The sequence below is a fragment of the Megalobrama amblycephala genome, linkage group LG4 (genome assembly GCF_018812025.1).
Source record: "Megalobrama amblycephala isolate DHTTF-2021 linkage group LG4, ASM1881202v1, whole genome shotgun sequence".
Taxonomy (NCBI): Eukaryota; Metazoa; Chordata; class Actinopteri; order Cypriniformes; family Xenocyprididae; genus Megalobrama; species Megalobrama amblycephala.
In genome coordinates, this window is record NC_063047.1 from 6,995,565 (window position 1) to 7,117,460 (window position 121,896).

At 38.4% G+C, this 121,896-nt stretch overlaps 6 protein-coding genes across 6 annotated transcripts; 5 read left to right on the forward strand and 1 right to left on the reverse strand.

Annotated features, from left to right (window-relative positions):
• The first annotated feature begins 18,641 nt into the window (after positions 1-18,641).
• On the forward strand, positions 18,642-23,610 carry LOC125266447 (chemerin-like receptor 1). The gene is made up of 3 exons (XM_048187082.1): positions 18,642-18,660; positions 19,733-19,792; positions 20,540-23,610. Exon 3 carries the CDS (start codon positions 20,550-20,552, stop codon positions 21,537-21,539), a length of 990 nt encoding a protein of 329 aa, XP_048043039.1. The 5' UTR covers positions 18,642-18,660; positions 19,733-19,792; positions 20,540-20,549; the 3' UTR covers positions 21,540-23,610.
• Positions 23,611-34,368: 10,758 nt separating this feature from the next.
• On the forward strand, positions 34,369-36,508 carry cmklr1 (chemokine-like receptor 1). The gene is made up of 2 exons (XM_048187083.1): positions 34,369-34,507; positions 35,238-36,508. The coding sequence occupies exon 2, from the start codon at positions 35,257-35,259 to the stop codon at positions 36,319-36,321; it is 1,065 nt and encodes a 354-aa protein (XP_048043040.1). The 5' UTR covers positions 34,369-34,507; positions 35,238-35,256; the 3' UTR covers positions 36,322-36,508.
• Positions 36,509-38,143: 1,635 nt separating this feature from the next.
• On the forward strand, positions 38,144-41,186 carry cmklrl2 (chemokine-like receptor 1 like 2). Its single transcript, XM_048187084.1, has 2 exons — positions 38,144-38,354; positions 38,831-41,186. The coding sequence occupies exon 2, from the start codon at positions 38,865-38,867 to the stop codon at positions 39,891-39,893; it is 1,029 nt and encodes a 342-aa protein (XP_048043041.1). The 5' UTR covers positions 38,144-38,354; positions 38,831-38,864; the 3' UTR covers positions 39,894-41,186.
• Positions 41,187-45,797: 4,611 nt separating this feature from the next.
• Positions 45,798-49,223, forward strand: LOC125266037. Its single transcript, XM_048186525.1, has 6 exons — positions 45,798-46,611; positions 46,715-46,739; positions 47,245-47,574; positions 47,655-48,059; positions 48,502-48,664; positions 49,099-49,223. Exons 1-6 carry the CDS (start codon positions 46,595-46,597, stop codon positions 49,221-49,223), a joined length of 1,065 nt encoding a protein of 354 aa, XP_048042482.1. The 5' UTR covers positions 45,798-46,594.
• A 13,433-nt stretch (positions 49,224-62,656) lies between these two features.
• Positions 62,657-64,850, forward strand: LOC125266452 (chemerin-like receptor 1). The gene has a single exon (XM_048187087.1). It carries the CDS (start codon positions 63,421-63,423, stop codon positions 64,426-64,428), a length of 1,008 nt encoding a protein of 335 aa, XP_048043044.1. The 5' UTR covers positions 62,657-63,420; the 3' UTR covers positions 64,429-64,850.
• Positions 64,851-64,976: 126 nt separating this feature from the next.
• On the reverse strand, positions 64,977-121,302 carry wscd2 (WSC domain containing 2). Its single transcript, XM_048187085.1, has 11 exons — positions 120,752-121,302; positions 112,071-112,174; positions 89,244-89,357; positions 86,801-87,673; positions 80,829-80,943; positions 77,784-77,968; positions 74,690-74,811; positions 74,421-74,595; positions 69,781-69,945; positions 69,487-69,687; positions 64,977-68,259 (listed from the first exon to the last, which is right to left on the reverse strand). Exons 4-11 carry the CDS (start codon positions 87,225-87,227, stop codon positions 67,907-67,909), a joined length of 1,743 nt encoding a protein of 580 aa, XP_048043042.1. The 5' UTR covers positions 87,228-87,673; positions 89,244-89,357; positions 112,071-112,174; positions 120,752-121,302; the 3' UTR covers positions 64,977-67,906.
• Positions 121,303-121,896: the final 594 nt, after the last annotated feature.

Here is a 121,896-nt window from a genome sequence, read left to right on the forward strand (position 1 = left end):
TCAGACGATTCTTCTTCGTGAACATTTGAGTGTGCAGTTAAAAACTAGCCTAGAGCGCCATCTGCTGTTAAAACTAAGCTCAGAATCGATTCGAGAGAGAAAATATCATAATCGATCCAGAATAATTGTATCGCGAATCGAGATTCAATGTATTGTCCCAGAATTCAATGAGTAGCTAAAACATGTGAAAAGTCAATAAGGAAAATTCCTTCATATTTACACTGTCAAAGTGGCTGTGTGTGTAGACTATATTACACCAACGATGAGATGCGTGACACAGAATGAGAATGAAAAAAAAAAACCTCTTAATTAAACACCAAGAATGTGAAACTACACCTTATATACTAACGACGAAGAACAATGAACCAAGAAAACTGAAGGTTTAAATACACAGAGGAACGCAATCAAGGAAACAGGGAACAGGCGTGAACTAAAAAACCATAAAAAGAAAACAATGAACAAGAATTCAAGCAAATACAAAGGAAGTGAAAACTACACAGAACATGTTTTTAGTAGCCTACATTGTTGCCGTGTAAACGTACCCTAAGCAGAATATGATCGTGACACACACAGTATTTTGTCCTATTTTTATGGACTTTTCTTAGAGTAGACATTTCAAGTTAATATAATTTAAAATACCCAAATGACCATATTATCACCTTAAAATACCTTAAGCTATTACTGACTGTTTTACAAATCATTAACAGGATTGCTGTGGTGGGAAATAAACCAGGGCAACAACCATTTATCACACAGCCTTCAGTTTCATGGTTAAATTGCAACTAGAACAGTGATCTCTTTCATGCACTTCAAGACTGGAAAAAGTGCAAGCAATAATGCAGGCTTTTATTAGTGGACAAGAAATACACACCACACTGGCCAGTATTAACGTATAAAGTAAAAGGACATTTTTGTATTATTTAATTATTGCAGAGTTAATTTCCTGTGAATTTTCATGTGTTATAAGAAATATGTTATAATAATCAATGTTTGTCTTTAATTCTGCAATTTACATTTCTATTTATACATTTAGCTGGTACTTTTATGCAAAGTGACTTATACAAAAGCAATTATTATATTGGTTTCTGTGAAGGGAATATTATTGTGAGGATTCATGGTCAGTCTAAGTTCACTTTAGCCAACAGCCCAAACAACGTCAGTCCTTATTAGTCTTACAAAGGATAACGGCTCTCAACATGTGTATGCGCACATTCCTACAAACTCTCAGAACTCCCACACGCATATAAATAGCACAGTGTCCCTAAGGAAACCAAAGGCAATACCAAAGCCAGTACTACAGTAAACACAATTTCAAAGTAACAAATCACGTTAACTTGTGGCGACAAAGACATTTTCGTTTCCTCTAACTGATGGTACTATATCCTATACTGTATTAATTCGCTGTATCTACTGTATATCTATATTTGTAAATATTATTTATACCATAATGAATATCCAGCACTGAAATGTAGAATTGTCTATCAGATGGGAGAAAACCAGAAACAGCAGTACCAGAAATATCCACATCTAAGAGGAAAGAAATAAGTAAATCATGAGAGACAGTATCAAAAGCCGAGCTGAAGTCAAGTAGCAGAAGTATAGAGAGAGAACCAGAGTCACCATGAAAGTAGTTGATCATTCACTACATTTACAAGTGCAGTTTCAGTACTATGAAGTGGGTGAAAACCAGATTGAAAGGGATCAAAGAGATTATTTTCAACTAAAAGACTGAAGCTGAGAGACAACATACTTTCTTGTAATTTACCAATTAAGGGTAAATTTGAAATATAACGATTATAATTAGATAGAATTGAGGGATCAAGTTGTGGGTTTCTTGAGACCTGGGGTAACTGCACTCAAAAAAATATTTCAGTCTAAATTTAAGTTTTATGTAATTGAATTACATGCAAATTTTCCATCCATTTGGATTACATAGTTTTTACATAAGCTAATAAACTTAATGGGGTGGTTTCCCGGATAGAGATTAAGCCTAGTCCTAGAATAAAATGGCCCTTTAAACCAGATTAACAGAAATCTGCTTTCCCTGTAATGGTTTAAAATAGTCTTAGACTTAGTCTAGTCCAGAGTTTAATAATCTGATTTCCTGGAGGAAGAGTAGAGCTATTCCAGGACTAAATTGAGTCTTAAATTAAACCTACCAGGAGGCAGGTTTAACTTCAGATTAACGTTGTGTTTCAAAGGCACACGTATTACTTGGATATATATTGATATTGATATACAATTGATATACACACACATATATATATATATATATATATACAGTGGGTACGGAAAGTATTCAGACCCCCTTAAATTTTTCACTTTTGTTATATTGCAGCCATTTGCTAAAATCATTTGTTCATTTTTTTCCCTCATTAATGTACACACAGCACCCCATATTGACAGAAAAACACAGAATTGTTGACATTTTTGCAGATTTATTAAAAAAGAAAAACTGAAATATCACATGGTCAGTATTCAGACCCTTTGCTCAGTATTTAGTAGAAGCACCCTTTTGATCTAATACAGCCATGAGACTTTTTGGGAAAGATGCAACAAGTTTTTTCACACCTGGATTTGGGGATCCTCTGCCATTCCTCCTTGCAGATCCTCACCAGTTCTGTCAGGTTTGATGGTAAACGTTGGTGGACAGCCATTTTTAGGTTTCTCCAGAAATGCTGAATTGGGTTTAAGTCAGGGCTCTGGCTGTGCCATTGAAGAACAGTCACGGAGTTGTTGTGAAGCCACTCCTTCGTTATTTTAGCTGTGTGCTTAGGGTCATTGTCTTGTTGGAAGGTAAACCTTTGACCCAGTCTGAGGTCCTGAACACTCTGGAGAAGGTTTTTGTCCAGGATATCCCTGTACTTGGCCGCATTCATCTTTCCCTCGATTGCAACCAGTCGTCCTGTCCCTGCAGCTGAAAAACACCCCTACAGCATGATGTTGCCACCACCATGCTTCACTGTTGGGACTGTATTGGACAGGTGATGAGCAGTGCCTGGTTTTCTCCACACATACCGCTAAGAATTAAGGCCAAAACATTCTATCTTGGTCTCATCAGACCAGAGAATCTTATTGGAGTACTTCAGGTGTTTTTTAGCAATCTGAAATAAAATGTTTCAAACTCCATGCTGGCTTTCATGTGTCTTGCACTGAGGAGAGGCTTCCGTTCTGCCATAAAGCCCCGACTGATGGAGGGCTGCAGTGATGGTTGACTTTCTACAACTTTCTCCCATCTCCCGACTGCATCTCTGGAGCTCAGCCACAGTGATCTTTGGGTTCTTTTTTACCTCTCTCACCAAGGCTCTTCTCCCCCGATAGCTCAGTTTGGCCGGACGGCCAGCTCTAGGAAGGGTTCTGGTCGTCCCAAACGTCTTCCATTTAAGGATTATGGAGGCCACTGTGCTCTTAGGAACCTTAAGTGCAGCAGAATTTTTTTTGTAACCTTGGCCAGATCTGTGCCTTGCCACAATTCTGTCTCTGAGCTCTTCAGGCAGTTCCTTTGACCTCATGATTCTCATTTGCTCTGACATGCACTGTGAGCTGTAAGGTCTTATATAGACAGGTGTGTGGCTTTCCTAATCAAGTCCAATCAGTATAATCAAACACAGCTGGACTCAAATGAAGGTGTAGAACCATCTCAAGGATGATCAGAAGAAATGGACAGTACCTGAGTTAAATATATGAGTGTCACAGCAAAGGGTCTGAATACTTAGGACCATGTGATATTTCAGTTTTTCTTTTTTAATAAATCTGCAAAAATGAACAAATGATTTTCTGTCAATATGGGGTGCAGTGTGTACATTAATAAGGAAAAAAAAAATTAACTTAAAATGATTTTAGCAAATGGCTGCAATATAACAAAGAGTGAAAAACCACTGTATATATAAATTTTTTTTTTTGTTTTTTGTTTTTTGGTGCTGTTCACTTTATTTAAACAATTTATTTTGATTTAACGCCATTGTTTCTGGTTCAAATGTGATTGCTTCATGTTAAATTGACTTGAAATGGTTATTAGAACTCACTTGATGCTTTCATTTTGAAATAAAATGTTTCAGTCAAGTAACCCAATCAAGAGAGGTGGGGGACTCGAGTCACATGACTTGACTCGAGTCTGACTTAAGTCGCACATTGTAGGACTTGAGACTTGCTTGACAAATATTAACAAAAGACTTGACTTGACTTTGACAGTCATGACTTGAGACTTGACTCGGACTTAAGCTAAATGACAAATGACAGTGGAAAGTAAATAATGGCACCTATATTGCTGTATCAAATTGAGCCAGAATCAGACCCAGATGAAGAGGGTCAAGCAGAACCTGTGCAATCGCGGCTTTTAAAGGAAATTTCTTTTTTTTTATTTGTGTCAAAGTGTTTAGATATGCTGTTACTGATATTTGTTAGCTTTCAATATCCAGTTTTAACCTGATTGAAGCTTTACTAGCCGAATAACTTACATGAATGAGTAGTAGCATTTTTGTAAAGGTAGTGTTTAATTTATAGCATGAACAACTGTTTGTCTATGAACATAGAAGTTTTGGTGTTTGTTGACATTTGTTGGAGAAGTATGCAATAGAATTTAGCTAACTGGCTAGCGAAGCAAAAACGAGTTGGTCTTTGTTTACGTCCTTGATGCAACCAAAAAAATAGCAACAACTATATATTTAAAAGACATGTACAAACAATAAAACATACTTACAGTTTGGGGCCGATAAACAGCAGCTTCTGCCTTTAAAGAACTGCTTCTTTCAGTAATAGCCTTTGTGCAAATCCAGCATTGAACTTGTGTAGATTCTGGAAGCTGTCTTCAGCAGCTCATCCAGTATAGAAAATATCACAGATTATTATAATGGGTTCTATTATCGTTTGACGCATCGCTTGCGTCCGGTGTACACAACTCTTCTGCTTCCATTATGCCGCGCCAGATGGCCTCACCCACTTTGTTGCGTGTTCCCGGGAGCGTGTTTTGCAGGGTTTATGATGTCACCAACCCGGGAAGAAGCTCGTTGTAGTCCAAACCGGTCGTTTTTGTAGGCATTAAACTGCCATAACTTTATGTAACTTTGGTCATTTAATAACATTCCCGATATGAGTTTAGGGGGACGTTCTATTTTGGTTATTTTATGGTCGTGCGAGAACGTTACAAAGAGGACATTTGGGAAGTTTAGTTTAAGTTTAGGGGACTATTACTATAGTTTAAGTTTAGGGGACTATTATTATAGGACGTTCTGTTAACTTCCCTAATGTCCTCTTTGTAATGTTCTCACGCAACCATAAAATAACCAAAATAGAACATCCCCCAAACTCATATCGGGTACATTATTAAATGACCAACAGAGGACCATGTGGGAACGTTCAGTTAATGTCCCAAATATCCTCATTGTAACATTCTTATGTGACCATAAAATTAACCATATTGGAATGTCCCCCTAAAATCATATAAGGAAAATTACACTTAAGGTGCATTATGTAACCAGGCACGGACATCCTTCTGCTCCAGAAAACAAATAAAAGCATGCAAAACTATGGAGGCATACTACTCTTTTCAACATGTTCTCCAACCAATATGCCTACAGGTGCATCTCAATAAATTAGAATGTCGTGGAAAAGTTCATTTATTTCAGTAATTCAACTCAAATTGTGAAACTTGTGTATTAAATAAATTCAATGCACAGCACACAGACTAAAATACTTTAAGTCTTTGGTTCTTTTAATTGTGATGATTTTGGCTCACATTTAACAAAACCCCGTCAATGCACTATCTCAACAAATTAGAATACTTCATATGACCAATAAAAAAAAACATTTTTAGTGAATTACTTGAGTTGAATTACAGAAATAAATGAATTTTTCCACGATATTCTAATTTATTGAGATGCACCTGTAGGCGTATTGGTTGGAGAACATGTTGAAAAGAGTAGTATGCCTCCATAGTTTTGCATGCTTTTATATGTTTTCTAATTTATTGAGATGCACCTATATATAGGTCATTTGTCACTTCCCTGAAATACGACCCATAGGAGCGTTAACTAAAGTTGCGCCCCTGTCACTGCACACACAAGCATTATCCGGCTCCCAACCACAAACGCAGGTTTACAAGACACTTTTTCCAGCCATTTTTCAGTCATTTTCTTGCATTTTTCCACCTGATGAATGACAACTTTTGGTTTGGTTATCATGCTGTTCTTTATTTTGATATATTGCTTATTCAGATATTCATACAACAAAATATTCTGGGGCCATGAAAATTTTGTGAAAATGAACAATTCTTTTTGGTAAGAATTATTTTATTTATTATTATTAGACTTAAATGAAAATATTCTCACAGTGAGACTTGCACCACAGGTAAAACTATACATGGCTACTCACTACCACTGTCAAATGATATTATATTATGATATATTATATAGGCCTATAAAAAAATGCCTAAACACAGGTAAAAACTATACACACCTCCACAAAGAAATGAATTATATATTCCCCTACCCACCTAATAAATATACTGCAATATAAATGGCTATAACATAGTATTCAGTAAATATTCCACATTTTCACAAACCATGGTAAATTACTAGAGTTCATTAATGGTAAATGTTTGTAAGGGTGGTGATTTGGGGATTTAAAAGTCTTCTATCTTCATTCATGGCACATTGCTCCTGTTTTCCTCCTCAGTCTTGATGGGAATGTTGAGGCTGTTTTATCCGATTTAAAACTAGTTTAATCATATCAAATATTGTTACTGTCCTCAACAATTTGTTTGATAAAACAAGTCAATTTGTTCATTTATATTCTATTTTCATAATAATATTAAACATTTTGCACGTGTCCCTGAAATTGCTGTCCACCCTGTCATTATGGGGTAACTGCCCCTTAAAGAAACCCGTTGATGTACTCAGTGACATCCCCACCCCCATTTGGTCTTTCTTCAATGGAGAATAAAACATCTGCTGCAAGTACACTAGCATGTCCACCCTGTCATAGTGAAATATTAATATAAAAACCTTTCAGAAATTCACAATATATATTTTAAACAGTACACAGTCAGCTTCAACAATGAATAACTTCTATAACAAAAATAGTTCCAAACAAAGCCACGACAGAAACGAAAGCTCTAGCATAAGTTCTGCCGGGAAGACTCTAATGTTACGTCATCCATTAAATCAGATCTAACCAATCATTATCGAACACTTGGGTATAAAGCATCGGTACTTACACTTATCTGAGTTCGCAGATGCTGACGCCAATCTCCACCTCCATCTTCCCCACCACCACCAGGATGGTCCCTGTCCATACCCCCGTGGGGGTCGGCTACGCCCCTGCCTTAATTCCGGGCAGGATATGCTGAGCCTACAACCCTTTGGATGTGTGCTACGGACGGGGCCTACGCCAAAGAACTTTATCTTATTCTGTAGCTTACTGGTTGTTAATAAATTTCATTGTTATGTTATCTTGCCTCCCGAGTCTTTCTGGTAGAACTGTTGTGCATCTCTGAGCAACACAAAGTGGTGATAATGAATGAAGCCATGGTTTTAAATGAATCAAGTGAGAAGTTTTAGTTTATTATTTAGAGTATCATATATTGCTTAAGGGTTTCTTCTTGTTCCTGTTGTTTCTCTGATGTTCATGTTTTCTTCACCTATTGAAGTCTTTGTCCACCCTGTCATCTTGTTGTCCACTCTGTCATGCCAAGGTCCACCCTGTCATCTTTATCTTTTATGAAAATATGCAAATGATTTAAAAACCTTTTGTGTGATTCCTTTATAAAGAAACGAGGGCCAGTTAATATTGTTTAAAAGTTCCTTGACCAGATATCTTTGTTATTAGACGTTATTTATAAAAAGTGCAACTATCACATATTTTATAGGGAAACATTTTTCAGTAGTTTCATTATTATCAAAAGAATTTTCTGATTAATTAAAATGTATTGTTGAGAAAGGGACCAAATATCTTACTGAAAATTTAATAATCACTATGCAATGAAAATGTATTTACTCTACTTTGATTTTGTCCATGACAGGGTGGACATATTTTGTGGTTTGCTCGTACATAGTCTGCTTGCAGTTAATTTATAAAATGTGCTGGAGCTTGACCAACAGCCTAAGGTCTCCTTAATACAACAAAAATGAAGTTAAATGGAAAATCTCAGCTTTTTATTTTTGAAATTGTGAAGTTTCAAAGGCACTTTATAGTGATTTTGACTCACGTATTAAACCAAATTTAGCCGCACTACCATGGGGTGCCCTCGGGATGGATGGACATAATAATAATAATAATAATAAACTTTATTTTATATAGCGCCTTTAAAGGTAACATCTCAAAGCGCTTTACAAGCATAGAAATAAAAAGCATATACATATCTGTACATATACACATACACATACACATACAAACCCGATTCCAAAAACGTTGGGACTCTATACAAATTGTGATTAAAAACAGAATGCAATGATGTGGAAGTTTCAAATTTCAATATTTTATTCAGAATACAACATAAATGACATATCAAATGTTTAAACTGAGAAAATGTGTAATTTTAAGGGAAAAATAAGTTGATTTTAAATTTCATGGCATCAACACATTTCAAAAAAGTTGGGACAAGGCCATGTTTACCACTGTGTGGCATCCCCTCTTCTTTTTATAACAGTCTGCAAACGTCGAGGGACTGAGGAGACAAGTTGCTCAAGTTTAGGAATAGGAATGTTGTCCCATTCTTGTCTAATACAGGCTTCTAGTTGCTCAACTGTCTTAGGTCTTCTTTGTCGCATCTTCCTCTTTATGATGAGGAAATGTTTTCTATGAGTGAAAGATTTGGACTGCAGTCAGTACCCGGATCCTTCTTCTACACAGCCATAACAGTATGTGGTCTGGCATTGTCATGTTGGAAAATGCAAGGTCTTCCCTAAAAGAGACGACATCTGGATGGGAGCATATGTTGTTCTAGAACTTGGATATACCTTTCAACATTGACGGTGCCTTTCCAGATGTGTAAGCTGCCCATGCCACATGCACTCATCCAAATCCATACAATCAGAGATTCAGGCTTCTGAACTAAATGCTGATAACAACTTGGGTTGTCCTTGACCTCTTTAGTCCAGATGACATGACATCCCAGTTTTCCAAAAAGAACTTCAAATTTTGATTTGTCTGACCACAGAACAGTTTTCCACTTTGCCACAGTCAATTTTAAATGAGCCTTGGCCCAGAGAAAACGCCTGCGCTTCTGGATCATGTTTAGATACGGCTTCTTTTTTGACCTATAGAGTTTTAGCCGGCAACGGCGAACGGCACAGTGGATTGTGTACACGACAATGTTTTCTGGAAGTATTCCTGAGCCAATGTTGTGATTTCCATTACAGTAGCATTCCTGTATGTGATGCAGTGCCGTCTAAGGGCCCGAAGATCACGGGCATCCAGTATGGTTTTCCGGCCTTGACCCTTACGCACAGAGATTGTTCCAGATTCTCTGAATCTTTGGATGATATTATGCACTGCAGATGATGATAGCTTTTTGCAATTTTTCTCTGAGAAACTCCTTTCTGATATTGCTCCACTATTTTTCGCTGCAGCACTGGGGGAATTGGTGATCCTCTGCCCTTCTTGACTTCTGAGAGACACTGCCACTCTGAGAGGCTCATGTTGGCAATCATGTTGCCAATTGACCTAATAAGTTGCAAATTGGTCTTCCAGCTGTTCCTTATATGTACATTTAACTTTTCCGGCCTCTTATTGCTACCTGTCCCAACTTTTTTGGAATGTGTAGCTCTCATGAAATCCAAAATGAGCCAATATTTGGCATGACATTTCAAAATGTCTCACTTTCAACATTTGATATGTTATCTATATTCTATTGTGAATAAAATATAAGTTTATGAGATTTGTAAATTATTGCATTCCATTTTTATTAACAATTTGTACAGTGTCCCAACTTTTTTTGAATCGGGTTTGTATATAATATATATATATATATATATCAGTGGCGGCTACTGGTCTGTCAGAGAGGGGAAGCTCATTTTCGGCCTACATCATAAAATTGTCTATTTATTTAAAAGTAAATTCTGCCCTACGTTCCTTTTCAAGAAAATGGTCTGTGACCCTGTCGTACCAACTAGGAGTCTTTTCAAGTGACTTGACCAGTGTCCTCTCAATGGCCAGCAGAGCTAGGCTGCTTAAACGGCCTTGGCCCATTGTGTTTCGGGTGTAGGACTTGAGTCGCTTTAAACAGGAGAAGCTCCTTTCTACACCTGCAGATGTAGCTCCAATTGTTGCCACTAATGAGAACAGTTTGTAAAGCTGAGGCATTGCACTGTCCAACTCCATGTCTTTAAGGAACACCAAGTAATCACACAGCTTTCCCCTGTTACCCTGCAAGTCCTGATCTGAATACAGGACTTGAAGTTCTGACCTCAGTCTTCCTGAATCAAAGTGATGGCCATAACTTTTCAGGACACTTTGGAAGGCCTCCTCTGGAAATACCTGTCTCATGTCATCAAATTTCCCTGGATTGACTAATTCTAAGAAGAGCATGCTTTCCAAATTTGAAAAAACGTCGAGGAATCTGCTCCAAGATGTTATCAAGGATGGCCATGTACAGATTTCTGTATCGCACTTGGGGATCCTGCAATTGGGTCAGACGGCGCTTTCTCATGGGCTCATCTCATGGGTCTGATGTGAGATCTGCTGTTTTGGCATAAATGGCTTGGAAAGCCCCCTCTGACCTCTTCTCTTTGACAAATGCAAGAAGAGATTCAATTCAATTCCCACGACGCTAGCCTAGCCTACTAACGTTATATGAATGAATGAATGAATGAAGGAATGAATGAATGAACGATCTAAAAAAAAAATATTAAACTCTGTAAAACTGAAACAAGGAATGTGGTGTATAATTGTGTGAAATGTATGATGAAAATCAAGCAATTTCGCCAAGCAAATATCAAAGAAATAGGTTGCAGCAGTTTTTATTTCGACTGAACTTGAGAAATCCACGATGGGACTGAGCGCGAATAGCTTCAGTGATTCCTTATAGTACAGAATCGCTGTCAGTCAAAAGGAGATGCAGTCTTTTGACAGACCCTCCAATCATCCGGGCCAGCCCACTCCCCATTCACCCCCAGAGACGCTGAGCGTCCGTGGGCGGGACATAATCGCAGCGTTTATTCAATGACCGTCTAGTTTCGAAGCGCTGAAAAAAAACGTTCAAAGCAGCCCCATTGAAGTCAATGGACGCTGGGCTTCAATAGGGAAATGCACTGTGACGCTGCGGGAATGTATGAGAAGGAAATCGAGTCAGCCGACCTGCTATATGTAACTGATTCTGAACGAACTCGTCTTTGAGATGAACGTTTTCTAACGCATTTTTAGTCAATAAAATGTTAATACAATAGTACATATTTGACCATTAATTTTGTGACATTATAAGGGCTTCCCTTGCAGTCTTAAAGAAATCGGCACTGATATATATATATATATATATATATATATATATATATATATATATATATATATATATATATATATATTTATACATACATACACACATACATACATACACCTAAAACAATTAAATCACATAAATGCTATCCTCAAAAAGTGGGTTTTAAGAACAGACTTAAAATCACTAAAATATTTAACCTGTCTTATCTCAATGGGAAGAGAATTCCAAAGTTTAGGTGCACAAACAGAAAAAGCCTGGTCACCCATAGAGCGTAAACGGGTAGGAAGAAGAACTAAAAGACCAGAATCGGAGGAATGGAGATCACGTCTCAGAGTGTAGACAGTTAATAGTTGTGACAAGTAATGTGGCCCCATACCATGTAAGGCCTTGTAGGTCAGCATAAGAATTTTAAAATCAATCCGGTACCTGACAGGGAGCCAGTGAAAAAAAGCTGACCAAGAGGAAAGATGTACATGCTAAAAAGAAGGGGACTCAGAATTGAACCCTGGGGGACACCAAATTGACCTGAACCAACTTCGGACCGACATCCACCCAAGGAAATAAACGGTCTAAGGTCAGTAAAATAAGACTTAAACCAGTTTAATACAGTATCAGTAATACCAAAGGTAGATTCCATGTGAGTGAGTAATAGACAGTGATCTACTGTGTCAAAGGCTGTAGTTAAATCAAGAAGGATCAATATTGAAAGACAGTCAGAGTCAGCAGCAATCAACAAGTCATTCATAACTTTAACTAGAGCTGTTTCAGTGCTATGTAATTTGCGAAATCCAGATTGGAGTGGTTCAAATAGATTGTTTGCAGCGAGATGAGTGTGCAGTTGAGATGCCATGATAAGCTTAGATTAGAAATGGAATGAAAATTGTTTAGGTTGTCCAAGTCTGTCGGATGGCAAGAAACAGTTCAAGGAGGATTTAATAGAAGCTGAGAATGCAGGGAGATCAATAGATTTCCATTTGTGAAAATTAACAGTTTGAGACACAGGTATATTAGAATGTGACAAGTCCATATTAAAAAAGATAGCCAACTGGTCAGACAACCCTAAATTGGAGGAAAATGATTGTGACAAGAATGCATCATTGGTTATGACCAGATCTAAAGTATGTAACTTGACATGAGTAGGACAGTCCACCAACTGATTCAGATCGAAACAGTCCAATAGAGATAGATAGTCCTTAGTCCTTACACAGTCTTTTTTGGCCCAATGGATGTTAAAATCACCCAGGATCATAGTTCTCTCAAATTTAAGGCACAACATAGACAGCAGATCCGCAAACTCCAATAAAAAATCTCCCTTGGATTTAGGAGGTCTGTAGACTGTAGCTATGACCGTAGAGGTGGGTGCAGATACCCTGAGGACAAGACACTCAAAAGAGTTAAACTGGCGAGTGACCACCAGACTTACTTTGATTTGTTGATTGTACAACACAATGATACCCCCGCCCCTACCAGAGGGTCAGTGGGTGTCAACCAGTCCAAAGCCAGAGGGCGTTAGTTCATTGAACAAAAGTCCATCTGATTGTTTGTGCCATGTTTCTGTTAAACACACCAAGTCCAGTTTTCATTCCATGATAATATCCGATACAAGCACAGCCTTGTTATTCACAGATCGTGTGTTGAAAAGCACTGCTTTCACTAAAATGGGCAGAGGATCACCAATTCCCCCAGTGCTGCGGCGAAAAATAGTGGAGCAATATCAGAAAGGAGTTTCTCAGAGAAAAATTGCAAACAGTTATCATCATCTACAATGCATAATATCATCCAAAGATTCAGAGAATCTGCAACAATCTCTGTGCGTAAGGGTCAAGGCCGGAAAACCATACTGGATGCCCGTGATCTTCGGGCCCTTAGACGGCACTGCATCACATACAGGAATGCTACTGTAATGGAAATCACAACATTGGCTCAGGAATACTTCCAGAAAACATTGTCGGTGAACACAATCCACTGTGCCATTTGCCGTTGCCGGCTAAAACTCTATAGGTCAAAAAAGAAGCCGTATCTAAACATGATCCAGAAGCGCAGGGGTTTTCTCTGGGCCAAGGCTCATTTAAAATGGACTGTGGCAAAGTGGAAAACTGTTCTGTGGTCAGACAAATCAAAATTTGAAGTTCTTTTTGGAAAACTGGGACGCCATGTCATCCGGACTAAAGAGGTCAAGGACAACCCAAGTTATCAGCGCTCAGTTCAGAAGCCTATATCTCTGATGGTATGGGGTTGCATGAGTGCATGTGGCATGGGCAGCTTACACATCTGGAAAGGCACCATCAATGCTGAAAGGTATATCCAAGTTCTAGAACAACATATGCTCCCATCCAGATGTCGTCTCTTTCATGGAAGACCTTGCATTTTCCAACATGACAATGCCAGACCACATACTGCATCAATTACAACATCATGGCTGCGTAGAAGAAGGATCCGGATACTGAAATGGCCAGCCTGCAGTCCAGATCTTTCACCCATAGAAAACATTTGGTGCATCATAAAGAGGAAGATGCGACAAAGAAGACCTAAAACAGTTGAGTAACTAGAAGCCTGTATTAGACAACATTCCTATTCCTAAACTTGAGCAACTTGACATTGAGCAACTTGTCCCCAGACGTTTGCAGGCTGTTATAAAAAGAAGAGGGGATGCCACACAGTGGTAAACATGGCCATGGCCACAGAAGTGTTGATTCCAGCAGACATAGATAAGCAATGAGAGCAGCAAGCCAAGGCTTAAAGCCAGTGAGGGTAGCAAGATGGGATTTTGAAAGAACAAAAACCCTAATTTTCCATTTCTCGCGGTCCAATTAACATTTAACATTTAAAAACAATAAAAAAATAAAAAATAAAAATGGGAGAGAGGAGGGGCATCCAGCGTTCCCTTAAAACCAGAAGTAAGATCTCAGATCTCACATGAACTTTGGAATGAGACAAAGCTCAGCCATCAAAGTAGGTTGCTTTTAAAGCATCATCTTTGAACTTGACTTTTGAGACTTAAGCCTTTGGTAAACTGCTCTTGAACTGTAACCAAATGAAGTTACTAGAAAGGTTTAAAAAAAGAACTTATTTTCACCATGTAATCTGGTGGTGCTATTGCTGTTAACAACTTGTTATGCAAGTGCAAGTCTCTCTCTTTTAACACTCAAAGGTTGGCTGGTCACGCCGACGATACCAAATTAATGGTATCACAAATGTTTTTGAAATAAAAAGCTTGTTGAACTGCACTAATTGAAAAAAAATGCATTACATTAGCTGTGCTTGCATTGTGATGCATTGTATTTTTAAGGCTTGCATTTTTATGGGCTGAAATTCAACATGGTCGCATATTTAAGCTGTGAATATTTCAATTAAAAATATTTCACACACATTTCCATTATTAAAAATTCAATAATTTATATTCTCCTTTCAGATTTCACTTCCAAAATATTCATTCTGTTTAAAAATACAACCTATAAAATTCGACTAACAATTTTCAGTCCATTTTATTTCACTTTACAAATTCGCTTCCACAAATTCAGTAGTTCAAATTCAGCAGAAAATTCAACATTTCACATCCGGGAACTGCAGGAAAAACAGTAGAGTGCCGATGCATGATCTCCATCTGCTCTTAGTCGACTTCACCAGGCATGTATGACGTATGAGGGAAACCCTAGTATTACAACACAGCTCTGTGATATAAAGTTAAGGAAAACTTAACAACAGAGTGAAATATATGTCTACCTCAGATTTAACGTTTGATCTGTACATCAGCATCGGGTAATAACGTTATAATCTCGTTCGCTGGAGAGAAAGCTGCTTATCGAGGTCAGTGCTTACTTCAGTTAGGCAGTTTGACTTGACTTTACTACTGCTGGTTTTTCTCTGGCTGCTCTAGCTGTTTGTTATGGCAAGAGAAAATGTATTTAGCTGCTGTCAGCAATTACAACAATACAACTGTTGTCATGTAATGGCTTTATGAAAAAGACGTTATGACTTTGTGCTGGATCTTTTCTAGGATATCTAAATAGTCGAGTAAATCTGTTCAAAATAACATGTGCCCTAAAACTCCTGCGAGATTTATTCACACACAGACATCAAGAATCAGCGTATGAGTCTCAACAATGGTGACATGCTTCGTGCTGCAATGCATGCTGGGTGCCTCATACAAAACTAATCCATGGCTCCCAGAATGCATTGCAGCATTAAGCATGTCACAACTGTTGAGATTCATACGCTGATTCTTGATGTCTGTGTTTAAGTGAATCTTGCAAGAGGTTTAAAGTGTTTAGAGATGGTTTTGTTGTAACTCTAGAAGAGACCCAGCAAAAAATCCACATTTTACTCATAAAAAGCTCTGTCATTATATCAGTGAATTAAGCCACTAAATGACAATTACAGTTTTAACATATAGCAGCTGACCACATTGATTCTTATTTTTCTTGTCATAACAAACAGCTATAACAACCAAAGAAATGTTAACACTAAAACAGTCAAGAGTCAAACTGCCTAACTGAATTAAGCACTGACCTCGATCATGGTGATATCAAACCAAACTTATTTTCAACAAATCAACAAATCAACATCTAAACCTCTGGTAATTCTCAATAACAACTTTTCCAGATATATGTCAGAAATAAAGTCAATCTAGTAATAAGTGAAGCTGGTAATGCTGTTTGTGGAGATGTTTAATCAGATCTTGAGAGATTTAATGTCTTTTATCTTCAGTTGATTTCATTGAAGGCTGTGGCTGAAGTCATAGTTCTTGTTGTTCCTCTGTCCTTCTGTGATTCTGCTCATTATCACCTTATTATCTCATTAACTCCAGCAATTTTCTGTGTTACATTTAACAGCCTGTAGTGTGCACACTGAGCAGTGTTCATTTCATCTGGGCTAACCCATGTGGGGCCTCCATGGAAACCGTGGACAAAATCGGCTGGGCCCCAGTTAGGCCGGGTTCAGGCCGGGTTCACACCGCAAGCGTCAGCAGAGCGTAAGCAGCGCATATTTTTTTCGGCGTCCATGTTAACAGATGAGAGCATTCACACTACACGCAGAGGTTGTGCAGCAGCGTGTAGCAGGAGCAGAAGCAGCAGTGCCGCGATCGTTTCGGCGCTGGGTCTATTTTTGTTGCGCTGCTAACGCTCAATTAAAGTGAAAGTACACCTTTGATGGACAAAATAAATATGATTTCACACAAAAAGTGCTCAGAATGCACAGAATAAGCATATCTAGTGTGTTTTAACAAGAATTGAAGTATGTCAGGAAAGAAAATTTAATTTAAAACATATTTATAGAAGATTTACTCATTTAAACTTGTTTTTAATTATTCAGTTTGGGTTAAAGTATGGTATATTATAGAAAACTAAACTAAACTAGCCAGAAAATATGATATATAAACATTATTTTAGTTATTACACAAACAGCAACATAGGCTCTTGCATACCCAAATCAAACCCGAGTTTACTGTCTTTTCTCGCCGAGTTTGCTTGTAAACATGTTCATGCGTCAGATGATGTAAAACACAAAGCTTACGTGTGCAGTAATGGATGACACGAGGCTTTGTATTTATTTATTTTTATTTATTATATGTTTATATGTGAGTGTTGTACAACAAACTGCTAACAAACTTTCAAGACTATCAAGTTTAACAATGACCAATTATAAAAAAAAAAATTATAGCTGTCTTTGTAAAGAAATGCTCACTTTATATGTAGCTTCGAGCCGCTGCTGTGACGCTGTACAAACGCTTCCAGTGTGAATACTCGCGCATCTCTGCAGTTGCAGTTCATGCTCACGCGCTGCTAACGCTCTGCTGCCCGCTTGCGGTGTGAACCCGGCCTTAAGCCTCGTTTAAGCCACACTGCACGCGTGTGCGGCTCATTGCGGCTCCGGCAAGGTTTTGTTCCGTTTTCTGAGCGGTGACAACTCACACCAGAAGCATTTCAGAAGCAAAGCGGCTGGATTCGCGAGACCACGAGATTTGCCTGTCTAACGTTGTTTTCGTTGATTTTTTCATGTTTTTAATTGCTAAATTGTTATATTTTGTCCGGTTTTATTGTGTTTATTGCTATGCCATACTTTATTTTGCTGTAGCCATACAGATGAAGTTAATACACATAAAATTCCAGTTATGGACAACAAAAACAAAGAAATTTCAAGTTTTTCAACTTCGAATCTCTTGTTGTCAGTTTCTGGCATCGTAGTGATATGAAATATGAGCGGGAGTTTACTCAGGGTGATTATTTTGACTTTATTTTGTATTTGAGCTGCGCGTCTTGGACGCGGCGTCCGTCAAAAATAGGCGAGGCGCCTATCTTTAGCGAAGCGGCGCGGCGAGCCACTTCTGGGACGCTTCTGAAACGCACCGCGGTGCAGCTGGTGTAAACACGAGCATTGACTAGAGTGGCTGCGTATCAGCTCCGGTAACCAGCAGGAGAGCAGTGATGTATGAACTAACTTTGGTGACAGTACAGTGTGTTACAGTGAAGTTACTGAGTATTTTTCATAATATAAAATGAGCAAAAGTGTTTTGGGTTTTGCACTTTTCAGACAGTCCCTTCAGACGTGTATCTCCGCCGCCTGCTCATAGAGACCAATTTATTATAAAGCATATTTGAGGAAAATTGGGTTGTTGTAGCTTGTTGTCTAGGTAACTATGATTGGAAGTAGCTGCATTTGTGTTTTAACAACGTTTAGCTCACAAGATATTAATCTGGGAAGCTCAAATCTGTGAATATATTGCCAACTTTACTGAACTGCTTGACATAAACACTGACTGCATTTCGTTATATTTGACTCCAACAAGTTCAAACTCTATGAGCCGCGCATTATTTGTGTGCATTATGTTACTAACTGAAACACTACTGCCAGCCAGCAGGACATTAAAGATGAAGTGTTTGTCCGAGCTCACAGCAAGGGAACGATTAAAACTTTGCGTGGGAACGCAAAAGTTTTGCGAGGGAACGCAAACATCTTTGCGTGGGAACGCAAAAGATTTGAAAAAAAAAAAAAAAATCCTCCCATCCCAAATTTTTTCCCACCATTATTATTATTTTTTATTCAAAAACATTTGGCATTAATTTACTTCCATAGTAATAAATGTTAGGTGGGCCAAAATTAGCCAGCCACCATTTAAAGAACCCTGCATAGATTAGTTTATGTAACTAAATATTTTTCCACCCCTTACGCAATACAGTCAGCTCAGATCTCACATGAACTTTGGAATGAGACAAAGTTCAGCCATCAAGGTAGGTTGCTTTTAATGCATAACCTTTGAACCTTTGAAAGCTACTAGAAAGGTTTTACAAAAAGAATTTATTTTCAACATGTAATCTTGTGGTGCTATTGCTGTTAAAGGTCCCGTTCTTCGTGATCCCATGTTTCAAACTTTAGTTAGTGTGTAATGTTGTTGTTAGAGTATAAATAAAATCTGTAAAATTTTAAAGCTCAAAGTTCAATGCCAAGGGAGATATTTTATTTAACAGAAGTCGCCTACATCGAACGGTCAGTTTGGACTACATCCCTCTACTTCCTTCTTTAATGACGTCACTAAAACAGTTTTTTGACTAACCTCCGCCCACAGGAATACACAAGAGTTGCGTTTGTAGAGTGTGTTTGTCACCATGTCGTCGAAACGCTGTTATTTTCATCCCGCAGTCCAATCACCGGGTCTGATTCCGGCTCAAATTGATAGGGTAAAATTAAAGACATGTTTACAATAACACTGAGCGCGTGCATCTCCACGTTATGGTAAGAGGCGTGACCTTTCCGGGCAAGATGCGCTAAGAGCTGCTGTCGAATCACAACACAGGAACCGCTGGCACAATCAGAACTCGTTACGTATTTCTGAAGGAGGGACTTCATAGAACAAGGAAGTCATCAGCCCGTTTTTATGACAGTGGAAACAGCGGTATACAGATAAGTAAATTATGTGAAAAATACTGTGTTTTTTTACACGCGAAACATGAACACATGTTATATTGCACACTATAAACACAATCAAAGCTTCAAAAAAACACGAAAAACGGGACCTTTAACAACTTGTTATGCAAGTGCAAGTCTCTCTCTTTAACCTTAGAACCACAAGCTTAGATGTCAACTTTTAACATCCTTACTAATGACATAAATATGGTTACAATTAGATGAATGAAACTTCTTTTTCCACATGTGGTTGTGTAACCACAGTGATCCAACAGGAAGAGAAAATATTTGGAAATGGTCCAAAAACCATGTCCTGCAGCTCAAATTGCAGATGACGAAAACAAACGTGTACTATGCTGTCTTAAATATTCAGTGCAGTGTTTTTACTTTCATATTCAGAGTCTTCCCAGATGGACACAGTCTTCTGATTTTCTTCGTTCTGCACTTTTGCTGACAAAGGTAAGAATATTTTGCAGAAAGTATGCAGAAATCAAACAATTCAAACTATATATATATATATATATATATATATGTTAAATATAAAAAAAGGATTTGCTTTAAGATTTTTAATTTTTTTTTTAAATTGCATGTAGTCTTGTTTTGCAGATATGTCTGTATTTGTACTCTAATGATGGTAATATTTTTTTCTGTTTGTGGAGATGCTTAGTAAATGCTTTCATTCATAATATTAAATTATGCATTTTTGTGTGATATTTTAATTACTACAGTCTTGCTGGACCTACTATCTAATGTATTTCACTGGTTATAATGTAAAGTATTTAAATGTGTTCATTACTGATGAAAGTATAAGGATTTCAGTGTCATTGACTATAACATAAGATATTTCTATAATATATGATGATATTTTATCCTTGAAGATAGTATAGAAAAGGAAGCCATTCCATGTTTTTATTGGTGTGTCATTTGGAAAGAGAAACGTTTTTTACTCCATCTTAAAGGGACAGTTCACTCAAAAATAAAAATCCTGTCATTGCTCAGCCATGAACCTGTATAATGTTAATGTTTCCATTGGACATGAAAATAAAATCATCACAGCTCTTTTCCATAAAAACAATTCAGAGTGACCACTTCTGTAAAGCTTTTTGTCTGCACTATTCCTTTAAGAACGAACGGGTTGAACAGAACCCATCCCTTCCAGAGCAGCATATTATTCACAGTGATCTAATCCATTTAATTTGGTTTCAGGATTTACAAGATGTCTTCAGATCACGTTAACGGGAACGATACAGACTACGATTCTATCATTCTGGAACTTCAAAGCACAGACAATACAAGCAGTAAGCAGTACAAACATGAGATCAGGATGACCTACTTCAGTACATATTGCATTGTTCTCATCCTGGGTGTCACCTTCAACTTCACTGTCATTGTCATCAGCTGCCGGACATACAAGCGTTTTCAGGAGGTTGCCATTTGGATTATGGCGCTGGCTGCAACACATTTAGTCTCCTGTACATCTGTTGTGTTTCAGCTCCTGTATGCTTACAATTACTTTGTATGGAATTACGGCGCTGCAAGTTGCAAGCTGTCATCCTATATCACCTACGGCAGTATGTACTTCACGGCAACCATGCTGAGTCTCTGGAGCATCAAATCTGTTTTTTTAAAGAGCGCATGCACAAAAAAATGCATGAATTGTAACATCATTCTTATTTCATTCGCCTGGACCATTGCAGCAGTCTTGGCATGTCCTTCGCTGTTTTCCAGAGAGGTTCGATATCTTCAGTGCATTGATGACTATGACTTTGACAAATCCAAAACAACTCAAGACGGCATTGCAAGGCTGAAGGCTGTCGTTGTCATGCGATTTCTCCTCGGGCTGTTGGTGCCAGCTTTGATAATGTTTCTCAGCTGCTGTGTGGCATCATCTCGCAAAACTTGTATACAATGCAAGAAGCAGGCACAGATCATCTGTGCTCTAAAGATTATGTACTTTGTGTGCTGGGGCCCTCAAATCTTCTTAACTATGCTTCAAGCCACTGTAAGCGGCAGCCTGGGTACAGTTATGTCAAAATATGGACTTCCAGCAGCTACCGTACTGGCCACAACCCACCTCTTTACCAGCCCACTCATCTATCTGTTACTGGGACGCAGTTTTAAAATGAAGTGGATGGGGCATGACCCAGATCATCGTTATCAGAATGATGAGAGGGAAATGATGCCCTTAGGCATCTTGAAGAAGTAGAAAAATATAGTGTACCACATACAAGCAAGGAATGTGAACTGTACTGACTGTCTATAAAAAAACAGGTTGTATACTGAAACTGAAAAGTGGCCTGTTTCTTTTAACTTTTATCCAAACTCTGAAATGTCAAGATTCTTCTGGAAATTAGCCCTGTATGTTCCAATTTCCTACTTTGCTTTAACTTAATTTGTTGAAGAACAACATCATAAGTAGGCTATACACTTACTTACATGACATGACCATTCTCTTATTGGTCTCAGTGGCATAGCGTCCGGGTATGCATATGCATATGGGCCCGGGCGGATTAGGGCCGCGCTATTACGGGCAAAGTATACTTCTGGCGTCCGCGCACTGTCCGCATCGCGTAATTTTCGTCATCAGGACGGTTCGCGGACGTCCGCGTGCAGTACAAATTTTTGTGATGGCACGGACAGTGTGTGTACTGTACAACAGCCCGTGCGAGAGTGAATTGAGTGCTTTAAAACAAATGTTCCCTAGATAGCGCGCAGTGCACACGCCAAACGCGTCTTTCCGCAGCCAAATAGTTTCAAAGGCTCGCACGCGCGTCTGTGCGCGAGACAGAACCCGTGTAGGCCTAGATATGTTCAGAAATAGTTATAGAAATAATGTTATCAATAGCTTGCTATATAGCCTATCTATGTTAAATGTCCTAAAAGTCATAAAAGAAGCTGAATAAATGGACCAAAATATGTGTCTTAGCGATGATTTTTGTAGTTAACTGTAATTTTTAAAGTGGTTTTTTTTTAAACTTATGCATGCATTAATGTAGCCTAAGTATAGGCCTACAGAATTTTAAATGAGTCATATGGGTTTTCTGAAAAAAAAAAAAATAATAAAATAATAAAAAACGGCTACGTCTGCACATTTAAGATAAAATAAATGTAACTCGTACAATCGCTGGGATACTTTTTATTCAACGAAATAAAATGCACATAAAACGTGATGGAAACATATATAGATAAGACACTTCTAGTACATTTATTAAGAATAAATTCGGACTCATCGCATCTGAAATGATGCAATGATCACTCTGAAATTCCAAAGCCAGAATCGAATCGGTCGACTTCAAACTTGGACTGTGTTGAAAATCTATTTTTTGACATTTTTGAAATAGATCCGCAATGCAAAGTCGTAATGATGGAGGAGTGCATATAGTATACTGTAGTGCTGTTGTTGTCATTCCTAGAAATGTTTTTACCATTTTTGTCTGCATGTTTTAACGTGATAATATCTTATTCTTAAAGTCCTGTGATTCATCCGCTTAAGATGCACAACCACCAATATATATTTCCTATTGTAGGCTATTATTAAATAAGGCTTATAGCAACTTTTTTTTAAAAGTTTTTTATATTGATTCTGTATCAAAATATTGTTGCTGTGTTGTCACAATACATTGTTTCTTTTACATATAAAATTTTCAATGTATAAACATTGTATGTCAAAATGTACTTATGGATGTAATTAATATAATACAAATGGATATATTATGTTTTTTTTTTTTCGAATACAAAAAAGAATATACACTGGTCCACCGTAATAATGAGAAAATTGGGCTTCATTTATGAAACATTATGAAACAAGAGTAGATTAATAAGATTACATGAATGAGGTCTATACAAGAAGCAGTGAGAGCAACTGACACCATGCATAGGCTCTAAACATGCATGGAAAACAAAATGTTTTATACACTGTTAGACCTTGCCGGGCTTTTTTACAGTAAAATACTGGCAACACTGTTGCCAGTAATTTACTGTTGATTGTACAGTTATTTACTGTAATCTACAGTATGTTACTGTAAAGATACCATGCACTAAATTAAAACTTGTGTTACCTCATTTCATTTGCAGAAACCAGCTGTCTCAAATTGTCAGTGACATTTAAATTTACAAACTAATTTTTGATTACATGCTAATAATATGAGTATATCTATCACATTACTATGAACTTATTTTTTTAGAGTTCAATACAAACATTTTAAACAAAAAGATTTTCACTGCACCAGCAACTACACAGTCACCATCTGTTAAATAAAACAACATGCAGCATATCACCAATGTCTTTTGATCTTCTCCTGAACCTAAGCACAGGCTTTACTCTTCAGCACAGTGGTGACCCGCAAAACTCAATTTTACAGTAAACCACTGGCAACAATGTTGCCAGTATATAACTGTTTTTTGACTAACAGTTTGTAACTGTTAGATTACATTTTGTGGGTGTGTCTTTTTATCTTACACCTTTAAGCCTTTCAACCCCACAGGAACATCCTCTAGTGTCCACACTACAGAGTAAAAGTAACATTGATGCTGTGTTGCAGTGAGATAATTAAGTTTATATTTAAGTGATGATTGAGCATTAATGATGAACACCTGCTGTTAACAAGCAGAACCACTGAAAAGAGGAACAAGAACGGAATAAATACGAGCAGAAACTACAACTACGAGCAGAACTACAACTGTCTTCCAGCCATTACACATTATTACACTTATTACTGACCAGATTAACTTAATTTCTACAAAAGAAATCTTTTTGAGAATTAACAGAAGTTTAGATGTTGATATTTTGGTGAAAATGTTTGGTTTGATGTGTGGGATTACAAATTTAATAATCTGTTTAAGATCTGTTGATCCTACATACTGACATCACCTCACACGAATTACTAAGGTGAAGTATATTGTATTTAGCATGTTAAGGTAAAGATAATGACATTCTAAGGAGATCAAGGCAGGCAGCTCAGGGGTGTGTGACATAAACCTTTTGCACTTCCTTACCATTTGGCATGACAAGCTCAAGATACAGCTGTGCTTTTGTCTCTATGATAATGTAAAGGTATGGGCGATACTGTCAGACTGATTGGATTAGCACCTATGCATTTGAATGCTTTGATCTTCCTACTGGAAGTCAAACTATGTGTGAATGTTTACATAGTCTTAGTTCTCGTGACCAGCTATGTTTATACCATTTTGGGGTACTATTATCTACACAGTCGGGGGTAATTTACTGTATTGGCTTTAGATGCTTTTGTTTTAGTGGTCACTTCTAAGGCTGTGTAAGGGCAACACCTTTAAGGACTGCCCACTGAATGCCTATAAAACATCATGTATACACTGCATTAGTTAGATTTTGGATGACTACAGCGACGCACAGCATGTTTCTCAATAAAGAGTAACTTCTGCTTAAAGATATCCCAAAGTCTCTTGGTCTATGCTTCTGAGATTTCCAACAGATGTTACCATTGAGGAGATCAGCGTTTGCTTTAGTTGAGCTCTTTACCCATGACCTTTTAATGCATCATTTTTTTCTTCTCTGGCTGCTTAAACTATTCATATATTTACAGCAGAAACAAATATAAAGAAAAAAAAAATTGTTGAGTGCTGGTAGTTATGTGTTGGTGAAGACATAATTGTCACATAGTCTCTTGATTCACTGAGCTCATACTGTTACATTATTACCACTGTGAAACTACAGCAAGAGTTCCAACAACAATCAGCTAAAAAGTTCATTTTTAAATGCCATGCACTAAAAACAGCTGCAGCATTAATTAGACACACACAGATATCAAAAATCAGCACATCAATCTCAACAATGGTGGCAATAAATCTGCATAATTTATTCATTCTGCAGTGCATGCAGGGAGTTTTGTACTATGCTGGCATCCAGCATTCCTTGCAACATTAAACTTTTGGATGTCACCATTGTTGAGATTCATATTCTGATTGTTGATGTCTCTGCTGTGCAAGTTATGCAGGAACTCAACATATTTTATGCATTATAAGGACTTTTATATTCTCCTAAATAATGGATTACTGAAACGTTGCTTGTTTGCTGTTGAATTGCAGATATAGTACAATCAAAAAAGACAAAATACCCATTAAATTAAATACTAGACACAAAAATAGATCAGTGAATAAAACAAGTCCAAGATGACTACAGAATCTTCACAACAGCCAAACACCTGATCAACTTTATGTTGGACTTTTCCTGCCGTAACAAATGTGCTTTATAAACACTCAGTTGCAGCAGCCAGAGAAAGCTAATGTAAAAGAGTCAAGAGCCCAACTAAAGCAGACACTTGTCACCACGATGGTGACTGCAAACTTCAATAAATGTTTATTTTCAATTAAACATCAACATCCATATCTGTTAATTCTCAACAAGAACTTCTGTACATGTATGAAAAAAATAATATCAAACTGGTTTGACACTGAAGTCAGTTGTAGTTTATGGGCCCTATAATACACCCGGCGCAATGCGACGCAAGGCGCAGCGCAAGTGTGTTTGCTAGTTTGTGTCCGGCGCCGTTCGCGTTTTCCCGTTCAGCGCCACGTCCTTAAATTAGTAAATGCATTTGCGCCAGTTAGTGCGCCCATGGGCGTGCTGGTCTAAAAAAGAGGTGTGTTCAGGCGCATTGCCGGCGCATTGCTATTTTAAGGAGCTGAAAATAGACTGCGCCATAGACCAACTCAAACCTGGTCTAAAGTCTAAAGTCAATGGCGCAATATTTTTTTGTTAGAGCGCGTTGGTAGAAACTGCGCCTCTGGGCGCGTCCACAGTGCGCGTTGACTTTGTTTATTACACACAGGGATGCGCATCACACAAACATGCCAAATATTAAAAACAAAAGGATTACAGTGTAAAAGAATATTATTGTGTAGGCTACATAAATATAAAAATGTAATTATGAATAGTCATTGCGTGTATTAGAATTAGGCTACCTATTTTCAATTCAGCCTATTACTACTTATAATGATGAACGAAATTGGCTAATTAATTGAACAATCGTGCCAATACACACACATATATATCAACTGACTCATCGCGTGTACGCCATGTAAATAGCAATCCGCCATGGCGCAAGCGCATCTCGCTCTTAAAGGGAATGGGAGATGACACTCTGATTGGTTTATTGAATGTTACGCCCATTACTCATTAAGAGAATAGGGACAACCCATTTTAAAAATGCGCCCTGGCGCACGGACCGTTTTTCCGTCGTTAAAATAGCAAAAGTGGATTTGGACACGCCCTGAGTGCACCTGCGCCGTGCGCTTTAAACTTTGCGTTTAGATCGTTAAAATAGGGCCCTATGTGTTTCTGCTCGTGTCATTTTTCTGGTCTTGTTTCTCTGTCCTTCAGTGATTTTGCTTATCAGGTGTTCATAAAGTTTCTGAATTCACTCACCTTTTTTCATTCGCTCACTGTGTCAAGTGGACTATATTAGTGAACTAATGTAGGGAATAGTGAATGAGGGTATAGGGTGTGATTTAGAACACAGCCTCTGAGTGTTGATTTTGAGCATTGTATATTCCTGTAGGCTATTTTCTTGAAGATAACAAATATTACCCAGAATGCAGTGTTTTCTACAGTATATTACTGTTTTAATGAAAAATGGTTTGTTACTGTTGGAATTTGGCTGTTTTTCAAAATATTTTGAGCTCCTGCATAACTTGCACAGCAGAGACATCAAAAAGTAAGAGGGTGATCTCACACCTTGCCGAAGGCAATAGCCGCAACGCGTAGGTGTGCAGCTTGTGTGTATCACCTGTTTTTAAGTAACAGCCAAGATGAAATAAAGGCTTTTTAACATTACTTTTCACTTGATTCGAGTGCCTTGGATTATCTACTATTACAAGTAAAAAATAACATGCATTTTGTATGATCTCTTATTTTGTTAATTTTTTTCAAATTTTCACAGATTGTGCATGGTTCACAAACTTTTTCTTGCAACTGTATGCATATGTTGACTGATCATATATGAGTAAAGTAACTGCAAAAAGTACATTCTGACTGGTGCAACTAAACCATGAATGTGGTCTGCAGAGAGCATAAAATTTCCTGTCAAGGCTGAACTGTTATTTATAGCTTGTGGTTAATGCTTGTGGTTTGTATGGAAGACAAAGTTGAATTTGTACTTTAAGAGTAACATGGCAAGCCAAATTGTTTTCTTGGGGGGGGGGTTGTGCATTAGGAAAGCATTAAAGCAAATAATAATATAAATATTAAATACATTATTAAATATAAATAATATATAAAACAAAACTGAATTTAAATGGTAACATTAATCTTTTTCAAGATCAGAGTCATAAAATTCTAATAAGTACCCAGCCAGCACAGCTATGTGGGGCCCAGATGGGTGTCACCTGGGCTGTCTAACTGGGGCCCAGCCAGTTTTGTCCACAGTTTCCATGTAGGCCCCACATGGGTTAGCCCATATGAAATGAACACTGCTCAGTGTGCATACTACAGGCTGTTAAATGTAACACAGAAACATGCTGGAGTTAATGAGATAATAAGGAAATAATGAGCAGAATCACCAAAGGACAGAGGAACAACAAGAACTACAATTCTAATTCTAGAAGAGATCCAGCACAAAGTTAATCACATTTTGTTCATAAAATGCTCAATCATTAGATCGGTGAATTAAGCCACTAAATGATGATGATTACATTCTTATCATCAAAGAAATGATCACTTGTTGTTTTTTTGCCATAACAGTTAAAGCAGCCAGAGAAAAACCAACATTATAACAGACAAGAGTAAAACTGCCTAACTGAAGTAAGCACTGACCTCGATCATGGTGACATCAAACCAAACTTATTTTCAACAAATCAACTAAACCTCTGGTAATTCACAATAACAACTTTTGTAGATGTATGTCAGAAATCAAGTCAATCTGGTTAGTAATAAGTGAAGCTGGTAATGCTGTTTGTGGAGATTTTTAATCAGATCTTGAAAGATTTAATGTCTTTTATCTTCAATTGATTTCATCGAAGGCTGTGGCTGAAGTTGTAGTTCTTGTTGTTCCTCTGTCCTTCGGTGATTCTGCTCATTATCACCTTATTATCTCATTAACTCCAGCATGTTTCTGTTACATTAATAGCTTGTAGTGTGCACACTGAGCAGTGTTCATTTCATCTGGGCTAACCCATGTGGGGTCTCCATGGAAACTGTGGACAAAACTGGCTGGGCCCCAGTTAGACAGCCCAGGTGACACCCATCTGGGCCCCACATAGCTGTGCTGGCTGGGAAGCTGTTCAGCATGTGCTCAGGTGTGAAGAGACATCCATCTAGATCAGGGATGGACATCTCTGGCCCTCGAGATCCACTCCTGCAGAATTTCCTGCACCAACCCTAAACAAAAACACCTTTACATGTTGAGCTTTTTGGGGGGTTATTTTTTCTTCTGGGTTTAAATTTGTGATCGTGTCGCAGAATGTCGCAGATGTTGGTTTCTTTCAAACTGTGAGATCATAGCCAATAAATGGTGCAAATAGTCTGACTAATCTGTCTCTGTGGTAAGCAAAAATCTTTCCTGTAAGTGGGCTGAACTTTACAGTGAAGTCATTTCAGCTACTTGTCCTTCCCTTTTGGTGAATGCTATATATGAAGTTGAATCTGCATAATGAGCAAACTAATGGTGTTTTTAGGCTGTTAAGGTATGTCAAATCATTTACATTTTTTGTATTTTGTGTTTTATTCTAATAACCATTTGGCCAAAAGAAATGTATAAATTGTTTTTGTTTTGTAAATTGTAATTGTTTTTTTTTTAAAGTATCTGAGCTCAAAGGTTGTGGTAAGTAATGGCAAGGTTGAGGTAATGGCTCCACAGACCTGCTTTACCATATTCAGAGGAAGAGATTGCTTGAAGTGAGCTGAATATCTTTAAAAAAAAAACTGAATAATGAATATTGAATAGTATGGTTGTGCTTAGGGTGCGAATTAGCCTAAACCAGGGGTAGGCAAGTTCGGTCCTAGGGAGCTGCTGTCCTGCAGAGTTTAGCTCCAACCCTGAAAAAAAACCTTCAGCTGCCTATAGCCTTAATTAATCCTGAAGAGCTTGATTAGCTTGTTCAGGTGTGTTTGATTAGAGTTGGAGCTAAACTCAGCAGGACAGCGGCTCTCTAGATAGATAGATAGATAGATAGATAGATAGACCTTTATTGTCCCCTAAGGGACATTTGCTTTCACAGACTCTGATAATAACAGCAATAGACAGAAGACAAAAAAGACAAAAAAAACAACGCATGCAAGATCCATACAGATTACAGATTGTTTAAGGCAGCAATGGCAGAAGGACCGAACTTGCCTACCCTTGGTTTATATGAAGATGTTTATGTGAAGTTTTAAGTTCACTTAAATCAGTGGTTCCCTACTATTGTACGCGTACTCCTGGGGGTGAGGTGACAGGGGGTACGCAAACAAAATACTGAATTTTGACATTCATATAATTCTACCCTGCCAACATTAAATTGAGCATGTATTTCTAGCATGCATAATGCTGTAAATACATAACATCCAATCAAACCTACCTCATCTTTTGCGGTCAAAACTGACTGCATCCACACATGCAGCATGCATGTCGCATGCAGAGTCTGCTGCCTTATCAGATCGCAGAAACACAGCAGAACTTTTTTTCATCTCCAACAAAGACCCTTTAAGACTATATTGGTTGCTTCACATTTCTTATTTGTGCATCCTCGTTTCCTTTCCTCGCGTCTCAGCTCCACCCCCATAGGATGTGAGGGGAGGAAGCAAGGAAAGAAAACGAGGACGGAAGAAAAATCGAAAGAAATGTTATTTTGTATATTGAAACGTTCTTGATCACTTGAGCATCACTTTAAAGTGTAATCAGCTGAGCTTGAGGGATCTGCACTCATATTGTTAAAGTTTGGTTAATTAAAAAATTCATAATAAATATTAATAACATAAGATTTCCCGATGAAATATGTGAGATGTAAAGTTTATATAAACTGCAAAAGTAAAGCATGCATTTAACATTTCTCGACGAGAAAGACTTCCGCAAAGGATAGTACCTTGATAGTAGCTTTTTAAATGTGTTTGTTGTTGTTGTGGGACAATTGATTGACAGATAAACGCTCTTATTTTATGGAGGATGAAACCTGCAAAAACAATAAATAAATAAATAAATAAATACCTAAATAAATGTGCAAATAAATACATAAATAAATATATAAATCCACATATTCCTGCATAAATAAATAAATAAATAAATATCCAGTTGATTAGAGAGGCCAAACAGAAGAAAGGCGATCTAACAGTGGTATGGTTAGATCTAGCAAACGCTTATGGATCTATCCCACACAATCTCATCAAGCTCGGACTCGACCACCACATTCCAATTGCTATTCAAGAAATGATCACCAGTTATCTAGGAGGGATTAAACTGAGGTTCACATCAGCCCAGTGGACAACCAAGTGGCAGGATCTCCAGAAGGGAATTCCAATGGGTTGTACCATCTCCCCTATTCTCTTTAGTATGGGTATGAAACTTCTAATAACAGCAGCGGAAGGTGTAACCCGTGGCCCCATCCTGGAATCAGGCATCATGCAGCCAGTGATGCGGTGTTTCATGGACGACCTAACAATAACATCTGTGATACATGTCCAAGCGAGATGGGTATTGGAAACCCTGTATAACGTAGCCACTTGGGCAAGGTTGTCATTTAAGGCCAGTTAGTCCAGAAGGTTGGTGATAAGGAAAGGTAGAGTCACAAGTAAGTTTGGCCTCCAAATCCAGGGAGAAGTCATTCCATCCATCGAGGATAGCCCTATAAAGTGCTTGGGTAAGTAGTTTGATGCATCTCTGAAAGATGGTGCCAGTGTTGCAGACGCTGTGAAGCAAACTGATGAATGGTTGAAGAAGATTGACAGATCAGGACTCCCTGGAAAATTTAAAACCTGGCTGATCCAGCACAGCCTTCTGTCCAGGCTTATTTTGGCTCCTCACAGTCTATGAATTCCCCACATCAGTTGTAGAAGGCATTGAGAGGAAAACCAACAAGCATCTGCGGAGCTTCTCTTCGGTGGGCCTATACATCTGTTCAGGACAGCTGCAGCTCCATCTGTCATCTGTTGTGGAGGAATTTAAGGTGGAAAAATGCAGAGTCGCCCTAAGTCTGAGGGATTCCAAAGACGTCCGGGTTAGGCAAGCAGGCATTACAACAAGATCTGGCTATAAATGGGCAGTCAACACAGACATCGAACAGGCAGAAAGCTCATTGAAGTTGCGAGACATCATAGGCAACCCCTGCATAGGACGTCAAGGCCTGGGGTCGACACATTTCCAACAGTTTGGGAACGCAAGCACAATGGTCCAGTCAGAAATCTGGGCACAAGAGGAACAGAGGCGTTTGTCCAGAGCAGTGGAACAAGCATCCCAGGGAGCATGGACAAAATGGGATCTGCCTAAGCGTAAGATCACATGGGCAGAATTGTGGAGATTGGAGCCATACCGCATCTCCTTCCTGCTGCACTCTGTGTATGACACCCTTCCTTCTCCATCTCATCTGCCCACATGGGGGCTGAGGGACAACCCGTACTGCAAGCTCTGCGGTCAAATGGGGACACTGCCACATATACTGTCAGGGTGCAAAACGTCTTTAACCCAAGGACACTATAGGTGGCACCACAACAAGGTACTCTTGTCCCTCGCTGACACAATAGAGTGAGAGAGGTACAAGAAGAGGCAAGTGGCACAGGTGAGGGGAAAACTATCACCTTCATCAAGGAGGGATCTAGGCCCTTTGCAACTAATGCGTCAGAAAAACCCAATCTGCTACAGGCCAAGAACTCTTGGGAAATGAGTTGATGTCGGAAAGAGGCTGCAGTTCCCAGAAGTGGTCCACACAGCTCTTCGCCCGGATATCATTCTGTGCTCAGACAAAGATAGTAAAATCATCCTAGTTGAGCTGACCGTGCCATGGCAGGAGGGCTGTGAGGAGGCACACAAGAGAAAAGCCTTGAAATATCAGCCGTTAATCCAAGAGTGCAAAAACAAGGGGTGGCAGGCATAGCTGTTCCCTGTGCAAATAGGTTGTAGAGGCTTTCCTGCCAAATCAGCATGGCGGTTGCTGTCAGCTTTAGGCATGGATGAGAGGAGCAAGAAGCATGCGACTCATAGGATGGGACAGGAGGCTGAACGAGCTAGAAGCCAGGAGCAGATGGGCAGTGATTTGGCCACCACTGTCGACCCACCAACTGGAGAGTGTTGTGGTTAAGGGACGAAACACTCAAGGAAGGTTGGGTACCACCTGATGACATCTGCTGCTGGCAGAAAGATATGGTTACCTAAACTGGTAACTGAAGAAAGCACCTAACAGGTGTATTCATAATAAATAAATAAATATATACACTGCGTTCCAAATTATTATGCAAGTGACATATCAGTAAGATTTCAGTAGAATAAACATTTAGATTTTAGTTTTTCTAAGAAAATGTTTGTTTATTTATCCATGTCTTTTTAGATAACTGGTATCAATCTCAGACAAAATAATTTGCCAGGTCTATGGAAACCCTACTTAGAGGTTGTTCCACATTATTAATTTTTATTGTTTTTATTATTGTTTTTGCAGGTTTGTCCTCCATAATATTCATGATGGTGTTATCAGTTATCTTTGACCATTTTAACCATCTCTTGAAATTTTTATATCCTCCTGACTACCAGGAAAATGCTATGTCCTCTTTAGTGGACACCAGGACTCAGTTTAAAAAAATAAATAAAATAAGACACGAATAGACATAAAAAGGCAAAAACAATGGGATTTTTTTTTTTTTAATCACCAATCAATTTTTAGGTTTCAATTTTTTTTTTATACCAAACTTTGTATTAAGACAATTCTCAAAGTTATGTTATGAAAGATATAACAGAATAATTTGATATACCATTTTGCTTTAGGTGTAAAATGGCCATACATGTTTTTTCCCCATTATATACAATGTATCTACATGCTGTATGTAATTTACATATTAATGTGTTCTTAGAGCAACATGTAATGAAAAAAGAAGTGTAATGGGAGCAATAATTGGTAAGATTTTCATAATAATATCTAATATTTCATAGGAATATTAATACATAATTTCTTTCCCTATTCACTTGATGTGTCTCCCAAAATGCCTGATAAACACTATTTAAGTCATGTTGTCCTCTACAGTGGACGATGTCCTGTTTTGTAACAGAAAGTCATTTTGATTTGAAACCCCATAACATTTTCCTGAGATGTTGATTTATGACAAACAATTTGAAAATTAGTCAGATGTAAGTGATAATAACAAAACGTTATCATATTTAAGGGTGTTAAATTTGATCACCAAATTAATGTCAGCCATTTTTAAAGACCAAGGAGAGGGAATGGTCATGGTGAAACCTCTGAACATTTGGTATCTCTGAAAAGCCCTGAATGTGCTCTTTACAGGATATCCAGACTGTGACATGTCAGAGAAATTCACTAAAATATAATGTCCTCTACAGAGGACAAAACTTCATAGCTGGTAGTCAGGAGGATATGTGTGATATGTTTCTATAATTTTATGATAATTGTATATGGTGGAATAAATGAGACACAAAAACCATCACAGAATTCATTAAATCCATTACTGATACTGATAAGTGCTGTTGCACCAAAATGATGTCACTTCCTGGGGAATGATGACACTGAGGAACTAGCTTTTAGTAAAATTTAAGGGGATAGTTAAACTTTAGTTTTTCTAAAATAAGTGATACTGAATGTAAGAAAACCATATAAAATAGCTGCCTATTAAACAATACTCAAAAAAAAGTTTGATTAGAGAAATAAAAGCAAAACACCTGGAATTTCTCTATAGGGAAATGATTTTAAATGATCACTTAATTATTTTTATTGATACGGATAATTGAATTATATCAAATCACCATAGATGGCCAAAACTTTGAGTTTGTCATGAATTTCTCCAAATCTAGAAGAACAAAATGTGAAGTGAAAGTAGGGGATCTTGTTGATGAGGAAAACAAAAACAGTTTTGGAAGTGTTTTGTGGAAGTATAGCATGTGCAGTCATGCACAATATTGCCCAAGAGAAGGACACAAGACACAAGTCCTTTATAAATGCAAAAGTGAGTTGTCAGATGTCAAATGGTTATTGGTAGAGTAATGCTGGAGGCACTGCTTTTTTGCTAAGGTGAGAGACTGCTAATTATTTATGTCTTGTGAACATTTACTTGAATTATTATTATATTTATTTTAAATAATATTGAATAGTTTTATTTACTATGACTAACTTTTCAAAAAAGTTTTATTTTACTTTTGTTGCAAATCTGACATGAACTATATAAGTAATGAATTATTATGAAATTACATTCAACTTTAAGGTTGAAATGACATTGCTGAGCAGAAATAATTTGGTAACAGTGACTGTGATATTACTGATTTTACACTGTAAAAAGTAATATGTTGTATCTAATCAATAAAATTGTAGCAACAGATTACAAGCAATATTATTCATTAAATTCACCATATAAGAATTGCGTTAGAATTAATCAAATTAATTAATTAAAAGTCAACCATTTAAAATGTGTAAAATTAACAAACACCATTAAAAAACACAAACTGACATATAAAGCAAAGAGTCAAACTGTCCAACTAAATGAAACACTGATCACCATAATAGTAACCAAACATTTTCAATAAAATCAAGATCAACATCTAAACCTCTGTTAATTCTTGTGTTTCTCTTTCCTTCTGTGATTCTGCTTGTTATCTCAGGTGTCTTCAGTGTTGGCAATAAAAAATAGTTCTTAATTCATCTTTGACATCTGTCAAAAGTTTATGTAGATATAATGTATTACTTTTTACAGTGTAATACTTGAACTATTTAACTAACAAAAGATCCTTTTGTTGTCTGCTTACAGGGAATCAACGTAAATTACAATGGATTCAACAGATTTCCTATTTAACTATGATTCAAATAGTGAATATGGAAATTACATTGATTATGATAACTCCAGTAATATAACTCATGAAGAAGTTTCTTTCCACACACCAGTCCACAACATATGTTTCACTCAGGTTCTTTGCCTGTTGTTGCTGGTGATCAATTTGATCATCTGTTTGCTGGGCCTTGGAGGAAATGCGGTGGTCATCTGGATTGCAGGGTTTGGCATGAAGAAGACAGTCAATACTACCTGGTACCTGAGCCTGGCTCTGTCTGACTTCATATTCTGTGCCTGTTTGCCTTTTAACATCGCCTATAGTGTCACCTCGGACTGGATCTTCGGCCTCTTCATGTGCAAGTTCACGTCCTTTGTCATGTTCCTCAACATGTTCAGCAGCATCTTCCTCCTCGTCATCATCAGCATGGATCGCTGCATCGCCGTCATGTTTCCTGTTTGGGCACAGAATCACCGCACTATCGGAAAAGCATCCGTGTTAATTGTACTCGCATGGATCATCTCTGCAGCTTTAAGTATCCCATCTATTGTATTCCGTGATGTCCAGAATTACCTGGGCACAAACCGATGCATGAACAACTACACGTCCAGCCAGTACAGCCACAGAATCATTGCAATGAGCCGCTTTGTTTTTGGATTTGTGATCCCTTTCATCCTCATCATCGTTTGTTATACTGTCATCATCCTCAGACTGAGAGCCACCCAAATGGCAAAGTCCAACAAACCCTTTAAGATCATGACGGCTCTCATTCTGACCTTCTTCGTGTGCTGGCTGCCGTACCACACATTTGTGCTAATCGAACAAAACAAAACCTTCAGCAATGAGGTCATTACTCACGGACTGACCATTGGCACCACTGTTGCTGCCGCTAACAGCTTCCTAAACCCTGTTTTGTACGTCTTCATGGGCAATGACTTCAGGAAGAAGTTCAGGAGCTCCATCTTATCAAAGATTGAGAATGCTATTGGAGAAGATGGTCGAACAATCAGTCGCTACCTGTCTCGCTCTAGCTCAGTGGATGCCAGGGCGTCCACTCATATCTAAAAAATAAACTAGAAGTAAGTTATTTTGCATTAGGGCTGTCAATTTAACGCAGTTCCTGGAGGACCACAGTCCTGCAGACTTTAGTTCCAACCCTAACTAAACACACCAACTAATCAAGGTCTTTAGGATTACTAGAAACTTTTAGGCAGGTGTTTTGGAGCTGGTTGTAGAGGAGTTTGACATGATTTAATGCATTTATTTAGAATGATTAATTGTAAAAAAAAAAATAAATAAATAAATAAATCAACTTTATTTCTACTTTAGCAATAAAAAAGCATGGACACAATATTTTTTTCAGCTGACCTTGTTGCATAAGCATTTGTACGATTTTTCTCTTTCAGAGTTTTCTTAATTTTCTTCCATGACATTTTCCGTTAAGTTTGTGGATATTTCCTTTAATCAGAATCAGAAAGAGCTTTATTCCCAAGTATGTTTGCACACACAAGGAATTTGTTTTGGTGACAGAAGAAGTTTTCAGTACACAGAGACAACAACAGTACACAGTAAAATAAAAACTAAAGATATATGTAAATAAGACACACATATGTATAACAAAAACAAAATTGACAAATTTGTATGCACAAGTGTGCTATATACAAACAGAATAGAATAGAATAATTAACAGGGAATGGAATAAGAAGAGGTAGAGTATTGTCAAGTAATATTGCACACAGATATTATTGCACAGTGGGGAGAACATTTAACTGTTCATGACATAGATTGCCTGGGGGAAGAAACTTTTCTTGTGCCTGGCTTTTCTGGTGCTTGGTGCTCTGTAGTGCCGGCCAGGCGGCAAAAGTTCAAAAAGAAGGTGGCTTGGAAGTGAGGGATCCAGAGGGATTTTCAGAGCCCTTTTTCTCACTCTGGATGTATACAGCCTTTGGAGGGCACCAATAATTCTCTCAGCAGTCCGAACTGTCCTTTGTGGTCTTCTGACCACATTTTGTAGCTGAGCTAAACCAGACAGTTATTGAATTGCAGAGGACAAACTCGATGACTGCTGAGTAGAACTGCATCAGCAGCGCCTGTGGCAAGCTGAACTTCCTCAACTGGCAAAGGAAGTACAATCTCTGCTGAGCCTTTTTCCACAATGGAGTCAATGTGATTGTTTTAAGCTTCAAAATACCTCCTAAATGTTATTCTGGATGCATTCAAAACTGCAACAAAATGAAACAGAACAAAAGGGTTACAAGATGCGTCTTTAAACGCTGCTTTTAAAAGTGACACTGCATCTTAAAATGTGGTGTAACAACCAAAAATATCTGACAAAAAAAACCATGTACATTGACAAGATAGAATGTGATAACCCGCCCTGTGTGAAAGAAGCCTTTCCCACAATTTCAACATAATTTTAGGCCAGTCATGCCTAAATGACATACACGGTAATGAACAATATACTGACTTCTGACACCACTTTTTTTGTAATATATAATGATTTACATGTTTGCCACAATAATGTAATGTCTTTAAATTATCTTCATTTGAGGCTTTGTAATTAGAATTTGCAGGTAATTTCATTAAACAATCCTAATTTTCAGTGATTTACAGTAAATCAAGCCATCATTATGCACAATGCAGATGGATTCCTAATGTAAGCAAGCATTCTTTAATCTTCATAACCACTTGTATAATAACTTCACTGAACTTTTCTGTGACTAATAAACATATTTGACTGCAATTATTGTGCTGTGAGCTTCATAATATACCACACTTCAGCATCATCCCACAATGGTAAAGGAGGCAGAGTTTGACACATGTTGGCCTGCTCACTGAAATGGCGCTATATTCTCGGGTTTTAACCTCAAACCAGCCTATTGCTAACTATCAGATAAACAGAGCCTTTTGAATGTATGCTATGTGTGGCCATCAACAGTATCAGTTCTCAGAAATTTGCTTGCAATTCACAGAGGAACTAGGTGTTAAAATTTGGCAAATAGCCCTGTCTGCACTTACAGTATCATGAGAAAACAACCCAGCAGCAGAAGTACAGATCTGAAGCATTGAAAACGGCATTGTGAAGCTTCCATTGTGAGGTAAGTTATTCTATATAGATGTTATATGAGCCAGTGCATCAAAGATATATAAGATACAAGATGTGTATTTGATCATGCGGTGAACACTTGTTTTCTGTACCATTCTAAAGACAGAGAGCAGTAACTGAATTAAGATGCATGTGCCTAATTTCATGCAGTAACAAAATCAAAGATACTTTATAAATTCAGGATTGCAACCACATTTACAGGCTGTAGATATCAGATAGGATACAAAATAAGAAACATTACATCATCCTAACTTAACAAACATACTTGTCAGTCATAATTTTTACATGCATGTTGAAGTTTCAAAGTGAGTTAGTTGCATTTAAATTTCAAATGCTAATAACATGATACTTGTGTAAATTGTGGTCCTGTGTGGTTTTTTGCTCAGCAACTGCATTCATTTTTAGAAAAATGCAAAATGGCTTTACTTTAAATTTGTTTGGATAAATTGCCTGTTGTTTTCATTACAGAACTCTACTTCCTATTTAGTTCTAACAAGACATAATGAATTCAGCTGATGAACCAGATTATAACTACAGTGATTACAGTGATATTGTAAATGATCTTCAAAATCACACAAACAACATTCCTGTGGATGTACATGCTGGATACTGCAAGGAAGCAGCATGTGTAATCACAGTTATTCTTAATGTGATCATATTCCTTCTTGGCATCGTTGGAAATGGTGCGGTGATCTGGATTACTGGTTTTAAGATGAAGAAGTCAGTGAACACCACCTGGTACCTGAGCCTGGCTTTGTCTGACTTCATTTTCTGCGCTACTCTCCCGTTCATCATTATCAGAACAGTGATGGACGACTGGATCTTTGGGCTCTTCATGTGCAAGTTCACCTCTTTTGTTATGACCATCAATATGTACAGCAGCATTTTCATCCTGGTCATCATTAGCGTGGATCGCTGCATCACAGTCAAGTTTCCTGTCTGGGCCCAAAATCAACGCACTATAAAGAAAGCTTCTTTAGCTGTTATGATGGCTTGGTTCGTGTCTGCATTGCTTAGCATTCCACCTGCCAAATTTAGAGATATTATCCATGACTCAACGGTCAAATGTTATACCGACTATAAAGATTACCACAGAACCATTGTGTTCACACGCTTTACTTTTGGGTTTTTAATTCCGCTCCTGACCATTTCCACCTGTTACTCCGTCCTGATCTGTAAACTTAGAGCAAACCAAATGTCCAAATCCACCAAGCCTTACAAGATAATGACTTTACTGATTACAACTTTTTTTGTCTGTTGGTTGCCATTTCACATCACTTGTATTCTAGAGGTGGGCAAAACTGAGCATGATCCTGTCTTTAACACGGCCCATCAAATATCTGCAGCCATTGCCACTGCAAACAGCTTTATAAACCCATTCCTCTATGCATTCATGGCCAAGGATTTGAAGAAGAAATGCTATTCCTTCCTGTCAAAGATTGAGAGTGCCATTGATGAGGAGACCCGGAGCGCTTTCCAAAGAACTTCCATTACCAATTCTGTGGATAACAGACTTTCCACTGCTGTCTGAAATTTTAAAACAATTCTTGGACAAAAGACATTTTAGTAACACTTTACAATAAGGTTGGATTAGTTCACATTAGTTAACTACTTTAACATAAGAATGAACGATATTTCTACACCATTTATTAATCTTAGATAATGTTAATTTCAATGTTTACTAATACATTATTCAAATACATTTTTTTGTTAACATTAGTTAATACACTGTGAAATAGCATGAACAGACAATGAATGACAGTATTTTTACTACTTTAACAAAGATGAATAAATACTGTAACAAATGTATTTCTCATTGTTACATCATATAGTTAATATATTAACTAATGTTAACAAATGAGACCTTAATGTAAAGTGTTACCGATATTTCTCTTTATTCTTATTTAAGTCGGACTGGAGAATGCTGGCCTGGAAAAGAATGAATATTAATAAGTTGTACAATTGTTTGTTGCATGTAACACAGCTGAAACGTCTAGAATAAATCAGTATAAATAGGTTGAATGAAAGCTACTTTCTACAAAAGTTTTGTATATTAAAACACCATTTTGCTTAATGCTTTTTGCAGAATTTTATGACAACTATTACATTTTTACTTTTTTACCATTTTTGCATGTGTCATTTGCAAGTAGCACTCACGAAGACGATTCAAATAACAGACTTTATTAACTATCCAACAGATTCAGAAGATCACAGGAACACACAGGATAAACGCAAACCAAACCATACATTAATGAGAACTGTCAGAGAACAGAAACGGGTGTAAATATAGGAGGTATAACAAAAGAACTCAATTAGAAACAAGTGGCGATAATCAGTAACTAAGGGAACAAACTGGCACACACTAGGAATAGTGGCCTGTTGCATGAAACAAACTGAGTAGAAAATATCTATATATCTGACAAATACAGATAAATAAAACCTGGTTTAGATCAGGTTCAGCGGTCTCACAACGCTCTGTATAAACATTCTCTGTCAACTCAGGTTTGATCCAAAGTTTGCGATTAACTGAAGGGTGTGTACCTGGAAGTGTAACACGTGGCAAACAGCTAATCACACAGAACATGCAGAGCATCCGTTTGATTCATTTCTTGATAGAGAGACTGCGCAATTCACTACTCCTTTGAAGATTAAGAAATCGTTATGAAAAATATCATGAAATTAAACACATTTACAAAGCAGGAATAAACACGGCTGCTTCTCAGTTTAAGAAGGCAGTGGAAAGAAAATATCTGACTATATCAATTCATCTACGTAAGCTTAATTTGTTAAAAAGCTTATATTAATGCATGTATTGTATTATATAGCAAAGTTTAATATTAATTGGCAACTAATATAATAATTATATGAATATATTATATGATTTATACGTAATCATAATTCATATACACAGCAAAATCGCTGGTGTAAAATTTTCAGGGACGTTGTAAAATTAACAGTGTTGACATTGTTTTAACACATGGTAATAAAATAACACTGCTGCTGTTATTTGTAAGACAGTGTCAGTGTGAAATTTAAGTGTTTTTTCAAATTTCACCCAAAGTGACGTAAAAAAAGCCACGCCTCCACTTAACGCTAGGCCACCAGTTTGTGTCCGCTAATTTCTTTTACTTGAGGCCGAAGACGAAGAAAAAGCAGGTAAATCAGATTCTCACACGATATAATTTAGCTAAATTAAATCGTTATTTTTATAGTTACTAAAGCCCCACCTGAGTAGATGTCATTGACACCTTTGATCAATTTGTTCCTTTGTTAAGATAAATCGGGGCCACATTTGTACTAATTTGATACCTCAATAATTCAGATTATATGGACTCGATTTAAATTAGGTCACTAACGTTTATTAATTAAGTGTCCGTGATTTACCTAAAATGAAGGAGTGTATTAAAGGTGCCCAAGAATGCTTTTTCACAAGATGTAATATAAGTCTAAGGTGTCCCCTGAATGTGTCTGTGAAGTTCAGCTCAAAATACCCCATAGATTTTTTTTAATTATTTTTTTTAACTGCCTATTTTGGGGCATCATTAACTATGCACTGATTTTTTCAGCGCGCCGCCCCTTTAATTCGCGTGCTCCCTGCCACACGAGCTCTCGATTATACACATTTACAAAGTTCACACAGCTAATATAACCCTCAAATGGATCTTTACAAGATGTTCGTCATGCATGCTGTATGCATGCTTCGAATTATGTGAGTAAAGTATTTATTTTGATGTTTATATTTGATTCTCTATGAGTTTGAGGCTCTGCTCCGTGGCTAATGGCTAATGCTACACTGTTGGAGAGATTTATAAAGAATGAAGTTGTGTTTATGAATTATACAGACTGCAAGTGTTTAAAAATGAAAATAGCAACGGCTCTTGTCTCCATGAATACAGTAAGAAACGATGGTAACTTTAACCTCATTTAACAGTACATTAGCAACATGCTAACGAAACATTTAGATAGACAATTTACAAATATCACTAAAAATATCGTGATATCATGGATCATGTCAGTTATTATTGATCCATCTGCCATTTTCGCTGTTGTTCTTGCTTACCTAGTCTGTTGATTCACCTGTGCAGCTCCAGACGTTACTGGCTGCCCTTGTCTAATGCCTTTCATAATGTTGGGAACATGGGCTGGCATATGCAAATATTGGGGCGTACACCCCGACTGTTTCGTGACAGTCGGTATTATGTTGAGATCCGCGTGTTTTCCGGAAGTCTTTTAAACAAATGAGATTTACATAAGAAAGAGAAAGCAATGGAGTTTGAAACTCACTGTATGTCATTTCCATGTACTGAACTCTTGTTATTCAACTATGCCAAGGTAAATTCAAATTTTGAATCTAGGGCACCTTTAATAAATCGCGAATTCATAAAACAAATTCCTAAATCGTGGTCGTCATTTAGGTTTCCTCCTTTACTTTGCGCCTTCTAACTTTCACGTTAAAACCACAGTTGGTCATGAGCAATACACGCAAATTATTATTTGTAACTTTAAAAACTCTGAATTGTATAAAAAGATAAAATATCAAGGACAGGGGGAGAATTTACAGGGGTTACAAACTATTGAAAAAATTGAGGCCTAATAGGCGGATGAAGCCGTGACACACTCTAAACACACCGCCATGCGGGCGCTTTTGTTTTAAAAGATGCGGCGCGAGTAGGCGTCTCTCGACCGGTGTGTGCGACCATTATACTGTTTCAGCTAACGTAAGTCGCTAGGTGAGTTCCCGGCTTAAAATTCTACCCTCGTTGAACAGTGTTTAAGGTGTTTATTTGACCATGTAAGTTGCTGTTTTATTGTCTGTGGAAACGTGCTGCATAATGCTAGTTTAACAAAACTAAGTTTCATTTCGAGGGGTGCCTCAGGCCTGGCTTTTTTATGGACGCAAACATTAGAAATATCACCAAACCAACACTTTATCTGGACAAAAAACATCACTCTTACTTGCTTGCGACTTCAAAATATATTTGGGAGCGTTTGTACGAGTGCATATAATTGTTGTCATGCGACCTGTTTTCATTTCTCTAAACCGTACACAGTATGTGCCTTCTGTGTGCTGAATGCTGATACGGTGACCAGTCTGCCATGCAGATTTTAGATTGGTTAAAGGTGCTCTAAGCGATCCTGGGTGGAGTAACTTCCTGTTGACGTTCGAAGTGTTGTCAAACAAAACAGAGGCTAGCTAGACCCTCCCTCCTCCTCCCCCTCCCCTCCCCCTCCCCTCCGTGCTTCCTGAAACAGTCGTGAACGTGCATTTAAAATCATTCTTGTCGGTTATTGGCTGGAGCATGTTTATTATGTTTAGTGGTCCAGGCTGCATCAGGTAGTTTTTGTTGCCATTTTTGGAGCTTGTGGCGACTACAGAGACTGCGTTTTTTCACAGTGTGTTCAGGGGACAGGCAGCTAGCGGATAGTGAGGAGATGTTTGCTGTATGTGACAAAAAATGTTTTGGCCTAAAAACGCGTGACATTGCTTAGAGCACCTTTAATATTAGCTGTCAATCACTCAGTCAGGTGACTGTGCTAACTGCTGCGGGAAATGTAAAGGGCTGAAGAAGAGGGAAAATGTAAAGAACACTGACAGATTTCTTTTGCAAACCGCCTAAAGTTACAAATAATGGTGCTGGTGATAGCGATAATGTGGTGAATGTTGATCCACCAGCCGAAAAGAAGGCGTACAGTTTTCGGAGAGAGTGGTTGAAAAAGACTTCGAGTGGCTCCGCTATGAAAATGGCTCTATGCGCTGCATTCACTGTAAAGCCTGTGGGACGGAGTTTGCAGGTAATACAGCTTTCGCCACTGAATGTACGCATTTTAAGTGTGAGAGCTTGATCAAACACGGAAAGAGTGCCAAACACAAGAAATGCAGGGACAAGTGTGTGGCAAAAAGTTCAGAACCAGTATCATCAGGTTCGATCGTTAAGGCTTTTAATCGTCAGGATGCTGCCAGCCGTTCCGTACGGAAGAGGATTAGGGCCAAGCAATAATAAAAAAATAAAACCATCTCGAGATTAAAGTTGTTAAATTACGAGAAAAAAAACTCGTTAAATTTCGAGAAAAAAGTCAAGATAAAATGTTGAGAATAAAGTCATTAAATTACGAGAAAAAAGTCGTTAAATTACGAGAACAAATTTGTTAAATTATGAGAAAAATGTTGTTAAAGTTCGAGAAAAAAGTCGAGATAAAATGTTGAGAATAAAGTCATTAAATTAACGATTATTAATTATTCTCGTAATTTAACGAATTTGTTCTCGTAATTTAACGACTTTTTTCTCATAATTGAATGACTTTATTCTCGAAATTTAACGAGTTTGTTCTTGTAATTTAACGACTTTTTTCTCGTAATTTAACGAGTTTGTTCTCGTAATTTAACGACTTTTTTCTCGTAATTTAATGACTTTATTCTCAACATTTTATCTCGACTTTTTTCTCGAAATGTAACGACATTTTTCTCATAATTTAACGAATTTGTTCTCGTAATTTAATGACTTTTTCTCGTAATTTAATGACTTCTCAACATTTTATCTTGACTTTTTTCTCGAAATTTAAAGAGTTTTTTCTCGTAATTTAACAAGTTTATTCTCAACATTTTATCTCGACTTTTTTCTTGAAATTTAACTAGTTTTTTCTCGAAATTTTGCAACTTTAATCTCGAGATGGTTTTATTTTTTTGTTATTGCTTGGCCCTAATCCTCTTTCGTAGTACCGTGCAATTAACAGAGCTGAGTGTAAAATTTAACACCACATACACCATATTCATATACAGGATGTGTAAAGCTTCAGTGATTATTGTTGCTGTTTTTTATTAGTGTTGATTGGTGTTGTTTTCAAATTAAAGAAATCTGTTAATATACAATTTGTAGTTGTGGTGCACATTAATTTTTGGTGGGTGCTCCTAAATTTTTGAAGTTGGGAGCACCATTGCTATCAAGTAAAAAAGTTAATTTCGAGCCCTGATCTATATCTCTTGGTTTAAAAAAAAAAAGTACACAGACTGTCTGTGATTATCCTTATAGTGAGAGTGTTTCATTCAGAAGAAATGCTGGTTCAAGTGGAGTGTGAAGGGAACCCGAAATGGATCCAAATACCAGTGAAAAATGACTGTTTTGACTTCTGTGAATTCATTAAAGAAGGTAATTATTTCAAATGTAGAGTCATTTTAAGTTTATTATGACAGTATTATTCACTTTGAAATAAATGATTATTCATATTAAAAAGTATGTCATTCAATTTTATAAATGGACTTAATCCCAAATAATATTCTGATCACACTAAAGTGGTGGTTTAATTTTTTTGCATATAGTAATGTTAACAAATCTTTGTATCTTTCAGTACATTTGACTTTAATTATATCCTACTGATCTGAATAGTTATTTATTTTATCATATTGTATTAGATTTTTTTTTTATGTATTACTTGCATTTGAAAATAATACCAAATGATTAATGTTGTCATTTCAGTATGTTTGAACATGAAATCGAATTGTATTTTCTACCTCTAAGCTTCAGCAAAGTTCAACTTGCCGCATGGAGCCAATGTGGTTCTTAAAGACTCTGCAGGAGTTGATGTTGATGCTGATATTTTCGATGAGCTTGTGAGAACATCTAAGGTGTCCTTCAAAATTTTGGATGGTGATACAGCAGGTAAGAAACTCATGACCTGCTGCCATGTTCAAAAATGTATAATCTAGTTTGCATTCTCAAACAATTTTCTTCATAATACATGATGATAGCATCTCTTTTTAATGTTCATATATTGTCTTGTGTGCTGAATGTGATTCTAAGATAATGTTCCACAAGCTGAGACCGATTTCTCTGAGCCATCATGACCTGAGTCGTCATTTTCATCAGTAGAATCAGAAAGTTCAGATTCCACAGTGATTCCACAATCTTCAAAGGCACGCAAAAAGCGATTCTTAGAAGAACCTTCTGACTGCAATGCGTCAAAAGATGTCAGTTATTTTTCCTCTCTTGCTTCAGTTTTGTCCTTAAGTGATAAAATTTTATAGCGTATCAATAATCTTACCAATATTAGTATATCAAAGACTGGTTTATTTGCATTCATCTGTTTTTTTTTTTTTAATTTTGTTTTTTTTTACAGCTAGTTCATGCAGCGCTGCACTCAAAACCAGGAGGCTCTGATATATTGAAGGAGTACGAACAAACGAAGAGCCTGTCTGACAAGACACGAAGGAAGCTCGTAAACATCCTTGTGGCTGATATGGTAGAGAAGTATGGGTAAGTGACCAAAAAAAAAAGTAATTTATATATTGCACTGGTATTTGATCACAGTTACATTTTATGTTTTTTTTTTTTTTTTTTTTTTCATGCTGTGGTGTAGGAGGATTCCACCAGTCAGTATCCGTGTAAGCTATGCTCTTGGAATCATTACTCTATTCCCCAATTTGAAGGATAAGTGCTCACCGACTGGTTATTTAAGTATATACAGTACATGGAGACCGTACACACTCTTTATTTCGGCACTTATCTAATGCATGAGTCGATCAAATTACTTATTATACTGAGATACATTTAAATTTAGTCGTTCTGCAGATGCTTTTATCAATTGGGGAGATGATTTATCTCAGATGGAATGTGCAGATTTTTTTGGCATTGTCTGCACATTTGCTTCTATAAAAATCAGCAGAACTCTGTGGAAGGAATGTAAACCTTGTCAAATGTGTAAAGCTTAGTATACTGTTATTGGTAGCTGTAAGTATCATAAGTATAAATATTTTATAGTTTGGGTAGTGCATTGTGTGTTGTGGGTCATGCACAGAACTTCTGTAAACAATATATTATTCTGCAAAATTATGTGCATGCGATACCACCTTGATGCTGACTTATTGATTCTAAATGTTTGTTTGACAGGAACAGTACTACGATCCACGCAGTGGCCAGGGTTACATTGCCTACAGATTGAAAACTGTTCAGCGCAACTCTGTAAATAACTTGAAGGGGGTGTCAAAGGTGGTTTCCCAAGATGGTCCTAAGACTTTGCGTGAGACATCAACAACTGAGCAGCTGTCAGGTGATGAATGCACAGAAGCTATATCCATTATGAAGCATTCAACAGACGCACCAGTTATTAAGGTTAAAATGAAGGCAACATTCAAGTACAGGCAGGAATTGATGCATGATCCAGACAAATCTCCACTCATCCTTGATTACTTTCCCCGATTTTTGGATACACCAGGCTTGGTAAGAAATATTAAAATTTTGATGTTTATTATATATTTAATTGTAATGTTTGTTGTTGACTTGACTTTTCTGTGTGATAGATTGACCAAGACTTTACTATGCATTTTGGAGATGACATTTCAAGCAAGTTTATTGCAAAATGGCCAACATTCTACAAGCCAAGAATAATTGCTGACTGCAAAAACCTGCATCATGGTGCACATGTGGACAACCTTCTGTCTGCTCTGGAGGAGTCTGATTATGGTAAGTATAAATGTTGGGGTTTTACAGCCCCTACTTCATTGTACCCAAAAAAAGGGTGGTGGGCTACGGCCAATCCTGGATCTGTGTGTCTTGAACCGGTACCTTCACAGGCTGCCGTTCAAGATGCTCACGCAGAAGCGCATTCTCGAATGCGTCCGTCCCCAGGATTGGTTTGCAGCGATCAACCTGAAGGACACGTACTTTTATGTCTCGATTTTGCCTCGCCACAGACCCTTCCTACGGTTTGCGTTCGAGGGTCGAGCACATCAGTACAAAGTCCTACCCTTCGGGCTGGCCCTGTCACCCCGCATCTTTACGAAGATTGCGGAGGCGGCCTTGTTCCCCTCAAGGAACAGGGCATTCACATCCTCAACTACCTCGACGACTGGTTGATCCTGGCCAGTTCGCGAGAGCAGTTGTGCAAACACAGGGACATGGTTCTAGCTCACCTCAGCCGGTTGGGTCTTCGAGTCAACTGGGACAAGAGCAAACTCGCCTCCGGGCACAGGATCTCTTATCTCGGTCTCAAGCTAGACTCGGTTGCCTGGACTGCGCGCCTCACCGAGGAGTGCGTCCAGTCGGTGTTGAACTGCCTGAGTACGCTCAAGCGCAGGATAGCGGCCCCACTGAAAGACAGAGGCTCCTGGGGAATATGGCATCTGCAGCCGTGGTCACGCCGCTCAGATTGCTCCATATGAGGCCGCTTCAACACTTGCTCTGCGGCCGGGTCCCGAGATGGGCGTGGCAGCACGGTACACTCCGTGTCCCCGTGACACCGAGCTGCAGTCGCACCCTCATCCGGTGGTTGGACCCCTCATTCCTGCGGACGGGAGTGCCCCTCAAACAGGTGTCCAGGCACGCTGTGGTCTCCACAGATGTCTCTGCCACCGGATGGGGGGTCACGTACAACGGGCATGCAGTGTCGGGTCTTTGGACGGGGCCTCAACTGCATTGGCATATCAATTGCCTGGAGTTGCTAGCAGTACGTCTTGCACTGGGCCGCTTCAAGGAGCTGTTGTCAGACAAGCACGTACTGGTCCGCTCGGACAGCACTGCGGCCGTTGCGTACATCAACCATCAGGGTGGTCTACGCTCCCGTCGCATGTCACAACTCGCCCCCCATCTCTTGCTATGGAGTCAGAAGCATCCGAGGTCGCTTCGTGCCATTCATGTCCCAGGTGTTCCCTGGCACACAGCTGGCCCCGGGGCCTACGCAAATATGCGTTTCCCCCAGTGAGCCTTCTCGCACAGCTCCTGTGCTCCTAATGCTCCTCACGACAGCCCCTCCCTGGCCGATTCCTCTGAGGAAGGACCCCCTGACTCAGATACAGGGCACCCTATGGCACCCGCATCCCGACCTGTGGAACCTCCACGTGTGGTCCCTGGACAGGATGTGGAGGTTCTGAGTGATCTCCCGCAAGCGGTCGTAGACACCATCACTTCCGCTAGAGCTCCATCCACGAGGAGCCTCTATGCGTTGAAGTGGAACCTGTTCGTTGAATGGTGCTCCTCTCACCGAGAGGCCCCCCGATCATGCTGGGTCAGATCTGTGCTTTCCTTCCTACAAGAGGGCCTGGAGCGAAGGCTGTCTCCCTCCACCCTCAAGGTGTATGTTGCCGCTATCGCCGCACATCACCATGCAGTTGATGGCAAGTCCTTGGGGAAGCACGATCTGATCGTCAGGTTCCTGAGGGGGGCGAGGAGACTAAAACCGCCTCGCCCTTCCTCCATACCCTCTTGGGATCTCTCCCTGGTTCTTACATCTCTCAGGGGTCATCCCTTCAAACCTTTGCAATCAGTTGAGTTAAAAGCACTGTCCCTTAAGAACGTCCTCCTGGTTGCATTGGCTTCGCTCAAGAGGGTAGGGGACCTGCGCGTATTTTCGGTCGACGAATCATTCCTGGAATTCGGGACCGGTGACTCTCACGTCATCCTGAGACCCGGCCCGGATATGTGCCCAAGGTTCCTACCACTCCCTTCAGAGATCAGGTAGTGAACCTGCAAACACTGCCTTCGGAGGAGGCAGACCCAGCCCTAGCTTTGCTCTGTCCCGTCCACGCTCTGCGTGTGTACGTAGACAGAACGCAAAGCTTCAGGACCTCAGATCAGCTCTTTGTCTGTTATGGAGGCCAGCAGAAGCGAAAGGCTGTCTCCAAGCAGAGGATGGCCCACTGGATAGTGGATGCCATCGCCCTGGCGGACGAATCCCAGGCGACACCTGGGAGACACCTAACACGTTCGCTAGATTCTATAGCCTACGTGTATAGCTGGTATCTTCCCGTGTACTCGCTTCCACTAGCCGGTAGACGCGTTGAACCCGCTCTAAGTGTCGGCTTGCAATGCCATTCCCGCCCCCTGGGCCGGATACGTGCATCTTTGACTCCAGTCACATTCCCCGCTTGGCGAACCTTGTCGAGTTCCTCTGCCTCCCCCTTCGGCTCGGACATTGCGGAGTGTCTGATGCCAGGCCAACATCCGTCACTGACGTTGTCTGTTGGCTGGGTTCCATATGTTGCGATCCCTCTACGTGAGCGGTCCCATATGTGTAATTGTCCACGGTCTAAAACTCCCTACGGTGAGTCCGTGTCTTTCCCTTAGCAGAGCCAGCTCTGCTGTCACCTGTTAGATGAGTCTCCCCCTACCCAGGTGGAGCCATCCCAGGGACTCCATATGCGTACTGCCCCACGGGCCAGTCCATATGTGTATTCTCCAAGTAAACTCCTCCCCCATTGGGTAGGTAGTGGCCTCCGCATCGCCCCCTATGGGTTCGCTTCCCCAGTGTAGTGTAGTTTACTTAGTGGGTATGTCGTAACAGCAGTAGACTCTCTCGGCGTAAGCTCGCCCCCTTCACCGTCCCAATTGGTGCGACGGGTGGCTAGAGCTTGTGCTGGGCACTGGAAGGGGTTTCGTATCTGTGGCGCTTTATTTGGGATCCCAATTCGTCGGTCACTACTGACGTACGTCGAACGTGACCGACTGAAAGGGAACGTCTCGGTTACGTATGTAACCCTCGTTCCTTGAAGGAGGGAACAGAGACGTACGTCCCGTTGCCACAGTTTCTGTACCCACGCTGTTGTGCGGACACCAGTTGTCTCCTCAGCGAAAAAAAACAGAGTGCGATTGCATCTGCTTCCTATTTATATACACCTGTCGGAGACGGTGTGCATTATGCAAATATCGCACACCAATTCCATTGGCTTGTTTTAGTTCACTCGAAGCTGATAGGGCTCTCTAGCGATATCCCAATTCTTCGGTCACTACTGACGTTCGTCTCTGTTCCCTCCTTCAGGGAACAAGGGTTACATATGTAACCGAGACGTTTCTTTGTCCCTTCAGATCTGGTCTCGAAGAAAAACTCGCAGAGTTGAAGTTCCAGGTCTCAGAAGTATTTAACTTTATTGTCAAGCAACAAAGTGAGATGCCAGCTCCGCATCTGAGGCTCCCTTAGCTGGGGCACAGTTTTATACATTTTTCTTATCTCTTAAAAAACACACCAAAGTAATATCATTGGCTGGTAATATTCGCTCTTACAGTTATTTTCCATGATATCATCTATGGGGGCTCTTCTTCCACACCTCCTTCCCATGTACTCCCCGACCTTTCTGCCATAGTAATTGCAGTTGTTTCTTATGTAAGAGAATTTTCTTAGTAAGGGTGACCAGCTTCCAGCTACTGTACATATTTTCACTTTATTTCTCATGGGCCTCCTGCCAATTTGATGGTCAACCCTTTTCCCATTGGCCAAATGAAACATTGTATCAAAACAGTCAACACTCCCCAGAGGCAAGAGGCCTTCACGTGATACCCTTCAATGACGATCTTGTTCATTTCGCAGCCACCTGTTGTCTGGTGGAAAATTACCAACGAAATATGCTCAGTGGCTAAGTAAACTTGTTTGACCCTTACAGTTACATAGGCCGAACACTTCTAGCTTTTACAGTAAGCAAACAAATTCTACAATTGTTTTCTATAGGATGGATAAAATACTCCATCACACTCTGGAGGGTAATGAGCTTTTAACTGAAACTTGGAATGTACCCACTGTCTCCACTACAACCTGAGTAAAAAACTATGGAACTGAACACCAGGTTGGAATGTTTGTTTGCTCTGCTGTTGAAAATGAAATACCTGTTTTTAATAGGATTAGCAGTATTATTGTAAAAGATGGACAAGCTTTTCTTTTGGCCAGTAATGTAATTACAGTGTGTTTTGATGAGCATGTGCAAGCATTCTGTATTGAGGAGGTGGGTAATGTTTTCACTCTCATTTGTGTGGATGATTTGATGTACTATAGACCTTATGACAGGCAGTTTTCATATGACTGTGATGAGAGAACTTGCATTGTTCCCTGTTTTTTTGTTTCAGATTGGAATTAACTGCAAACTGTAAAGGTTTTGAAATGCGATGTTTGAATGTGAATGTTAAATGTGGTGTACCTCAATAAAGTTTTAGCAATCTTTTCTGCAAATTTGTCATGCCATTTAATTTTGTAGAAACAACCAAATAGTAACAAAAGTGCTATTATAAATCAGTGTTTTGAACACTCATCATTGTTATATTAAAATTACACTGGTGTTGATCTTAAAGGTGCCATCGAATTGAAAATTTAATTTACCTCGGCATAGTTAAATAACAAGAGTTCAGTACATGGAAATGACATACAGTGAGTCTCAAACACCATTGTTTCCTCCTTCTTATATAAATCTCATTTGTTTAAAAGACCTCAGAACAGGCGAATCTCAACATAACACCGACTGTTACGTAACAGTCGGGATCATTAATATGTACGCCCCCAATATTTGCATATGCCAGCCCATGTTCCCAACATTATGAAAGGCATTACACAAGGGCAGCCAGTATTAACGTCTGGATCTGTGCACAGCTGAATCATCAGACTAGGTAAGCAAGCAAGAACAATAGCGAAAAATGGCAGATGGAGCAATAATAACTGACATGATCCATGATATTGTGATATTTTTAGTGATATTTGTGAATTGTCTTTCTAAATGTTTCGTTAGCATGTTGCTAATGTACTGTTAAATGTTGTTAAAGTTACCATCGTTTAATACTGTATTCACGGAGACAAGAGCCGTCGCTATTTTCATTTTTAAACACTTGCAGTCTGTATAATTCATAAACTAGGGTGACCATATGCGCCATTCTCCCAGGACGCGTCCTGTCCAGGATTTCTAAGTTGCATAAAATGTCCCAGTTTTGTTTTTGTTTTCATGTTTGCGGAAGGTAATGACTGAAAAATAATTTGACCATTTCTAATTATGCCCCAAAATAGGCAGTTAAAAAAATTAATAAAAAAAAATCTATGGGGTATTTTGAGCTGAAACTTCACAGACACATTCAGGGGATACCTTAGACTTATATTACATCTTGTAAAAAAACGTTCAATGGCACCTTTAAAAGGAGAGTACTAACAGTAGTGTAGTGCAGAAGCAACAATAAATAGTGTTGACTAGGTTTAAAATTAACGATAATGAGTGCTGAATTTACACTCAAAGGGTGTCAAAAAGTTAACACTATCAAAGGTGTAAAATTTACCCTCTATAGTGTGGACACATATAGACACTTTGCTTGTGTAAAATTTGACACTGTGGGTGTTCTTTTTACACCAGTTATTTTGCTGTGTAATATAAATATAATAATTAGCAGCAAAAATTTTATTTCCTTTCATTTAAGGTCGAATAAATATTATTCAATCCATACACAATGCATTCAGAAAAATGCTTCAGCTTTATTCCATTTTTATATGGTAAGCATGATGTGATACTTCCTTATAAACTTTACAAAAATGTATTTGCATGTATCTGGTAAGATGTTTTTCTTGGAAACTCTTTAACATGTTGCTACATTTACCTTTATTATTGTTAAATTTTGTATTAGAGGTGATTTGCATTTTTCATTCAAAAACGCTTTTCCTAACACCACATTAGTTAGGGATGCAGGGCTGCAGACAACAACTCAAATGGTTCAATTTATACAATGTGACAAAATATAACAGTCTAGGGCAATAATTTAAAATCAAGACATATCCATATGCTGTTTCATCATTATCATTAGTCAAAATAACCTGTCAAAAAGATTCATAATTTGCTTCAAATCGCTCAATCATCTAGTTGCAGTCTGCAGCCCTGCACTTCTGACCATTTAGTATAGCAGTGGTTCATACAAACTGCTTAGCAAAATGACTGACTAGTGTCTAGAGAAAAATGAGTGTATGTATGTTGGTGAGTCATATGCCTTAGAGGCAGATCTTATCATACAGTAACCTTTTCACCTTGTTTTTTGAGCTGTCCATGCATTTATCTAATAAACCTGGTATAGTTTGAGGATTTACGTTGGTTTTAAGAAGCATCATACAATCTGAAGACAATTTCTAGATATTTAACACATAACACTTCAGCTTCCTTCAAAGTGTACTTTACTTTTTACAAGTACACTAGGATGCACCGTGCATTTAGAGTGCATGTGATGCAAATTCCGTCATCAGCACAGGAGTTGTGAGACATTCAATCATTCTTTGTGAATACCATATGATTTGCCATAAAATGAATCCTAACTTCTGACATCTTTTATAAAACAGCTTTTTTTTCCCCAGCATAAACTCTAAAAACAGATCAATCCGAAACAAATGTTTCCTACTTCCCACTTCTGAAGTGGTAATTATGAGCTTGCCTAATTACTGGGAAAATTTTTATTAAAAATCAAAATGATATTTAGTGTCCCATTTATTGACAACCATTTAAACATTCACCATTCTATCTTGATCATCAGTTTGCTGACAATTAAGGAATTTCTGTCAAATACAGACTATTTTCGCTGTGTATAAAACATACAATATGCTTCAAATGGTTATTCATTATGTAAATATGCACTATTTTCACGAAAAGTCAAGGCGACATAGCTGTTGTGGAAAAAACTAATAAAGAATACCAGTCACAGTAGCAATCAGCAAGTATATGGAATGTCCTACTCTGGAAATTCCCAGTTTTATGGCAGGGTCCCTATATATATATATTGAACAGTGTGAGTGAATTGAACACTTTTGCTGCTATTGAGGTGGGACACGGGTAAGGTTAGGGAAAGCTTTGGTGGTATGGGTAGGTTTAAGGGTAGGGGTAAGGTGTAAAGGATGGGTCAACAGTGTAATTATAAATGTAATTACAGAAATTAATTACAGATGTAATTACAAGCAGGTGTTTTTAAAAGTAGTTCTCATTAAGTACAATCATTAAGTGGGAAAAAAAGCATGTATGTACACAATAAGTGCATTGTATCAAATGATTAATTTAAATGTAAGTAGATAGTAGTTAAGGCCACTTAATATAAAGTGGGACCAGAGTCTTTGTCTAGTGAGACAGTAACAATTACACATCCTTTAGTCTCCATGCCAGAGAGACAAAAACGGATTGACCAAGTTCTGAGTGTCTGGCCCCGAGGCAGAAGACACACAGTCTAGGATCGGATCAATACCCCAATTTAGGCTTCGGTACGGAACCAGAATCTAATACCGTAGTTTCAATATTAAATTGATACCATACAGGGTATGAATTTTGGCATGGGATTGTGAGTAGGCTACTGTGCAAAATTTTACTCATTCCCGCAGGTTTCACATTTATAATGTGGGAAATTACTGCAAACATGTATTAGTAAATTAATCAACACAGATTATTCAATTCAATTCAATTCACATTTATTTGTATAGCGCTTTTCACGATACATATAATTTCAAAGCAGCTTTACAGAGAATGCATGTCAACATTACAATTTAAAGAATGCAGTTAGCAAATAATGTAATAATTTAGGCAATTAATTTACAATCACTGTTAGCAGTTTAACTGAACGTAGAAGCAATGAGATCCTGGAAAATGAATTACATTAACAATAATTAGGATATAGAAATTGTGCAATGTGCATGTTGATCCAGATTATTACATCAAGTCAGTAATTTGAAAACTTTCTGAGAAGTAATTTCACAAACAGTGTGAGTGAATCAGCAGTGCCACGTTTCCCCTATATCTCTCAAACTGAGCAAATGGCTTCTGGCTTCAAATGACAAAGCATCATAAGCTGCACTATAAGCCATTTTCGCTTTTCAGGACAACTGATGGAAGTGTCACTTGCCCTTGTCTTTTTAAGCCTTGTTAATTTAAACACACTGTTAGACCTTGCTGGGCTTTTTTACAGTAAAATACAGTAAAATTTACTGTTGATTGTACAGTTATTTACTGTAATCTACAGTATGTTACTGTAAAGATACCATGCACTTAAAACTTGCATTACCTCATTTCATTTGCAGAAACCAACTGCTTCAAATTGTCAGTGACATTTAAATTTACAAACTAATTTTTATTATATGTTAATAATATGAGTATATCATTAATATGAACTTATTTCTTTAGAGTTCAATACAAACATTTTAAACAAAAAGATTTTCACTGCACCAGCAACTACACAGTTCCCATTCAGTCGGTCACGTTCGACGTACGTCGGACAGACCGACGAATAGGAATCTCGCCAGAGAGGCCAATCTACTTCGAGTGTAACTAAACGAGCCAATGCACATTGGCATGCAATCATCTGCATCAGCTGCTCGCCTCGCAGCGCGGGTATATAATGAGCAGCAGGTGCGTTGCATCTTCAGCTTTTCGCTTCGGAGCCGAACTACTGAGCAAACACGGTGGTTTCTACGAGCGAGTGTTTGAAGACGGACTTCAACGAGCCAGCTCTCTCTCTGACTGCTCTTCTCGTCCGGTGCAGGAGGAACAGCACAGCAGCGGGGCCGATTTTTTCTTCTTTGCTTTCGTTTTTGCCTTTTTTATTTGAGCAAAAAAAGCTGTGTATCAGCGTGAAGGCCGTTTTCACGGCTGGTGACGGTGCGCTTTAAGAGCGCTAAAAGGCTGTTCTTACAGCTGGTAAGAGCAGCGTCTGCAAAGAGAGTGCACACGACAGGCTGCACATTCCCTGTCTGTGCTGCAGCGGCTTTCCCCTGCGTGCTTCGGCACTGAGAGAGTTAGTCCCTGAAAGAGCTTACACGAGTAGTTCGCGTCTTTTTAAAGATGTCGTTCTACTTGTGTGCTGCTGGATGCGGTCGTTGCCTGGCGCCTCGGGATGGTCACCAACGCTGTATCGCGTGCTTGGGCTTAAGGCACGCTGAGGCGGCGTTTGTGGACGAGTCATGTACCCATTGTGGAAGATGACCGTCTCGGAGTTGCGGTCTAGACTCCAGTTCCTGCAAAGGGGCGGAGTCCCAGTGCCGCTGCCTCGTTCCAATCCTCCTCAGAGGGTTGCTGCGGGCGGCGGCACTGGTGACCTGAGGATCACGGTGAGCGCGTTTCCTTCGGGGAACCAACCCCCTAGGAACCCTCATCCCTCCTGCACTCCGCAGCCAGTAGAGCTGCCGGGGGAGCGCGGTGGACCACCCCAGAGGTGTGTACCATCCGTATCCTTCGGAGCTCCCCAAGACGACCGGATGTCGATCGCTGCATCGGAGGGTGAGCCTGACGCTTCTGGGGATGACGATTCGGCGCAGCTGCCTCCCTCGGGAGTGACAACTGTGCCCGATTCAGACCCGGAAATGATGGCTATGCTTTCCCGGGCCGCCAACAGGGTCGGGCTCGTGTGGAATCCTCCACCGTGTCCCGAACCCTCGAGGTTGGACGATTGGTATCTCGGGGTGGCAAGGGCTGGTTCTCAGCCCCCCACCCCAGTGCCTTTCTTCCCGGAGGTGCATGAAGAGCTCACTGGCACGTGGACGGCACCTTTTACTGCCCGAAACCGTGTCGGTGGGTCCTCCTCCCTCACCACCCTTGACGGCGGGGCAGCGAAGGGTTATACGCGCATACCCCCTGTGGAACGGGCCGTTGCTATGCAACTGTGCCCTAACTCCACCTGGCGGGGGGAGCCGTCTCTCCCTTCCCGGGCCTGTAAGCACTCGTCGGATCTTACCGGCAAGGCTTACCAGGCCTGTGGGGAAGCTGCCTCTGCCCTACACGCTATGGCGTTGTTGCAGGTCCATCAGGCCAAGGCACTGAGGGATCTGCACGAGGGTGGTCATGACCCACAAGTTCTTCAGGAACTTCGTGCCGCGACGGACCTCGCGCTTCGTGCGACGAAGGTTACGGCGCGGTCAGTGGGTCGTGCGATGTCCACACTTGTGGTCCAGGAGCGCCATCTCTGGCTGTGTCTCGCGGACATGAGGGATACCGACAAGGTCAGGTTTCTTAATTCCCCCGTGTCCCAGACCGGCCTGTTCGGCGACGCGGTCGAGAACTTTGCCCAACAGTTCTCGACTGTACAAAAGCAGTCTGAGGCCATCAGTCACATCCTGCCGAGGCGGTCAGCTGCTGCTCCACCACCGCCCGCAGCACCTCAGACTGCCCGTCGCCGAGGGCGCCCCCCTGCGGCCGCCCCCGCTCCCGCGCCCCAGCAGCAGCAGCCTCCAGCTAAGCGGCGCCGTGGAGCCGGTCGCGGTCGGAGCGCCCAGCCCGTCCCGCCACCCCCAAGAAGAAGGGTGGCAAGGCCAAGTCCAAGCGGCCCTAGGACGGGCGACCCGGAGATGGAGGGGACTGCTCTACAGGAGGTGGTGACCGCACCGCTCCTTCCCCCGGAGGAGGGCCGGGTGGAGAATCTTTTGTTTCCTTCTGTTTTTGTTCCGCCGCTGGCCCAGCAGCCAGCGGTACCCAAATTCTCAATAAAAGAGCAGTTTCCTCTATCTCCGGGTCCGAAGAGGGCTCGGAGAGCAGTGGGAGGGCAAGAACCTCACCACTCTCATCCCCCTCTTCTGTCGCCAGCGGACAGCAGCGAGCAGCAGGCAGTCAAAGCCTCGACTGCTCCCTCTGTCCACCCGTGGAAGCAGGTAAGTGTTGCACAGCACACTGTGACGCCGCTTCGGGCCGCCTCGCAGAGAGAGCCTCCCGGGCCGCGTCCCTGCGTTCCACCTCGCTGCCCCGCTGCGGGTGCGCCTGTGGTTCCTCTGGTCCCGCTGGTGCGGTCTCTGGGAGCCTGGTTAGCGCTCCCCAGTCCGTCCCGCTGGCTCATTCGGACCATCAGGCTCGGCTACGCGATTCAGTTCGCCCGGCGTCCCCCCAGGTTCAGGGGCGTCCACTTCACTGTAGTGAAAGATGTCGATGCCCCTGTCTTGCGTGCGGAGATCGCAGTCCTACTGGCGAAGGATGCGATAGAGCCGGTCCCTCCAGCCGATATGAGGTCAGGGTTCTACAGTCCCTACTTCATTGTACCCAAGAAAAGCGGCGGGTTACGACCGATCCTGGATCTGCGAGTCTTGAATCGGAGCCTTCACAAGCTACCGTTCAAGATGCTCACGCAGAAACGCATTTTCGAATGCATCCGTCCCCGGGATTGGTTTGCAGCGATCGACCTGAAGGACGCGTACTTTCATGTCTCGATCCTTCCGCGGCACAGGCCTTTCCTGCGGTTCGCGTTCGAAGGTCAGGCATATCAGTACAGAGTCCTACCCTTCGGGCTGGCCCTGTCTCCCCGCGTCTTCACCAAAGTCGTGGAGGGAGCCCTTGTTCCCATGAGAGAACAGGGTGTTCGCATCCTCAACTATCTCGACGACTGGCTCATTCTAGCACAGTCCCGGGATCAGTTGTGCGAACACAGGGATTTGGTGCTCAGACACCTCAGCCAGTTGGGGCTTCAGGTCAACTGGGAAAAGAGCAAACTCGCCCCGGTGCAGAGGATCTCTTTTCTCGGTATGGAGTTGGATTCGGTCGAGCAGATAGCACGCCTCACAGAGGAACGTGCTCGGTCGGTGTTGAACTGCCTGAATACATTCAATGGCAGGACAGCGGTCCCACTGAAGTTCTTTCAGAGGCTCCTGGGGCATATGGCGGCTGCTGCGGCTGTAACACCGCTCGGTCTGCTTCATATGAGACCGCTTCAGCACTGGCTTCACGGCCGAGTCCCGAGATGGGCGTGGCAACGCGGCACGTTCCGGGTGCCAATCACTCAGGAGTGCCGCCGAACCTTCAGTCCGTGGTCGGACCCCTTGTTTCTCCGGGCAGGAGTGCCCCTAGAACAGGTGTCCCGGCATGCTGTGGTGTTCACAGATGCTTCTGCCACCGGCTGGGGTGCCACGTACAACGGGCATGCAGTGTCAGGGGTTTGGACGGGACCCCATCTGCATTGGCACATCAACTGCCTCGAGTTGCTGGCAGTACGTCTTGCTCTGGGCCGCCTCAAAGGCCTGCTACGGGGCAAGCATGTACTGGTCCGTACGGACAACACTGCGACCGTTGCGTACATCAACCATCAAGGTGGTCTACGCTCCCGTCGCATGTCGCAACTCGCCCGCCATCTCCTCCTGTGGAGTCGGAAGCATCTGAGGTCGCTTCGCGCCATTCATGTTCCCGGTGTGCTCAACCGTGTGGCCGACGAGCTATCACGAGCTGCGCTGCCAGGAGAGTGGCGACTCCACCCCCAGGTGGTTCAGCTGATCTGGAGAGAGTTCGGAGAGGCTCAGGTAGACCTGTTTGCCTCACCAGAAACCTCCCACTGCCAGTTGTTTTACTCTCTGACCGGGGGAACACTCGGGACAGATGCACTGGCACACAGCTGGCCCCGGGGCCTGCGCAAATATGCGTTTCCCCCAGTGAGCCTACTTGCACAGACCCTGTGCAAAGTCAGGGAGGACGAGGAGCAGGTCTTGTTAGTTGCGCCCTACTGGCCCAACCGGACCTGGTTCCCAGAACTCTCACTCCTCGCGACAGCCCCTCCCTGGCCCATTCCTCTGAGGAAGGACCTTCTTTCTCAGAGACGGGGCACTCTTTGGCACCCGCGTCCAGACCTCTGGAAACTCCATGTCTGGTCCCTGGACGGGACGCGGAGGTTCTAGGTGACTTACCCCCGAGGTACTTAACACCATCACTTCGGCTCGTGCATTGTCTACGAGACGTGCCTATGCCTCGAAGTGGAACCTGTTCGTCGAGTGGTGCTCTTCTCGCCGAGAAGACCCCCGAAGATGCTCGATCGGTGTCGTGCTTTCCTTCTTGCAGCAAGGGTTGGAGCGTAGGCTGTCCCCCTCCACCCTCAAAGTCCATTCTGCTGCTATCTCCGCTTACCACGACCACATAGATGGCAAATCTGTTGGTCAGCACGACCTGGTCGTCAGGTTCCTTAGGGGGGCGAGACGGTTAAATCCTCCTCGTCCCCCCTCCATACCCTCTTGGGACCTCGCTCTGGTGCTAAGAGCACTCCAGATTGCTCCCTTTGAGCCTTTGCAGTCGGCAGATTTAAAGATTCTGTCTATGAAGACTTTGCTGCTGGTTGCATTGGCCTCTATCAAGAGGGTAGGGGACCTGCAGTCATTTTCGGTCGACGAATCGTGCCTAGAGTTCGGGCCGGGTGACAGCCACGTGGTACTGAGACCCCGGCCTGGCTATGTGCCCAAGGTTCCTACCACTCCCTTCAGGGACCAGGTGGTGAGCCTGCAAGCGCTGCCCTCGGAGGAGGCAGACCCAGCCCTGGCTTTGCTCTGTCCAGTCCGCGCCTTGCGACTGTACATAGACAGAACTCGAAGCTTCAGGACCTCAGACCAGCTCTTTGTCTGTTACGGAGGCCAGCAGAAGGGAAAGGCTGTCTCCAAGCAGAGGATGGCCCACTGGATAGTGGATGCCATCACCCTGGCTTACCAAGCTCAGGGCGTGCCCTGCCCGCTCAGGTTGCATGCTCACTCCACGAGAGGTGTAGCATCTTCCTGGGCGCTGGCTCGTGGCGCCTCGCTAACAGACATTTGTAGAGCTGCGGGCTGGGCGACACCTAACACGTTCGCTAGATACTATAGCCTTCGTGTCGAGCCGGTCTCCTCCCGTGTTCTCGCCTCAGGTCAGAGGCACGGAGAGGCCCCGGCTTAGTGTCGGCTTGCTGCGCTGCGTGCGCTTTTTTGCTCCAGAGAGTCCCTACGGGCAGACCCTGTTGAGTCCTCCGGTTACCCTTCGGCAGCCGACGTGGCGGAGCGTCCGGCGCCAGGCCTATACTCCGTTGAATCCTTGAGAACCGGATTTAGGCTGGGTTCCATATGTGTGACCCTACGGGGATCCCATATGGCTTCTCCACGGTTGCTCCTAAACGAAGCCCGTGTCTTTCCCTCTGGGAGAACCCATCTCTACCGAGTTGGAGTCACCCCAGTTCTTCCATATGTAGCACAGCCCTACAGGGTTAGTCCATATGTACTTCTCCACATAACTCCTTCGGGGAAGGATGTGGCTTCCGCAGCGTTCCTTTCAACGAAAGGTTACGCTTTCCCAGCGTTATCCAATAGTCTCACTGAATGGGTTTGGGAACAACAGTGATCGACCCTCTCTGTGTGTTAGCCCTGTCCCACCGTCCGCAGGCAAGGGGGTTCAGGTGGCTTACAACAGAGCGCTGGAGGAGGGCAGCTCCTGTGGCGCTTTGGTAGGGATTCCTATTCGTCGGTCTGTCCGACGTACGTCGAACGTGACCGACTGAATGGGAACGTCTCGGTTACAAAGGTAACCCTCGTTCCCTGAAGGAGGGAACGGAGACGTACGTCCCGTCGCCACAGTTGTTGTCCTGCTGTGCTGCCGCCTGCTTGGTTCGGCTCCTCAGCGAAAACCTGAAGATGCAACGCACCTGCTGCTCATTATATACCCGCGCTGCGAGGCGAGCAGCTGATGCAGATGATTGCATGCCAATGTGCATTGGCTCGTTTAGTTACACTCGAAGTAGATTGGCCTCTCTGGCGAGATTCCTATTCGTCGGTCTGTCCGACGTACGTCTCCGTTCCCTCCTTCAGGGAACGAGGGTTACCTTTGTAACCGAGACGTTACCATCTGTTAAATAAAACAACATGCAGCATATCACCAATGTCTCTTGATCTTCTCCTGAACCTAAGCACAGGCTCTACTCTTCAGCACAATGGTGATCTGCAAAACTCAATTTTACAGTAAAGTATTGGCAACAATTTAGAGACCAGATCCTGCTATCAATGAGTCAGACAACTTTATGATGACCAACATCGCCTAATCTAAGACTTTTTTTTTTGTATGTTGCTTTATTTCAGAGGCAGTAACATATAGTTAGTCATTCATGTGTGTTCTTTCTGGTCGAATACAGACATTAAACATAACTGCAAGTTATTCTGTGTTGTTATCATTCAGGTTGGATTTCAGTTTTAATGTACTTTTTTTTTTTTTTTTTTTTTTTTAAACAAAGCAGCTGATAGAAACTAGTGGACTGCTGACTCGCTTGTGTATTTTGTACAACAATTGCAACTGCTTTTTATCACTTAAAGAAGCACCACAATTTTAAAATGTTGTCTTCTGTTACATAGTGACCACTGAACAGACATTTAGAAGTGTATTTTAAAATGCAGAGTATTGAAAATAATAATTCAAACAAAAAAGCTGTAAACGCTTGCATTTTTTTGCAACACTAAATTAGTGTCTCTAAATTAGGAGACATCTGCGTCCCTTGTGTGGTAGTCCTACTAGTGATGTATTTGCTCAGCCAATGCATTAATTTTTAGAAATATGCAAAATTACTTCACTTAAAATATATTTGGATAAATTACCTGTTGTTTTCATTACAGAACTCTAACAAGACATAATGAATTCAACTGATGAAACAGATTACTTCAACAGTGATTACAGTGATATTGTAAAAGATCTTCAAAATCACTCAAACAACATTCCTGTGGATGTACATGCTGGATACTGCAAGGAAGCAGCATGTGTAATCACAGTAATTCTTAATGTGATCATATTCCTTCTTGGCATCGTTGGAAATGGTGCGGTGATCTGGATTACTGGTTTTAAGATGAAGAAGTCAGTGAACAGCACCTGGTACCTGAGCCTGGCTTTGTCTGACTTCATTTTCTGCGCTACTCTCCCTTTCATCATTATCAAAACAGTGATGGACGACTGGATCTTTGGGCTCTTCATGTGCAAGTTCACCTCTTTTGTTATGACCATCAATATGTACAGCAGCATTTTCATCCGGGTCATCATTAGCGTGGATCGCTGCATCACAGTCAAGTTTCCTGTCTGGGCCCAAAATCAACGCACTATAAAGAAAGCTTCTTTAGCTGTTATGATGGCTTGGTTCGTGTCGGCTTTGCTTAGCATTCCATCTGCCAAATTTAGAGATATTATCCATGACTCAACGGTCAAATGTTATACCGACTATAAAGGTTACCACAGAACCATTGTGTTCACACGCTTTACTTTTGGGTTTTTAATTCCGCTCCTGACCATTTCCACCTGTTACTCCGTCCTGATCTGTAAACTTAGAGCAAACCAAATGTCCAAATCCACCAAGCCTTACAAGATAATGATTTTACTGATTACAACTTTTTTTGTCTGTTGGTTGCCATTTCACATTATTTGTATTCTAGAGGTGGGCAAAACTGAGCATGATCCTGTCTTTAACACGGCCCAACAAATATCTGCAGCCCTTGCCACTGCAAACAGCTTTATAAACCCATTCCTCTATGCATTCATGGCCAAGGATTTGAAGAAGAAATGCTATTCCTTCCTGTCAAAGATTGAGAGTGCCATTGATGAGGAGACCCGGAGCGCTTTCCAAAGAACCTCCATTACCAATTCTGTGGATTGAGACAGACTTTCCACTGCTGTCTGAAATTTTAAAACAATTCTTGAACAAAAGATATTTCTCTTTATTCTCTTCCACATCGGACTGGAGAATGTTAGCCTATAGAAAAGATGGAACGTTAATAAGTTGTACAATTGTTTGTTGCATGTAACGCAGCTGAAATATCTAGAATAAATCTATGTAAATAGGTTCAATAAAAGCTACTTTCTACAAAAGTTTTGTATATTAAAATGCCATTTTGCTCAATGATTTTGCAGAATTTACTGATTTTATCTTATAATTTGTGCATGTTACTGATCAACACATCGCAGATACATAAATATATGGAGTGGGGCATCAAATAATTTGGGGTTTTGAATTTACTGACGATTGTATGCATTGAGCATCATTTGAGCAAGATCAACAAATCTTGTTACGCTCCACATGTCTCTCTCTGTTTTGCTAAAATATACATAAAAAATATACAAAATCTTGTTTTAACAGTTTCTCAAGTGTTGGTAATTTTCTTAATTATACGATAGGCCGATAAGTAATTAAATCCATACACAATGTATTCAGAAAGACGCTTCAGCTTTATTCCATTTTTATATGGCAAGCATGATGAGATACTTCCTGTTTTTTACTACCTGCGTATAAGCTTTACAAACATGTATTTGCATTTATCTGGTAAGATGTTTTTCATGGAATCTCTTTAACATGTTGTTGCATTTACCTTTATTATTGTTTATAATTTTTTTTTATTTGCAGTTTTCATTACTAAATTAGTCAGGGATGCAGACAGCAACTCAGATGGCCATAACATAACAAAATATACAAATCTATGACAATAATTAAAAATCAAGCTGTTATGGTGTCCATATTCTGTTCAATCATCATCATTAGTCAAAATAACCAGTCAAAAAGATTAACAAATTCACTTTTGAGTTAGAAGTTTTGTTAAGACCATTCAGTCATTTAATTGCTGTCTGCAGCACTGTACTTCTGATCATTTAGTATAGCAGTGGTTCATACAAGTGCTGAGTAAAACGGACTGGCTATGCAGTGTAGTCAGATCTCAGTTGTTATGACTACAGTAACTTCATCACAGACACTTCGTTTACCACTAAATGAGCTTTGAGCATTGGCCAATCAAGTGCGGTTCATATCACACTTCCCCTGTGAAAAGAGTAGAAAACGTGAGACATTGTGGTACCTTGGCTGCCCTGAAACTGTTGAATATATTGTTTTTGAATATCTAAGATGAGATGCAATTTTTCAGAAAGTAAGTTTGTCCTTAGAAAGACATTGCAGCCTGTAAACTTTTTTGGCAATTTCCTGAAAGAGTGAGAAAACCTACTTACTCCAGGAAGTTGCATAACAACCAGCATTTAAAATAAACAGAGCTGTAAAGAGAGATTTAAAGGTGAAGCGCACATTTTTTTTGAAGCATTAGTAAACAACAGAATTGCAGAAATAATGTTTTGAGGTTTGTTTTCCAGACACTTCAGCCATCTGCCATTGGTTGGACAAACCAAAACTTAACTCATTTTCCATGAAAACAGCTTCATCAGAATTTTCACTAAATGCACACAGAAAATGATATATACTTAAAACCATACATTCAAATCCTGATAAGCCTTAAATAAATAAATATAAAACTAACTAAATACATAAAAGAATGTTTGGGGCTTTACAATTTATTGACCAGGACATCCTATGCATCAAGCACCAAACAAGAGCAAAAGGTTTCCTCATTCACACAGTTCTCTCAGCTCACAATTATAATAGAAATAGTTAATTTCCTTTACACTGCTGGCAATCACTCCGATTTTCCTATTTGGTAGAAATTCCTTACATTCATTCCATACAAAATACATTCAGAAAGACACTTCAGGTTTGTTCCTTTTTGAAATGAAAAGCATGTAATGCTCAAATTTAAAAGCCTTTTCAAAAATAGAGGTGATACTTTTCTGTCTTTGAAAGTAATTCTCCATGTGAGCATTACAAAAATATATATGCGTATTTATTTACATATATTGAATTGTATTTGTTAGGTCTCTAGCTGAAAAGCAGAAATTTACCCGTGAGGTGCTCTTTTGTCTCTTTTTAGCACATTGCTTCATACTTGCTTTCACCCCTTAATTCTAGATTATTTTATAGATTATAATGTTGATTTTCTGTTTTGAATAAAAAAGACTTCTGCAATTAAAACACTGAAAACAAAAAGAACAATTCTGAACATTTCTACAGGGAACAAGATTATAATTGCATCCAAAACCTGACATAATTTGGGAGGAATTATTAGATTTTTGAATCTTTTCAGGGATGTCAATGGAAAAGGGAAGTTTTTCAATACTGCACTGACAACTATACTCATAGTCTAAACCGAAACATAAATTGGTGAAGAAGGGGTTTTTGCTTAAAGGGATAGGCCATCCAAAAATGAATGAAAATTTGTCATCTTCATGTCGTTCCAAATGTTTTAAGAATCAATACACAACTCTTCTCACATACAGTAGGAGCTGTGTCTAGTCACCATGTCTATAACAAAACAAAACAAAAAAAATAACAGAATTTTCATCCTGTATCCCTTTAATAGATCACTATAATTATGACGGAAAAAAGGATTAAAGGGTCAGTCAATGTGTTATTTTAAGCAATTTACAAGAAGCCCCCATTTCTTTTACTTTGTGAACACAAGATGAATTGTTTTTTGATTGCCCACTGCAAATATATCTTAAAACCTCAGTGAAAATAGAAAAGTAAATCATTTAACTTGAAGAAATGATCTTAACATAGAAGTGCTCGAAACTAACTTGGTTACTTTTATCTAATTCAACAGCCCGATGAAGGACTATATCTGCAATTTACCAAACAACATGTTTTTTGAGTTGTCCATGCATTTATCTAATACACGTGGTATTAGCTTGAGGATTTGTGTTGTCCATATACCTATTTTACTAATCAGTTTTAAGAAGCATCATAATTGGAAGGCAATGTTCACATATTTTTCAGAAACAGGGAGCTGGGGTTCCAGTGTTAAACATGAAATCGTTGTCCATATATTCCCAATTAGACTGAAGTGCTTAATGGATCATAGTCTAGTAGTGGCAGGAAAAGCAAACTCAATGAAACACAGATGTGATGTGTCCATTTAAATAGCTGACCCGGATGTCTTGGTGGCAACAGACACTTTCATAAAAAAGCGTGAACAGTCATTGCCCGTGATGACAAACTGAATTTGTGGTTACCACACACTTAAATTGGCCTAATGAAGATTGATCCATGGTGGTTAAACTTAAAGCCAAATTAACTGGAGCCAAATTGTTGCACAAGCCCATGTCTTACTATGTAGTGTATCTTTAGATTATTAGTGATAGGACAACCAGTTTTTCAGCAGTACTTTTGTGCAAACTGAAAGCAAACAAGGAGGATGTAATAAACAATTTTATATTCTAGGGAAAAAAGTGTGTGAAAAAAAGCAAAGGTCAAGAAATTATTATCATCTGGGCCTGTATTCCTCAGGTACACCAGACATGTTTCTCTTTCTGAGTGCCGTGTCCACAGTCTTAATAAGCCCGTCGATGGTGGCACGCATTTCAGGCGTGTAAGGGTCATATTCCAGCTTTCTGAGCCCAGAGCGTTTAAAGTTCCCATCTTTCTGTCCTTCCACACACAGCAGGCGGTCCTCTGACACTTCCAGGCCCAGAAAGATGACCATGTCTTTTAAATGAGAGAAAAGGTCCCGTTTTAAATCCTCAAAGTGCACTACTTGAACTTTCTTCCCATATTTCAGCCAGTCTAGTGTGTGGGATGCCCACCATGGAGCGTAGTTCTTCACAAACTCTGGCCACTCTGATTGAGAGAGAGAGAGAGAGTTTAACTTTTTTTTTTTTTTAAATAACATTTTACAGCAGGGGTGTCCGAACTCGGTCCTGGAGGGCCACTGTCCTGCAGAATTTAGCTTCAACTTGCCTGTAAGTTTGTAGTATGCCTAGTAAGAGGCCCTTGATTAGCTGTTCAGGTGTGTTTTATTGGGATTGGAGCTCAACTCTGCAGGCCAGTGGCCCTCCAGGAGCAGGACTGGACACCCATGTCTTACAATAACATGCTGTCCCATGGTGACTAAGATTTATTGCATTAGAACCTCTGTAGAAGCAAAAAATGCTGATTTTTTTAAAAAATGCTTCTGTGTTTTGGTTAGTGTGACGCATCAGAAAGAACCAATACGATTGTTGGCATGTCAACAAGAACAATGAAACAACAACTGAGGAACACATTTTAAGAAAAGAGTTAAAAAAACACTTGTCATTAAAATTACAGAAACCTAATCAAAAATGAAACAAAAACAGAATGACAAAGTGCTCATTTTGAAAAAACAACACACCAAAATGTCACAAGCATCTGCTTCACTGTGGGAAAAAAAATATGGGGAAAAAAGAAGAAGAAGAAGCAAATGTTGCTTAAAAATGTTTTTTGTTGGGGTAAAGACAACTTTGCACAATCTTTTTACTGACTGCTACCACTGTTCACAAACTTTTGATTAATGCAACATGATTTTAGTAAAAATTACTTTAACTGCAAGAAAAATGTGTCTTGGTTTAATAGTTATAACCATTAACCATTAAAGAAGTAGACACCAGTAACATGTATTTGGTGCCTGGAGGTTTCAGAGTTAAAAAGGGAAAAGATTCTCAACAAAAACCACATTAAAGACAGTCATAGCTTTTTGTGTTTGATGAGTGCATGCTTCCTGACCACAGTACAGCAGATACAGCAGCCTCAAACTGACGTCAACATCAAGAAAAAAAAAACAGAAGTTCTTTTGATCATGATTACCTCTAAAATGTCCTATTTACTTCAATTGATGTATTTTGTATGCTTTCACAGTATTGCACCATTAGCTCAGCATTATGTTTATGTCAAACCAGAGCTTTATTATGGAAGAGGGTATTGACAAATTGTAATGGGGAAAATGATCAATATGGCAGCAGTAGGAAAGAAAGTTAATAGAGCCAGTTAACATGGTTATGTGCTTCATGTGAGTAGCACTAGGATTTAGATCAAGCTTTCATCTCTCACCTTTCCCCTTCCAGTGAGCTTGAGAGGCAAATCCAATATGGCCACCATACTTTCGGTTAAATTCAGCCATGAGTGCTTTAAAAGGATTCCGGATCATAAGGATGCTAGCGTCAAAGGCATCAATCTCCTTCCTACCACTCTCATGGGTCTTGATACATATGGTTCTACCGCTGCGCCAGTGATCTCTCTCCCCTTTGAATCCTGCACATTCAAAGAGTTCAACAAGAGAGGAAGACCATGAGCAAGCAAGAGAGAACACGATGGCTTAATGGAGAACTAAAAGTTAAAGTTAACCTTTGTTGTACAGTGAGCCATCAAAGTAGTAGCTCCCTGTGTAGTAACCTGTGGCCAGCTCAATAAGGTGACGGGCCCAGGTATTCCCCGCTCCTGGGAAACTAGCTAGTGCCATTAGGTGCTTTGAACGTGTGGGTAAAAAGCGCCGGTCCATACAGCGATTATCTGTAGATATAAAGGAGGATATACATCGGACCAAACATGAGATATCGAAGTGAAACAAATCCTTAGTTTCATTAAAGTTTCTTTGAAATTGCCTGACAAGCAAGTATACTAGCATATATACGGTCTTAAAACTAACATATATGGATTAAAACCACAAAAATAATAAAAAGATAAAGATAAAATCAAAGATAAAATCAAATTTGAGCAGTTTGATAAACAGTGGGAAGGCTAATAATGCACGCATCACATGTTTTCTTGCTTAGATTTCAAGTTTGGTTTGGACAAATTCATGATGACCATTCAGAATTTGAACCACAGAGCTGATGACTATTAAACCGAGAAGAAAATGAGATGAGTTTGTACTTTTATTGGGAAGCAGCGCCAGAGATAATGGGGTGAAAGGTAGGAATGATTCTAGGGGCCCACAATGATTACAGTACAGAACATTTAATGAAATTTAAGACAAATTCCTCACGCAAAAATATTGTGCTTGTGTTGTTTAACATTATAAAAAAATATATATAATATTTAAAATTTTGTTTAATATTTCAAATATTTTGTTTTAATTAGAGAAAAGAAAAATAGATAGTAATTTATAGCAAATATTTTAAGAAATGTCCTGTGGAAGTGAAGGGACCAGTCTATAAATACACACGGTTTCAAAAGTATAGCTATAAAATGCAAACATTACGTGTGGTAACAATTTTAGTTTAATACAATAGCTTACTAACCTTATCTGTGTAAGTTATATCTAATATCCCTTATGAAAAAGAAGTCTATTCAAGTGTTCTATTAGTATACTTCTTTTAAACTAAAAATAAGTATGTATAATTTCAGTCTACTTTTTATGTACTTTTCAGAAATATACTGTATACTTCTCAGAAATTTACTTAAAGTCCCTGTAAAGTCATTTTAAAGTATGTGTTCTGAGTTTGTCACGCCGCAGAAAAACGTGTTATTAACCACCCAGCCAAATTTGAATGATTAAAAAAATTGGCAAGTAAATGAAATAAGTTATCAAAATCTCTAAATAATTAGCAGTATTCTCTGCTCTCAAACGCTGGGGGTGTGTCCGCTGTCGCCGCTGAAAACACGCCCACTCGCGAGAGCTGCCGTCTCAACTGACTTAATGAGTCAAACATACTGATGCATATAAACAAAAGAATCATGTTAGAGGGTTGCAAAATTTAGTAGAGTTACTGTGGACTACATACTAATTATAACATAAGCACACAAGGCATCTTACACTCACTGGTGGGCGCGTACTGCCTACTGTTGTCGAGTTGACAGATGACGGCGCCGCGAGACGGGAGGATGAAGGCCGGGACGGGAGAGACTCTGTCCGGCCACAGATCATTGGTTGTCGGTGGGACGGGAGGATGAAGGCCGAGGCAGGAATTAGTCTGTTCAGCCCCATTCACCAAAAACAGCGGATTATCAATGAATCCCAGCTGTCTGATGAAAGTTTGTAAAACTATCCGGCGTAGAATTATCACTTTAGAGACAAAATTAATCCACCCCTTCATATCATCGTTTTAAGAAATTTAAATAAGGAGACCGAGCTGTATTGTATATTATAACAACCAGGTAATATGCATTTGCGTGCCGACAGATACATATAGTATTAGGGGCGGGGCCATGCTCGGGGGCTCCAGTGCGTCATCGAACCCCCGTTTTAGCTCCGCCCAAAAATCCTGAACAGAGAATTGGTGAAAAACTGATTAACGCTCTAACTTCACAGTTCAGCACTACATAATTCACAGTCTTTGTAATGTGTTTCAGCAATACATTTGTAACACTTATAAACATGTTGTCAGAATTGACTTTACAGGGACTTTAAAATTTCACTTAAAGGATTAGTTCACTTTCAAATTATAATTTCCTGATAATTTACTTACCCCCAAGTCATCCAAGATGTTCATGTCTTTCTCTCTTCAGTCGAAAAGAAATTAAGGTTTTTGATGAAAACATTCCAGGATTATTCTCTTTATAGTGGACTTCAATGGAGCCCAAACGGTTGAAGGTCAAAATTACAGTTTCAGTGCAGCTTCAAAACATTCTATACGATCCCAGACGAGGAATAAGGGTCTTATCTAGAGAAACCATCGCTCATTTTCTAAAAAAAAAAATATATATATACACTTTTTTTAACCATGGCCCTGTCCCAAATGGCACACTCCGGACTTGTGGACTTCCTCAGAGTCCACACTTTGGTGACATTATGTAGTGCAGACTTATAGGGCCCTTGACGCGAGTCCACGAGGGCGCATTGAGAGGTATTTTTGGGACAGACTCGATGGTCACGCCGGAAATAACGGTCTGGTTGTTTTTTGACAGGAGCTGCAGGTTCGGGGATAATATTTAGCATCGAGAACAGGTTTCTTTTCTTTTGCAAAATATTATCTCCATGTCAACTACACAAACCGGCTTTTGCTTATGCCACCTGGGCATTAGACAACATATACATGCTTATTTAAATAATGTATACAGTTGTAATAATGCATAATGATCCATTTGAACTAAAATTACAATTTTAACACGTAATAGACATGTGCGTGAGTTTCAGATGAATTTACAGGTTTAAATATAAATACCAGGTTTACATATGACTCAGTAAAGCCCTGACATTCGGTTCTATTTATTTAATGAATCATAATGCGATCGTATTATTCAACGCGCTATTATTATGTTTGAGATATCAACCACTGGTCGATGACCATAATGTTTGTATAAACTGTAGGTAACAACTGGTAAAATGTACACCTAGGTCATAAAAACCGTAATGATACCTACACTTAAATATTTTCTTCTCAGCCATGTCATCAATTGCTCTTGAGCGAAATCTCCTCCCATCCGTTGTCTAATTGGCATTTTGCAAGGATTCCTGGGTAGTTAAAGTGTGCGAAGCCTGCATCTATCCGGGCTTCGCTGAAGACCGCTTCAAGGGTACAAAGGGGGCGATGCTGAGCACACTTTAGAGCGTTAAAATGCTGAATGGGACGGCCTACGGACTCTTAGACTCGGCGAGCACGCGCAATTTAAGTCCACAAGACCGAAAGTCCACATGAAGTGCGCCATTTGGGACAGGGCCCATAAATGCTCATCTTGAACTAGCTCTCTTCTTCTTCTCTATTATAATTCCGGCAGTGTAGACACTGCTAAGTGTATTACTGCCCTCCACAGGTCAAAGTTTGAACTAATTGTTATATACTTGCACTAGCATATTGTATATGACAATTTAGTTCAAACTTTAATCTGTGGAGGGCAGTAACACACTTAGCAGTGTCTACACTGCTGGAATTATAATAGAGTTCAAGATGAGCATTTATGGTTAAAACGTGTAAAATGTTAAATTTTTTTAGAAAATGAGCGATGGTTTCTCTAGATAAGACCCTTATTTCTCGTCTGGGGTCGCTGTAAACTGTAATTTTGACCTTCAACTGTTTGGGCTCCATTGAAGTTCACTATATGGAGAAAATTCCTGAAATGTTTTCATCAAAAACCTTAATTTCTTTTCGACTGAAGAAAGAAAGACATGAACATCTTGGATGACATGGGGGCGAGTAAATTATCAGGAAATTTTAATTCGAAAGTGAACTAAACCTTTAATTTGAAGTACACTTCTTTTTCGTAAGGGATTACAAGGACATTATTTATTGTCATTGTGGTTTCCTAGTTGCACAGATAAAGTTTTTCAACATTATGCTCCAAATGTTTAATTTTTATTGAACCCAGAACATTTCTCCCTCCCTCAAAGTCAACACAGTGTGTGTGTGTGTGTGTGTGTGTGTGTGTGTGTGTGTGTGTGGTTTTTTGTTTTTTTTTCTGGCCGAGTGCATGTTTGCGTGTTTCGGAAGAAGGCTCTGTTTGCACAGCAGAGCAGTTGCATCATTTATGTGTTGCAAGTGTGCATTTATTGAAATTATATCATGCAAATATATATATGCATTAATATATATATCATTCATATATATATATATATGAATCGATTGCAGATATATCTGAATGCATGATATATATATATATATATATATATATATATATATATATATATATATATATATATATATATATATATATCATGCATTCAGATATATCTGCAATCGATTTAGTGTCAAATTTACTTTGTACAAATTTATTTGGTGGCAAGATCACCTTTGACCATTAATAAAGGATTCAGTGTTTTGCTCACTTTGACAGCGAATATGGAGGAAGTGAAGAGGAAGCGTGAATTTTGCAAACGTGAGGGTGGACATCTTTAGAAGTGATAAGCAGCCACGAAAGCTCATTTAGAGCTCATCACATATAACACAGAATGTGTTAAAGCAGTACAGACGGAGCTATTTTTGTGCTTCTGTGACCTGATGCGTTTGTTCTAGTCCCAAACATGCAAACCCATATGGCAATAAAATCTTTGTATGCTGCCTGTGCGTTGGCCTGAGCACATTTTTTTAAACCAAACAAGGTGATGTTACCTTGCACTTGGGTCTGGTACACTACAAAGAAGTCATTGTTTCCACAGCTCTCAAAGTCTTCCCCTACGCATCGCTGGAGACACAGTTCCTCATCCTCATGCTCATGCAGATTGAAGAGAGGAGTGGGAAACCCACAGTGACATTTTTCGCCAGCCAAAGCGGCCAGAGAGAATTCCTATGCCAGACAAAGGAAGAGATTACGTAAGACAGACTCGCATAAACGCAGTAGTATGAGAGACACCAGATTCACATCATGCATACATACTTACTTTCTCTGTGCACATGTCAACACACTTGTCCACAGACATGTTCTGAATAACAGCACTAGCAGGAAGCGCCAGGGTCATGTTGTCTGGCCTCTTGAAACAACCCTTGAAGATTGCACTCCCATCTTAAGAGCAAAATAAACAAGTACATGATTTTCTAAATGTAAAAACAACAACATTTTAGTATTTTCTCAAGGAGATATTTGTGTCGCTTACTTGAAAAAAAGCTCACCCGCATGATGCTAGAGTGGTTTCCAGAGTCATGCTATGTGGTTGCTGTAAAACCACTCTAAACAATTCACTGAGTCTAATTCAAAGCACGAATGAGCAAGCTCAAAACTATTTTCGAAATATTTTTGATTGACTCAAAAAGAATCAAAAGAGTAATTAGTTCACAAATTGGACATCATGACTTGCATTGTGTTCAATCGACACACACACGTGGAAATAGCCTATCTTGTTGGCAAAGGTTATTTACACTAACTTTGCCCAACTTTGCCTGGTTGACCCAATCAAAATTAAAAAAGAAACTAAAATGACAGTGGCATGGAGAGTAAAGGCCACGATAAACTTCAAGCGAAACTGCAGAATGAACTGGTGTGATGTAATCTAAACAAAATCAGGCCAAAATGAAGTTTGTTTTCTGTTTGTTTCGGGAGTTTGAAACAGCTGCAGAGCAAGTACGGGATTTGCTACTGCCAATACATACACAACACGCTGCTGTGAGCAAATAAGACATGCTGCTGCTGTACAATAGCGGACATGAATTACCAGTAGCAGATCTATACAGGTGGAGCTGGGGAAAATGGAGGGTTTATGAAAGAGCGCTGCAAATGCTACAGCAAATGCTGACAAAGTTTTTGAAGGTCAAGCAGTGAGCTCATTGGCTACTGATGCAGCAGGAACCAATCAAGCAGATTGAGTCAAAGACCAATCAGACTGCGCCATCAAGAGTTTCATGACAGAACTTTGTATTTTTAATTCTAATTGAAAGCGACACTGACACTGTTTTTCATGTTTAATACTGTAAAGCTGCTTGCTTTTAAACAATCCATTGTATAAAGTGGTATAAATAAACGTGATGTGAGTGCCGAATTGCAGAGCTTGTGCAAACTTCCACATCAGTATGATCAGATGCTCTTTTCACTACTGTATTCTCATTGTGTTTATTTTGTTTGTTAATTTGCTATTTTGTTTGCTAACAGTATAACGTATTTTGAACTTCTTTTTACCCCAAAGCGAAGAATGAAAAAGCACTTCACCGTGAGAATATGCCTTAAGGACAGTGGATTTGACTCCTTCCTGAACTTTCAAGGACAACTTTACTGATCAGCAATATGGTTATGGTTAGGGGTGGGGTTTTTAAGTAATGTCCCAGTATTGCATCATCCATTTAAGATTTTAATGAATGTAAGAAATACATTGAATATGATGTTTTTATTGCATATGATTTTATAATGTACTTCAATACATTGAGGAACAAATACTTTCTGCCATTATAAATAGTATAAATAGCATCTAGCACTATTTATACTTTGTGCAAAGAAAATACTGTTTTGGTATTTACACTTAGTGGAAATAGTCTTTGCCTTTTTTGGCCCCAAGGACTTCTTAACTTAATAAATCAAAGTTGTTCGTGTACAGCTATTGTATTCGTGCTTTTTACTTAACCTCTCCTACGCACACACATCCTGTCACAAGGGAAAGTGCTTAATCAGGACACACGGGACGGAATGTCACAAGTTTCTGCCAGTGCTATTTTTTATCAAACATGACGCATAAGGAAAAGGGTGAGGATTATGCCTTATAAAAAAAAAAAAATGCTGTGAGAATCAGCTAAACAATACTGGGAAAAGTTCCAATAAATATATTTAACATATATAAACATTTATAAATTATTATCATAGAGATAGAACCTTTCCTCAAAAACAGAAGGAAATTATTTAAAATAGTCACTCCCCCAAGAAATCAATGGTGGGGAGTCATTTTCCCTGTGCTACACTTCCTCTACCTTTCCAGGAACAGTAAGGTTTCATTTGATAACATTAGATCAATATTTTTTAATTTAACCATTGTTATTGTTAGTTATTAAAAATACAATTGTTCATTGTTTTAAATATGCATTAGTAAGTGTTGAAATTAACATCAAGATTAAAAAATACTTTAGAAGTATTGTTTATTGTTACTTCATGTCAACTAATGTAGTAAATTAATGTTAACAAAGAAAATCTTATTGTAAAGTCTCGCCAAATTTCCTTTAAGAAATTAGATTGTCTTATCGATAAAAGCAGTTATGTGTGCATTTCCACTTTCCTGAGAGTGACACCAAAGTGTCGAGCCATATGGAAGTAAATTAATTCCAAATGTTTTTGAAATAAAAAGCTTGTTGAATTGCACTAGTTGAAAAATTATGCATTACATTAGCTGTGCTTGCATTTTGATGCATTATATTTTTAAGGCTTGCATTTTTATGGGCTGAAATTCAACATGGTTGTATATTTAAGCTGTGAATATTTCAATTAAAAATATTACACACACATTTTCATTATTAAAAAAATCAATAATTTATATTCACCTTTCAGATTTCACTTCCAAAATATTCATTCTGTTTAAAAATACAACCTATAAAATTCGACTAGCAATTTTCAGTCCATTTTATCTCACTTTACAAATTCACTTCCACAAATTCAGTGGTTAAAATTCGGCATTTCATGTTGTGCATGTGCGTGTACAAGAGTTTGTGTGATTTCAAGTGTTTGTGTTTGTGTATGTCTGTGTGTGTGTGTGACCTTCATCTAGGTCTCAGGTCGAACAGTAATGCGCCCTACTCTCTCTCTCTCACACACACACACATATACCATGTTGAATTTCAGCCCATAAAAATGCAAGCCTAAAAAATAAAATGCATCAAAATGCAAGCACAGCTAATGTAATGCATAATTTTTTTTCAATTAGTGCAACTCAACATGCTTTCTATTTCAAAAACATTTGGCATTAATTTACTTCCATAGAGCCATATCTGTGTGTCTGTCCAAATGTGTGAGTGGAGGTTTGCTGATGCATGTGTGTAAGTGTATCTGTGTGTCAGGGAGCTCACATCGGCGGGCCGACTCCTGGCTCAGCTCTAATCTGTATATGGACAGTCGATTAGGTCCTCCACAGAGGTTACTCTTCTCCCCTTTACACTCCATATTACATTCACTCTCTGACACGTTGGGCGCCTGGATCTTATGGCCACAGTAGCACTCAGCTCCAAACTCCAGACCCGCATAGAGATAACCCCTAATAACAGGATAAAGAAAAAAAACATCTTTATTATGGATTCAGTTCACTTCAGCCTCAGGACATTGGACTGCCAGGTAATGATCCAACATGCTGAACTGTGATGCTTGTGAAGCAATGTAATATCAAGTCCTGCTTGTGATCCCATTTCCAACACTGATTCTTATCTAAAATTGTGCACAAAATGTGCAAAAAAATATGCAAAAAATGTGCAAAAAAATGCACAAAAAAAAAAAAAAATAGTTAATAGGAAAATGTACAATAGGTTTTTCTGGGAGTATAAAACATAGAACACACTATCTGTATTGTTGTTATCTTCACTGCTTCATGATTCAAAAAGGCATGCTTCATGAACTATCACATTTTGGTCACTTAATAACAGGCTTTTCAAGGGGGAGTGTAATACGTGCACCACAATTTCCTTTATACTGAGGCATTCATTTGTGAACATGGGTGTGGATGTTGATGTGGCTGTTGAAATCAGCAGAAAAGAATGTGGTTTATTGTTCTGACACTTGGACCAAATCTAAACAATGTCCATTTTTCACAAGATATTGGTTTTGATAAAGCTGATGAGTATCATTTCCAAGCACTCTTGGAAAAAAAGTTTTTGCCAAGCTGTTGGCAAGCAAAATAGTGTATTGTGGTTCTATACCTGACTAATGCATCAGAACTACAAGGCTGAGAGATAAGTTAGCTGAACAGAGGCATTGGTTGTGAATATGAAATTTTATGGTCTTATAAATACAAAGCAGCTGCATGTATTCCCCTGCAAATCTGACAGAGTGACAGACTCTCGTCAATGATTTGTGTAGGGTAAGTATTTTTCTAACATTTATGGGGAATTGGCTTCATCTCTCTTCACATAAGTGAAATCTGACCCCTGCTGCAACTCTGCAGCTCCTTCTATATGGAGCAGAGCAGACACTTTCAGTTTAAAATTGTAGCGTGCACTGTCTAACTTTCTAGTTCTTTCTATAAAAAAGCAAAATGGCAGTGGGGGTGGAGCTGCAGTGGGCATGTAATGTAATTGCTGTATGGCTGAACACTGTTTAACCGCAGATACTGCAGCAAGCCTTAACATGCCCCTTTAGAGGCTCTGTAAATGTGTTATTCATTTTCGGTAGGGACCCATCCCTAGTAGAGAGTTAATGTGCTCTCCACCCCTTATCCCCTTCCTCTACGCAGTTGTTTTCAGACTTTTCAAAAATGTGAGAACTGCCCTAAGCTGAACCACAGTTTGAAAGCTTTAAAGGATCAGTCCATGATACAGAGCCTGTCTTTTAAACATGATGCATGATGTCAGTTTAATAGGCCCTATTTTGTTCAGAGGGGAAGAGAAAACAAAGGATTGTTTTTCTTCAGTATCTGGCCCACAAGGGAGCATTGAGCACTAAATACAGACAGATGTCCTCTTTACAGTATGTTGAATCTCACTCCTTCCTTCAAAGCAGTCCTGGTGTCAAAATCCCTTAGACTCCCCCCCTCCCCCTCCCCTTCTCTCTTTTTGTGGCTTTTCCAAGGTGATTCAGTATACTGGTGTTAATGGATACGCAGTGTTAAGAAACACTGGAAAGCAGGCAGGGTAGAGGAACTATGGAAAGAGGAAGGAAGCAAGAGTGCTAACAGGATGTAAAATGAAAAAGCAACACTGACAGTTCAACTAAAAATGAAAATTCATTTAATTTAATCATCATTTAGTCACCCTAATATTGTTCCAAACCTGTGTCAAAACTGGAGGAATTTTGAATACATTTGCTGGGGTTTTTTTCCCTCCACAAAACCTGGATATATGAGGAGGCCTAATTTTAAAAGTGAGATTTAGACTTGGAAAAATCATGTAAATGAATGCAATCTTAGAGTGCCATGGGCTCTCTATTTTTATAATAAATATACATTTTTCTAGTTATGCCAGATCTAAAATATTTTATCAGGTAGAAATTGTGAGTAAAAAAAGGTGCCTTGGAGTCAAAAAGGTTTAAAACCACTTATCAAAAGATCAGATTTAAAAGTGAATAACGACTTAAATTTCTATCTGTTCCTCTGTTAAAGCTATAATATGGCTTCTTAAAACCACCTTTACTCCCATGTTGGTCTTCATTGTTTTTGAATCATGAAAGCTTCAGTTCCGATTCACTGCAATCCCTCAGAAAAGAGTGATCGGTATGGGTCTTCAGTATTTCCCATTTTGTGTTCCAAGCAAAAAGAAAGTTGTGGATGAGTAAATGATGACAATTTTCATTTTAGGGTGAACTATCCCTTTAACTTATTAAAAATTTTGAATTACTGGTGAGCACATGGTGAGTAGACTACGTGTTCAAGCACTAATCTTTGTGACAATCAAAGGACCATCAGAGGAAACAGCATAACTGATCATTATCTCCTCAGAGTTAATTAGAGGTCAAGGAAACAAGATAAACTCAGGGAAATTAGTATTAAATTAGTCTTGTCAGTGAAGGGGCATTAACTGAGAGCAATTACATATTTATGATGTTTACGAACTCATAATGTGTATGTATGTGTATTTGTACGTGATAACTCGAGCATTTGTTTGGGTTTTGTTTGGGTGTGCAGGAGAGGTTTTACCAACATTGTGGGAAGGAAATGTTATCTTGAAAGAATGGTAAAACTTGAAATCAGTTGCATTATGGGGGGCAGATATCTTCTAATTGGCCATCAAGAAAACTGCTTAATAAACATACTAAATAATGTCTTAATGAAAGGTTTCTCTCAGTTATTTTGAGGTTAGTGCACTGAAAATCTGAGAATATAAACAATAGAAGTCAAAAAAAGTGTCACTGAGATGCAAATGTGTATGCATATTCTTGTACATAGAGATAAAAAGTTTCAGTTGACATACCTCTCAGCACAGTTGTCCTGGCAACGGAACACAGTCATTTTTTTGTAGTCAAAAAAGGACACCCCTCTAAGAGCCCGTTTCTGTGTGTCATCAACATAGCAGCCAATGTACTTTGCTAAAAAGAGAAAGATATTGAAAAAAAAAAATCACTTTTAATTCCAGTATGACGAATTAGAAAAATAAATTAGTGCTGATATGAATCCTCTTAATGAGTAAATCCTGTTGATTCATGAAATGAATTCAAGAAAAATTCAAGGTTGCAAAGCACGTTTCATAATAACTAATGTTGAAACCCAACACCATCTAGTGGCCAAACAGTGAAATCACAGCCAGATCTGCATGACTGCTCTGGATTAGGGAATTTCTAATATTAATTTGTTTTAATTCATAATTTAAAAATGCAAAGCATCAGATTAATTGAATTAGATCATTTTTAAAATGAGAATAATATTGGATAAGTTCCTTAATATAAACTTAAATATCATACATCTTAAATATAGTGAATAATATTTTATTATTCACACTAGTTAATACACGTATAATATTTAAATTTATATATATAATATAATTAAATAGCACTAATTTGTATTTGTATTTTACTGTTTGCACAGTTGCACCTGAATATTGCTTGTTTTTAAAAAAACTAAGGGACAAGTCAAAATGGGATAATTAACATTCTTTATAAAGAGCTTAATTTGATTAGAAGATCCAATTATGGATCCTCTGAAGATTAAATGAAAAAATAAATTTTAACAAGTGCTAACAGTCTGGCATCACATATTGTGATTAGCTACCATATAGAGAATGCCATTCCAAATATTAACAGCTTGTGACACAAAACATTAAAAAACATCTACAGTTTGGATATGACCACATTGTTCTGGACGTTTTGTTCTGAAAACATTTACAGTCCGATGCACTGATGCATCATCTGCTCCATCAGTCTCATCATTTGTGACACACACACACACACACATACAAATGACCCAAAAATGCCCTGCTGCATGACATCCATGCTCTTTCTGTAATCTCATCTCTACCCATTAGGATTGAATGTATTTTCTAATAGCGGAGATGAGCTGGAGAAGAGGGGTTCTGTCATATACACATACTAACCAGTACAACATTAAAGTAATTGCAATTGTCTAAAATGCAGCGAGCAGGATGGCGGTCTGTGAGTTAATCGTATTGGCAGGCACAGAGGGCAAGCTCGGTAATCTGCTTTATCTACAAGTCAAGCTCCATTCACTCAACATTGTATTGCCATTCTGTGGAGCAGCAAAGTGCATCGATGAAACTCTCACTAGCAGCACAACTACAGAGTTAATGATGCTCTGCTGTTCTCACATGATGAGCTCTCTGCATGAACCGTTTGCTCTGGATATAAGAAAAATAATGAAGAGGTGAACAGGGATGAGTTATAATAGTTTCACATAATATATTTGAATAAACCTCAAAATCATAGCCTATAAAATTAAAACTGTTTTATGTTTTTACACTTCTTTAAACTTGTACTTGCTTCTATATTTTATTTTCTTAACCAGCAGGTTGAAGCTTTGTAACTATAAGCCTTTTCTTTGCTTTTGTGTCTCTGGTATTTGTCTGTTATAATAATAATATTTCATTTATTACACATTATTATTGTATACATATATATTTGTTCTATGAATTTAGATTATTATTAATAATAATAATAATACAGATGACAGCTAGCTCCAGTCTCCCCCATATTACTATTATGAAAGCTCATTTTAGTCACGAACAGTGTAAAATAAAAGTGTCCTGTAGGAGGCAGACTTGAGACAGGGACAACATGGAAGAATAAAAAGAAACACAACAACATGACATCAAAATTGACCCCCTCTGCTTAATAATACATGTCCCTGGTCTAAATGATTCAATACATAATCAATTACATAAATATATTATATAAATATTAAACAAGTATAATCACTTCCTCTGAAATGTTTAAATCTCTAGTTCCTTTAAATCAAATTCTGTTTCACCCAAAAATACATTTGATTACGAAAGTAAAGAGGGTTGTAAAAGTTAACTTCCACGTGTCTTACATGTTAAACACTATTGGGTAACACTGGGTAAAACTCAGACTTCCTTTCCCTTTCTTTTTCCTCTCATTGTGGAAAAGTGTCTCTGTGAGACTTAGGAGACTGAAGAAGAAATCAATTGTTGATTTACTTTTTACAATGATGGAGGGTGTTTGATGTAGTTCAGACCACAAGGCTGATGAAATAAGTGAGCTAATATAAGACAGAGTGAGAGTCGTGTATTTCCACCTCTGTTACGTACTGTCACCACATCTGGTGCTGTTGATATCAAAGATATTGTAGACGGATGCTGGGGGCTGAACTCAAGTTTCTGTCCTTGACATCTTTTGAGATTAAATGTGTGCCTTTACAAACACAAAGACACAATCTTCACAATTATAATACAGTGGCTTCCTCTGTATTAGAGGCTGATTGCTAAAGTCATGCCACAAATGACTGTCAAAAGTGAAACATGCAGTGTTTTACTAGAAGCCCTGAGGGTTACACTTGAGAACCATCTGTTCAAACCTCACTATGGATAAAGCTAATGACCCGAGACTTACACAATCCACTAATTGGCTTTCTTTTGCCTTTTTGTGGGTTTCTGTTTGAACTATAGTGAGTTAGCACAGGGGACTGTGGTGACTTTCCTGGATGTAGTCCATTCACAGAGAAGTATGATTCAATTCTGAAGGGGCCAACATTAGCAATTCAATCAAGCTGTTTCTTGTGGTGTAATGTTCACTATGATATAAGTAACTTGCAAAGTGCATCCTGTAAACTAAAGCAATCATGAAGTCTTTCAGATTTTACTTTGGACTCAACGAGGAAATGCAAAGTCTGTGCACACCATAAACTGTATCTATAACCATAAAATGTTACCTTTCAAGATAATAGCCGTTTCCATGCAACAACTGTAAGGACACAAATGCACAATATTGTTGGAATCATTTTCAAAATAATTTTTCCAGCTGATGAACAATAAACACATAGACAGCCAATCAAAATCCTCCCTACTTTAAAGCACACTGAGCAGTTATGATCACAGAACATTTAAAATAATGGAGCCTTAGTTAGGCTTCTTTCAAAAACATAAAAAAACAAACAAACTCATGAACAGTAGTGTAGCTGTCATACTAGATATTGTTATAATTTACATAATGTTCTTTATGTGAATGGACCTTTAGGGATGATAATATCGAATGTTGATTCAAAAGAGATATTTGGTGTCTGTTGGTCAGCTGTTTGACAAGCACTCAAAAAAAATATATATATATATGTAAATATATATTTTATAAAAATAAATATATATAGAGAGAGAGAGCGATATATAAATAACTGGGATGTTTCAGCTTTTTACGTCTAAGAAGACCTTCAGCAAACACCCTCAAACACACTTTCCTACTAAACCAAATATGATGCAGGTCACATCATGTATATTTAATCGCATCACCTCAAAGAAAAAGCTTTTATTTTAAAGATTAATGAACTGACTTTACAATTATTTACAGGAATACTGGGGACTTGAGAAAGTCCGATTTTTTCATTTGCACACGACTAACCCATGAATGTGAATAAGTGTTAAAATTCTTTAATAACCATAAATGCTATCTTTAGGATCACTCACATTAGGTTTTATTAAATGGATCAAGGATATTTTCTCTATAATATAAAATTTTGCTTATTCTATTCATTTAAAAAAATAAAATAAAATAAATATCATACACTTGATTTTAAGACTATTTTGTGCCTGCTGTTGTAAAGCGGATGTCCGGTGTAAAGTGCACCACGACAATCAGAGCAAACAGTGCTTTAATAAATAAATCTAAATGGCACAGGAAAGCTCAGGGAACGGGTATCACAATCAATCACGTAACAAAGAATACAGAAAAAAAAGAACTAAGGAAAACTCAGCATAAATAGACCGGTGATGATTAACATAACTTAGGAATATGTGCAAACTCAATGAATTACCATGGAAACAAACTAGGCAACTAGGCAAAACAGGAACAGAACACAGACAAAACTGTTAGCAATATGATTTTTAGGAGAGATCAAGCATCTGTCAAAGGCTATGAACTAAGAACAGCTCTCGAATGTGCTACTCTAGCGTTAGAAAAAATGTATACACATTCATTATTTACTTCAACAGTCACCAAAAGGGCACCTCAGTCCTCCAGCTTAACATTAAGACACAAGCGGTTTGCCATACTCCACTGAGCTTCAACTATGGCCTGTCGTTGACAACTGACCACTGACACGCTAAATCGCTCTCTTCTGATCTTGAAGGGCCATCGTTCTAATCAATAGCTGCGTTCTGCTTCACAGGGCACGCAGTGTTCACTACACCCCGAGCACTTCAATCTGACAAAAATAAGCTAATTTGGAATGCCCTGTAGCACTTGAGTCACACAGATTAAATTTTAATATGATGAAATATCATGTAAATAAAATAAATATATCATAATTAATATTTTAAATAAGAGTGTGTGTATATATATATATATATATATATATATATATATATATATATATATATATACACATACAAACACACTAGTGTTTTCACCCCCCAAAAATGGTTTTAAACCAGTTATTTATATCTTTTGCTGTAGTGTCAGTAGTAAATATCAGTTTACATTTCCAAACATTCATTTTGGCATTAATTGTAATAATCCACTGAGATTTTTGTATGCACGAGGAGTCTGCTCCACACTGATCTCACCGTCATTGAATCTGTCTGTGATTACATGAAGAAGATGAAACTGAGACACACTAAATCCAGAAGAACTCTGGCCGTGTCTCCAAGACGCTTGAAGAAACCGACCTGCAAAGCAACAGTACTGTGAAGAGTTTTAGGAACTCTGTAAAGTGAGAAGGTTTTCAAAAATACTGTCATAAATAGATTTTATTTATCAATTAACTTCTATTAACTAAATCAAATCAATATTTGGTGTGACCACCCTTTGCATTTAAAACAGCTTTTGTCCAGGTACAAAGTGCGCATTGTTTTTCAGGTAGCTTTGCAGGTCGGTTTCTTCAAGCGTTTTGGAGACACGGCCACAGTTCTTCTGGATTTAGTGTGTCTCAGTTTCATCTGTTTATTCATGTAATCACAGACAGATTCGATGATGTGAGATCAGATCTAAGTGTGGAGCACTGGCTGTTGTCAGACTTCTTGTGTATTCAAAAATCTCACTGGATTATTAAAATTGATGGCAAAATGAATGTCTGGAAATGTAAACTGATATTTCCTACAGACACTACAACAAAATATATAAATAACTGGCTTAAAAACTTTTTGGGGGGGTGAAAATACTGACGTGCCTAAGACTTTTGCGTCTTTTTGCAATCTTTTTGGCAATCGACGCATACTCAGTGTTATTATATTACAAAGTTCCTCCCTTAAGACGCTCCTTTACTTCTCCACTGAGAGTGTCTGAAGTTGCTATCATCACAAGGAGAACTGTGCTTTGTGGTTTGCGTCATTACAGAAGTGCAACATTAATCATTTATTTTTTTAACACATAACCACATGTGTCATATGTGTGAGAATGTGGAAGGTATTCTGTTAAATAAGGAAAACTCTGTCTATAATGAGATGAAAAGACCAACATTGACAGCAGTGTTTTAAATGCTTAAGCAGAAAGTCATCCTTGGTCTGTCAGCTTCATTAAAGAGACTATGCTTGTCAACTAGCTTCACCAGCTACATTGGCTGGACATTTTTTTTTTTTTTTTTGCAATGTAGTATTAACCAGGTTGGACTAGTATGGAAATACATTGCTACTGGTTTGTCCAATAGCTTTGCTAAACATTCTTCTTTAAGTTTTTAATAACATCAGGTCAATGGTCAAGATGATCTGTCTATGACAGAAGTTAAAACAGATGTAAAATTTTGGTTCCATAGTGAGGGAAATGTTCCTACCTCTCCCGTCATCCATCTCTTTGGTGGTTCTTCCTTTGGCTCCATGGCTCCAACTACTGGTATGATCGACTCCTCTTCCGGCCCACTCTGGCGCATCCTGTGCTCCATTTTCCTTCATCCACGGTGGTCCAAATCTCCGGGGGGATCTCCGTGTCTCCTTAAACACCCTCCCTAGGAGCCCCAGACCATCAGAGGTAGAGCTCCCACCACCTGTGCCGCCCCCACCTTCGGATATAAGTGGGTCACGACCGCTTCCAGAGGTGCCAGTGGTGGAAGTATCACTGGAGAAGCCAGAATGAAGGAAAACAAGGCTGCCAGCGGTGAGGTAGAGGAGGATGAAGGTGAAGAAGCGTACCGGTTTGCGCCGGAAATAGCGGTGGATCTTCAGCAGCGTTCTGGCCATGATGGGCTCTCGAGCCACACGCATTGGCCTTTGATGTTGAACAGAAACATATAAAATCAGAGACAGCACCTTCCTAAAACGTTCATTGTGCTGCGAGTCCCAGGAAACAGTAGCTTAGCTGTAAAGGTGACGGTACTGATGTTTAACACAGTTTGTCCATCTATCATGGACTTTCAAGTCTGAAGACACTTCCCCAGCTTCCCTCTGTGGCAGTGTGCAGGAATGTGTCCGTGTGTGTGGTGCCTTTCTATGTCCTCAAAGAGGCAGCAACAGAAGAGATCGGTGCTACCGCAGAGGCCATGTTGTGAAAGACGAGTGGCAGTGAAGACTGAAAGATGATATTGCCGGAGCGATGCTTTCACTCCTGTTATCGGACTCTCGCTCTCCAGAGGCCTTGTTTCCCACCAAGCTGTCCGTCAATCAAAAGCAGCGCTTCTTCATTCATTCCTGACTCAGTCCTCACTCACAGACTGAAAAACATAATATGACAGATACTGAACAAGAAGTAAATACTGATGAGGTCTCTGAGCAAAGAAAAGCACTATATCTGAAAGCGATTAAGGGCATAGAGCTAAAATTCAATAACACAATGCAGCAGTATTATTCATGAACACCCAAACCATCAAACACAAAGGCGAGACACTTTTAAGGGCCTGGCTCTGCAGAGAGCAGAAATGTGCCAATACAAGCATGTACACATTTATGCAACAGCTACACTCAGAAAGGCTGGTCATGTCTTAGTTACATCCAAATGTTGTTTGGCTTGAGGATGTTTGTCTTTTTACAGATATTTCCAAACAACAAGGCTGATTAATTAAAATGTTCATCTTGTGATTTAAAGAACCACTTTAGGACATTAAAAGAGTCATTTAAAATGCATTTGTTCTTCGGTTGATCTCTTCTTTTCTCATAACAAAATTACATCAACATCACATCACTCAGGGGTACACAGTGCCACAACTCATTAATTTGCTTCATTCAAAGAGTGAAACGATCAAAAAAGTGTTTCACACAGAGGAAAGGAATCTGTTTCAAAATGTATCAAAGTCTTACTTCTCAGCATAGTATTAAGTAATAAGTAGCTTTCCTACCACTGCAATTTTCCTAAATAATATTTTTGTCTCATTTTCCAGTAAAAATAAAACATCCTTAAACCAAGGTCAATACACTTGAAAAAAATTCAAAAGACTTGTATTCATTGAATATATCTTAATAAGTCAAGTCTATTTTTCATAACCAATTGGAATCCTGGAAACATCCCAACATCTTTGAACAATGAAAGGCAAATGACAAAATGCTAAGAGATTGTTAATGTTTATGCTAAAAAATAAACAAAATGGTATTTTGTTTTAACCAGAAACCTCACAAAAACTGTTAGATTTAAAAACAAGACTTAATTCGACATTTGTGAATTTTGTAAAATATCTATCTTGTTTAAAGGATGTTTAGATATTTATACTTGAAAATTTACTTGAGAAACAAAACTGAATAAGTGTTTATGATTCAGATCATTTTGAATACATACAAGTTTATATTTCAAATCCATAAATCTGAATGTAATCAAAACATAGTGAAGTGTGTGCTTAAAAATGCAATAAAAATATCCAACTTAATTTAAGATATATTGTCAGAAAACAAGTTGTATTAACTGACACAATTTTGTTTCATTAGTAAATGAACTAGTTTAGATATCAACATTCAATATCAATCAATTTTTATTTTTTCTAGAAATCAATTTTTTATTTTTTTTTATTTTTTTTTGCAGTGAATACATTTTTGCAGTGAATAAATTGTAGAGCTAAACGGGATGGAAGTAGTCCATTCCCGTTCTCTCAAAGACCCCAGTGTCCACACTGGGGAAAAACATTCAGGCAAAGTGTTTAAACAAGCAGTCATAATCAGCCTCATTCCAAGGGTAACGGAAATTTCCATAGCTAACATCTCCCTACAGACTCTGCGTGAATGTGCATGTGAGAGTGTGTGTGTGTGTGTGTGTGTGTGCGTGTGTTTGGGCATACAATGACCCAATGTCACCGTTACCTGACCCTTGGGCTCCCACCTGCCGCAGTCAGAGCGGAGTCAGGCTGATGTTATCATGACATTCTAAACCAGCAGCACACAGACTTCATTCAGTGTAGATATATACCTCAGTTCCTATAGAGAGGGGAAAAGAAGGGCGAAAGACAGGGAAAATTCCTTTAAATTCATGTTACACACCAGGGTGTCAAGGATTTCACTTAGTGTAAGCTCTTTATACTTAATTTTTTTTTTTTTTTCATTTGCCTTAAGCACGTGTTTTTTTAACTTTGTAGGCCCAGGCCTTTAAAAGTGCTTGTAAATGTGAATGTGTGCAAATGTGTTTTCTTGTGGTAAAACTCAGACTGCTTGGAGACATATGGGCGTCGGTTGGTGTGACAGTAAATAAGCAGTCAAGAGTGCAAATCAACTAAAATACAATCAAAAGCATTGAGGTCCCTGATATAAAGTACAGTGGCCCCAAAAAGTCACAGTTAAAATATATGAATGTCATTGCATTTGGAAACAAAATATAAAAAATAAGGCCATATACTTTATTTTATAGAAAGATAGGTCAGGACAGGCACACTATTCAAGAAAAATATTTCACAAAAACAAGTTTGTTGGGTTTTACTGTAATTTACAAAACAGGTAAAAAAAACAATGATTTTCTGGCTGTCAAACAGTAACAGAAATAGGACTGCCCCCTGATACTCGACTAACTGATAGTCAACTAGAACAGGCTTGGTCAATCAAGATTTTATTAGTCTGTTAGTGGCAGAAAAAAAAACTCCACAGGAAGTGGTGAAATCACACAGTCCATGAGGGAGAGATCATTAACGGCAGGAAATCCAAACATTCGCCTATCATTCATCAACCTCAAATATGGCTTATGTAACATGTAAGTAGTAGCAACTTTACAAATCCACTCACTCTAATGTTAGTCTATTATTTGGCGCTATTATCAAATGCTTGTGTGGAAAGCGTGCTTACTGCATGACACGGAGGCGCCAGTGCGATCACTTGCATTTAATTTACAATACTCTGTCATTTTGGTCATACAGATAAAAGTAATGCAAACTGTAAAAATACAATAACATCAAAACATTGTGCTTTTGTAAAATAATGAAAACAATCAGGATGTACGTTCTGCCGTCTCTTGAAATTTCTACTTTTAAACAAACCAATTCAAATGAAAATTAAATATTCTTAGATTATGTGATCCGTATGAAACATGTTCATAGTTAACAGGCTACTTTATATTTAATCCTAACACTGATATCTGACTACCTTGTTATTAATTTGGAAGACATTCTCAGGGTAGCCGGATATTTAAAGCGGCACTCAGTAAGATTTGCGAAGCTCCCCCTACAGGTTCCTTCAGTGAATCACACTGTCGTAAATACTCCAAGCGCAGCTCTGGACTACAACGACTACAACGCTCACCAGCGCAGTAGTTTTGTTAAAACAGTACAAGAAATATCGATGGAGGTGGGTAATTTTCGAAATTGTCTTATAAAGTCATAATATATACATTGGTTTTGAATTACCGTAAAGCATTTTGTCACTCTCGCGTGAACGTGAACATGAGGCGAGATTGTGTCGGGTCGGCGCAGCTCAACTTGCAAGTGCTGTTTTCTGGCGTAGACGTGCCAGAGGGGGTTAGTGCTCGCCTCAAACACACCACTACAAGTCAATTAACCATCGTAAGGACTTAGAAAACTATTTATGAAGGTAAAAAAAGTTACTTAGTTCTGCTTTAAAATTGGAAAAAAGTGGTTTGACCTCTACTTTGACAGCATTGGCGTTCTTTGATGGATATTTTTCACATTCACAACAAATAAGCTGAAAAATGTTCAGTAAGAGAGACTCATGGGCAAACCATGTCAGAATTAATCTTGGCTGCTTGAGTTAAGGGCTATGACCTCAGGTTACAGTCCACAGGCTTTTCCATAAATACACACTCCGTTACTGCTAGAGGGGGCAAGCCACTGCGCATCAGCACACAGAGCGCCACAGTGCCATTACAGGCCTTCCTGCACATTCCCCACTGTAAATAAAAAATACATCTGCTCCTGTGGGACCACCCCCGCTGTCACTGTCGCATACAGACAGTAAACCTTCAACTTAACTTGGAGTCTTTAAACAAGTGCAAAACTGCTGCATCTCCCATTTTGAAAACCAATAAACTGCTGAAAATGTAGTTAAGTTAGTGCCATTAACTTTAGTTACTCAAAAACACTGATTTTTAACAAAGAAACATTCCTTCAGTTTTCTGGATTCAAGCACTGGCAAAAAGTGTAGCCTCAGAGCCTCAGAAGTGTAGCCTTACTGATTGGGCAATATAGTCTCTGAGGTCAGGTGGGGAAAGTTCATGGATGTCTTTTTACACACTCCACCCAAGCAGTTCACACGATGAGGAATTGTGTTTTGTGGTTTGTTTTAACATGCTGTCAGAAAATATCTGAAAAAACCCGTTTAGCCCATTCTGTGTAAAAAATCCACCTAAAATCACAAAGACAAACATTTACAGTAAATTAAAGAAACATTTTTTTTGAGGGAAGCAAAATTGATAATAAAGCAACAACAAATGTTTCCCATCAACAATTATGTAAACGAATCTCTCCACATGTAATTGTGGTTTGGGCGCAGTTACGTTTCTGTAAAGAATACCGATGTGGTTCTCCGCCAGTGTTACAGGACAGTGGGTGGGACATATTTTGGTTTGTATATTATTTTCCTTTAATTGGCAATTTTAATATGAAGTTTAATACTACTTGGACATAAATGGACATGTGCTGATTAATGAACTTAGTTTTTGCCTGGTGAATGATAAAACGGGCTCTTTTGACCAATAAGTCACCACCTAGCAAAAACCAAAAACACCTTATTAGTGTAACGCTGGGAGACTCAGGCAGGGGATCCAAATGCAGTGTTTTATTAAAAGCGAGCGTGGTCGTACAAGCAGGGTCAAACAGGAACAAACAGGAGCAATAAGGAACAGGCAGAGTCGTAGTCAGGGTACAGGCAAAGGATCGAGGCAGGCAGCAATGGGTAAACAGGAATCAGGCAGAAACAGTAACAAACAAGCAGACTGGGAAATGACGCTTAGAATTGTACACTGAGGCAACAAGACTTTGCAATCAGGCGAAGAGTGTGTGAGTCTTTTATAGTCCAGGTAATGCATGGCAGCTGGGTGTGGTGATTAGTGTAGTGATTGGTGGAGTGAGTGCAGGTCATTAGCAGAGAGGATTATGGGGAATGAAGTCCGGGAAGTGACAGGAACAGACGGTGATCATGACAATTAGTGGTCGACCAATATTTTATTTTATTTATTTATTTACTTTTTTTTTGATGGCCAATGTAAAGCCAATATACAATTTATATTTATATTTCTTGATATTTAAAAAATTGGAAATAAATCATTTGAACTTATGCTTATGCTTATACATAAAGGTGCCCTAGAATTAAAAATTGAATTTATCTTGGCATAGTTAAATAACGAGTTCAGTACATGGAAATGACATACAGTGAGTCTCAAACTCCATTGTTTCCTCCTTCTTATATAAATCTCATTTGTTTAAAAGACCTCAGAAGAACAGGCGAATCTCAACATAACACCGACTGTTACATTTTATGTTATATTTGCATATGCCAGCCCATGTTCAAGGCATTACACAAGGGCAGCCAGTATTAACGTCTGGATGTGCACAGCTGAATCATCAGACTAGGTAAGCAAGCAAGGACAACAGCGAAAAATGGCAGATGGAGCAATAATAACTGACATGATCCATGATAACATGATATTTTTAGTGATATTTGTGAATTGTCTTTCTAAATGTTTTGTTAGCATGTTGCTAATGTACTGTTAAATGTGGTTAAAGTTACCATCGTTTCTTACTATATTCACGGAGACAAGACTGTCGCTATTTTCATTATTAAACACTTGCAGTCTGTATAATTCATAAACACGACTTCATTCTTTATAAATCTCTCCAACAGTGTGTAATGTTAGCTTTAGCCACGGAGCATAGCCTCAAACTCATTCAGAATCAAATGTAAACATCCAAATAAATACCATACTTATACGATGAGACATGTTGCATGACGAACACTTTGTAAAGATCCATTTTGTGGGTTATATTAGCTGTGTGAACTTATGCTGTTAAAGGCAAGCGCAAGCTCCGTGGGCGGGGAGCGCCAGATTTAAAGGGGCCGCAGCCTAAATCGGCTCATATTTAATGATGCCCCAAAATAGGCAATTAAAAAAATTAATTAAAAAAAAATCTATGGGGTATTTTGAGCTGAAACTTCACAGACACATTCAGTGGACACCTTAGACTTATATTACATCTTTTAAAAAGACGTTCTACAGCACCTTTAAGATGGCAACATCTGTTACAGTATTTTTCACAAACAAAGAAACTGTCTAAAAAAATGAATAAAAATTAAGTAAACACTGTAACCAACAGGGGACTCAGTAAGGAAAAAAAATTATATATATATATATATATATATATATATATATATATATATATATATATATTCAAATAAAGACAAGGTAACACTAATTTTACATACAGCACAGTGAAAATGACATGAACATGACAGAGTGGCCAACTGGATATAGTTTGAAATCAAAGGTTTAAAGTTTGTCAATCACACATCTCCTGTCCATATTGAATTGGCACTGAGCAACCGTCACGCACAGAGTAACACACATTCATGCAGTCTACAAATGCACACTACAGAAGATCTCACAGCTTAATTCGACCAAGTCTGCAAGGTTTATGAAATTAAATGTTAATTAGATATTCAAGATTTGTTTGAATGATATAATGCTGACAGTAAATGATAAAGTATAGTGTTTTTCTGTCTTTCTATCTTTCTAGCAAATGCTATAATTCTTTTTCTTATACCATTTACTTTGTTTAACAGTTTAATTATCATATTAGAGAGAACTGTAAAACAGAGACAGTAAACTAATGAAAACGGAGAATGGGAGCGTTGTGTGTTCAGGTGCTGGCGTTCTCAGTTCTCAGCTGTCAAAATAAAAGTCCCTCTTCCAAAACATCTGCCAAACAAACAAAAAAGACTTACTGGCCGATATTTGGATTTTTTTAAACATTGCATATAGCCTTATCATATATTGATATATTGGCATCATCATATATATTATTTGACCACTACACCTCATCAAGCAACATTCTAGACTCACAGCAAAATCCCCAGTGTTAAATTAACACCCCAAAGTGTACATATGAGTCCATCTTGCTGGGTGTTAAAAAGTAACACTGAAGCAGTGTTAAAGTTAATGAGATAATTGATTGATGATTGAGTGATGATTGACAATTACTGGAGACACCTGATGTTAATAAGCAGAAACACTGAAGAAACAACAAGAGAAAAAGCGAGAGACACAACAACTACAACTGACTTCCAGCCATTAAACATTATTACACTTATTATTAACCAGTTTGATTTGATTTCTGTCATACATCAACAAAAGTTCTTATTGAGAATTAACAGATGTTTAGATGTTAATGTTTTAATGAAAGTTTAGTTTGAAGTCACCATGATGGTGAAAAGCATTTCCTTTAGTTGGGCTCTTGACTCTATTTATTAACATTAATTTATTTCTGGCTGCTCCAACTTTGTGTTTGTAGAGCACATTTGTTATGGCCAGAGAAACTATGTTCTGAGCTGTGTTTCCCAAAAGTGCTGCAAGCCAAAGTTGATCAATTTAGGTTTACAATGCTTTGGGAATCACAGTCATAATGATTGTGTTTTCTCATTGTGAAATGGCCAGATTCACTGGTGACATCCAGTTTTAACTGGTGATATAGATGTTATATTATTTCTTTATAGCAAATCTCTGTTACCGCTTGAGATCCAGCAGAGCTTTTATAATCTGAAGGGGTTTTTTAAAATACACACAGACATCAAGAATCAGCATATGACCCTCAACAATGGTGACAATCAAACAAAGTGCTTCATGTTGCAGTGCATGATGGGAGCCACCAATCAAAACTCATCCATGGCTCCCATCATGCATTGCTGCATGAATAAATTATGCAGCTGAATTGTCCTGTAATTTTCATAGATTGTTCATGTTTGCTTTTATTTTTCTGTTGTTTTGTTGTGACAGTAGCTTGTTTTGTGATGTTCAGAGTTGATCTGTTAGTCAGTATTTTGTATTTATTTATCGTCACCGTTCTTGAGAATCAGATGCTGATTCTTGATGTCTGTGTGTGTTTAAACACTGAAGCTTCAGTGCATAATGTATTATTCTTAAAAAAAAAAAAAAAAACATAATACTGCTGTTGGATCTCAAGCTGTAAAATCACAGGACTACAATCATTAATACTAAAGCTACACATCAAGCACACAGTCAGGGAATTAGACTCTAAACAACATCAGGCCATCATATGATGATTATATCATCATCAAATTATATTGTGACCAGATGCTATTTTCTCTGACCATAACAAATGTGCTTGACAAACACAAAGTTGGAGCAGCCAGAGAATAATTAACAATAAAAGGTAAAGAGTCAAGAGCCCAACTAAAGCAAACGCTGACCTCTTTCATGGTGACTTGAAATGAAACATTCCATAAAACATTAATTAACACCTTTTTTCTCTCTTACCTTCAGTGATTCTGCTTATTAACATCAGGTGTCTCCACTAATTGTCAATCATCACTCAATCATCAATCAATTATCTCATTAACTTTAACACTACTTCAGTGTTACTTTTTAACACCCGGCCAGATGGACTCATATGTACACTTTGGGGTGTTAATTTAACACTGGGGATTTTGCTGTGCTCATGGATGAGACTTTTGCAAAGCACCACTTATGTTACATTTTTTTTATTCACTTTGGTACTATTTTCACATCTAAGGTGTACATTTTCAAAACTCTTAGTACAAAAATCCAAACTGATCACACTTCTAACACAGCTAGTCATGCTTTTCGTTTCAAAACACAAGATCGTTGTAATATGTAATGAGAACATTTGGTTTAATCTCAACAGTATGTTCTTCTTTCAATTTAATACTTTTAACAATCAATTAATTCAATAGCAAACAATGCAAGATACATGTCTCAAATCACCGTTATTGCTGAAATAATTACAGTTACACAGGCTACAGATACCGCATTAGAAAATACACTTACATTACCTAAATTGCATAACTGACATAAAATCCATAATGTTTGTAATAGTATCTATTCAGTGTGTTATCAAAAGGTGTAAAGTATGACACATGCAGTCATAATGTTCTGTACTAGAACAGAGTTTGTTGCCAATACAGTAAATGATTTGTCTGGCTATCACCAGACCAAGCTCAATTTAAAACTGAACATTGGTCTGGAGAGTCTGTATGTATTTTCTACTGCACAAGAGGCGTGATCAACAAGCATTATTCACGCAATTGGATAGTGACGTACTTTGCAGAGCTACGCGAAAACTCCAGACAGGTTTAGTTTGTATTGGTTTGTAGCATTGATCAGCGGTTTGCAGAAGCAGCAATGGCATCAAGCGATTTTTGCAGGTTGTGCAAAAAAAATATTTACACCCACTCGAGCGATTTGTTTGCTAAACTAAAGAAGTCATTCAGCATCATCGAGAGGTTAAAAGGAATTGGACTGACGTCGCGCTTGCCGTCGCTTCTCTATCGTCATCGTGTTATACCTGCCAATAGCGAGCAAGGTGGATAAGCCAGTCTGTGATTGGTTCCCGCAAAAGTATAACAGACGCAGTAGAAATGAATGTACGGGTTTCCAGACTGAGTTGCCGGGCGAAATCAAATCGCCGGCAGATCAGGCTGGGTTTACCCAGTCTAGTAAATGATCTCACTGTACCATATGACTGAATCTATACTGTAGTTGATCTTTACAGATGAAGGGTGAGTTACAGTAATGTGGCAGTCTCTACCATAATAATCTGTTTACAGTATCACATGGCATACTATAATGTAAAACGATGCCATCCGTCTCCCTTCTTCTGATTCATCTCTGATCAATCTGAAGTTATACAATGACTGTTTCTTTTCCCTTACTCTGTCTTACTGTGTTCACAAATTTCAAATCCCTCTGTATCTGTATCTCTCTCTCTCTCTCTCTCTTTCTTCACACAATGAAAATTGTGGTCATCATCTAAGATAAACTCATTACATTTGGTTATCTATATCGGAAATTCCAAATAAGTTCTATAGAAACTATGCCTATAGAATCTGTGTCTATAGAAATCTATACTGTAGGTGTACCTAATGATCCACTGATGAACCATTAAGATCAGTTGGATTAAATAACAGACAAATGTATAAAACAGAATGAAAAGAGATGCAGATCAAAAGTTTGATAGTAGCATTATGAAAGGCAGTTACTGGGAATGAAACATTTATATAGATGAAACACTTATTTTGTGCTGTAAAAAGGAAACTTTGTGATTTTGTGTATTGTACTAACAAAATTGAAAATATGCTGAAATGTTTGAAAAAGTGCACTGTTGTGATATTAGTACTAAGAGTTATGAAAATCTACCAATTGCTTGTGAAAACTGCACCAAAACAATAAAAAAAAACTGTAACTACAAAACATCAACATTTACTTTTATGTTGTTGTTGTCATAAAGCTTTCATTTTTCCAAATCAAACCTTCAAATGACAATAGGAAATAACCATCATGACACACAACAGAAGCTTATTCTTCTGCCTGACAGAATGGTAATTTAGTTATTTAGGATTTTTTGTAGAAGAGGTTAAAATTATTCTGAGCACACACAAACATATCTCTCAAAAGCAGACAATCCCCAATCCCTGCCAATAGTTCAGAGCGGAACCTCATGTAGTGTGTTAAAAATGACAGCATCAGCATTCCCCCATTAAAGTGCCATGACCCCAGAACCACAGGGGCCCTTCTCTCAGCCTCTCTCTCGCTCTGCCTCCTCATGTTTTCTTTGTTCAGCAGCTTTCACTTCAGATTAAAGGCTGAATTCCACAGCTACCATAATGATGTTTACATTAGAATCTACAGGCCCGCAGGCATCTTGCCACATACCAGCATGTGTCAAACTTTGACGACCACTCTCATTTGTGATGAATGCCCAAGTGATCTACTTAACATTGCCTTTGTGTATTTAAACTCTGGTTTACTGTCACATTTCAACATATCAGACCATATTTTGCTTACTGTATGTCATGACATTTGATGTACCACAGATGCACCTTGCCTTCGCCTACACAGGTGAAATTGTCAGCTCATCAGCAGAAAGAGTGTTTACATATGTGTGCATTTGTCCATTACATTTTGTGCACAGAATAAAAACATCCAAACAATAAAAGATTATTTTATAAAAAATAAATCCAGGTTCTTGTACAGCTTGTTTGTTTTACAGTTTTTGACCACACAGACACACACAGACAGACAGACACACACACACACACATTTTTGTGAATTGTGGGGACATTCCAAAGACGTAATGGTTTTTATACTGTACAAACCGTATTTTCTATCCCCCTACACTACCCCTACCCCTAAACCTACCCATCACAGGAAACTGTGCACATTTTTACTTTCTCAAAAAAAGTCATTCTGTATGATTTATTAGCCTTTTGAAAAGTGGGGACATTGGGTAATGTCCTCATAAGTCACCTCTTTCTGTAATACCTATGTCATACCCATGTCATTATATACATTTGTGTCCTGATATGTCACAAAAACGCGTGCACACACACACACACACACACACACACACACACACACACACACCGTATCAGAAAATGCAAACAAGAAACTATATTTATAGAATCCGTATCTATAGAAATCTAGTGATGTACCAAATGATTCATTGATTAACCATCAAGATCAGTTGGATTAAATAGACAAATGTATTAAACAGAATGAAAAGAGATGCAAATGGAAAGTTTGATAGTAATAGCATGAAAGGCAGATACTGTGACTGAAACATTTATTTAGATGAAGCACTTATTTTGCATAGTGAAAAGGATACTTTGTCATTTTGTGTATTGTATTAACACAATTGAAAATATGCTGAAATGTTTGGAAAAAATGTGCACTTTTGATGATCTGTTGTGATATTAGTACTAAAGAGTTTTGAAAATTTACCAATTGCTTGTGAAAATTGCGGCAAATCAATAAAAAAAACTATATATCATAAAAATAAATGTGAGTTCACCAAGTAATTTAATATGTAAGTCATTTTCATTTTTCATTCACATGCCTTGAGGCTCTAAAGAATAAAGTCGTGGTTGAGCGTGGTTTATTCTAGATAATGGATTTAGGTGTTTTTTGTCTTTTTTTGTTTGTTTGATTATGCATATATTGAACAATTAATAGTTTACAATTAATATTTTATCAATAGGGCAGCCTAATCAAACTACGGCAAACTGTAAAGTTTGGCAAACTACTTTTATTGATATTTCAGCTGATATTTCCCTTGTACTGTGGCCTTCAGTTATGGAAAACAGTGCACAGAAAATGAGTGCAGCATCTCGTTGTGAGCAGAATATGCAGATATGTCACATATAAATCATTGCGGCAGTTGTGTGTAAGACAGCTTCCCTGGTAACTGTTGTGTTAATTAATTAAAAAGGGAAAAAGAAAATACATTTATTTTACTGGAAAAGACTTAACTAGTCTCTTAACTTTGTTAGAAACTTTGTTATGTTCCTATCATTCATAACCCAATCTACACCCATGCACTGCGCTTAATGTCATATCTCTTGACTGGATGAGTTATCTATGGCTATAGCCTGTTTTAGGCACACAAAGACTGCCTCACCCTGCCGTTTTAATGCCAGCCATTTTAATTAGAGGGATGGCTGATCTCTTAGCATGTGCCTGTTACTGGCTCTATGCCCAACTGCAATTAATAACTGGTGTGCCTGCTCAAACGATCTGGCAGCCAGATAACAATTTCTCAGTGAGAATCCTTAGGGATCTCCTCTCCTCCGTTTGATCCTGCTACTGGAGTTTACATGCCACTTAAAGCAATTTTCCTGTGTGTAGCGGGTGAGAGGAGAAGGGGGTTATCTAAGTGCTGAAGACAACCTCTTTGAGATCAATAAAATATAATAATAATTTATCTATAGACTTGAATACACATGTGAGAAAGCAAATATAATTGTTTTAAATTTCTAAACATTTTCTATTGCACTTTACAGCCTTCCGGAAATACTCGAAACAAAACCTAAAAATAACGGTGAAATACAGTACATGTCACGAAAACACGGCATTAAAAATGCATGGTAGGAAATGAGATATAACCGATTAAACTAAAAATATCTAGACAAAAAGGGGAGATATGTATTTAGAATCTACCAGTCCGCAAAGGTAAGGGAATATCTGCTGTGTGTCTAATTGTTACTTTATCTCCATTGTGCTGACACTGAGAAGCTTTTTCAATCAAAATGTCTAACGTCAGCTAATAGTGACTGTAATGCTTCTATGGCCAGGACAATAAGAGCACTGGGTTTTACAGTTAAGCTTAAACAGAGGGATTGGAGAGAAGTGCCTCATTGTAATCTTTATAATATTACACAGTCCATTACCCTCAATCCTCATGCTTTTATTCATCTGGGGAAACAGAGGGAGGTATGGATAGAGGGAGAGGGAGCTAACAAAAGTAGATTGAAAGAACAGTAATTCTATCACATTATGTGCTGTACAATAACACTGAATTTATTGTTTCCAACGGTATCTTATTCACTATTGAATAAGAGTATAAGGGTTATGTCAATGATTATCAAATGACTTTAATTATGATATTTGCTCAGGTGGTTGCTGGGTTTATCTGAAATCAACGTGATATAAATTGGTAACGAGAACACATAGTGTGCGTATCTAGATTTAAGCCATTCGGCATGGTAGCCCAGACACACATAGTCATAGGCCGCTAGTGTTAAGCCATTCGGAAAGGTAGCCCAGGCACGCATAGATAGTAAAACATGCGGTCCCATTAAAAAAACAAAACAAAAACAAACAGTACATATGTGTTGGTGGTAGATCTGCTTGTTTGGGGGGGGGGGGTTGTCCTATTTTCATCCCATCTATGTCATATGTGTGTATATATATGCATGTATAACAATGCAGCAGCTTGTTTTATTGCACTCAGCAGCATGCTATATTGTCTTGTCTATTTCTCGTGTCTCCTGCTTTGTTGTGGGGTTATTCATGTATGATATATGTGCAGCACGTTGTGAATAGCAGTAGCAAGTCTCTGTACTTGCTCTGCAGCAGCAGAAACACTCAACAGAATGATTTCTAAAGGATCACGTGACACTGAAGACGAGTAAAATTCAGCTTTGCCAGGAATAAATGACATTTTAAAATATAATAACAGAGAAATAATATTTCACAATATTACTGTTTTTACTGGATTTGATCAAACAACTGCAGCCTTGCTAAGCATAGGAGACGTTCCTTAAAAACATTAAGAAATTTTACCGACCCCAAATTTTTGAAAGGTAGTTTATGTGATACTGTATGCATCAGGTGAACTTTGTCAATCTATCTAAAAGGCCTAGCAAACTATATTTGATAGAAGATAGATCTTTTGATGCATTTCTTTGTAGACCTCATCTTAGACCTCTGCAGTTAGTGAATAAATCTAGAAATATCTGAACCATGGCATGATTGCTATGCACCCAAGTAATAGCTGTATCTCAAAAATAACTGACCTGAAACTCTCCCATGCTATTCCAATCAAGATAATGAGAAGCACAGTGGTTTGGGCCATTGAACTGATTAGATGTTTGCTGTTATTATCATTAACCCCATATATCCAATAAAGGATCACATAAGCATGGACTGTAGGGGTGTAACGATACGCTCAGGTCACGATACGATACGTATCTCGATACGGAGTTCACGATACGATACGTATCACGATATTTTGAACAAAATGAAACTGAAATTCAAACAAGATTTATTAAAAAAACATGAACAAATTTCAATAATTTTCCTTGTTGTACATACAAGATCACATTTCAATAAAATAAATAAATATAAAATTTTAATAAAAACCTTCTGTATTCAAATTAACAGCTGAATAGGGCTGTCTGTCACTGAAAAAAAATGTTAAATTTAACATGAACTTAGAATTATGAATAGGGGCCGTTCACATATCGCGTCTAAAAACGCGTGGAAGGCGCGGCCGCACCGCTTCTCCTTCTTTCCAAAGCGCTTGCGCTCCCGTGGCGTCGGTCGTTGCTATGCAACCATGAACTGAGCTCTCCAAGAGGATCAGGATGTTTCTGCAAAGGATAAATGATTTCTAGCCCTTGCATTAGTTTTACTACGAGATATATTGATGGAGATAAGATATAAAAACCACCATGTACAGCTATGATCAGCTGTTCGGCTGAGCTTTTGATGTTTTGTTACGGAAAGGCCATAGCTGATCGGTTGATTCTTGTCACACGACCTGCGGTGCGCTTGCGGCATTCTGAGAAGTTGAGAATTGCATGCGCGTCGCGACCGCGTTGATCCCATTATGAGCGCGCTTGCCGCGCGGCTACATTTGAAAATAATAACTGACTTGCACGCGGAAAAGACGCAATATGTGAACGGCCCCACAGAACTTCTTTAAGCAAAGCATCGCAAGCGTCTTTTGCTTTTCTGTGAGCACAGCTGTTCCTGTGCACTGCGGTGAAAGAAAGCCACGACTTTTCTCACGCGACCATGCAAGAGACTGACATGAGAAACGTTTAAACCTGCTTGCAAGATTCAATGTGTGCCCGAAACACTTACTGAACTAGAGAGCTGATTGAGACACACCATCTACGATAAATCGTTACACCCCTAATACTTATAGTAATTTAAAAATGTGGTAGCATTGGATCTGGACAGGAAGGATAACTCTGGGAGTTGGAAGGGGTGTGTCGCGATTCTGCCTTCTCACATCGCGATACAGGTTCGTGGACCTGCGTATCGCGATTTCGGTTTCATATCGCATATCGTTACAGCCCTAATGGACTTAAATGTTAACAATTTACAATAAGGTCTCATTTAGTAACATTAGTTTATGCATTAGCCATTGAACTAACAATGAGCGATGTGTGTTTTTTTTTTTTACAGCATTTATTAATCTTTGTTTATGTTATATACCATTGTTCATTGTTTGCCATTAGTGCATTAAGTAATGTTAGCAGATGCAATCTTTGATATTAAAAATGTATTGGTAACACTTTAATGTTAACAAATGAAACACTGTAACTACACTAGTTACATGAACTAACAATGAGCAACACTGCAGCATTTATTAATCTTAAATATTGTAAACTCAACATATACTAATGTTGAGGATCGAAAGTTGTATCTGTTAACATTAGTTAATGCACTGTGAATTAACAAGAAATGAAAGCTCTAGCGTAAGTTCTGCCGGGAAGACTCTAATGTTATGTCATCCATTAGATCAGATCAAACCAATCATTATCGAACACTTGGGTATAAAGCATCAGTTCTTACACTTATCTGAGTTCGCAGATGCTGACGCCAATCTCCACCTCCATCCTCCCCACCACCACCAGGATGGTCCCTGTCCATACCCCCGTGGGGGTCGGCTACGCCCCTGCCTTAATTCCGGGCAGGATATGCTGAGCCTACAACCCTGTGTGCTACGGACGGGGCCTACGCCAAAGAACTTTATCTTATTCTGTAGCTTACTGGTTGTTAATAAATTTCATTGTTATGTTATCTTGCCTCCCGAGTCTTTCTGGTAGAACATGAATATTTTTCTTAACTAACATTAACAAAGGTTAATAAATGCTGTAAGAATATATTGCTCAGTGTTAGTTCATGTTAGTTAATGCATTCACTAAAGTTAACAAATGAGATCTTATTTTAAAGTGTTACCAATGTATTATTAAATATTTAAATTAACATTAACAAAGATTATTAAATACTGTAGAAGTATTGTTCATCGTTAGTTCATGTTAACTACTAAATAATTTTAACAAAATGAAACCTTATTGTAAAGTATTTTTACAATAAGGTTTCATTTCACTGCCTTAAACATTTTATAACGACTGTTCTGAGGGCTGTTTTATTTATTTATTTTTTGTTTTTTTTGCCATGCTTATTACTGGTATTCATATCAGTCATACAAGCCATTTAGCTCCTAGAACAAACATTGTTTTCATAATGGAGATTGATGCGATCTGAATCGATGTACTAAACATGTACATCAAGAGATAAGCTGAATAAGTCAACTCAAGCAGTTACAGTCACACACTCACAATAGAGTTCACTATGGCAGTGTTTCCTGTGTCACCTTCGGTCAACAGCGTCATTAATTAACTTAGAGGAACAGTCTGTTTTTCCACACTATAGCCAAGCTGGAAAAAAATGCTTCACTGATCTTTCCTGTGGGGAGTGTGGCTCTCCCTTCCTGGACGTTGATCCCAAACCCCAGTGATTTCCCTTTCTTTACAACTCATACAAACCACATACAAAATTACTGTATTCTTTTTTAATGGGTAAACAAAAGCCCACTTGGGTGTAATTTGGACTTCATATTCTTATAATAATGGATTCATAAACCCTTGTTACACAGTAACATCCTAAATTCAAAGCACCGACCAAATACAAACACACAAGCATGCTCAATCTGCCACACGCTGAGCCAGAGAGGGAGAAGGAGCAATGTGCCAGTGATTCTTTTTATTTTTGAGCCTGGTCAGAGGATGGATTTTGTTATCTGACTAATGTCAGTCAAACACCCACCCACACAGACCACCAGATCAGAGCCAAGAACCTTCTGCCTTGAAACAGATCAATTCACAGCATAACGCCAGTGCAATCCTGCGCGTCTTCAGCTAAACAATAACAAATCACTTAAGTTCAACTCAGTTCAACTAAGTTCTAAATTACTTCAAACTAGACCTCTGAAAAAAAAATAAAAAAAAATTATATATATATATATATATATATATATATATATATATATATATATATATATATATATATATATATATATATATATATATTCATAATGTTATAGATTTTTAAAATGTTTAGAATTTTCAATTTGTTCCACCCATACCTACTGCATAGGAAATTAATACAGAAAAAAAAAAAAAAAAAAAAAAGTGCAGGTATCATAAAAGCAGTCAACATGATTTCATATATTTATTTTATTTATATTTATTATATATATATATATATATATATATATATATATATATATATATATATATATATATATATATATATATATATTAGTACATTATATTATTAGTAAAAACAAAGTTTTAAGTAAAGTTAAGACATGATGGCCCGGTTTCACAGACAGAGCTTAGATTAAGACAGGATTAGGCCTTAGTTCAATTAGGGCATTTAAGTAGCTTCCACCAGACTGCGATTCCGTATTCTTCAATCATTTGTGTCTATAAAGCATTTACATTTCCATTTTTTAAAGAAAATAACCGATCGTTTCTCTAGATAAGACCCTTATTCCTCATCTGGGATCATTTAAAGCCCCTTGAAGCTGCACTGAAACTGTAATTTTGACCTTTAACTGATTGGGGCCAATTGAAGTCCACTATAAGGACATGGACATCTTGTAGGACATGGGAGTGAATAAATTATCAGGAATTTTTTATTAGAAAGTGGACTTTAACGAATGAAAAATGCCGCAAGTAAGTTCTATTACCTGTTCGTGGTCAGTCAATAGCTGCGTGTGGTGTCCAAGTTTGTAAATAAAGACTAAATGACAGCTTCTGATATATTTGTTTAGCGATTTATTTCATTCATCATCTCCCTCTCGCTGGTGTAACTTTGTATTGTGTGACATTATGTTTAGTTGTACTTCTGTAGTTATTTTGGCGAAAGTAACTCAAAAGTAGTACAGGATCTATAATGTAATCTAATCTATAATGTATTACAGTTTGGAAGTAACTTGCACAACACTGGAAATAAACACTACTGGTGTGCATCTTGAAACAAAACAATGGCTCTGACTGACATTTTAAAGTATGTCAGTGCAAATGCACATGTATTTTTGTCTGGGACTATCTTAAGCCTTGTCTGTGAAACCACGGGTAAGTCTGATAACAACTAATAAGCATTTTTTTTTAAATATGCTTAAATTTAAACTGTACTGTTTTCTAAAGGAGCATAAGACACAAATAAGTCAAATGTGACATCTAAACTTTACAGTAAACTGACTGTGAGACACTATAATCCTGTCTGTCTTTTGCTCCTAAAGCCTCTTAGTCTAGACTGACTCCTCTCAACCGAGTGAGAGAAAACCAGACTCAACCCTGATAAATAACAAACTCTCCCCCTCAAGCAAATTATGAAGATAAATGTTTTCTTATAAAATATGTATGATTAAATTTGAGAAAAATGGACATTGGTACACCAATTGTGAAAGTGATCGTTTCAAGTATGCAGCTAAATTTTTCACACAAAAAACCCTGCTATATTAGTCATTATTTTCTCACCTCCCACCCAAATGATTTCCTTTCCCAGAGAGGAGAGGAGAGGAGAGGAGAGGAGAGGAGAGGAGAGGAGAGGAGAGGAGAGGAGAGGAGAGGAGAGGAGAGGAGAGGAGAGGAGAGGAGAGGAGTCCTGTGTGAACAGAGCCTTGTTCTGGCTTGTTGAATGAGTATTGAAGTGTAATACCCTTCATTTCAGCTAGAGCTCTAGTTAGAGCTGGGTTAGTCTCATTAGAGCAATGGAACAGCAGGAAGAACACACAATTTGGCTCTTAATGTGTGTCAGGAGAGCACTGTGTCTCTCAAATCCTTCCAGAGCTATGAGACTAGGAGAGAGAGAGAGAGGCAGAGAACCAAGAAACAAATAAAGAAGGGTTTTTATTGCTGAGTCTTTTAATATTAAAGGGAAAGTTCATCCAAAAATGAAAACTCTGTCATCATTTACTCACCTTAATGTTTTTCCAAACCTGTACAACATTTTCTTTTATGTAATACAGAAGGAAAAGTTCTGAAAAAAATGTACGTATCTTTTTTCCATGCAGTTACAGGAACTGAAGCAGTCAAGCTTCCAAAGAACACTATAAAGATATCATAAAAGTGGTCTAAATGAAAGCCATGATAGTTATTTGTCACTGTTCACTGAAAATCAGATGACATCGCTCTACCTCTCCTTGACAATTGAGAAAAGTAGCAATCTCCAATTCATGAACAAATTATTCTTTTAATGAACCTATTGATCGATTCACAAAACAGACTGAACCAGGGCATTTCTAGCCTTCTATCGGTACTGTGTGTAGAGTAAAGAGTCATTCTAAAGCTGCACATGTAAAAGAGCTACTTCATCACTGGCAAATGATAGAAGACATTTGCGACTTCTGTTCTAAATACTGCATCCACCCTCAGTGCTGGTTTTCTTTTCTGTATTATAAAATATCCTGTTAATATTATTGTGTGATAAGCCGATCTAAATGATTCAGTACAAGAGTGAACTGTTTGAATGAATAATACTGAATCACAAACAATTTTTTGACCTTTTTGTAAAACCGTTTGACCGATTGATTAATCTGGCATCATTAGTTCTAAACAACTGATAGAAAACACATGACATGACTGTTGAAATATTATCAGGGGAAATAATTTTTTACAGGATTTTTCATCAATATTTTACCAAGGCATGTTATTACGCGATGATATTACGCAGCGGCTGCAAGCCCCTGTTTGCACAGGGAGCGTGCCTTGCAACCATGGAGACATTTGTGAAAGAATCTGCGTAATATCATTGCACCTGCTGCAAAGTTCCTTGATTATTCCGCCAGAATAATATTCCTAGACATATTGGACTAGAAAATTGCAACTTTTCATTTTCTGTCAGTCTTAGTACACGAAGTAACTACAGAAGAGTCAAGTTTTAAATAGGAAAAATATCGAAACTCTTTGGTCATTTTTGAGCGAGATGCTATTTGGTCTAATCAGAGTCAATGAACTATGCTAAGCTATGCTAAAAGTGCTACTGATAGCAGCCCGGAGATCGGCTGAATGGATTCGAAAACGGTAAAACTCAACTGTTTAACTCTAGGGGAGTTGGAAAATGAGCCTATTTTCAAAAAAAGTGGAGTGTTCCTTTAAAGGATTAGTTCACTTTCAAATTAAAATTTCCTGATAATTTACTCACCCCCATGTCATCCAAGATGTTCATGTCTTTCTTTCTTCAGTCGAAAAGAAATTAAGGTTTTTGATGAAAACATTCCAGGATTATTCTCCATATAGTGGACTTCAGTGGAGCCCAAACGGTTGAAGGTCAAAATTACAGTTTACAGCGATCCCAGACGAGAAATAAGGTTATTATCTAGAGAAACCATCGCTCATTTTCTAAAAAAAAATTAAAATTTTATACATTTTAACTATAAATGCTCATCTTGAACTAGCTCTCTTCTTCTTCTCTATTAGAATTCCAGCAGCAGTGTAGACACTGCTAAGTGTGTTACTGCCCTCCACAGGTCAAAGTTTGAACTAAATTGTCATATACAATATGCTAGTGCAAGTATATAACAATTAGTTCAAACTTTGACCTGTGGAGGGCAGTAATACACTTAGCAATGTCTACACTGCCGGAATTCTAATAGAGAAGAAGAAGAGAGCTAGTTCAAGATGAGCATTTATGGTTAAAAAAGTATATAATAATTTTTTTTTTTTTTTAGAAAATGAGCGATGGTTTCTCTAGATAAGACCCTTATTTCTCGTCTGGGATCATGTAGAACGCGTTGAAGCTGCACTGAAACTGTAATTTTGACCTTCAACTGTTTGGAGTCCATTGAAGTCCACTATATGGAGAAAAATCCTGGAATGTTTTCATCAAAAACCTTAATTTATTTTCGACTGAAGAAAGAAAGACATGAACATCTTGGATGACATGGGGGTGAGTAAATTATCAGGAAAATTTTATTTAAAAGTGGACTAACCCTTTAAGGCTTGAGATGCTTTCAGAGTTAGTTTTTTTCTTTAATAGGATCTTTTCATTAATTTTAAGAGGAAACACCTACCACCTTTCTAAGAATTTTCTTAGAATTTTGGGCCCTGAATATGGGCCCTGGTTTCAGTGGGAAAGATTGTCAATCAACTAATAATGTCAATTTTGATCCGTTTCTCACACAAATCTACATAATGACTTCAGTATTTGAATACATAGATTCCACTTATATGGTACTTTTATGATGCTTCTGTTACCTATTTTGAAGCTTGAAAGCACCCGATTTTGCATAAAAACTGCATAAAAGAGTGACTAGCACATTCCTTAGAAATGTCCCTTTTTTCCACAGAAGAAAGGGCCTCAAACAGTTTGAAATGACTTGAAGGTGCTTGATGTAACTCATTTTTTTATCAGTTATCCCTGCAATTGATGAAGAGACAGAGACAAAAAATAAAATAAAATCAGTGCTACAAGGCTACATTGTTTGGGTACATGCACACAAAAAGATGTCTGTCAGCGCCTGTGAGTGGGTATGCACTGCAAATGTCCTTGTTGCTGAGCGCCTGCAAGCAGCACTGAAGTTTCCGTTCTTCCTTTCAGAAACCATTCTGAATATGAATAAAAAATGAGCTGAGAGAGCGAGAGAAAAAGAGACTACGAAAGAGAACGAGAACAAAACAAAGAGCTGGTGAGTCTTGAGAGAGTGGGCGGAAGATAAATTGCAGAAATAGGGTGAACTACGAGACGAACGGAAGAACACAAACCAGAGGGGAGAACAAGAAGAAAGGTGCATGCATGAAAAAAAAATGACTGCGAGTTCCTTTGAGAGATGTGGCAGGAAGGCATATTCCACTGCAGAAATGTATTAATATATTAGCTATGGGGAGGCAAACCTCTGATCATGTTCATTTTTGAATCTTACTGATTTAATATATATATATATATATATATATATATATATATATATATATATTAAAAAAGCATTTGGTCCATGTATTTATATAAATTTTTTATATATACATATAGTTGTTTTAATGAGTGAGTTTTAAAATGAATATGATCAAATCAAAAGTTCAAATCTGATCTAATCACACAGACATTTATGAAGCACACATTGGCCATTTTGACTTATTAGTGATTACCTGATCTCTATCCTGAGCTATGTTTATTCAGCAAGTTTATTCAACAATGGTGAAATGGTAAGATTCCTCTGTTGACAGAATAACTGCTCATCACAATTGTTCGTACCCATTACGTCACTAAAAGCCAGACCCCCGACCTGACATGTAGGAATAGCTGTTGACATTCCTAATGTGCCTGACTGCATTGTTTAAGCTCTCCTCTTTGGCAGTAGCAAAGTGCTTGATGATTTGTCCAAAGTAAACGCATTCTACAGAGATATGAGAAATGCCTCATGCCAGTGTAAACGAAGACTGACTCATTAGACCACAGACACACTGCCACCACAGAGGTTTACATTTTTTGCAGTCTCAACAGAGTAAATCTAAAATCCTGTTTATAAAACACTGTGTTAATGCTGTTAAACAGAGTGCTACTGACTGTTATTTGTACATGGTGACATGGGATGAAACAATCCCCGACAGCAGCATGAGCCATGCAGGATGAGTTTATTATATACCTTCATTCTTAATGTAGTCCATATTTATGGATACGGGCAAATTTGGGGGGCTTAAGCCCTCAACCTAAGGAATAGATGAGCTGTTGTGTTGTTAAATAAATACTTTTATTCAGCAGAAGCAGAGGCCCGGAAGACTCACCTGTTTTATTTTATCGGGAGTCAGGTCTGATCTGCTTGTGAGAGCAGGTGTAGGTAGGCGTTCTCTGTTTCCCTATATCTGCCCTACTGGTTTACTGTTTTTTTCTTTGCCTTTATTCGATAATATGTTTTTGTATACATTCTGTGTGAACCATTATGTATTGTTTTCTGGTTGTTGTTTTTTTCATTATGGAAGTAAACAAAGGCATGGATTGACGTCTTGAAAAAAGCATCAAGTGTCTGTGAGTCATTCATATGTTCAGTCCGTAACCATTGTTTGTTTTATTTAATCTAACAAGCTATAATTTGGTTATGGTCATCAGTGAGCATAAGAGACTTTTTTTTTATTTTTATTATTATTCAAAAAATCTTACTGACCCCAAACTTTTAAAAGGTAGCATATGTTGACTAAAGTGTATATGTTGTTGAAGTGTGAGAGGTTGCAAGTTCAAATCTTGAACAACTCTTTAAAATAAACCAATCAAAATGACAAGTGTCATATAGTGTCATTAACAGTAGTGTATTTGGTTGCCAGGACTCAAGAATAGACCCTTTTCACATTTCTGGGTTTCTCAGAACCTGAAGTCGGCATAGTTGGTAAATGTTTATAGTGTTGAATGAGAGACTTCATTATAAATATTTTTTGTGTTTCCATTTGCGCAAAACTCCACAATAGTGTTTTCACAACTTTCAAAAAGAGGAAAAGAAATAGAGATTGATAACGGCAGTCAGAAGAGAGAAAGATGTCCATTTTACCGTTACTCTCATAGGTGCTGTATTAGAAACACCCTCACAGCAGAGTTAACTAGTTTTTTGTAATTTGATGCAATGGTAATATAATACTAAATATAGTGTTATAAACGCAAATACATCTTTTTTAAAAATGAAAATATAAAAAAAAACTTCGCAGGATTTACGATATTGATGACAGTTAAAATGCATCATCACAGTGTGTGAAAAGGGTCTATTAGTTCCCCTTCAATTCATGAGTTCAAATTTGAATTGAATTGGCCACACTCCACAGGAATTCAGTTATATGAATTAAGTAAAATTTTAATTCATTTTTAATTTTACTTCCTTGCATTCCATGCAAATCTGCAACCTCAATTCAAACATTTTCAATTTTAAATGGCACACAAACCTCTTGATTGCATTTTTTGATTTCACTGGAACGGAGAGCATTCAGATGAGAGATGTGAAACACTCGTCTGGGACAGCTAGGTATGAATTGGGCTCCACCAATGACTAAAAGGAAAGAAAAAAAACTTGTTAGAAACTTTAAAGTTTATTAACGACTTGTAAGGTGAGGATTCATAGATCTTACTACAGCCACTGCTTTCAGTAAACCTGAAGAGAGATCACATAATCACAGACCTTTAGGGAGGCAGAGATGAACGAAATGCCCTCTAAATAGGTTTTTGTGACCTATTTTTGACAGTATTTCAAAACAAAAGTAAATCTGTACAAAATCATTATTCGTGTCAAGTCAGCAAAACAAGTAAAAGCATTATTGTTTATGTATGCAAATTACTGTAACATTTGTAAAAGCAAAAATGCCCGTTAAGGACATTGTTAACAGTTTACATTGTTCAAATCACTCAATGTTTTGTGCTGCCCCCCATTTAAAGCAACCCACAACCTCCCAATAATGCTCTTACTCACAGTCTAAATTACAGTCAGTTTACAGGGTTGATTATTTTCAGTGTTTTTGGTTTGGACTGAATCCTGCTCCATTAGCAGGTGATTACTGGGTGTATAATGAATGCATTAATAAAACAAACAGCATATGGGGAAAAAAGACAGAGGAAAGCCTAAAACAGCAGCAGCTGTTTATCTTTCCTGTGCAGTCTCACTGATCATCTCCCTCAGAGTGCATTAATTACTCCAGAATAGGAATTAATTTCAAGGAATTAAGCATAATATGGCTAAATTCCACGGATCAGGAGTGCTGTGTGTGCATTTACAGTGCAAGCGGATCTTACAGTCCTTCCTGTCTCTTTTATTTCCTTCTATTCCCTCCATTGCATTCTATTGTTACACGTAATGTGTTCCACACTATTCTATTTCATTCCATTATACAGAGTGCCATTCCTAGCCATTTACTTCCATTTATTTTCATTCTGTTCTATTACATTCCATTGGTGAAAGTTGATCTCACATTGCCGCCATTGTGGCTGGTAATTTCATCCAACATCCTGATTGGATTGAAAGTGGGAGTGAACATTGGCAGGATCCCAGAGTGTGGTGGCCCTGTGTACGGCCACCCTCTCAGGTTCACAAACACCCACAAAGGCCGTCCTTTGAGCAGACTGAAGAGTTCACTGTCGAACAAGCACAGGTCGGCCATTCCCAGTGGGTAATTATTGCTTGCTGCAAGTCTACTGACATGGTGAATGTTATCTCAAGACCACTTTTAAGTCCCTATTATTCTCGTTCTCTCTCCCTTTCAGGGGCGTCTTTCTCAGGGTCCTCTGTGTCTCTCGCACACAATCAGTTCTTCGTTATCCCAGCTCCGGGTCACATTCAGTAACCATTCTACCCTTCAAAGAAGAGACTGAAAAAGGGGGTGAAATGGCTTCCTTACTGCTGTGAAGAATCGATGGTTTATAACTAACTGAATTTGAATTTCATTAATTCACAATGATTCAGTCATTGATTGATATCAACCACTAGTTTCTCAAATAACAAAAACAGTATTTCTCCATCTGTTTCTGTATGCTGCTTCATATAGACTTCTTTATAAGTACTGTCTCTTTGGAAAAGTACTTTATTTCCTTCCTATACAGTCCTTGAAAATCCTTGCTGGAAAAATTACACTTTTTCCTCTATTTGCTGAACCACATGAACCATTCAAGATCATTATCAAGTGTTCAAGGCCCCTTGAGACATAAGAAGACTGTGGAAGCTGTCTGCATTAGTCAGGTCTCCATCTTGAAGATCAGACCAACAGACTGACCTTGAATAATAGCCATGACACTATTAGTGCACCATTATAAATCTCTCACTGTCAGCAGCCAGCCTCTTTATCTTGGTTATGTGCGATAAAGTCAAAAAGCCTATAATTAGCCTGGCCAAGGTCCCATTAATTCAACTTTGAACTTTATGTACCCCTCATACAAAGCTTGTTTTGTCTTCTGCAATTCCTTACATTAAGTGTATTGTGATGTATACCATTACGTCCACAAAAATGACTGAGAATGTGATGTTTTGGTCACAATGTTCACCCCTAGATCTTTACAGGGTCCAGTTAATTCCATTATTAACTTTATGAACCACTATACATACCTCATTTTGTCTTCTGCAAGTCCTTATATTAACTATATTGTGATGTACACTATTATATAATGACAAAAATTAGATACTTTGCTCATTCTGTCCATCCCTGTGTCTTTATATGGCCTTCTACTTTTAGTCTCACTCCTAAACTACCACCTCCAGTGTGACGATCCATTCTCTATTATGATCTAATTCGGCAAGATTCTCAGTCCCCCACAGAGTGCTTTAACATGGTCATTAATCAAACTGACCTAAGATTCATCATCCATGCAGTGTAAAAAAAAATAGTCATAGCTTAGAGCTGTGAAAAGTTGACAAAACATAGACACAGAAGTATCTGGAGGACAGCTTTAAAACACCCCCCGCTCACACCTTCACAAGGTCACACACACAAGCCTCTCCAGACTGCACCCCTGTAGTTCATTCCATGTGAAAGTTCTTATGTATCAGTCACAAAGGATTTAAAACATCTGGCCAGACTTTTTATTTTTTACATGTCATGTTTTGAAACTAAAGCTAATTACGAAGCAAATCATTATAACAGCTAGCCAGACTACCAACTGCTTGATTCATAAAAAGCTATGCATGAGGTATGTGCAAATTATGAAAGCTATAACATTCCATTATCCCATCATTATTGCAAAAAATTAAACCCTGATGAGTGGTAAGTGATCAGGACCTGACGCACTTACCAAATGGACATTAAACATTAATTTAAATTTAAATGAATTTAATATGTGACAAGAGGCCAATAAGAGCAATGAAAGATTTGAAAGATAAAAGATTTCTATGCAAGAAATTGGTTAGCAGTGACAACTGCCAATTATATATTAATTTAATTAATTTTTATAATTTTACAAAGCTGCATTAGTATAGGAAACCAACATCAAAAGAAAAAATTCAGGGCTTCAACACCAAAAAAAGAAAAAAAAGAAGAAGAAAAAAGAAAATATTGCTCTGTTCTCTCATATCCCACCACCTGTCCAAAAAGCGATTACTGGAGTATTATTTACTGAAAAAGCCCAGTGTTGCTAATAATCCGGGACTAAGCTGAAAATCTGGCTGAGATGTATACGGCTGCTCTGCAGTCAACCCATTCTTCAGGCTTTCCTTGTAACAGATCAAAAAAGGCTCAATAGATTATCTTTTCTCTATGAATGAAGAGAGATATAGGGGAAATAACATCATAAAGTCTTATTTTCAGCCATAATAGTTTGTCGATAATGCTGTCAGAATGTCAGTAGAGCATGTTTAGTGTGGTGAATCACGTCGCCATCTATAGATAATGGTAAAAAGAGGCATTTTTGCATCACTAGCATCAATTGCAAAAAAACCTGATTGTTTTTGAACAGGTTTCCCAAAAAACTCCCGCTGTCGTACCATTGGTCACTCCAAAATCACACAATTTGCTATGCTGGGATGGACGGGATTCTCAAACAAACAAAACAAGCCACATCGTATACACTTCTTGAGTACATCAACCTACAAATGGTTTACTTAGATTTGTCTCTGCATATTAAGATGGAATAGGAAAAAGTATTTTACCATCAGAAAAATAACACACTTCTGTAGTTTCTCAGCCAGTAAACTCAATCAGTAAAGTAAAGCTGTTGAATTTTTAAATTAAAACCCATTTTCTGAGCTGAGCATTAACAACAGATTTATGCTTATGCTGGCATGACTGCAATCCTCTGACAGCCCAGGCATCTTAAATGCAAACATCACTTACTGCAACTCAAGAGTTCAACTCAAAGAGCTTAGTGTGATCTTCCTCAGATAATTTCATCTCACACTGATGCTGTGCCTCAGTGACTGGTCAAGCAGAGGACAGGGATGATCAAAGAAAGATAATGCGCACAAATCTTCCATACAACTGGAAAAAAACTACCCCACTACCCCTACCTTGAACTTGATGATACAATAAATGCAATATCTAAAGTTAAAGGTCCCATTCTTCGTGATCCCATGTTTCAAACTTTAGTTAGTGTGTAATGTTGTTGTTAGAGTATAAATAAAATCTGTAAAATTTTAAAGCTCATAGTTCAATGCCAAGCGAGATATTTTATTTAACAGAAGTCGCCTACATCGAACGGCCAGTTTGGACTACATCCCTCTACTTCCTTCTTTAATGACGTCACTAAAACAGTTTTTTGACTAACCTCCGCCCACAGGAATACACAAGAGTTGCGTTTGTAGAGTGTGTTTGTCGCCATGTCGTCGAAACGCTGTTATTTTCATCCTGCAGTCCAATCATCGGGTCTGATTCCGGCTCAAATTGATAGGGTAAAATTAAAGACATGTTTACAATAACACTGAGCGCGTGCATCTCCACTTTATGGTAAGAGGCGTGACCTTTCCGGGCAAGATGCGCTAAGAGCTGCTGTCGAATCACAACACAGGAACCGCTGGCACAATCAGAACTCGTTACGTATTTCTGAAGGAGGGACTTCATAGAACAAGGAAGTCATCAGCCCGTTTTTATGACAGTGGAAACAGCTGTATACAGATAAGTAAATTATGAGAAAAATACTGTGTTTTTTTACACGCGAAACATGAACACATGTTATATTGCACACTATAAACACAATCAAAGCTTCAAAAAACCACGAAAAACGGGACCTTTAATATCCATGTAGCCAACAATTCAAGCTCTGTCCCAAAGTATAATAAAAATAAATATAAAGCATTTTTAAAACCAACAGTACAAAGTGCTTTACATGAATCAAATACAAGTTATAAAATAATTGATTTAAACATAGGGAGCATCATATGCACAATCCCAAAGTGAAGGCTGTTCCAAAAAGGTATACAACATACTTATGGTGCCACCTAAAATACCTAATTTTGTGGCAAATTATAAGGCAGTATTATTCATGGGTAAAGACAGTTCTAAAATGCATTGCAGCAAGCTTAGTGAAATGTCAATTATACAGTATATAAATATATATTACATATGCTTGGTTGTAACTTGCTTCACGACCATTAAAATAGTTATACATTCTATATAGCATGAATGTGTGTAGTATATATGAAATTTGGGCGTACTACAGAATCTCCTACTACTTTTTTCTCCTATTATACGAAAGTATGCATATTTGGACACAGGGCATATGTTTTGCAATCTCAAGCAAGAAAATCTCATGATGAAACATCTTTAGGACATGCACATTTGTATGCAGGCCAAGAAACAAATCTGCAGCAATGCAATCAACTTCAAGTCTGCCAAGGTCAAGAAGAGAGTCTAGCGACAGACAGTAAGTCTTCAATTCATATAGTACACTCAGAACACAGATAACAGGAAATTAATAATAAAGTGATTAATACAGCACAACGAAAGCCATAATGGATAAATCAAGGGAAAACATTTGGAAGAATTGCAGAGCTCAGGGGACAATTGTCAAAAACAAGATATATGATCTTTTATTATCTGTCTCATTTTATCCAGAGACTTGCTGTTGGAAAGCAAACTCTGTTAGGAACTGAATGGCCGTGTAGCCCTGTTTATATCTGCTATTAACATCAGTCTCGACTGACATGATTACAAGTGGTCAGCGCTTTTTTAACGAATGGCAACTAGTTGAAATTCCAGTGTTAGATGAAACGTATTGAAAACTCAGATGTGACATGTCTACTAAAAAAAATACCATTAAATATAATCTGTCCAATTGGTAAACAATGTGAAATTATGGTAAATAACGCAATTTAGAAAAACAGATTGTCTCAAATCTTGCAGAGACACAACATGATGGTGTAGCCCTATCTGTTCCACATTTGGTTACAGACACACGGATAAAGTTCAATATGACATCCAATGCGCACTCACCCCCCAGGAAAAAAGTCGATTGATTTCCTCTACTGGATTGCTGAATTCTGGTTTAGTTCCTTACCTAACTGTGCAACAGCAGAGATTTGACACTTTCAGGACAGATTTACCAGTTGATTTCTGAGTAGTAGAGCAGAACTGAATAATTCATTTTCTGAATAGCATTTCAGTGCTGAATAGGAAAAGAGCTGCAATACGAGCAACAGCAGTTTATCACAAATTAAAATAAAATGTTGCAGTGGCATATTTAACACACTGACTGGTGATTAAAGTCTGAATTCTAAATACATATTAGACTTTAATTGACTGCTTTAAATTAATTAAGCACCCTGGATTAATTGAGAGTATCTGATGATGAGACAAAACCTGAAATATTAAAACATGACATGAGATTGCATGTCTACGTACCATACTATGTACCAAGTATGAAATGAAGATAATAGACAAATCTTTAGAAGAAGTTTGAGAGAAATACTGACATCCTGAGGGGAAAAAAACATCAAGTATGAAGTACTGATAATTTTGAACTGTTTTACATTCTTTTAAATGTGCAGGTTCTGAATGGAAGGAATCTTAGATAAAAATGTAGTGCTCTAGTTTAAAAATAGAGCACCCAGTTTATGACAGAAGTTCTTACAGTCTCACTGATCTGGTCATTGAAATGACATGTGCAAACATCAAACATGTCCTAAAGACTCTGGTAAATCTGCCGCTTTGTGTCCGATAACAAGTCACATGGAACACAGCCTCCGATCAGAGGAGTTTCATAACTCCCAGATACACAGACTAATTAATCTCACACACCACTGAACGCATAAAAATAACAGCCCAGAGCACAGAACCTATGACGAACACAACCGATTAACATGACGCAGCCTTGCAGTTGGTCATGTATAAAAAAAATTAAAAAACATACAAATTGTAATCTACTTATCTAATATGGAAATTCTAAAATTCCAGAACAGCATTAACACTGAAATGCATAGGAAATAAGCTCATACAGCACCAACGTGTTTGTTCTCTTATGCAAACTAAAATACCCCCCAGCTGTTTGAAGGTTCATGTCGGCTTCATTACTTCATCCATTTCATCTTTGCTGGTTTGATTTGGCACTCCTTTAGAGCAAGAAAGTGTGTTCTCATAACAACAGTCTGAATAGAAGATTCTTTTCAGAAATGACATATTAACAGGCAGAGATTGATTAAATTATAGATGTGTTTCAGCACTTAAAGGGCACTAGTAAGAAGGCAAGCAGAGAGGCTGAAAGAGAGGAAAACCAGCTTACATTTCAGTAAAATATAAAAAATAAATCAGTGTTCTAGCAGAATCTGGGAAAATGGATGGTTAGAGACTATGAAGAGGGCAATTCACTATAGCAACTGTATCTCAGTGACTGAGAATGAACAGAGTCATAAAACACACACTGTGCTGCTAATTTGCAGAGAAGCATTTTAGACAGTAGTGAGTTATTAAACCTTGTTACAAGTCAAGCTCCACACAACCGCTCTCAAATTAGTTACAGACACACGCAAGACATCCAGATGCTTATAAATGTGAAAGGGCCCAGTTGCTTTTGTAGTTGAGAAATCTCTATGATATGTATTCAGTTCTGTCTGATGTGCAAAACCGGCTATTTAACATCAATAAGTGACACAAAGAGTTCAACTTCTTCTGAACATGTAGCTTTAGAGTACCTGATGATAAAGAAATTTCTTCAACATTCATGAGCACCAGAGGTCATTCAAAACAGCACTGCTGTCAGAACACTGATCCTGTTACAACTGATCCAACAAAGCCTTATGAATTATGTCATTATGAATAAACACATTTATATCACCACAATAGAGCATCTGCATTATGGGTAGTGTCAGATCAAAGGACGCGTAAAAATTTTCCTTTGAACCATAAGTTAGCATACAAGCAACAGTGAAATCTATGTCTAAGCTCACATATATGCTGACATATATTATCATATTAACCCAGCCTATATGCCATATTTTAAAGTTAAATAATCGAATATGCCAGATCTACAGTATATTGGGACCTTGTTTTTTACATCATCAGAAAACTTTTTTTTTATTATTTTTGTATTATATGCAATAGTGGGGCTGTGTTAGCGATTATATTGAGATGTTTTGGCAGTGTTCTTATATATTTCGGTTCTTTGGAACAGATAAAAAAAAAAAAAAAACTAAATTTACAGCAAAAAGGTTTTAACGGCTTGACAAAGCTTTTAAAAATTTAATGCACTGTATAATGCATCTATAAAAATATTCTATGGAGTTCTATTCTATCGAGTATTTTATGCCATTTGTGTTGTAAAAAAAAAAAAAAAAAAAAAAAAAAAAAAAAAAAGACCAAAGCAATAAAAATCTAACATGTTAGATGAATATAACACGTATCTGTCGGCCAGTCACAGCGGTGTCCTGCGGTGTGACTTGATATACTTCATCTAAAACAATTTTATACAACACTTTCTAAAATTATTGTATCATTATTAAGCAAACCGTTTTAATTCCCCCAAATAAAGAAATGAAGAACATTAAGCTTTTCTTTACTAATCAAAAAACAGAAGACTGAGTTGACGGTGCATCATAGCTGACATATGAACTATGGATGCGGACTCCAATTCACTTTGCTCCTGAAACGTCACCCTCATTCAGTACTTTACACTCTTGTCCTCTGACGAAATGATAAACTTGTAGCCTATATTGACGACTTACCTGACTATAAGGTCTTTCCATCAGCTTTGAACTGAGCAGGGCAGAAACTACGGAATCTCTTGCACCGAACCCCTTGAGTGTAAATTCGCATTCAAATGCTCTGTGTGTCTCTTCCACTGTGGTAATCGATCGAAGAACGGGGCGCCTGGAGGCGCACACAATGAATACGTCTGCAAATGATTGTCTGGTTGATTATTTGCTCAGTGATCAGCGTGGTTTTCCATGCCCCGCTGAGTTTTCCAATCCCAGTTATTCCCGATTACAGCTGCCGCAGAATCCGTACGCGCAACCTTTTACATCGTCGCGAGCTCAGAGCCGTACGCACGCACCCACAACGCGGCCACATAGTACCTGCTACTCGCCTCCTCTTTTACACAGACGGTCAGAATCAGGTCAAAAAGGTGTCCCGTCCTTTTCATGTTGTCAGGAGACCTGTCCTGTCTGTTTCTTCTCGCGTACCGTACACAGCGCGTGTCTCACATCCCTGCGGTTCACAGCAACAGCAGCAGTCGCGCGTCCGCTCGCGCTCCGCACCGCCCGACAGCACTGCCTAGAGTTCTCACACAGACACAGCATGACACAAATTATTAAATAAATAAATCGAGATGATATTAATAAAACGCGACTGCTCGAACAGTACATTCTGCTCTTTTGTAAAAACACTGACAGGAATCAATACTTTTGGCTGATTATACACATGGCAGTAATCTAGAATGTGGACTCGGAGAAGCAATCTATTTTTTTCTGATATAGAAACAACTTACATTTTATTATCTTGATGTTAAAGTTACGCCGCAGTGCTGTGTTTTATTATGTGTGCGTACCGTTTTATAACTTTTTTATTTTCTATGCGCTGTATGCAAATCTTCTAAAAGATTTTAGCAACCACAGCTGTAGTTCATGAATTTAAAATGTTAGTCCAGTAAGTCCACCCCCAAAATAAAAATTCTGTCATTACTCCATGTCGTTCCAAACCAGTAAGACTTTCGTTCATCTTCAGAACACAAATGAAGATATTTTTGATGACAGAATGCTGTCAGATTTCCTTCCATAGACTGCCTTTGCAACTGACACTTTGACGCTTCAGAAAGTTCATAAAGAGATCGTAAAACTAATCCATATAAATCGAGTGGTTTAGTCCAAAT

Bases quoted from the DNA above. Each gene is read 5' to 3' on its own strand.
- LOC125266447 (XM_048187082.1), top strand. From the start codon at position 20,550: ATGTCTTCAGATCACGTTAACGGGAACGATACAGACTACGATTCTATC.
- cmklr1 (XM_048187083.1), top strand. From the start codon at position 35,257: ATGGATTCAACAGATTTCCTATTTAACTATGATTCAAATAGTGAATAT.
- cmklrl2 (XM_048187084.1), top strand. From the start codon at position 38,865: ATGAATTCAGCTGATGAACCAGATTATAACTACAGTGATTACAGTGAT.
- LOC125266037 (XM_048186525.1), top strand. The intron at 46,740-47,244 runs GTAAGCTATGCT...TTTGTTTGACAG, and splicing joins TTCCACCAGTCAGTATCCGT to GAACAGTACTACGATCCACG. The intron at 48,060-48,501 runs GTTTGCGTTCGA...CACGCCGCTCAG, and splicing joins CGCCACAGACCCTTCCTACG to ATTGCTCCATATGAGGCCGC.
- LOC125266452 (XM_048187087.1), top strand. From the start codon at position 63,421: ATGAATTCAACTGATGAAACAGATTACTTCAACAGTGATTACAGTGAT.
- wscd2 (XM_048187085.1), bottom strand. From the start codon at position 87,227: ATGCGTGTGGCTCGAGAGCCCATCATGGCCAGAACGCTGCTGAAGATC. The intron at 74,596-74,689 runs GTAAGTATGTAT...TGTCTGGCATAG, and splicing joins TTGACATGTGCACAGAGAAA to GAATTCTCTCTGGCCGCTTT. The intron at 69,688-69,780 runs GTTAACTTTAAC...TTGAATGTGCAG, and splicing joins TGGCTCACTGTACAACAAAG to GATTCAAAGGGGAGAGAGAT.